Source organism: Prionailurus viverrinus, chromosome A1, assembly GCF_022837055.1.
Source record: "Prionailurus viverrinus isolate Anna chromosome A1, UM_Priviv_1.0, whole genome shotgun sequence".
Classification (NCBI taxonomy): Eukaryota; Metazoa; Chordata; class Mammalia; order Carnivora; family Felidae; genus Prionailurus; species Prionailurus viverrinus.
In genome coordinates, this window is record NC_062561.1 from 86,171,538 (window position 1) to 86,315,716 (window position 144,179).

The following is a 144,179-nucleotide window of genomic DNA, read 5'->3' on the forward strand; positions in this document are numbered from 1 at the left end:
ACATTGAAGACAAAAATAAATACAATTTATAATGATAAAATAATCACTATATTGAACACTTGAAATTAATATAACACTGTATGATAACTGTACTGGAATTAAAAATAAGAAAACAATATAAAATGTATATACACATTTTATGTTGTTTTCTTATTCTTATTTCTTATTATTTATATTGTTTTCATATATATATGTGTGTGTGTGTATATATATATATATATATATATATAATAGATGGTTCATTGTTTTTCTTTAAGTCTTTATATCCATAGTACACAGATGTGAAGGGAATTAATTGTATTCATCTTAATGTTAATTACATATTGTATGGTAGGCATTTTCACTATCTACAGCAATGTTTTGAAGGAATTATTGCTACAATATTTAACTTTAACTAGAAAATTAAAAGAAAAAAACAATGAAATAAAATAAACTGTTCAACAAGCTATTGGCCTTAGACTGATTTTTCAGGTTTATACTATTATTGTTTTTCCCTGATGGAGGGGGGAAGCAAAAAAACTTGCTATTTGTAACTGAAAACATGAAAAGGTGTTATCTTTCACTGAACTGGAAGGAGTTGAATTTGAAAAATTCTGCTTTCAGGGTGGAACACTAGAAAACTATAATGAGGAATCAGTCCATGGAGCTTTAGAGAGACTGCTGGCCTGCTCACCAGTATTCATTTCCTTCCCGAGATTATTAGAACTTAATAAAAGACTATGATGTCAAGTTTGGCCATGAAGTTTGCTTTGGGCAATAAAATGGGAACAAAGGTCAATGATGGGCAAATGATCAGGGTGTGTGTTTGACCAAATTCTCTTCTCTCTGCCACATTAGCCAGGAAGATCCAGATACGTGCTATTCAGTCAGAATGAAGATGAAAATCCAGTAGAACAAAACTATCAGAGGGTTCATAATGGAGTGTCATATGAGAGTAAAACAATATTTGTGACATTAAAAGAACTGAGACATAAATGTTGTTGTATCAGCACCAAATAGTTTTTCTGACTAACTTACTTTACTCCTTTGTCAACACAGAAAATTAGCATGGGATTATCTAGGTCTTATATCATTAATAAAGCAGTTGTCTTTAACCTGAACTGCTTACTTGCTGACATTATTTTTTTAATATTAATTATTTGAGAGAGAGAGAGCATGTGTGTGCACATGCGAGTGGGGGTGAAGCAGAGGAAGAGAGAGAGAGAGAGTGAGAGAGTTTCTCAACCAGTCTCTGTGATGTCAGTGCAAGAGCACAACATGGGACTCGATCCCCTGAACCATGAGATCAAGAGTCGGACACTCAACCAACTGAGCCACCCAGGCACTTCTTGGTGACTTTAAATATACATAATTTAATAGCTTTCACAAGAAAGTACAGGTAGTGGTGTCTTTTTTCATGGAAAAAAGCTGTGTGGAAATCTATGTCATTTTACTAGACTACCTGTGGCTTAGAGTTAAAATTTCTAGAGGACGTAAAACTGGCCTTGTGTTAGTCAGATGTCTATCTGGAACAGAGCACATATAACACCCTGACAGATTTTCAGAAGCACCATGAGTAATCATATCCAAGGCACCATGTTTATTTTCATGCCCTCTATTGTAGAACAGAAAGCTTTAATGGGAAGAAATTTCATTCCACTTATTAGCTGATCCTTGAGATATTTGAAATATTAAAAGTAATTTGGCTTCAAGGCTATTGTTACATTCCATCAATTGCCTTCACTTCTTCTCTTACAATGGTAAATTCATTGAAACCTTTAAATAACGTGTTTCATCTAGAATTCTCTGTTTTTCCCACCCAGTCATAGAATTTTAATTTGTAAGACTTTTTCAATTCCTACTAACAACAAACTTCTGTCAGTGTTTACAATATTCAGATAATGAACCCTAGATTGGGTGTCTAAGCTCCACAGATTCTGTCATAGGTAAAAGACTGTAATCAATCCCAGAAAGCAGTCATACCTGCCCTTTCCAAACACACAAGGAGAATTAAGTACTTGTATGTCCAGTGATTCTTGCTTTCAACTTCTACTTCCAAGAAGGATAGCCTTGAATATAATCACACCTATAAGCAGGTACTCAATCCTTTCATTTATTTATTTATTTGTTTGTTTGTTTGTTTGTTTTAAATATATGAAATTTATTGTCAAATTGGTTTCCATACAACACCCAGTGCTCATCCCAACAGGTGCCCTCCTCAATACCCATCACCCACCCTCCCCTCCCTCCCACCTCCCATCAGCCCTCAGTTTGTTCTCATTTTTTAAGAGTCTCTTATGCTTTGGCTCTCTCCCACGCTAACCTCTTTAGGTACTCAATGCTTTCAATATCTTGGTGTTGATTTAAAACTTCCAGCATTCAAAAACATATATATTCAAAGACTTACTGTTGTTCAGTTGTGAGGCTCTTTCCACAATCAGTCCTTAATTTGGAGCAGCATTGATAGTACCAACAAAGAAAATACAAAAATCAGTTTTCTCTCCTCCCTGGCACAGTGGGTTTAAGACCTCAGAATTTTTATATATTATATTTAAATATTGAAATGTGTTTCTAGTTCAGATTATGGGTTATTTACCCAGAAAAATGCAGTATCTAAATTAAATAAAACTGAAATAATATCACCATTAAGATTCATATTGGGGTGCCTGCATAGCTCCAACAGAATAGCACTGGACACTTGAACTCATGGTCATGAGTTCCAGCCCCACGTTGGGTGTATTAATTACTAAACAAATTAAATACATTTTTTTCTTATCAGCAAATACCTTCTGATCAAGCACACATATACAAACATACACAAAGTAAACATGTCTTGAGATTCTAATTTCATGGCCTCTGGGCATCCAAGCCTTTGTCTCTCTCTCTCACTCTCTCCTCTTTTTTTTTTTTAAATTGAGGCATAAATAATATACAGTATTGTATTAGTTATAGGTATACATTATAATGATTCAACAACTCTATACATTATTTTGTGCTCATCAAAATGAGTATACTGTTAATATCCTTTGTCTATTTTACTCATTAACCTACCCACCTCCCCTGCAACAGCCAAATTTTTTTTTCTCTGTATTTAGGTGTCTTCCTTACTGTTTCTTTATTTTTTACTTGTTAGTTTTGTTTCTTAAATTCCACAAAGGAATGAAATCATAAGGTATTTGTCTTTATCTGACTGACTTATTTCATTTAGCATTATACCTTCTAAGTCCATTCAAATTGTCACAAATGTCAAGACCACATTCTTTTTTATGGCTAACATTCCAGTGTGTTTGTGTGCATATACACACACATGTAAATACAATACATATTTATACACACATTATATATATATCACACACACACACACACACACACACATATATATATATATATATAAAATTGATGGACACGGGTTGCTTCCATACTTTGTCTATTTAATAATGCTATAATAAAGATAGGGGTACATATATCTTTTTAAATTGGTGTTCTATTTTCCGTTGTGTAAATACCCAGTAATGGCATTACTAGATCATATGGTAATTTTATTTTCAATTTTTTTGTAGAGCCTCCATACTTTTTTCTCAGTGACTGTACCTATTTGCATTTTTATTAATAGTGCATAAGAGTTCCCTTTTCTCCACATCCTGACCAATACTTGCTATTTATTGCATTTTTTATTTAAGCTAGTCTGGCAGGTGTAATGTGATATTTCATTATGATTTTGGTTTGCATTTTCCTTGTGTATGTGTCTGTTGCATATCTGTTTGTCTTCTTTGTAAAAATGTCTATACAGGACCTCTACCCATTTTTAATTGAATTTTCTTAAGTGTTGGCTTATATAAGTTATTCATATATTTTGGATATCAACTCCTTGCCAGATATATATTTGAAACTATATTCTACCATTTAGTAGTTGCCTTTTAGTTTTGTTGATGGCTTTCTTTGCTGTGCAGAAGTTTTTTAATTTGATGCTTTTGTTTATCTTGCCTGAGAACACATATCTATAAAATATTTCTACTGCCAATGTAAAATAAATTATTGCATATGTTTTTTTTTCTACAAGTTTTATGGTTTACAGTCTTACATAAAGATCTGTAATCCATTTTGAGTTTATTTTCATGTATCGTGCAAAATGGTGGCCTAGCTTCATTTTTTTGGTTGGTGCTGTCCAAGTTTTCTGGTACCATTTATCATAGAGACTATCTGTTCCTCATTGTATGTCATTGCGTCCTTTATCATAGATTCACCATATCAAGATGGGTTCATTTCCAGGCCATTTTGTTCTATTGACCTATATGTCTATATTTGTGTCATACTCTTCTTTAACTTAGCATTTGGGTAATTGTGATACCTTCAGCTTAGTTCTTCTTTTTCAAGATGGCTTTGGCTATTCAAGATCTTCTGTGGTTTTATAAATATTTCAGTATAATTTGCTCTAATTTTGAGGAAAATGTTGGTAGTTTGATAGAGATTGAATAAGACCTTTAGATTGCTTTGGATATTATAGTCATTTTAACATTGTTGATTCTCCCAGTCCATGAGCATGGGATATTTTTCCATTTGTTTATGTCATATTCAGTTTTTTCATTAATGAGTTATAGTTTTCAGACTACATATCTTTCATCTCCTTGGTTATGTTTCTACAAAATATTAGCTGAAAACATTATGGGGTTTATTTTGTATGTAACTATTTTCCTTGTTACTTTTTTTCCCTCCTTTTAAAATTATCTCATTACTTTTTGCCATTTTAAGTACTATGTCTCTTGGTGTAGACCCCCTTGGGTTATTTTGTTGGGGGATCTCTGTGCCTCCTATATTTATCCTTCTTTATTCAGACTAGAAAATTTCCAGCTATTATTTCTTCAAATATATTTTATACATCCTCTCTCTTCTTCCTCTGTGTTCCCTATAATGCAGATGTTATTATACTTGATGATGTTACTGAGTTCCCTTCACTTGTTCTCTTTTTTATTCTTCATATATATATATATATATATATATATATATAATAAACAGAGGGGAGAAAGGGTCTCTTATGGGTCAAATTGTGTCCACCCCAAAAACTTTAGAAGTCTTAGTTCTACATAATTTGATGATAACTTGAAACAAGATTCAGAACATGTTAGACATGACAAGTGTTTCTTACTAGAGACAACAGTTTCTCAGAAGATTTGCTAGGCATTTAATTCTTAGCTGCATCCCACTCTCATTGGTAATCAAGTGCTTTGGCCATCTGTGCATTTCTTTCCATCCTTTTGCTCTTGTTTTCAAACTAGAGCATTTCAAACTAGTCCATTCAGAGTCAGTGTCTCAAAGTAATATCCTGCAATTTAAACTGGGGGCCCTGGAGAGAGCCAAGATGGTGGAGAAGTAGAGGGACCCAAAGTTACCTCATCACTCAAACACAGCAGTGTTGAGGCCAAAGGACCTTGAATTCCAAGAGTTCGGACTGAAAAGTGACAAATACATCTCCAGGGGCACCCGGGGACAGCCTAGCAGGCCATAGGTATGTGATTGCGAACTGGGAGAGATAAAATGGGCCTTGTAGGAACAGATGGGAGGGATCCCCTTCTGTGGAGGGACAAAGGGAAGAGAAAGGGAAGCTGGAGAAGTGTAGGACTGTATACGGACAAGAGAAAAAACACAGACTGGGATGGAGAATGATCCAATCTCTAACTGTGGGGTTTTCTCTGGACGGGGGCCAGTTGTCCTGTTTTCACAACTGGGGAGGAGGGGAGCCAGCTTCAGTTTCAGTAAAAAGCTCAGAGGTGCAGTCCACTGTGAAAGAAAGAAATCCCCTCCCTGAACTGCTGTGGGAAGAAGGCATATAACCATTCAAAGGACAAAGGCGGCCTGCACCCGCCTGCCAGAAGCCATACGTCAGTGGCTCAGAGGAACACTTCCCCGAAACTGGGGTGCACATAGTGGGACCCTTTAAGACATCTGGGTTTAAATCCCAGCCAAGCACTAGGGATGAGCGGAGAGTAGGGGAAGCAGGACAAACCGCCTCTGCCTCATTCACATTAGTGGCACTGTGAAGACTGCCTGAACAGAGTGGCTTGGGGCACCTGGTCCATGGAGGAGAGACTGGGGTGTTGCCATTTTTATCCCCATCACCGACAAGGTGGGGCTACAGTGAACAGACAGTGGGCCCACAGTGGAGGTAGGGCCTGCCTACACCAAACCACGTCCCTCAGTGCCTGCTAACTCCATATCTACTGGAATTGACTCTAATGAACCAGACAACCCCTCCTCCAGTCCAGCTCTGCCACTGGTTCCAAAGCATTCAGCAATTTTGCATTTCCTGTTTTAGTTCTTGGACAATTATTATCGTATACAAGTCTATGATATATTTTTTTTCTTCCTTTTCTCCCTCTTATTTCTCCCTTCCTCTAGTCTGATTTTTCTGATGGTTTGTTTAAGCAGATGTATTTGAACTATTCTCTTTGTACCTGTTGTATGTCTCCTATAATTTCCTCTCTCTCCTACCCTGGATTAAGCCCTATAGTTTCTCTTCTGTGCCTGGTTAATTTTCTTCTCTTTTCTTTTTCCCCAACCCTGTTATTTTTCTCTTTGTTGTCTTCCAACAACGATAGCCCCACATCTTGTGCTGTAGCTGGTGTTTTTCTATTTTATTTTCTGCTTGTTTGTTTTCTTTTCCAGGGCTACTTCAACAAACAAATCAAAGCACACCAGGCAGAGGATCCAAAACATCACTAAGAGTAGGGAGATAAAGCAACCAAAATCACAACAGAGAGAAGTAACACATTCTAAAAAACACCTCCTGAAGGGCCAGGCTCTGAAAAGTGTTTGCCCCACTTCAATATAGTAGTAGTTGCAGGTGAAGGGCACCTAATAAGCTTTTAAAACTCATAAGGGACAGAAAAATAGTCTAAATGGCAAAAGAGAATTCTCCTCAAAAGAATTCCAGAAAGAAATGACAGTGAAAGAATTGATCAAACAGATATAAACAATACAACTTAACAAGAATTTAGAATAATAGTAATAAGATTAATCGCTGGGCTTGAAAAAATCATAGAAGACAACAGAGAATCTAGTGCTGCAGAGATCAAGGAACTAAAAAATAGTCATGTTGAATTTAAAAATGCTGTAAATGAGGTGCAAATTAAACTAGAGGCAGTAACAGTGAGGATTCAAGAGGCAGAGGGGAGAATAACTGAAATAGAAGATACAATTATGGAAAATGTGAAATTGAGAAAAAGATTTTAAAAAAATTCTGGACTGTGAGGGGAGAATTAGAGAATTAAGTGATTCAGTAAAACATAATTATATCCATAACATAGGAATTCCAGAAGAGAGAAAGGGGCAGAAAGTGTACTTGAACAAATCATAGCTGAGAACTTCCCCAACCTGGAGAAGGAAACAGACATTGAAATCCAGGAGGGAGAGTGAGCTCACTTCAGATCTAACGGGAATCAATATTTGGCATGACATATCATAGTGAAACTGACAAAATGCAAAGATAAAGAGAGAATTCTGAAAGCAGCTAAGGACAAATGGGCCTTAACACACAAGGGTAGGAGCAGACCTATCTACTGAAACTTGGCAGGCCAGAAAAGGAGTGGCAAAAAATTTTCAAAAGGCTGAATAGGAAAAAAAAAATATGCAGCCAAGAATTCTTTATCCAGCAAGCCTGTCATTCAGAATAGAGGGAGGGAGAAAGTTTTTCCCAGACAAACAAAAACTGAAGGAATTCATCATCACTAAAGCAGCCCTACAAGAGATCCTAAGGGAGATTCTGTGAGTGGAATGTTTCAAAGATCAAAATGATCAGAGATATCACTCCAAGAATGAAATCTACATATAACACAATGACACTAAAGCCATATCTTTCAAAAATAACACTGAATGTAAATGAACTAAATGCTCTTATCAAAAGACATAGGATATAAGAATGGAAAGGGAAAAAAAGACAAATCTATTTACTCTCTGCAAGAGACCCATTTGAGATTTAAGGATACCTTTAGATTGAAAGTGAGGGGATGGAAACCATTTATCATGCTACTGGAAGTCAAAAGAAAGTAGCCATACTTATATCAGACAAACTATATTCTAAAATAAAGGCTGAAACAAGAGATGAAGACGGACATTATATCATAATATTGGGGTATATCCATCAAGAAGAGATAACAATTATAAATGTTTATGTGCCCAATTAGGAGACACCTAAATATATAAAACAATCACAAACATAAGTATTCTTATTGAAAAGAATGTGGTAATCACATGGGACTTTAATACTCCACTTACAATGATGGATAGATCATCTAGGCACAAAATCAATAAAGAAACAATGCCCCTGAATGATACACTGGACAATATGAACTTGACAGATATATTCAACTTTTCATCCTAAAGCAGCAGAATACACGCTATTCTCACATGCACATGGAACATTCTCCACGATAGATCACATACTAGGTCACAAAACAGTCCTCAATAAATACAAAAGTATTAAGATCATACCTTGCATATTTTCAGACCACAATGCTATTAAACTTGAAATCAACCACAGGAAAATTTAGGAAAACCTCCAAATGTGTACAGAGGTTAAAGAACATCCTACTAAAGAATGAATGGGTCAACCATGCAATTAAAGAAGAAATTATAAAAAAATATATAGAAACAAATTAAAATGAAAACACAACAGTCCAAACCCTTTGGGATGCAGCAAAGGCAGTCCTAAAAATATGCATTGTATTTCATGTCTATCTGAAGAAACAAGAAAAATCCCAAATACAAACTCTAACAGCACACCTAAAGGAACTATAAGCAGAACAAAAAAGAAACCCAGGGTCATCAGAGGAAGAAAAACAATAAAGGCCAAAGCAGAAATAAACAATATAGAAACTAAAAACAAACAACAACAACAAACAAAAACAGTAGAACAGGTCAATGAAATGAAGAGCTCTTCCATTGCAAAAATAAACATAATTGATAAACCCCCAGCCAGACTTCTCAAAAAGAAAAGAGAGAGGGCCCAAATAGATAAAATCATGAATGAAAATGGATTTATCACAATGAATCCCTCAGAAATACAAGCAATTACCAGAGAATACTATGAGAAATTATATGCCAACAAACTGGACAACCTGGAAGAAATGGACAAATTCCCAAATACCCACACACTACCAAAACTCAAATGGAAAGGAATAGAAAATTTTATTAATTCCATAACTAGTGAAGAAATGGAATCAGTTATCAAAAATCTCCGAACAAATAAGAGCCCTGGACCAGATGGCTTCCCAGGGGAATTCTACAAGACATTCAAAGCAAAGTTAATACCTAACATTCTCAAGCTTTCCAAAAAAATAGAAATGCAAGGGAAGCTTCTGGACACATTCTATGAAGCCAGCATTACATTGATTCCCAAACCAGACAGAGAGCCCACAAAAAAGGAGAATTACAGGCCAATATCCCTGATGAACATGGATGAAAATATTCTTAACAAGATACTAGCAAATCAAATTCAACAGCATACAAAATAATTATTCACTATGATCAAGTGGGATTCATTCCTGGGCTTCAGGGTTGGTTCAATATATACAAATAAATCAGTGTGATACATCATGTGAATAAAAAATGATAAGAACCATATGATCCTGTCAATAGATACAGAAAAAGCATTTGGCAAAATACATCATCCTTTCTTTTTATTTATTTAATTAATTAATTAATTATTCTTTTAATTTTTTTTTTGAGACTGAGAGAGACAGAGCATGAGCAGGGGAGGGGCAGAGAGAGAGGGAGACACAGAATCTAAACCAGGCACCAGTCTCCAGGCTCTGAGCTGTCAGCACAGCTGGCTGCAGCTCATGAACTGTGAGATCATGACCTGAGCTGAAGTTGGATGCTTAACTGACTGAGCCACCCAGGTGCCCCTCATCCTTTCTTAATAAAAATGTTCATGAATGTTGGGATAGAAGAAACATACCTAAACATCATAAAAGCCACGTATGAAAAGCCCACAGCTAATATGGTCCTCAATGGGGAAAAACAGAACATTTCCCCTGAGATCAGGAACATGACAGGGATGTCCACTCTCACTGTTGTTGTTTAACATAGTTTTGGAAGTCCTAGCATCAGCAATCAGACAACAAATGAAACAAAAGGCATCAAACTTGGTAAAGAATCAAACTCACTTTTCACAGATGACATGATACTCTGCATGGAAAACCCAAAGACACCATCAAAAGACTGCTAGAACTGATATATGTTATTACCAAAGTTGCAGAGTACAAAATCAATGCATAGAAATCAGTTGCATTTCTATACAACGATAAAGAAGAAACAGAAAGAGAAATCAAGAAATTGATCTCATTTAGCTAATTTGAATGTAAATTTTAAAAATAAAAAAATAAAATTAAAAAAAAAAGAAATTGATCTCATTTACAATTGCAACAAGAACCTTACCATACCTAGGAATAAACCTAACCAAAGATGTAAAATATCTGTATGCTGAAAACTATAGAAAACTGATGAAGGAAATTGAAGAAGACACAAAAAATGAAATATCATTCTATGCTCATGGATGGTAAGAATAAATATTGTTAAAATGTCAATAGTTCCAAAGCAATCTACACATTCAAAGCAATCCCAGTCCCAATTGCATGGGAATTCTTCTCAAAGGTAGGAAAAAAAATCCTAAAATTTGTATTGAACAACAAAAGACCCCAAATAGCCAAAGTAATTTTGAAGAAGAAAACCAAAGCAGCAGGCATCACAATCCCAGACTTTAGCCTTTACTACAAAGCTGTAATCATCAAGACAGCATGGTATTGGTACAAAAGCAGACACACAGACTAATGGATTACAATAGAGAACCCAGAATGGGACCCACAAATGTATGGCCAACTAATCTTCAACAAAGCAAGGAAGAGAATACAGTGGAAAAGACAGTCTAGCAAATGGTGCTGGGAAACTAGACAGTAACATGCTAAAGAATGAAACTAGACCACTCTCTTACACCATACACAAAAATACACTCAAAATGTATGAAAGACCTAAATGTGAGACAGGAAACCACAAAATCACAGAGGATAAAACAAGCAATAACATCTTTGACCTCAGCTTCAGCAATTTCTTGCTTGACCCATCCCCAAAGGCAAGGGAATTAAAAGCAAAAATGTATTGAGACCTCATCAAGATAAAAAAAAAAAAAATTCTGCACTGCAAAGGAAACACTCAAAACTAAGAGTCAACCAATGGAATGGGAAAAGATAATTGCAAATGTCATATTGGATAAAGGGTTAGTATACAAAATCTATAAGGAACTTACCAAACTTAATACCCAAAAAACAAATAACCCAGTGAAGAAATGGGCAGAAGACATGAATTGACGCTTTTTCAGAGAAGACATCCAGAAGCCCAACACAGACATGAAAAGATGCTCAACATCACTCATCATCAGCAAAATACAAATTAAAACTACACTGAGATACCACCCCACACCATTCAGAGTGGATAAAATGAACAAATCAGCAAACAACAGATGCTGGTGAGGATGTGGAAAAATGGGAACTCTCCTGCACTGTTGGTGGGAATGAAAACTGGTGCAGTTGCTCTGGAAAACAGTGTGGACATTCCTCAAAAAAAAAAAAAAAACAGAACTACCCTATGACCCACCAATGGCACTACAAGGAATTTACCCAAGGGATACAGGAGTGCTGATTCATACGGGCACATGTACCCCAATGTTTATAGCAGCACTAGCAACAATAGCCAAATTATGTAAAGAGCCTAAATGTCCATCAACTGATGAATGGATAAAGAAGATTTGGTTTATATATGCATTGGAGTGCTACTTGGCAATGAGAAAGAATGAAATCCTGCCATTTGCAGCAACATGGATGGAACTTGAGGGTATTATACTAAGTGAAATAAGTCAGTCAGAGAAAGACAGATATCATATGTTTTCACTCATATGTGTAAGTTAAGAAACCCTAACAGTCATGAGGGAAAGGAAGAGGAAAAATAGTTACAACCGGAGAGGGAGGGAAGCAAATCATAAGAGGCTCTTAAATATAGAAAACAAACTAAGAGTTGATGGTTTGTGGGGGAGAGAGGAAAATGGGTGATGAGCATTGAGGAGGGCTCTTGTTGGGATAAGTACTGTGTGTTGTATGTAAATAATGAACCATGGGAATCTACCCCCAAACCAAGAGCACACTTTATACACTGTATTTTAGCCAATTTGACAATAAATTGCATTAAGTAAAAAAAGGAAAAAAAAAAGAAAAGAACATGTTAGACATGTATAATGCTCAGGTTACATCCTTCCTTGGAAAGTAGGTGAACACTTACTTTAAAAAATAATACTACTTTCTTAGATCCAGAGATATAATTAAATTTTTGTATTTAAAATTGTGGTGTCTTTAGTAGATTTTAAGCAATGCTTCACCACTAACATCTTGCTTTAAATATCTGCGTCAAAGAAGTAGCTAAACTACATCTGTGAGTCCTTCAGTGGCAGGTGGAGAAGAAGGAGGAGGAGGAGATAATACCTGACATTGACCCTGAGGAATTTTTCTATAACCTGGTGATGGATTTATTCCAAGGATTTGAACAAGACCTATAGCATGGGGAAAAGGACAGATTGACAATATCAGCCCAAGTATGTAATTTTATTTTTAAAATAATAGGGCATTTGTGTGTGTGTGTGTGTGTGTGTGTGTTGTGAATTACAGTATAATAGAGAATGTTATTGAAAACATGAATTTGAAATCTATGAAAAAAGTACAAAGTCAAGATCTTGTAAATAATAATCAGGGAAAAAATAGAACTTATTTTTGCTCCACCTAGACATCACAATGGGACAATTCTCCCCACCCAAGGGGGCATTTGGCAATGTATGAAGTCAGTTTTAGTTGTCGTAGCAGGTCAAGGGATAGGATTGTTACTGGCATTCAGTAGCGGATGGACAGAGATAACAGTAAACATTCTATGATGCATAGATTAGGCCCCACAACAAAGAATTGGTGGACCCCAAATGACAGTAGTGGTGAGATTAAGAAACCCTGCCCTAAAAGAATCCACCGTTCTGAGTCAGTGGATAGTGGTATAATGGTCATTTTCAATGCCTTCTTATTTAAGCAATTATGCCTGGACTCCTATACAATATAATTTAGTTTTCCTATTTGAACCATTTCTATAATGGAGTCAGATTTCTGTTTTTTATTATCTTATCTTTTAGTTAAACATTGTGCCTCTTAAAAAAACAAGTATTTTATGTGGTTATATTTGTCCATTTTCATTACTGAAAAATATTACATTTTATAAATATATATACATTTATTCATTCAATCTATATTTTGATGGACGCTAAGACTATTATCAGTTATTATATTTTTATGGACATATATATATATATACATACATATATATATATATATATGTTTCTCATTGCCTTTAAAAATACAATTATTGGGGCCTGTGGGTGGCTCAGATGGCTAAGTGTCTAACTTCAGCTCAGGTCATGATCTTGCTATTCCCAAGGTCCAACCCTACATTGGGCTCTGTGCTGACAGTTGGGTCTCAAGACTATTGCAGATTATGTGTCTCCCTCTCTCTCTCTGCCCCTCCCCTACTCATGCTCTCTCCCTCTCTCTTGCTATCTCTCCCTCTCAAAAATAAATAAATATTAAAAAATTTTAATGGAAATATAATTATTAATTTCTGTATTTAAGATTGTAATTGTTGGGCCATAGCATGCTTCATAAATTGAATAAAGCCAAAACATTTTCAAAATTACTACAGCAAGTTATAGTCACACCAGTACACTATGAAATTTTCATTTGTTTTATTCCCTCACCAATTCTTGGTATCCTATGAATATTTAGTATATGCAAACATGCTGGTTGTAGGGAGATATCTAACTGTGGTTTTAATATTCATTTTCATTCAGTATAGTTGCCTCTGTGGGAACAGAGTTGGGGTGGGGCCACAGAAGGGTAGAGGGACCTTCCAGACAGAGACTGACAGAACTCTGTATAGTTATTTTCCATTGCAAAGTGATAGATTTACTACCCCTTAGTACACTTGTTGGGCAGATGGCTATGATGAGCCACCCAGAACTTTAAAAGGGGTGGAAGAACTTCTCCCAGGTCTCTCTACATGACAACTACCTGACACTTCCCTTCCTCCTCATTTCTCCTATTGATGACACTCAGTCCTTGATAGCTATTTAGATTTCCTGTCACTATTTTTTCCCTTTCTTCATATTGTGGCATCTTTCTCAGGCTGTATTTTGAAACCCAAACTAAATTTGTTCCAGACCATCAGCTTTGCTCATCCACCCATCTGCCCACAACTTCAGCTGCCCTCAAAAGTTATTTATTTCTGGCACGTTCCTGAAGAAAATGACCTCCAGAGTTCAGCATCAGCAGTCAGCTTCAGTGACTGATGTTCAAGCACTGATTTTCCTTTTTGTGACTGTCAGCTGCAATTAGAGCTTCTGTGTTATTTAGGTGTAAGAAGAGCTGAAAAATGACCTCCAACATATTTCTGAAAAAAATATCCAAGGGATTTATCCAAGAATCCACAACTCATAAGTTGCTTTTATAACCCTTCTGTTATTAATATTGCCAAGGACCTTCAATTGGCTCACAGTTCAGGAACCCAGAGCAAGATACTACAACTACTTTCCAGATTTCTAGTTGTGCCATAGGAGCAAAGCCATTGGCCAGCCACAGGACTTAACACTGATGACAGAAAGATTTGCACTCGACAAAATCCACATCTTTATTAATGCCACTTCTTTTTAAAATTTTTTATTATGTTTCTTTATTTTTGAGAGGCAGAGAGAGACAGAGTGCGAGTGGGGAGGGGCAGAAAGAGAGTGAGGCAGAATCTGAAGCAGGCTCCAGGCTCTGGACTGTCAGTACAGAGCCCGATGTGGGGCTAGAACTCATGAACCATAACATCATGACCTGAGCGGAAGTTGGATGCTCAACCGACTGAGCCACCCAGGCACCCCATCTTCCCACTTCTTTTAGGCTTGCATCACCAATATTCACTATATCCACACTTTAAGACAAATATCGATTGAAGAATTAATACCATTTAAAATTGCACCAAAAACCATAAGATATTATGAATAAACCTGACTAAAGAGGTAAAATAACTGTATTCAGAAAACTATAGATGGCATATGAAAGAAATTGAAGATGAAAAAAAGAGAGAGAAAAGCATTCCATGATCATGGATTGGAAGAATAAACATTGTTAAAATGTCTAAACTACCCAAAACAATTCACACATAAAATGCAATGCTTATCAAAATACCACCGGCTTTCTTTGCAGAGCTAGATCAAATAATCCCAAAATTTGTTTGGAACCACAAAAGACCCTGAATAGTCAAATCAGTCTTCTGCCCTCATTTCTAACTCTCTCTTCTTCTTCTAGGACTCCTATCACAGATTTTATTACACTTTAAGGAGTCAGTGAGTATTTTAAGTCTACCTTTCGATAGAACACTTTTCTTTCTTTCTTTCTTTCTTTCTTTCTTTCTTTCTTTCTTTCCTTTTTCTTTCTTTCTTTCTTTCCAGCTTCATTATTTTCCATAATGTTATCTTTTATATCATTGATTTATTTTTCTGCTTTGTCCATCCTTGTTGTCATGGCATCTAGTCAGGTTTTCATCTCAGTTACAGCATTTTTAACTTCAGGCTTACCAGTTTTAAGTTCTTTTACCTCTCAGTAAGGGGTTCTTTAGTGTTTTCTATGCTTTTTTTTCAAGCATAGCTCATACTCTTATAATTGTTTTTTTGTAACTCTGTTTCAGACATCATACTTCTATCTGTATTTATTAAATCACTGACAATTACTTTGTCATGTTCTTCCTTTTGGGGTAAATTCCTCCATTTTGTCATTGTCTCTAGGTCACTATTTTTTGTGTGATTTTTAAGTAAGCCTGTTATATTCCTGCTCTTGAGAACAATGCCTGTCCTAAAAAGAGGTCCATAAAAATGTGGGAGGGGTTTCCTGTATGCACTCTGTTGTTATTTTTTGGTTGATTATATATACCCTCATTTCAGTCATCTGAATAATTTCTCCTTGATTGCAGTGGGGGGTTTTCAGACATTGTACACTGTGTGGCAAGTTTTAACTATCTGTGTTTTGGTCTACTTGTTAACAGAAGTCAGATCAACATAAAAAAAAACTAATACTAAAATACAATAAAACAAAATAAAATAGCAACTAGATCCCCTACACTGAAGCTTTGGAGTACTCGATGATTAGTAGACTTGGTACGAGGGGTTTGTGCTGGTCCTCTGGGGAGAGCCCTGCTGCACTGATTCTCAAGTCTACGTGCTGCAGTGGAGATGTACTCTCAGGGTGCAGGGTGGTGGGTCTTGGTGTAAAATGCTCTAATCTCCACTATGGAGCACTGTGTTGCTCATTGAAGTTTGTCCATCTGATGGACTTGGGGAGTTGAGATGGTCTCACCCCACTCTCTCCTCCCTGGAGGAGACACACTCTTGTGTCTCCAGCCTCTGTCAGATCCCTGCCATCACCCTGTCTGGGTCTGAGCTTTCTACCTTTCAGGAGGGACAGAACTCCTGTGTTATACTTCAGGCATGTGGCTGGGTTTTAAAACTCCAAATTTTATGAACCCATGCAGTGCAGACGTGCACAGCTCTTCTGAGGGAGGGTCTCAGTGTGCTCGTGATATTTGCTGGTTTGTCCCAGAAAAGTAGTCTTATGACTGCACGTTGGTTCAGAGTTTATGGTAAAGGATAACAAAAGCCAGCATCAAGTTTGTTGCCCTCAGCTGATGTCCATGTCCCTATTCTAATGAACAAGACACCAAATTGGCACCACCAGTTCTTTTAACCCAGAGAAGCTGTGCCACCACTCCCAAATACACTTTAAAAAGAGGAACTGTTTCCAACCATGTGATCCAAATGACCCTCATATCATGCTGCCCAATCCCAGATTTCCACCCTCATTCCCCAAAGGAACACTGCTAAGCTCACCAGGCATGACTCCAGGTGATGGCGTGTACTTTTAAACTTCAGACTTTGTGCTCTGCTGCTTAGAATAACTTATAAATACCAGCCCCTCTCCTTTTCCCAGTCAATAGATTAAGGGAAGAATTTTCCTTATGCAATCCTCTGCCTGCTGCTTTACTCTTTTTCTCTCTCTCGCTTGCTTGCTAGCTTACTCCTCTCTCTGTAATCACGGCTCCTTCCATTTTGCAGCACTCACAGTTCTTTTCTCCCCCTTATCAAATTTCTGCAGTTCCTCCCTACCAGGATCTGGTCATTTTTCTACTTGTAGATGTGCAGTATAGTTCCCTCAGTCTTCATATTGATTCCTTGGGTGTTGATAATTATTTCTTATGTATCTAGCTGTGTTCAAAGAATCAGCCAAGCTTAGAGAAGTCACACTATTCCTGAGCCATTTACACGTCCCTCATTTTCTTATTTTTAATTAAAGCAGAATTGCAGGCATTTCAGCACAATGAAATTTTATCGTGTCTTGTGTGGGAATACACACAAGAATAGTTTCCCAAATTACTTTTCTCATGAATTTCCCTTTTACCCTAAAGTTTCCATTTTCTAAATCTTATTCTACAGGAGAGTTTAATGTTGGTAGAAATATGCCTCAATATGATAGATGTCTTTTCTCCTTAACATTTATCAATGTCCTCTAGCTAAAGGTTACCAGGAAAACACCTGTAATTGGGTATATTACTCCCTGAAGTAAGGGAAAACATGCATTGTAGGGAATTGTGGAGTTTTGGAATGAGAGGGTTTTAAAGGTAACAGGAGTCAGAACATTTTTACTTAATTATTATTGACGTGAGCTACATTTATTATTATTATTATTAATCTTATAACAAGAGTGAGATGTTTTTACTTGATCATTGTTGTAATGAGCTATATTTAGAAATCATTTCAAGGTCATTTTTCCCTCCTTAGTTCTTCAAAGGCCCCCAAATATCTGAGGACTTTTTTCCTGCTGTTAACGTGAGGAAGGTGAAATATGTCTGTATTTTGGCTTGTCAAGATTCTGTTCTCAGCCACCAGGCATCCTGTGATACACAATGTGATTTCCACTAATATACTAATATGTATTCACTTTTTCAGGCAGCATCCCAGAGGGATTCTTTCTCATGGACCATATTCTATCCTTCAGGAAACATGAGATCCTCCCCCAGAAAAGTTCTAATTGCACAGATCATACAATGCAGCACTGCTCCATTATGTTACAGAGTAGCTACTGGCCCTTCTCTCACTATCAATATTCAAGACAGAAGGCAAACATAGGTCCATTGTGTTCTTTAGATTTCATGAGACAGACTATCTTCTTAATTTTTTCCCACATGTTTTAAGTGAGGGGCAGGCAACCATACCAGCTCTTAATTTTCGGGGAAAGCACCTCAGAATACACCTACAGTTCTCTCCTAAATTATCCATGTTCTCTCTTGACCTTATTAAATATTCCATGAATGTGAGCTGTTAGATCCACTTAATCATATTTAGGTCACATCTCTTGAAATAGCTTAATGACAATAGGTTCAGCATTGATTTAGAACAGTTCATTTATTATTTGTTTATTAACTGATTAATTAATAAATTATTTTTCTCAAAAATTTTATTTTAACATTTCCTTATATATTATATATTTTATTATAATAACACCAAATGGCCTGCTGGTGCATGAAGAAAATCCATGGCAGCTCCTCCTGTCTGGTTACTTAAGCTACTTAGTCTGCAGCCTAATTTAAAACCATTCTGTCTGAGCCCCATAGGTCTTCTTCTACTTTCTCACCCAGACCCAGTCTTTCTGCATTTTGCCTGTTGTCTTGATTTTAATAATTTACAGCTATGCATGTGGGAAATTCCATATTCTATATATCCCTTTCTCAGTGAGAGTTTTCCTGATGAGTAGACTGCAGTGAACCCACTCACTATTGTTCTGTATCTGGATACCTTTAGCCTTTTCCACACAACATTTTGAAATTAGTAACAATTTATCAGTGTTTGCCTGTTTATTAACAGTACCAGATACACAGTTACAGTTACAGATAATCAATCTAAGGTGTTTTAGATTATGGATACCTACATAACGTATATACAGTACCTAACAAGCATTTGTTAAGTAGATGAATAAATGATACAATTATATTAAATTAAGTTGGAGATTGTGTACATTTAAACTTCAAAAAAGAATGGAGGTAAAAAAGTAAAGAAATGAGTAGTTGGAAGACATATTCACTTGAAGATTTTTTTTTGTGTCCATGTCTTCTTCCATCTCAAAACATGAATGAAGGAGAGACCATACCCATGAGGGTCAACTGGGAATTAACTTTCCTTCATCACTTGCACAAGTAGATGCTTCTGTTGGGTTTTGTATTTAGTTTTGTGGCCTTGAATAGTCATCAAGTAAGTTCTACATCATGTAGTTTAACTCAAACAATTCTTGTCCATTAACAAAAGATATATTAGGAACTGAAATGATAAAAAAGTTATAAATTATGGCATCAAAATGATTTTTAGATTTTAGATTTATTTGAAGGGAGAAGTCCATCATTCTAAAATAAAACATTTTTGTTTTATTTAAATATTTATATATTTATTTTTATTTATTTATAAGTAAAAATTTCCCTGCTGAAACTAGGGATTTTTATGAAGTTTGTAAATATTGTAATATACATATATAATTATATAATATATATATATATATATATATTAGAATATTTACAAACTTCATAAAAATCCCTAGTTTCAGCAGATTCAAAATAGGGCAATTTTTGCTCAGTCACATAGAACGTCTTCTTCCTATGGCTTTTCTAATATGACCTAAGGGCAGGATGGTGAGAGGGTGTTCATTTTGACCATTGTAGAGGGGGCCAGGATAAAAGTATGGCCTCAGAGAACCTGTGAAGCAGTTTCTATAGGTGTAGATGTGAGAAAGATTGGTCACATTATAAAACGACACTCTTCCAGCCTCATAGTCCAGGAAGATACCAATAGTCTCAGGAGATTCCTCGAGGTGGAGTGTTTTCTGTGGGTTTAAAAGAGCTTGATAGTCATTGTTTCTATTTAAGCCTATTGTCCAGAACCCAGTCTCAGAGGACACCATGATTTCTCCCCGTCTGCAGACAGAATCCTTACAAATGCCTAAAGTCCATTTTATTTTATTTTTCACACTCACTTCCCAGTAGTGTTTACCTTTGGAAAAAATTTGCTGACCTAATACACAGACCAGGTTATCAAATCGCTGTCTTCTTTTGGGTAGTTCCTGAAAGGTATCACCTCCTTTCACACTTTTGTTGTCATCGGTAATTTGGAGATATGGGTTAGCTGTGTCTGGATCCAGGGTAACATTTTCTATAGAAGAACATGTTGTCAGTCTTGGCTATGATCAATTATATTCAACAGTAATTAATGCAATATACAAGAGTCCTTCCTTTATCTAGGAACTTTTTCTGCTTACTGGTACATGAAGCACATTTATAAATATTCAATTTTCAAAACAAAACATGAAATGAAGAAATATTTTCATTTTGTAGTTGAGACAACAAATACTTAGAGAAGTTTGTCCAACAATGATTACTAATATCCATCAATGTTTGGCTTCAAGTCCAGACTTACCTGATTCAATTTGTGAGTTAACTGAAGACAATTATAAATATTTACATTGATTCTCAATGTTTTGACAGTTTAAAATTGTTATAAATCATCAAATGAAATTTATCTAGATTTACTCAATTAATTTTCCTAAAACTGCTTTCATATAGGTGCAAAATTCAGATACATGGATACAAAAATAATTTTTAAAGTGTTGTATGCTAAGTATATAAACACACAAAGCAAAGCTAAACTTGATTCAGATATTTACCTAATTACACAGGATTCTGTTAATGTACACTGTATGTATTTCTCCTATTAATTAAGTGATCATAGTTATAAGCAAAACTAAATTCTACTTGTATTAGTGTAACCACAAAGAAAATTCCATTAGTATTAATGCAATATTAAAAATAACTAAAGACTCTTAGTCTTAGCACTGTAAATATAAGATTGTATGCACTTAAAGCCATTGCAGCTTAGTTGCTCATGGGTATTTTTCCAAAGCAATATCTGATATCTAGACTATACTTTATTCAATTGGTAAGAGTGCCTCTAAAGTTGTCTCATGAAAGTAAATATTATATAAATTAGTCATATAAACTGGAGAAATCTCCTAATAACATTCATTTTATATATATATATATATATATATATATATATATATATATATATAACAGTATATTAATACCTGGAATTTTTTCCTTACAGTGTATTTGTGGGAATCAAATGAAAATACTTTGAAATCATTAATACAAAGTTAGAAAATATAACAAAAATTGTTGTTCCTAATATTAAACAGAGGTCATAAATTTGACAATTTGTTAGATGTCAAAAACTTCTGGTTTTTCAATTTGACAAATTAAATGAAGTCCCAAAATTTTGGTTCCTTGGAAATTAGTGGCATTGTGTCAGTAGCCTCCATCCTAACATAGTAAGAAGGCAGCCTGCCCTTACCACATTCCCTGTCAGCTACACCCTAGAGACATTCCCCAATGAATTTCTGGTTCTGAAAAGCATGTTAGATGATATCATTTTGGGCTCTAATGTTCTGCTTCCATCCATCACTGAACCTCAGAAGCAGGACCATTTGTGATATATAAGGAGCTATAGCTATAACATACTCAATAATAAGCATAACAAAGTGGAGATTTTGGAGAAAAAAAAGGGATGTGTGTGTGTGTGCGCGTGCATATGTTTGGTGTGAGTTTGTGAGACCCCTTGTCTGGTGGCCCAGTGTACTGGCTAAAAATAAGAACCAATATCCAAATACTTCAGTCTCTAGTTACCTGCATAGCGTCGAGCATATTTCAACCCTAAAATTAAAAAAAAAAAAAAAAGAAAAGAAAAGAAAAAGAGTATAGTTTTGTAACCAAGGTTTACCAATGAATAAAACAAGAAAACGATGAGTGGTCAAAAGGCAAGTGCATGAGTCAGGGCTACAGATGGTCATTTTCATTACTCACCTTCTTCTCCCAAGAATTTTATCCTTTCTGAAAGAATGAGATAGAGTAAGAGTTTGTTTTGAAATATATTTACATGTCTATCCTCACAGAGAAATATTACTTACCAAGTTCTTCATGAAGCTTTCCTGAAATGCAAAACAGTGACAAGTCTTGTGAGAATTTGGTCAGGACTCATTAACTAGACTCTCTTTCTAATTTTTTTTAATGTTTATTTAATTTTGAGAGAGAGAGAGACAGAGCATGAGTGGGGAAGGAGAATAGAGAGAGGGGGAGACACAGAATCAGAAGTAGGCTTCAGGCTCTGAGCTCTGAGCTGTCAGCACAGGGCCCAATGTGGAGCTAGGACTCATGAACCATGAGATGATGACCTGAGCCAAAGTTGGATGCTTAGTGGACTAAGCCACCCAGGTGCCCCAACTAGACTCTCTTTCTAATCTTTGCACATGTAAATTGCTTGGGAAGAAGAAAGAGAAAGAGAGAGAGAGAGAGAGATTGAATTCAAGTTATATATTTGGAAAATAGGTATTTAGAGTCTTTGGCTGCCTTTGCTTTATTGTAATTCAAAGGATCATAATGCAAAATTTTGACAAGAAATAGCCTCTCCCAGGTGTTTGTATTAAGCCTATGGACAGACTGCCTTCATCAAAAGAACAAAAAAAAAGTATAAATTTAAGAAACTAGCATTGAAAGCACCAGTGAGTTTGGATATAATTTCTTTTTCTCCGCACCTTAAGAATTAAAAACTAAATGCAGTTAGTTCAGCTATAATGTTTGTTTTGAAAATGTAATTTAGTCCTAACATATTAAGAAAGAATTTCAGTATACTATGAATTTTTTTCATTTTTTATGTGTGATTTTTATGGGATAGAAAACTGTACCCAGTTTAATCCACAGGTGCAGTAACATATAAAATATATAAACACACACACACATACACACACACACAGAAAAATACTCCCATACACACATATGCACAGATGTCAGAAGGACAATGAGATACACCCACCCACAAATGGTATTACAACTCTCTGTCCTGACACATCAGAGTAACTACAAGATTCCAGCTTCACCAATGGTATAGGGCTCCATGCCCTTCCTTTCTTTGGCTTTTAACCCTATTTATTTTCTGTTCATTTACTCTCTTTCTACTTTCTTTCACCACTATTTATGTTATTATCTTCCTTTGCATGAGTTGTTGGGCATGCTGGTGGAGGTAAGGGCAATATATGCTGCCACATGTCTTTTTAATGGTAAAGTGCCATAAGGTTATAGTATTTAGGTATTTCCTGGCAATTTAAAAAGTAGAAAATTCTGTAACCTGTTTGCTAGGTTTTATTTTTTAAAAATATGTCAACAACAAGATTTTTGGCTACTGTGCCTGTAATGTCATGTTTATGGATGGAATTTATTTCTACACAATTCATATGCTTTTAAACCCAGTGTAATAATATTAGAAAGTTGGGGCTTTGGAAAGTAATTAGGTCTTTACAGTGGAGCCCTCATGAATAGGATTAGTGCCCTCATAAGAAGAGCCATGAACACTTGTTCTTGCTCCCATCTTCTGCCTTGTGAGAGAACAGTGAGAACATGGCCATCTGCAAACAAGGAAGTGGACTCTCAGACACCAGATTTGCCGGTGCCCTGTACTTGGATTTCCCAGCTTCCAGAACTGTGAGAAAAATCAACAAAATGAAAAGGCAGCAATCAGAAAGCGAGACAATATTTGCAAATCATGAGGAAAGAGTTAATGTCAAAACCATATAAAAACATATACGACTCAATAGCAAAAAACAAACAATCTGGTTTTAAAAAATGGACAAAGGGAATGAGTAGACATTTTCCCATAGAAGACATACAAATAGCCAAAAGAACAACAGGTACATAAAAATATGGTCAACATCGCTATGTATATTATTATTGTTGTCACTGTTTATTATTTATCGACGGAAAAGAAGTAAATGCCAGTTGTAACCACATGAACGAAAGTGAATTGCGATGGCATTATGCTAAATTAAGTCAGTCAGAAAGAGAAAGAAAAATACTGTGCGATATCACTTATATATGGAATTTTTAAGAAAACTGAAGTCATAGAAACAGAGAATAGAATAATGATTACCAGAGGCTGGAGGTAGAGGGAATTTAAGAGATTTTGCCCAAGGGTATAAACTTAAAACTGGAAATGAATAAGTTTTTGAGATGTGTTGTACAGCATAATAATTATTGTCAAATACACAGTATTAGAAAAATCAAAGTTGTTAAGAAGATAGATCTTGATTTTTCTTAGTAAATAAATCATAATTATGCACCATTATGGAGTTGTTAGTTAATGCCTTGGTGATAATTATATTGCAATATGTAAATGTATGGAATCAACACGTTGTATACCTTAAACTTACACAATGTAATTTGTCAATTATATCTCAATAAAAAAGATAAAAAATAAGCACAATTTAATTTAATTTAATTTAATTATTTTATTTTATTTTGGTTTTAAAGAGCTGTTTCAAAGTTGCTAAGAGACTAGATTTTAAATATCCTCACCACAAAAAATAAATGATAATTATGTGATGTTATATTGATGTGAACATTACCAGGTTATAGTGTGATCAATATATTCCAAATAGAAATGTATCACGTTAAAAAAAAAAACACAGAATTCTTAGGGATATGAGCTTTGCCAGATATAATGTTTAATATGTGTTCAATATAGTGTTCAATATGTACCTGAAATTGATATGTGACTTAAGAATATTTAGCATCCAGTTATCAATAGAGTTTTTTTTTCCTTTGCAAAAGTTTTGCATTTACTAGGAAAAAAACGTTTTTTTAATTTTTTTTTAAAATTTTATTTATTTTTAAAGAGAGAGAGAGAAAGCATGTGCAAGCAGCAGAGGGGCAGAGAGGAAGGGTGAGAGAAAATCCCAAGCAGTCTCCACACTAATGGTACAGAGCCTGACATAGGGCTCAGTGTGGGGCTCAAATGCACGAACTGTGAGATCATGAGCTGAACTGAAATCAAGAGTCAGATGCTCAACTGACTGAGCTACCCAATAACCCCCAAGGTAATTTATTTTAAATAAAGTCTACTATCAATATGTGGGTACATCATGCATTCAGAATCAAAATGGTGATTTTATTTTATAATCCAGACAATAAAACATTCTTCTGAGAAAATTATAACAATAATTATTTATCATTTCACTATAATATAATCATGATTTATCATGTAATCTTTTTGTCTGTTTTTGTGCTACATATGTAAGCACAAAAATATAGGCACTACCACAGAAATCACAGTCATGTAAATTAAGGAAGAAATGGATATTCAAAGATAGGGCATAGAGTTGTAAGTAATATAAAAATTTATGAAACACAAATTGTCATGCAGTTAGAAATTGCACTTATGTGAATAGATAATAAAATTTTAAACTAGAGTCTCATGGTGGCCAGCTAGAGTTGGTTCAAAACATGAACAGAGCTTTTTCCAAATATAACCAAATTATATCTCTCCCAACTGTGATCTGTGTGATATCAAGAAAGTACCATAAATTAGGTTGATACTGTTATTTACAATGTGATGGATAAATGAGCTAACGTGAAAAAAAAATCTGCATTCAGCATCTGGTATTTAACTTATCTGACATGTCCACAAGTAGCATTTATTACTTTTTATTCATGATATTCCTAATTTAACTGCAAAAATTTTCTACTTATCCAGCACATTTTTACTGAGACTCTTTTTTAGACAAAGCACTATTTTCATTGTGATGAATAAGACCCAGTTTCTTCACCTACAGAGGCATTAACAAGCTGCCTGACAATTGAAGCACCATTCCAAAATCAAGGTGCTTTAAAAGAAGGGCCATCAGAGGTATTTGTGCTCATTTTCACAAGGGTTATATTCTTTGTGTTTAATTATAAACATAATTTGTTACAAAAATGATATGTGTCAATTTATTTTTGAAAAGTCAAGGAAAGAAAAAGGGACCCATTAGGTGTCTATTACCCATCTATAATCCCTTTAAAATATCTTGCCATATTCTCATTATCTAAATATGCAGAATAGTTTTACCCCACAATAGTGAAAGGAATAATCTAATGCATGTTTTTCATAATGTGCTCTATTCTTTTAGAGATTAATTGTAACATTTTAATGAAAATAAACACTATTCTATAGCATAATTAACTGATTTATTTTTAATTTTTTTAATTATTTTTTTTTGAGAGACAGAGCATGAGCAGGGGAGGGGCAGAGAGGGAGACGCAGAGTCTGAAACAGGCTCCAGGCTCTGAGATGTCAGCACAGAGCCTAACGGGGGTCTGGAACTCACGGACTGTGAGATCATGACCTGAGCTGAAGTCAGATGCTTAACCGACTGAGCCACCCAGACACCCCTTAACTGATTTATTTTTAAATAAAACTTAATAAACTTTATTTTTTAAGCATTGAATTGCTGATTTTTCCCTTATTCTCATAAAATTAAAAACAAAATTATTGTTTTCCCATCCTTCAGGTGATCTGACAGAAAGGGAATAAAAGACAAATGATATACAGAAAAATGACTGTGTCAAAAAATGTATAAAATAAAAATGCAGTTTGTGACTATAAAGAGCAAAGACAAAACAATAAATCAAAAACAGAGAATGAAGATTAAGCCTCTTTTTTTTTTTTTTTTTTTTTTTTTTTTGCCAAGTGTCACTGAGGGATTGGTTTTAATTACCAGAAGTTTAGGCAATTGAAGAGATTACTAATGTTAAGAAAGTTGATGAATTAAGTATTGAATTTTATTACCAACTTAGTGAATGAAATCACTGGATCCAGCTGTACAGGCCACTAAGAGGGGCATTTTGTTTGTATTTCCTTCTCCATTACCTCCCACTCCACCCTCCACATTGAATTATTCATTATGGTCATTTGAGTCTAGCTCCATCTTAGGTTTCCTGCTCTCCCAAGCCCTTCCACCAACCTCCACCCTTCATCACCCTTCTGAGTCTTGCTCATTGACTGTGGAAGCTCCTTTACTGGTCTTCCAATGCCCACTCCTGCACACGTCAATGGATTCTCTAATGCAGTCTTTTTAAAACTCAGATCTTATAATTTTTATGTTGAATACCTACTTACTCAGAATTCCTCAGTTCCTTTCACCACTCATAAGATAAATATTAAATTCTAAAATTAAGAGATTGGTTATTATCTGCCTTCTATCTACCTCCTCAATCATAGTTTCTGCTAGTTCATTGATGTATTACTTTATTAATTTTTATTCTTGTTTTAATTTTAGGTACTTGACAGAAAGAAATATGTGCTCCATATTTGCCAATGTATTACTATTGTAAAGCACATTTTTTAAATGTAAAGATCATTAATAAATAAATGTAGGTTTTTGTTGGTGGTGAAGATGATGAGGAGGAGGACAATGATGACAAATACTTTTTTTCCTCTCAGGATATGTCCCACATGACTAACCTACCTTTGTTAAACTATAGATAAATGCTTTCATTCTTCCATGAATCACGTTTAATTTTTTTTTTTTTGATAAGAGAAAAGATACTTGTTAGTATTTTTTATGAAATGAATTCAAGTTTTTCTTTACTCCAAAGAAGTATTAATTCAATTCTGGGAAAATGAGTTGAGAAAAATTATTGGAAATGTAACAAATATATGTATAGTGGTTTCAGATTTGGATTAATTTGTAGTTAATTCTGATTTCAGTCAGGATGGGCTTATGTTATATAGACCCATTCAGAGTACTTTTACATTTGATCAACAGCTTTCCTTAAGTGAGAATGTTTGTTGCATAGAAAATCTAAATCTTAATAGGATTCCAAAATTAAACACAGCAGGGACATAGGCTTCCAGGTCATGGAAATTAGAGTCAAAATTAAACCATAGACTTTACATAGGAATTCTCTTTTCCATTAAACTACCGATTTTACACAGACTGTACACAAACATGTACAGACTTTTAAGACCTGTTTATTTAGTTCAGTGTATATCTCAGAGTAGATTGTCCTAGCTTTTCTTTTTCTTTTCTTTTTTTTTTTACCACTAACCATATAATCTGTTCTCTACCTTCAAGAAAATAACATTTTTGAATTGAAAATCTTGTCACTGTACCCCTTTTTAGAATTTATATGATTTCCTTATTTTCTTGGATAATATTCAAAATTCTGTTTCTTAGAGAGCATTCAAAATTCTTAGAATGGTAAGGAGATGTTGCATTTACCAGCCTTTGCCTACATATAGCCTTGTCTAGGTTTTCAGAACCAGAGGCACCTGGCTAATATTGTCTCTTCTAATAGAACCACAGGCTCACCTCCCCTCAGAGTTTAGTGCATGTTGTGCTTTCTGCTTTACACATGGTAGTTCTCTCTTTGACCTACCTGTCCTTTTCAATATCTCCAGCCTCTCCTGCATTGACCTTCTTTAGCAAATCTAGAACCTCATGTCTAAGCCCAGTCCAACTGTTGTACTATCCATGGCATCATTAACCCTCCTCCATAACAAATATTAGAATATTTGTTTTTTATTTATTATTTAAATGTGGAATTTGTATCATTCTTATAGCAACTTCCATAAAGAAAGATAGTCCTTTTGTCTCATTGTTTCTTAAGCACTGACTGTAAAATAGTCAGTTAATTACTATATATACAAAAGACAAATGACCTCACTGAATGGCACTGAACGTAAGACCTGAGTTCCAGCTCTAATGGCACACATGGATTCATCTTGTTCTTCTGTATTTATGCCTAAAACTTTGTCTTATGAATAGTTATGTTCACTTTTTAAAGTAGCAGGAAGATACTTTACTTGTTTTGAAAACTTTTAGGTCACACATGGGGTGCCTGGAATTTGTTCTTTAATAATAATGAAAGAACATCAATATTGGAATATTGATATGGGATATTCAAACACTGCTTCAATCAAATATAAATATCACTTACCGTTCTTTTTTTCTATGTTCCCTATATAAATAAAGAAAGAAAATGTATGTTAGAACGTGTCCTCTTATTCCTATTCATGGAATATCTGTCCTATTACTTGGTCTCAATTTGAAAACAGAGACCCTGAGAACAAAGACTTAATGATCCAGTGTATATGTGTGACACAGAGAGAGATAGTTATCTCCTGAATAATAATAATAATAATAATAATAATAAACACAAACTAAATACATACTATTTGACTTGTAAATGTGTTTATGTAGATATAAAATAGGATATTAAAAGTGATCTCTTTTGGATGATGTCTCAAATTTGAGAATATAAGTGCCAAGGACCTACAAATTCTACCATTCTTTCCAGGATAAGAGGGAAGTCTGAAAGTGGCCTTCAGACCCTCATTTTATCACACTTCATTTACAATACCTGGCAGCTGATAAGAAGGAAATGAAGTGGGGGGGGGAGGGGCTTCTGAGAAAGGAGGATTTACTGAAATGGAGGGTTTGGTTTACCTTACTTTGCATTAAAGACGTGGTATATTTGGCATACTCAGCTCTAGCAATATATCCTTTATTTGAGCAACCATAAAAACTTAAGGTGTCTATCTTGGATTTTTAGAAATAAGGAGGTACTTTCCCGCTTCACACCTTAAAATGTTCCAAACTACAGGCTGTTTAGATGTACAGTCTTGGAAACATACCATGTTTATCTTACATGAATATAAACTTACTGCAGATTTGTCTTCCAGAATGAACACTACATGGCTGCAGACTTAGGGTCGATTGGAATTTCAATGGATTGTACCCCCAACCACTTTGGGATAACCCATTTCTTTGAGTGTTTCAGAGAAGAGTCAGCAAAACTGTTCACAAGGCCTTTCTTGAGAATTTTCTTAAGTAGATAATAATATAGTATGTTTCTTGACATTACCAAATTTATTTAAACAAGTATATTTTCAATAGCTATTTATTAAACATTTGACCAAACGTGAGTATAGGGCCATAGTTATATGTAGCTTTATAACTGGTTTGTAGAATAACTTAGAAATCATCAAGTTTATGCAAAAAACAACCTTATTTAATCTCACTGTTAACGTTTCAAATAAATTTCCCAGAATTATTTTTTCATGTCTATTTTGAGTATTAAATTGTTCAGGCCATGCAATGGCCCATTTCCCTTCTGCCTCAGGTCTCCTACCTTCTCTCACCTCCCATGAAACTTGTGGTTCCTCCAGGAATGAGAACTGAAGGTGGAGTGGAGTGGGCGTTTGTGTAAAGGAAGGAGAAAAACTTGTCTCACATGAGGGTCATCTGCCTGCTTAGATGTTCAAATTATCACTTTCTTTTGGAGAGGATTTTGGCAGATTCCTTAAGGTCCTCCCTGTCAATTCCCACACGAACGATAGCCTTTCATGGGAGAGGAGTACTTAGTAACTCTCTTAGGAAGTGTTCCCTCCACATCACTCTCTTGAGGTCACATAGAGCCTAACTGAAAGTCTCATGCCAAATATATTTCTAGGCATCTCCAGGATAAGATTTTCACCTTGCCTCACTTGGCCCAGAGTTGCATGGCCAAAGACATGAGATTCAATTCAATATAGTACTAAGGAAATGTAAGAAATTAATTTTGACATAAGTGTTTCTCCAAAAATTAGGTGTTATGTGATCTTTAAATCCTAGATCAGGAAATAAAACATTAGGTCTGGTTCCTAGCTAATATTTTCTTTCATACATAATCTAGAAAAACAAGGAGCAAAACAATTTGACAAAGAAAAATATAAATACAAATAATTTTTTCCACTCAACAGATATTTGTGGACTGGCCGCCCTTAGCTCCACATGGATCAGGCTCCCTCAGTAAAGGAGGACACATAGCTCTGACCTGTCACATGCACAGATCACCATGAAAAACAATAATGAGAGAATGCATGGCTGTGGGATACCATAGACTACTCATATACCTCTCTCAACTAGTGAGGGTTCACCAGGTTCCCACAGGAAAAATAGATTTAATTAGGAAATGATTACAGAAATAAAATATTTCAGGAATAGAGAAAAACAAGTACAAAGGTACAGAGACCAAATTACCATAAAAAAATCTCCTAAAAACAAGGCCAAGAATAAAGAAAAATCAAAACAAAAATATGCATATGGTATATCAAAGCTTATGCATATCACATTTTTTAAATTTTATATATCATATAGAAAAATGCAAAGTCTTTAAAAGTGCCCAATATTGATGGTGATATATTTGATTGGCATCCTATTGTATAAAATAGAATTAGCATTAATTGTTATTTAATAATATAGATTCAGATATTAGAAGAAACCAATATGAAGATCAAAATTCAGGTATTAATTTGTATTTAAGAAGTAATAGTAGAAAAATCATAAAGGAATATCTGAACACCTTATTGAGACTGTAAAAAACAAAACAAATAATAAACAGGAGAAAGATTTCAACAAAGATGCCACATTGTGACTCTTTTAAAATGCAAATCATGTATAGAACTTATAATTTATAATGTTACAAAATACAAAATAGTTTCAACTTATGACTAATCATATATAGAGAAACTGCTTAAAAGAGAGACCATTTAAAAAATAGTTTATGATATGGAATCAATTGCTAAATTTTAGTTGACCAATATACTTTTCTATGATGTCTGCCGCTAAAATTTAAACAAATACTACTCACCTTTCTGTTCACGTAAGAGCTCTGTGTAAAAACAAATATATAATAAAGAATTCAACAAAGTATATATGGAAGAATTTCTAAAGAAACAGACTTTACTCAAATCTTTCAACATCTGACTTGGTAAAATATTAGGCAAGTAGGTGAAAATTAAAAGCTAGAGAAGAAAAAAACAAAAAATAAAAAAAGAAGGCATTGTGTACATTATCTCAAATAGATAATTTCTAAGAGACTGCATAGTATCATGAAATATGCTAATAACTCCATCATCTATGGTCTCCTTTCTCCAAGAACTAAGTCAGTCCATTCTGTTCCATCTGCTGATTGTGTGGATGTCATCCTAGAATATTTCCCAAGCAAAGTTCATCCAGATTACACATGGGGTTTGAACCACAAGAGACTGGGACAAGATCAGTGAGCCTTTGAGAGGAGAATATATCCAGAGCCAGAAACAACCTGAAACAGCTAATTAGTCTTTATTGCTCATCCCAAGAAGAAATCCTGGGCATTGAAAGACATAATTTTCCTCTAATGTTTCATCTAGGAGCATAGTCTGATGATAATACAAACAGCAATTTCTACTTTGGAAACTGGTGTGTGGTACATGAGGAAATTTTTTTAAATTTGAGTGGGTCAGAATAGGTAAGAAAGAATCCTCAAGACATGAGGAAATTTTGAAAATGCAGAAGAGAAAAAAAAATGTTCTCCAAGTACATTTTACACAAGCTTCCTTTTCTCAATTCCAGTGAAAGTGGGTTAGCAAGTAAAACATGCACTTCAAACAAACAACAAAAAGTGAGAATAGCTAACATTAGTAGATATTTGGATAGTAGACAAGGCTGTGCTGTGCATTGAAATGTAGCACCCTGTACCTTTTCAGTATATCTGGTAGATTTAACTGCAGACCTTCCTTTAGTATTTTCCTCAAGTATTACCCAGTTTCTCCTCTCTGTAGAATCAAAGCAACATTTGCAAACTTCAAGGGATTAGACACAGCATGACCTAACAGAGCTCATGGACACTCGAACAACCTAATTAAGAAAAAATGAGGGGCTCCTGGGTGTCTCAGTCGGTTGAGCATCCAACTTTGGCTCAGGTCATGATCTCGTGGTTTGTGAGTTCGAGCCCCGCGTCAGGCCCTGTGCTGACGGCATGGAGCCTGGAGCCTGCTTCAGATTCTGTGTCTCCTCCTGTCTCTGCCTCTCACCTGCTCATGCTCTGTCTCTCTCTGTCTCTCAATAGTAAAGTAAAAACCTTTAAAATTTTTTTAAAAAAAAGAAAAAAAAATGAAAGGAAATGCACAATCCCAAATTTCAAAGTGGTATTTATATACTTATATCTTTACCAAGTGTTTTTCTCTTAAAACTTTCCTTCAAAAAAGGCCTGACTTTTTATACTGTGATCAATATGATATACACAAGGAAGTAATAAATGACTTACCATATTCTTTCCGGAGTTTACCTTTAAGAGGAAATACACAAATTAGTTAGAGTGAAACTAAAAATTCTGAGAGTTCACTGCTCTGTGAAGGTGATGCAGTTTATTACAGATGGAGGTTGGAAACTATATTTTGTATCTGTGAGCCATGTGTTGTGCAGCTGGATAACAAGTAAATACAAGTTTCATCCTCATAGAGCTTATTCACAGAGTTTTGAGAACCTGTACTATGATTCAGAGAGGTCTGAGTCATGACCCTCTAACACTTTTCAGGATGATATTCTCTCGAGAATAGTGGACCTGTTGGGTATTTAGTAGTTCTGAACTGTCTTACATTAAAATATCCCCAAAGGACAACACTGTAACAAGTATTGCCAAATGCTTTTAAAATTTTTCAAACTGTTTGAATAAATCTCTTTCTTTTTTTTTTTTTTCTAAATTTTTTTTTTTAATTTTTTTTCAACGTTTATTTATTTTTGGGACAGAGAGAGACAGAGCATGAACGGGGGAGGGGCAGAGAGAGAGGGAGACACAGAATCGGAAACAGGCTCCAGGATCTGAGCCATCAGCCCAGAGCCTGACGCGGGGCTCGAACTCCCGGACCGCGAGATCGTGACCTGGCTGAAGTCGGACGCTTAACCGACTGCGCCACCCAGGCGCCCCACTAAATTTTTTTTTCAACGTTTATTTATTTTTGGGATAGAAGGAGACAAAGCATGAATGGGGGAGGGGCAGAGAGAGAGGGAGACACAGAATTGGAAACAGGCTCCAGGCTCCGAGCCATCAGCCCAGAGCCCGACGCGGGGCTCGAACTCACGGACCGCGAGATCGTGACCTGGCTGAAGTCGGACGCTTAACCGACTGCGCCACCCAGGCGCCCCGAATAAATCTCTTTCTGACACTATTAACTACATTTATGACAGTTGGAGGAGGTCATTCAAAGAGAATGAGAGTAAAGTATGTATCTCCAAAATCACATCTCTATGCTTAGGAGAGTGCAAAATGTTATTATCTTAAACCCTTGTTCACACAGCAAGATTTTTTTTTAACTGAAGCATAATTGACCGGATATACTTTATTAGTTTCCACTACCAAAAGGTAGTGATTGAATATTTATGTTTTATGAAATCATGAGCAAATTGAGTCTAGTTATTATTGACCGCCATACAAATATAATAGAATAGTATTGACTATATTCCCTATGCTGTACATTATATACCCATTTTTAATTTTATTTTTTACTTTTTTTTAATATGAAATTTATTGTCAAATTGGTTTCCATACAACACTCAGTGGTTATCCCAACAGGTACCCTCCTCAATACCCATCACTCAACCTCCCCTCCCTCCTATCCCCCATCAAACCCTCAGTTTGTTCTCAGTTTTTAAGTCTCTTATGTTTTGGGTCCCTCCCTCTCTAACTTTTTTTTTCCTTCCCCTCCCCCATGCTAAGTGAAATAAGTCATACAGAGAAAGACAGATACCATATGTTTTCACTCTTATGTGGATCCTGAGAAACTATACCCATTTTCTAAATATATTTTGTTACTGAAAGATAGCACCTGTTATTTCCCTTTACTCATTTCATTTATTCCCCCACCAATATCCTCTATAACAACCATCAGTTATTCTCTGCATCTAAAACCACAGTTTGTTTCGTTCTGTTCCTTAGTTTGTTTTAATTTTTATTTGTATTAAAAAAATAATGTTTATTTATTTTTGAGAGAGAGAGAGAGAGAGAGCGCACAAGTGTGGGCGGGGAGGAGAAAGAGAGGGAGATACAGAATCCAAAGAAGACTCCAGGCTCTGAGATGTCAGCACAGAACCCAGACTAGGGCTCGGACTCACAAACCACGAGATTATGACCTGAGCAGAAGTCAGACGTTCAATCAACTGAGCCACCCAGGTATCTCTGTTTTGATTTTTAGATTCCACATGCAAAAGAAATCATATGGTATTTGGCTTTCTTCATCTGAACTATTTCACTTAGCATAGTACTATCTAGGTACATCCATATTGTCTTAAATGGCAATATCTCATTCTTTCTTAATTCATTTTATGGCTAAGCAATATTCCATTATATATATATAAACATATATATATATACACACACTATGTTTTATTTATCCATTCAACAATAATTGGACATTTATGTTTCTTCCATATCTTGGCTATGTAAGTAATGCTGTAATAAACATAGAAATGCTTTTTAAATTTGTGTTTTTAATTTTTAGATAATTACCTTGTACTGGAATTACTGGATAATGTGATAATTCAATTTTATTTATTTTGAATATCCTCAAGCAGTTTTCAATAATGGCTGCACCAATTTATATTCCCACCAACAGTTCACATTATCCCCTTTCCACATATTTACGATTTGTTGTTTCCTGTCCTTTTGATATTAGTCATGGTGATAGATGTGAGATTATATATTACTGTGGCTTTGATATATATTTTCCTAATGGTTAGTGATGTTTAGCATATTTTCCTGTAACCATTGTATATCTGTACGTCTTTTTTGAAAATTCCAGTCAGATATTTGCCCATTTTTAAATTGGGTTGCTTGAGTTTTTCATATTGAATTGTATGAGTTTGTTATATATTTTCATAGTGAATCCCTTATTAGATACATAATTTGAAAATATCTATTCCCATTAAGTGGGTTGTGTTTTCATTTTGTTAATAGTTACATTGGCTGTGAAAAAAATTGTTTGATATGGTCCTAATAGTTTGTTTTTGTTTTTGCTGTCCTTCCCTGAGGAACCAGATTCAAGTAAATATTGCTCAGACTTTTGTCAAAGAACTCACTGCTTATGTTTTCTTCTAAGACTTTTATGGTTTAGATATTACATTTATGTCTTCCCACCCATTATCAATTTACTTTTGTTTATGGTGTGAAAGTGGTCAAATTTCATTATTTTGCAAGTATCTTTTTAGTTTTCTCAACATCATTTATTGAATGGATAGTTTCCCCATTGTATATTCTTGCCTCTTTTGTCACTGAATAATTGTCCATATAAGTGAGGACTTATTTGGGGGCTATTCTGTTGTGCTCATGTATCTATTTATCCACATTTGTGCCAATAAAGTACTCTTCTCATTATTATAGCTTTACAGTACATTATGGTATCCAGAAGGGTGATACCATGAGCTTTTCCTTCCTTTTCAAGGTTTCCTGCTTCAGAGCTAAAATGATTGCATAGTAGGAGAACTTTAAGCTTTTCTCATTACTTAAACAAAGCTAGATGGCTGTCAAATCATTCTGAATACCTATGAAATTGACCTGAAGACTGGCAGAACAACTTCACAACTAGAGGGAGAGAAAAGGCGACATTGAGGAAAGTAAGAAATGCAAAGACATGGTTTGGGGGAGACATGGATCCTGGGCACTGTGGAAGGGAGGGACCCCTGGTTGCAGAGAAAGACAAGAGAGAGAGAGAGACAGAGACAAAGACAGAGAGAGAGAGAGAGAGAGAGAGAGAGAGGGAGAGGATTATGCAGGGGAATGCACAAGGAGGACACTTCCTCAAAGCCATTGACTGGGAATAACAAAGGAGCTTATTTCCTAGAATTTTTTTTTTTTTTTTTTTTTTTTTTTATCCAGTAGGGCTTAAAGCCTGGAGTTTTTAACGTCAGGAGTCTTAACTGGGATACAGAACAAAAAGTACTGTCCTACTCCTGTGGAGAAGACAGGCAAACACCACAAGGGCAGATGGCTTGGCTGGAGGAATGCTTGGGGAATACAGGTAGGGATTGTTATTCTTCTTGGAGCACTTGAGTGGCAGGTGGCATTCATAGGGACCCCTCTACAGGGACAAAAGTTTCAGAATGTTCCACTTCCCTCCCACACCATTGATAATAATTACAAAGCCTTCTGTCAAAGGCAGCTCAACCCTGACACTGTCTTCCTAGCCTGTGATTGCCCTTATCAGCAAAACCTGCATCAGTCTCAGTGAGATGAGACCCTCTTCCAGAAGACCAGTGCAGCCCCTGCCCAAACCATGTCCCTAAAGTCTGTTGTTTTCAAAGTTGGGAGCCTTTCCTGGAATGGACCCTGCAATGCTCATTGCTAGAAAATAGGCAAACTACCTAGGGACGGACAGCATGGAAATGAGAATCTGAAAAACACAGGGAACACACAGAGGGGAGATTATTCACTCTTCAGTGAGTGCTTCTCTGAGAGCAGTAGACACAAGAACCCCTCACTGGAAACAAAGGAGTTGGTTGGTGATATCTGTCTCCCTCACCACTCAGTATAAACACAGAACAACCTTTAGTAAATACACAGTGCTGAGACTGGCTGCCTACCTTGCCTACACCAAGTCTCACACCCCTGTGCTCTGCCAATATTTCCATTCCCTGTCAAGTGTGCCTCAGTCCCAGCAAGGCAGGTTCCTTCCTCAGTGGACCGACAGAAATGCTGTCCACACCGTGTCTCCCAACCACAGTGTCCTGCAAGGCTTCAGTTCTACTGGAAGTCACATCAGCTATCATATAATAAGCAGACCAGAGCATACCTAGTTAAAATTTGCCACACTCTGGCAAACAAAAACTCAAAAAGTAGGGATTGAGGGAACATACATCAAAAAAATAATGGCCATATATGAAAGACCCATAGTTAACATCATCTCACTAGAGAAAAATTGAAAGATTTTCATCTACAGTCAGGAACAAAACAGGGATATCCATTCTCATCACTGTTATTTGACACTGAAAGTACAAGCCTCAGCAATCAGACAGTTAAAGAAATAAAAAGCATCCAAATAGATAGGGAAAAAGTCAGTCTTTCACTACTTGCAGATTAAATGATATAGACAACCCAAAAGACTCCATGAAAAAATTCCTAGAAATGATACAGGAATCCAATAAGACCACAGGATACACAATCAATGTACAGAAATCTTGTACAGAAGTACAATGTATAGAAATGTGCAGAAATGTTGAATTCCTAATACATCAACGATGAAGCAGCAGAAAAAGAAACTAAATAATTGATCCTATTTATAATTGCACCAACAACCATAAGATACCTAGGAATAAACCTAACCAGAGAGGTGAATGATTTGTAATCTAAAAACTACAAAATGCTGATGAAAGATATTGAAGAAGACACAAGGAAATGGGAAAAAAATTCTATGGTTATGGTTACAATGAATCCATACTGTTAAAATGCCTCAGCATTTTAGAATGCATAAGCATTCTATGTTGTAAAAAGATGTTGAGAATGGACATACTTGTCATGTTCTGAACATGGAGGAAAAGTTTTCAGCTTTTCACCATTAAGTATAATGTTAGCTGTGGGATCTCAAGTAATCAATCTAAACTTACTGCTAAAGGAGCTAGAAAGGGAAAGGACAACCAAAAATGCTACTCAAAATGAAGATTAGAGCAGAGGTAAATGAAATAGAGACAAAAGTTGAAAATATAAATGAAACCAAGAGCTGCTTCTTTGAAAAGTTAGACAAAATTGGTAAATTTATAGCCTGGTTTATTAAGAAAAAAAAAGAGAGGACACAATAAATAAAATCAGATAATGGAAAAAAAAACAAAGCAGGTTTGCAAAGATTATAAGAGAATATTATTTAAAAAATGCCAACAAATTGGACAACCTAGAAAAAAATAGGTAAATTCCTAGAAAGATACCAAGTTCCAAAACTCGATCAGGAAAAATAGAAAATTTGAAAAGCCACTTAATAATAATAAAATTAGTAATTAATAAACTTTTAACAAACAGGAGTCCAGGACTAATGGTGTCACTGGTAAGTTCTACCAAACATCTAAAGAAGCATTAATACCTATTCTTCTGATACTATATTAAAAAATAGAATATGGAAGAAAGCATTCAAATTCTTTTTATGAGGTTAGTATTACCCTGAGACCAAACCAAAGGTACAGAAAAACATAACAAAACAAAATACTAAAAATAAACAAAAACAAACAAACAAAAAACAAAAATACAACTACAGGCTAGTATCTATGATGAACATGCATGAAAATTGCCAAAAAAATATATACTAGCAAAGCCAAATTCAACAATACATTAAAAAAAAATCACTAACCATGATCAAGTAGTAATTATTTCAGGGATGCAAGCATGTTTTCACCATTCACATACCAATCAATGTGATTAATGTCATTAATAAGAGAAAGGATAAAAAACATATGATCATCTCACTAGAGGAAGAAAAAGGATTTGTCAAATTACGACATTCCTTCCTGATAAAAACTCTTAACAAAGTGGATTTAGAGGGAAAATATCTCAACATAATAATGGTGATATATAAAAAATTCAATCTAACATCATACAATAGTGAAAAACTGAAATCTTTCCCTCTAAGTTTTGAATATGACAGGGATATTCAGTCTTACCACTTTTATTCCTCATAGTAGTGCTGAAAATCCTAGCTGCCACAATTAGACAATAATAATAATAATAATAATAATAATATATTCAAATTGTAATGACACAAGCAAATGGAAAAATGTATTATGCTTGCTTTTTAGAATAATTTATATATTTAAAATGTCCATCCTACCTAAAGCAACCTAAAGTTTCAGTACAAATCCAACAAAATGCCAATAACATCTTTTAAGATAACTTGAACAAATAATCCTAAAACTTTTATGGAATCACAGAAAAAAAAAACTTGTATAACTAATGAAATCTTGATTTCAGAACAAAGATAATGGAATCACAATGGCAGATTTAATGATAGACTACAAACTGCAGTAATCAAGGCAGTATAGTACTAACACAAAAATAGACACATAGATCAATAGAATAGGATATAGAGCACATAAATAAGCCCACATGTATATAGTCAACCTATGACAGAAGATGCAAGAATATATCATGAGAAAACAAGGTTTTTCAACAAGTGGTGTTGAGAAAACTGCAAAGTATATGTGAAAGAATGAAACTGGACCACTTTCTTACACAATACACAAAAATACAATAAATATGGCTTGATGATCTAAATGTGAGACCTGAAGTCATAAAGCTTCTAAAAGAAAACAGTGGCAGTAATCTCTTGGTCATTAGTTTAGCATCATATTTATGAACATATTGCCCCAGGAAAGGAAAAATAAAAGCAAAAATAAAGTACTGGGACAACACTAAGGTAAAAATTCTTCAACAGAAAAGGAAGTCATCAACAAAATATAAAGGCAAATCCTTGAATGAGAGAAGTTTGCAAATAATATATCCAAGAAGAGGTTAATATCCAAATATGTAAAGAATTTATACAGCATGAACAATACCAAAAACAATCTGATTTAAAAATGGGCAGAGGACCTGAATAGACATTTTTTTCTAAAGAAAACAAACAGATTGTCAACATATACTTGATAATATATTCAACATTAGTAATTATAAACAATTTACAAATCAAAAACACAATAAGATTATCACCTTACACTTGTTTGAATGGCTGGTTCCAAAAAGACAAGAAATAACATAAGATGACGAGGGGGTAGAGTAAAGGGAACTCTCAGACACTGTTGGTGGGAATGTAACCCGGTGGAGCCATTGGGGAAAACAGTCTGGAGATTGTGCAAAAATTTAAAAATAGAAACACCATATGATCCATAAATCCACCACTGGGTATTTACCTCCCAAAATGAAAATGCTATTTTTTTTAATTTGAGTTTCAAGTCTTTACTTAAATTCCAGTTAGTTGAAATACAGTGCAGTATTGGTTTCAGAAGTAGAATTTAGTCATTCATCAGTTCTATAGATACCCGTTACCCATCACAACCAATGCCCTCATTAATACCCATCACTCATTTAACCCATTGGTCAGCCCACCTTCCCTCCAGCATCCCTCAGTTTATTGTCTACTTAAGAATCAGTTTTATGGTTTGCCTCTCTCTCTTTTCCCTTCATATGTTCATTTGTTTTGTTTCTTAAATTCCATATTTGAATGAAATTATATGGTATGTGTCTTTCTCTGAATGACTTATTTCACCTTGCATGATAATCTCTAGCTACATCCATGACTTCCCAAATGGCAAGATTTCATTCTTTTTTTTTCTGTTGCTGAGTAATATTCCATTATACACACACACACACACACACACACACACACACATTACATTATACATTACATTACATATACATTATGTATATGTATATTTTTTTCACATGTTCATTATTGATTCATCAGTTTATGGGAATTTGAGCGCTTTTTTTTTGCAAATTTGCATAGTTTGGATATATTAGATAATGCTTCTAAACACAACAGATGCATGTACGCCTTTAAATCAGTATTTTTTGTATCCTTTGGGTAAATACTTAGTAGTGCAATTGCTGGATCTTATGGTAGTTCTATTTTTAACTTTTTGAGGAATTTACATACTGTTTTCCAAGCGGTTTAACCAGTTTGCATTCCCATCAACAGTGTAAGGGGGTTCCCCTTTCTGTGTATCCTTGCCAACATGTTTTTTCCTGTGTTGTTAATTCTGGCCCTTCTCACTGGTTTGAGATGATATTTAATTTTACTTTTGATTTGTGTTTCCTTATTGATGAGTGATATTGACCATCTTTTCTTGCTTCTCTTAGCCATTAACACCTTTTTTAGAAAAAAGTGTATATTCATATCATTTGCCCATTTTTTAACTGTATTATTTGTTGTTTTGATGTTGAGTTTTAAAAGTTCTTCATCTATTTTGGATAATAACCCTTTACCAGATATGTCAATTGTAAATATCTCCTCCTATTCCAAATGTCTCCTTTTAGTTTGATTGTTTTCTTCACTGTAGAGAGGCTTTATCTTGGTAAATTTCCAATAGTTTGTTTTTGCTTTTGTTTTCCTTGCCTCTGGAGAAACAGCTAGTAATGGCCAATGTGAAAGAGGTTACTGCCTGTTTTCTCCTCTAAGATTTCAATGATTTCCTCACTAACATTTATGCATCTTACCCTCTTTTAATTTACTTTTGTGTATGGTATTCAGAGTGGTCCTTTTCCTTCTTTAGCCTCTTGCTTTCAAGTTTTCCCAACATCATTTGTACAAGAGACTGTCTTCTTCACATTGGATATTCTTTCCTATTTTGTCAAAGATAAGTTGCCCATATAGTTGTGGGTCCATTTCCGGGTTTTCTATTCTTTTCCATTGATGTATGGGTCTGTTGTAGTGCCAGTATCATATTGTCTTGATCATTACAACTTTGTAATATAACTTGAAGTCTGGAATTATGATGTCTCCAGCTTTTCTTTTCATTTTCAAGGTTGTTTTTGCTATTCCAGGTCTTCTGTGGTTCCATAAATTCTTAGAAATATTCCATCTCTCTGAAAAATGCTGGTGTATTTTGTTAGGGTTTGCATTAAATATGGCAATTTTTTGGTAGTATAGACATTTTGACAATTTTCGATATTCAGTATCATGTTGTCTGCAAATAGTGAGAATTTGACTTCTTTGTAGCCAATTTTGATGCTTTATATGTCTTTTTGTCATCTGATATCTCAGGCTAGAATTTCCAGTAGTATTTTTAATAACTGCTGAGAGTGGGTATCACTGTCATGCTCCTGTATCATGGAGGAAAACCTCTCAGTTTTTCTCCATATCAGATGATATTAGCTGTGTGCCTTTTCCTTATGGCCTTTATGATGTTGCAGCATGTTCCCTCTATCTCTACTTTATTGAGGTTTATGTTTTTTTTAAATATTTGATGCTGTACTTTGTTAAATTATTTTTCTGCATCCATTTAGAGGAATGTATTGTCCCTATTCTTTATTTTGTTAACGTGGTGTATCATGTTGATTGATTTTGCAAATATTGAACCACACTTGCAGCCCAGGAATAAATCCCACTTGATCATGGTGAATAATTCTATTAATGTACCTTAGATTCAATTTTCTACTTGAGGGATATTGTTGAGGGATATTGGCCTTTAATTTTCCCTGTTTGTGGGATTTTTATCTGGTTTTGGAATCACAATAATGCTGGCCTCATAGAATGAGTTTGGAAGTTTTCTTTCCGTTTCTATTTTTTGGAACATTTTTAGAAAAATAGGTATTAAGTCTTCTGTACATTTTTGTTGAAATTCACTTGTGAAGACCCTTGCCCTGAACTTTTTTTGTTGGGGGATTTTTGATTAATGATTCCATATTTGTTGGTGGTGGTGGTTATTGGTCTGTTCAAGTTTTCAATTTCTTTCCATTTAAATTTGGTAGTTTATATGTTTCTAGGAGTTTGTACATTTATACCAAGTTGCCCAGTTTCCTGACATATAATGTTTCATGACATTCTCTTATAATTGTATTAATGTAGTGTTTGTTGTGATCTCCCCTCCTTTATTTGTGATTTTATTTATTGAGGTCCTTTCTCTTTCTTTTTGATAAATCTGGCTAGGAGTTTATAAATGTTATTAGTTTTTTCAACCAGATCCTTTTCCCATTCGCCTGTTCTTTTTTTCCTCATTATTTTCTCTATCATAAATTTCTGCTCTAATCTGTCTTAATTATCTTATTCTGCTGGTTTGAGGCTTTGTTTGTTGTTGTTTACATAGCTCTTTCAGGTGTAAGCTTAGTTTTTGTATTTGAGATTTTTCTTACTTCTTGAAGGAGGCCTCTATTACTCTATATTTCCCTTTTTCTACAGCTTATGCTTCATCCCAAAGGTCTTGGGCCATCTTGTTTTCATTATCATTTGTTTCTGTGTATTTTTTTTATTTCTTCTTTAATTCCCTGGTTAATCCATCCATTCCTGAGTAAGATGTCCTTTAACCTCCATGTATTTTTGATGTTTCCATTTTTTTTTCTTGTGGTCAATTTCAAATTTCATGACATTGTGGTCAGAAAACATATATGTTATGATCTGAAAGTTTTTTGTACTTGTTGAGGCATGATTTGTGACAAAGTAGGTGATCTATTCTGGAAAATATCCCATGTGCACTTGAAAAACATGGTAATCTGATAGTTTAGGAAAAAATGTTTTGACTATATCTGTTAAGCCCATTTGGCTCAGGGTGTCACTCAAAGCTATTGTTTCCTTGTTGATGTTCTGCTCATATTATCTTTCCATTGCTGCAAGTGAATGTTAAATTCCTCTCCTATTATTTTATTATTACCAATTAGTTCCTTTATGTTTGTTATTAATTGTTTTATAAATTGCAGTGCTTTCCTTTTGGGTGCATAAATATTTACAATTGTTAGATTTTCTTGTTGGATAGCCTCCTTCATTATGATACAATGTCCTTCTTTATCTCATATTATAGTTTTCAGTTTAAAATGTAGTATGTCTGGGGGTGCCTGGGTGGCTCAGTCGGTTGGGCATCCAACTTCAGCTCAGGTCACGATCTCATGGTTTGTGAGTTCCAGCCCCGCATCAGGCTCTGCGCTGACAGCTCGGAGCCTGGAGCCTGCTTCGGATTCTCTGTCTCTGTCTCTGTCTCTCTCTGCCCCTACCCCGCTCATGCTCTGTCTGTCTGTCTCTCTCTCAAAAAATAAATAAATGTTAAAAATTTTTTTTAAATGTAGTATGTCTGTTATAAATATTGCCAGTAAAGCTTTCTTTTGACATCTATTTGCATTGTAAATGTTTCTGCATCCCCTCACTTTCAGTTTGCTTGTGTTTTGAGGTCTAAAATGAGTCTGTTGTAGTCAGCATAAGTGTGTCTTTTTCTCTTACATATCCATTTTGACACACTGTTTTTTGATTAGATCATTTATTCAATTTACGGTGTAATTTTTTTTTCAGAATAATTATTGATATATCATAATCAATGGTCTTAGTGCTGTTGTAGTGATTGTTTTGTAATTATTTTGAGAGATACTCTCTGTGTCTTTCTAGTCTTCTTCCCATTGAAAGAGTTCCCTTTCATAATTCTTGCAGGACTGGTTGAGAGTACTCTATTTGTTTTTGTTTATCTGTGAAACTCTTTATCTCTCCTGTTCTGAATGATAGCCTTGCTGGATACCTTACTACTGACTGCAGATTTTTCCAATTCAGCACATTGAATATATCATGGAACCCTTTTCTGGCCTGCCAAGTGTCTGTGGAGAAAACTGCTGCTAACCTTATTGGTCTACCTTTATGAGTTAGTGACTTCTTTTGTCTTGTTGCTTTTAAGACTTTTTCTTTATCTTTATATTTGCAAATTTAGACACAATATGTCTTGATTTTTACCTGCTTTTGTTCGTTTTGATGGAAGTTATATGTGCGTCCTGAATTTGGAAGTCTATTTCCTTCCCCAGATTCGGAAGTCTTCAACTATAATTGTCTCAGATAAACCATCTGCCACCTTTTCTCTCTCTTCTTCTGGGACTGCTATTGTAAGAATGTCATTACATTTAATGAAATCACTGATTACATATGTCTACTTTCATGGTTCAAAATTTTCCTTCTCTCTTTTGATCAGCTTCTTTATTTTCCATAAATCTATCCCCTTTGTCACCTCTTCCTTCCTCTGCTTCTTTCATTCTTGTAGTCATTGAATCCAGTCAGTTTTGAATCTCCATTATTGCATGTTTCATTTCAGCATGATTGGTTTTAAGATCTTTTCTATTTGGGGTAATAGGCTCCCTGGTGTCTTCTATGCTTTTCTCAAGCATAGGTAGTATTCTTATAATTGTTGCTTCAAATTGTGAATCATGTATATTACCTATATCTGTTTCAAGTGGATCACTGGCTGTGACATTTTGTTGTACTTTTTTGGGGGAATGAGTTGGTCTGTCTTGACATTTTGTCTAAGTCTCTTTTCTTCTGTGTTAGGTACGTGTTTCTTCTGTGTTAGCTCCTGAGAGTAATGGCTTTATGAAGAGCAGGTCAAATCATGTCCAGAGACCCATGCTTCAAAATGTATCTGTGGTGTGGCACTCTGCTGCTGTTATGCATGCTCTATTCCTCAAGTTAGTCCTCTCGAGTTTCTCCTGCCAGCTGTGGGGAATGTATAGACCTTGGCCACAAATTGTCAAATTTTAAATAGGTGTCCTCTAATCTACTTGTTAATAAGGATGTGAGTCTATTCCCCTTATACTTCCCCTTATACATGAATCTTTGCAGAACTCTATGATTGGTAGAGGTGGTGCATAAGAAGGATTCTGCTGGTCCTCTGGAGGGGATCTGCTTTGCTAGTCCTTTGACACACTTGCCAGAGAAAAGTAGTACCAGTAGAATGCTGGACACTGGGGCTGGGTGTAAGCAACTGAAACAGCCAATGTTGTCACTGTGCTGTTTAATGAAGTTAGTTTATGCTGCAGGACAGAGGAGGAAAATTATCACTCCAGCTCCATTGTCCCCAGAATGGGTAGTTTCTGCTGTCTGCAGTCAGGGAAGCTCTCCCAGAAGAGCAGATAATTTCCCCTTTTGTGTGATAGTTTTTTTGAGACTGCTGTTTTTACACTGTCTGTTTCTGGTTTTCCTACCTGACTGGAGAAGCACATTGTGCTTTGTTTCTATCCTGGCCAAGCCAGCTGAGTTTTAAAATCCAAACTTTAGGGACCTGGTGTGGTGGCAACATATATAATGTTACTCAGCTTTAAAAAAATAATGAGATCATGCTATTTTCCAAAACATGTATTGTTCAAGAGGGTATTATGATAAGTGAAATAAGTCAGACAGACATGTACCATATAATTTCACTCTATGTGGAATCCAAAAATTCAAAACAAAAAACAAACAAAACAAAACAAAAACAAGGAAACAAGGAAACAAGGAAACAAGGAAAAGGCAAACTGTTAAACACAAACAATAAATTGTTGCCACACAGGTGGTGGTGTGGACAAGGGCACAATAAAAGGATTAAGAATGCAAACATCTACATCTATAAAATAAATAAGTCACAAAAAATGAAACGTTCAACCTAAAGAATATAGTCAGTAATGGTATAATAGTGTATGGTGACAGATGGTGACTATACTTATTGTGGTGAATATTGAGCAAAGCATAGAAATGTCAAATAAATATGGTGTACACCTGAAAAATTCAATAATATAGGCTAAATTCAATTTAAAAAAATACATTACAGGGGCGTCTGGGTGGCGCAGTCGGTTAAGCGTCCGACTTCAGCCAGGTCACGATCTTGCGGTCCGTGAGTTCGAGCCCCGCGTCGGGCTCTGGGCCTGGAGCCTGTTTCCGATTCTGTGTCTCCCTCTCTCTCTGCCCCTCCCCCGTTCATGCTCTGTCTCTCTCTGTCCCAAAAATAAATAAACGTTGGAAAAAAAATAAATAAATAAAAATAAAAAAATACATTACAAAAAACAAAACAAAACAATATTTTCTTTCTATATGGAAAGCTGTCTCCAGAGATGGCACTTAAACTTCTACTGTGTCTAAAATCTCCTACTTCCCAAGATACCTGTGTATATGATTAAGCCCAGAACTCACAATTCAAAATTCCTGCAATAGGAATAGGTACTATTTATCTTCAATCTCTGACTACCCCAGATTCACATTATCTTTTCAGCTCCAGGGGCCTGTCTCCCCAAGGGCCTAGACTCATTCAGTTAGACTGTGTCCTGGGAATAGGACTAGGAATAATGTTCAATATCTACATCTTACAGTATTGCACTCATTGTAACTAAATGCAAGTACATGCATCTGTCCCAGTCCAAAATGACAAAGAGAGTGTAATTTCAGTTTTCAGAAGTGCTCTGGTCTTTCCTAATGATTCAACACTTTTCAGTACTTAATAACTTTTTTCATTGACATTGTGATTTCTTTAATTTTTTAATGTTTATTTATTTTTGAGAGAGAGAGAGAGAGAGAGGAGGTGCAAATAGAGAGGGAGACACAGAATCCGAAGCAGGTTGCAGGCTCCAAGCTATCAGCACAGAGCTCGACTTGGGGCTGGAAGTCATGAACCATGAGATCATAACCTGAGTCAAAGTCGAACTCATGAACCATGATATCATGACCTAAGCCGAAGTCGGATGTTTAAACAACTGAGCCACTCAGGCACCTCGATATTGTGATTTCTTAACCAAAGCAGAAGAATGCTACTTACCTTAGAAACAAGGCTTGGTTTACTCCTAGATATCTTACCACTTATTCTCAAATTGTAATACCAAAAGTTAAATGGCATCAATTTCCATGTAGCCTGGGAAGCTCCATGTCTTTTTCCTGGATTTGATCTGTTTCTTGTGCATTAATACTTTGTATTGTTTTAGCCCATCAGGTAATTATAAATAAAATTTAAATTCTAATGTTAATGGTTCTTAATAGTTCTGTAAATTATCAAGTAAATTTTGATACAGCCACATTCTTCATGGTGTGGCTCCTGGCTGCACAGCATTGGCATTTCTCATATGGGACCTTGTTAGAAATGACAATACTTGAGCCTAACGCAGAAATATTGAATCAAAAATTAAGGGATGTGTCCCAGAATTATGTGCTCTCCATGGCATTCTGATCGATTCTTGGTTTTGAGAACATTTACTTTAGCTGGTCCTTAGAAATAACTTAATGAACATAACAGTACATTGTTTCTGCCCTAGTTCTCTGAAACTGACAAATCACAGCTCCTCCTTAGGGATGTTGTTAGAACAATGTTCATATATATTAAACAGTTAAATAGCCCTTACTTAAGTTCTCATCCTGGGCTCTCTTTTTTAACATGGATAAGATTAGTCCTATGGCAACTTGCCTTGCATACACAATTCCTGCAATCTTTTCTTTGGATTCATGTTGGTCAGGCACAACTTGAATTTGTGACCCTGTCCTGTAAACAAATGCTTGAACTGCTCTGAGTTAGAAGTAAACCAACTCACCATGCTTCTTCTTGAGTGAACCTAAAAGGAAAAAGAAAAAGAAAAAGAAAAACAGACAAAAATGAATTTATTAGTAGAACTCATCTATGGTGTGGTTGAGCTTCTCTTTTGGCTCACAAGAGGATACTCTATTAATCCAATTTGACATTCAGGTTTTTAGAGAGTTTCCTTCCACTGTTTAAAAGCATCATGAAGTTCTGTGTGTGCGTGTGCGTGTGTACACACACCTATATTTTAAACCTAAAATAGTAGAATACAGGATTAATAAAATGGGAAATAAAGGTAAAACTTTAAAAGACTTTATTTTTTTTTACCATTTATTTATTTCTGAGAGACAGAGACAGAGCATGAGCAGAGAGAGAGGGAGACAGAATCCTAAGCAGGCTCCAGGCTCCGAGCTGTCAGCACAGAGTCCGATGCAGGCTCGAACTCACAAATGGCGAGATCATGACCTGAGCCTGAGTCGGATACTTAACCGAGCCACCCAGGCGCCCCTAAAAGACTTTAAATCAATAGCCTGGGGTTAATTATTTCTAACTGCAATGCAATCATTATAGAGAAAAATACCTTATTATTTTAAATATTGTGAATATATATATATATATATACACACACACACACACACACCATATGTAAATTATATAAATATATAAGAATATATGTAGGATAGATAGATAGGAAGATAGATAGATGATAGATAAATATAATTATAAGATACCATCTGACTTCTTAATTATTATTAAGTGTATAATCTTTGGCAGTAGTACATTCCACTGTTGTGCAAATATCACCACTATTTCTGAAATATTTTTATCACCCTGCACAGAATATCTATATTAATCAGTAACTTCCCACTGTCTCAAACCTCCAACTCCCTTTAACTCTATGTCTGTTTCTATAAAATCTGATTAGTCTAGCTATTTAATATCAGTTAATCATGCAATATTTCCCTTTTTGTGTCAGGCTTATTTTACTTGGTATAATGTTTTCAAGGCTCATTCATGTTGGACTATATATCACAATATCATCCCTTGCTATGAATAATGAATAATATTTCACTATTTTATGTAATATAGTTAATTTGCCCATTCATGTAATGATGAACATTTGTGTCGTTTCTTTATTTTGGCTGCTATACATAATGCCACGATGAACATTGGCATAAAGAAACTCTTCAACTCCTTGTTTTTAATTATTTGGAGGTATGTTACTAGGAATGGAATTGCTTGATCATATGGTAATTATATTTATAGTTTTTTTGAGGAACTGCCAAAAGTTTTCCACGATGGCTGCAGCATTTGAAATTCCCACCAGCAACGTCCAAGGGTTGTAATTTCTCCATATTCTCCCCAACACTTGTTATTTTCACTTTTAAAAATAATATAGCCCTCCTAAAAGGTGTGAAGTGATATCTCATTGTGGTTTTGGTTTTCATTTCCCTAATGACTAATAGTGTTGAGCTTCTTTTCATGTACTTCTTTGCCATTTTATATCTTCTTTAGAAAAATATGTATTTTTTTTCTATTTTCAAATTAGGGTTGTTTGTTTTGTTGTTGAATTTGTAAAGTTCTTTATGTGCTCTTGAGATAAAACCCTTATTTGATATATATTTTGCAAATATTTTCTCCCATTCGGTAATTTGTCTTTTATCTCTCTTGGTAATGTCCTTTGATACAAAGTAGTTTTAAATGTCAATGAAGTTCTGAGCACCTTGCTGGCTTAGTCTGTGGAGCAGGCAGCTTGATTGTGCAGTTATATGTTTGAGCCCCACATTGGGTGTAGAGATTCCTTAAAAATAAAATCTCTAAAAAGTTAATTAAAGAAGTCAGTGAAGTTCAATTTATGTGTTTTGTTTCCCCCTTTGGTGTTTGTGCTTTTGGTGTCCTGTTTAAGAGTACAAGGTCATGACTTGCCCATGTTATTTATTCTATACTTTTTTATTAATCTTTATTTCACTGATATATTTTGAGTTAGTTTTTCTATATATATGAAGCAGAGATCCAACTTCATTCTTTTGCATGTGGAAATGCAGTTATTCCAGAAACACTTGTTAAAGGGACAATATTTACACATAGAATGGACTTTGAGCTTTTGTGAAAATTCAATTTGCAATAAAGGTTTACTTATAGACTCTCAATTCTATTTCATTGATACAGATATGATATACATGATAAAGAGATGAAAGATAGAAGTTAGACAGATAGATAGATATTTATTCAATAACCACACCTTTTTGATTACTGTAGCTTTGCAGTAAGTTTTGAAATGGGAAATTATGATCCCTCTAACTTTGTTCTTCAATTTCAAGATTTTTTTTGTTGTTGCTATCCATGGCCTCTTGTGATCCATAAAAATTTGTATACCAGTTTCCCCACTGTAAGAAGTGAGCTTGGAGTTTTGATAGTGATTGCATTAAGTCTGCTGATCACTTAAGTAATATTGGCATCTTAATCATACTAAATTTGCATTTTTATGAATTCGTGATTTCTTTCCATTTGAAGTCTCTAATTTCTTTCATAAATGGTCTGTAGTTTTTAGTGTGCAATTTTTTACATCCTTGTTTAATTCATTTCTCCTTGCTTAATTTTTCTAGACACTATTGTAAACAGAACTGACTTTTTAATATATTTTTTTCTGATTTTTTTCAGGTCTATAAATATATAACTAATTTTTGTATGTTGATTTTCTACCCTATGAATTTGATAAATTGATTCATTATTTCTATTAACTTTCTTGTGGGTTGTTTGATTTCAACATAGAGGATGATGTCATCTGTGAATAGATTTTGTTTCAATTTTTATTTTCCAATATGAATATCTTTTATGTATTTTTCTTTTCCAGTTGCTCTGCATAGAACTTTCAGTACAATGTGTTGAATAGACGTGGTAAAACTGGCAAATTGTTCTTGTTCCTGACTTTAGGAAGAAAGCTTTCAGTTTTTCCCTTTTCATATAGTGCAAGCTTGTGGATTTTGAAAACCTTCCCTTTCTTATGTTGAGGTAATTTCCTTATATTCGTATATTTATTAATGCTTTTAATAAGAAAGAGTGATAGATTTTTTTTAAATGTCTTTTCTGTGTCACTTGAGATTATCATGTAGGCTTCTACCTTTAATTCACTAGTAAGGCCAATTACATTATTTGATTTTCTTATATTGAAACACTCTTGTATTCCCGGGAAAATTCCACTTCATTATAGTGCATGAATCTTTTCATATGCTGTTTAAGATGCTTTTAGATTCAGTTTGGTTGCATTTTGTTAAATACTCGTAAGGATATTAGTCTGTATCCTTTTCTTTCTTTCTTTCTTTCTTTCTTTCTTTCAATCAGGCTTTGGTATCAGGGTAATGCTTGCCTCATAAAATGATTTATGAAGAGTTTTGGACTCTTCTATTCCTTGGAAGTGCTGTGAAGCATGGTTTTTAAATCTTTAAATTTTTATATAATTCACCACTAAAGTCATATTGCCCTGAAAATTCTTATTTTGAAAGACTTACGTTTACTTATTCAATTTTGTTACTTTTTATAGGTCTGTTGTGATATGGTAGATTATTTTGAGTCAGTTTCAATAATTTTTGTATTTCTAGAGATTTGTTCTATATGTCTTGATTATGCAATTTTTGGTAAGCAATTGTTCATAATATTCTCATTGTAACTCGGATTTATTAACAGATCCTGGTACTGTCCCCTTTCATTTATGCTTTGTTTGTATTCTCTTTTCTTCTATTTTTCTTTCCAGTCTAGTCAAATGCTTCTAAATTTTTTGACCTTATTAAAGGCACTATAAAGTGCCAATTTATTTTTTTTTCTATTCTATATTGTTTCCTTTTCTTCTCTCAGATTTTCATTTAAATTGCTCTTTTTTTTTAATCTTCTACTTCCTCACGTCTAATTTTATTTACTAAGGATGTTCTTTTAGAACTTTGTTGTTTACAACTATAGTTTTCTCTATGGCCACTTTCTTCACTGTATTCCGTAAACTTTGTTATGTTGTGTTCTTTTTCACTTTCATTCATCTATATTTTCTAATTTCTATCATAATTTTTACTAAATTGTTTTGTATTGTTGTTTTTACATATTTCTAAATTTTCCAAGTGACGTTTAGAAAGTCTAAATATGACTTCAAACTTTCAAAGTGGATTAAGGCATGTTTATTGAATCACCGTCCAATTTACACTTGTAATAAAGATCAGTCACCCCAACCAACACTGTAACTTTTTTCTGCCTGTTGGCTCAGACACATAAGGATTCCTATGTGGCCAGGTGGCATTCTTAACTTCCAGTTTGGTTGGAATTATTGTTGTATATCCCAATGGAACATTCCTCCCTCTGGAACAAAGTCTGCTAGGCCAACAGAACATAAAGTCATGGGAACAAAAATTAAAATTTTGTTTATGGTTCACTGTAGGTAACTGTGAATGATACCACTCCATTGGCTCTGCTTTGATTTCAAGATTTGTGAATTAAGATAATCAGCACCATTGATTGAATGCTGATTCAGAGCAGACACATTCTTCAGGAGAAAGTTCTCCTGGTCCTGTGAATATTGCAACATACTTGATGTTCTACTTGAACATTTAAAGTTTATTTACTACCTTTCCCTTCGTTGAGATATCACATTGTTCCATAATATTGATGACATGCTGATTGGACCTAGTGATAAATGGTACTTATCAGTAAAAAAGGGGGTGGAAACATTTCAGACTAAGATTCAGGGCTTGTCTAGAAACTTCTAAGGGTGCAGTGGTTTGGGACATGTTGAGATATTCTTTCCAAGGTACATGATAAGTTGTTGCATCTGGACCTTCCTACAACCAAGAATGAGACACACCATTCATTGGGCAGCACTGGATTTGATAGGCAATATTTTCCCCAGTTGGGTGTGTTATTTTCTCTCATTTACAGATTCAATAGTCTGCTCATTTCGTGTGGGACCATGAACTAGGTCTATATTATTGTGGAAGCTGTTTTGTCTCTACTCTGGTAAGACACAGTGACATTTTTGGTCTCCTAGACTTAGTGTAGGTTCAGATATAGTGTGTAGTCGTCCCAAATTGTTTATTCCCCTTACTGCAATGTACATTTACTCTGGTAGAAGTCTTAGAACCCTTGGGGAAAGTCTGTGAGAAAGTTTGAGTATCAATTTTCAGTAATATGGTGGAGTTCATTCTCAAAGAAACACAAATTGCCATTACTTAAGGACTTTGATCTATAAATTGGCTCAAATCAGAAAATGATTGAATGACTGTGACTATGTTTTTTTATGATTTAAGTTAGACTTCTATTTACCTGACTTAGAACTTTTCTGCTTGTACAAATCAAGCAAAAATTTAGCAGACTTCCTATTTTACTTCTAAGACCACCATGTTTAGTCAACAGCATAAGTCTGCATGAGTCAGACTCCTAAAAATGCTGCTTTGACTCTGCTGTCCATTACAGTAGTCCCACCCCTTGTGCCTTTGGAGGTTGAGTGCCTCCACTTAACCCTTACCACCTTGGGATCTAATTCCTCCCACAGCGTTTAAAATTTTCAAGTAAGTGACTGAATTTACCACTGTGAATTCTGACCCAGAAAGATGAGTGATCACAGTACACTTCAAGGATGTTCTTAATGAGGCTCGTCTCATAAATTTATTCCTCACAGTTATGATGTGAGGTATGTCATTTAGACCCTCCTAGCATGGGTGACTGGTCTTAAAAAACAAATTCATTCTAACTTTCTAATCTACCTAAATCTTCGAATTCCTTCCTTCACATTAAAGAAAGTAATGTCTGGTATACCCAGTTCACTTACATTTGTTGTTCAGTGTTTCATCCAAACAAAGTGCTTTCTGACCACTTGAGTTGCAACATCAATTAAATGCAGACTTCATACCAATAAAGTTTACCTGATCCAAATTTATGTCCCTTCTACAATTATTCCATACACTTAATATCCATTCCCACTCACATTACATGCATTATTACTTGTATTAATTAGAAAACTTAAGTTTCTAATTTACACTCCTTTAGATTGTATCACACCTCCACATGGGTTACACTTTAATACCACATTTAGGATTCTGCTGGGACTCAAGTCTAATTAGAAGTATAGAAGCAAAAAGGTGCTATAAGTCTTGTGAGAATCAGCATTATCTTGTAAGGCAATTTCCTCAGAGGAAACCATTATTAATTTTAGGTAATACAGAGTTAACCCCCATCAGGTGGAGGTGGACTCAGAGGCCAGTGTGGGTAAGGATGCTGCTGCTACTGGGGTTATGCAGGACAATTCTGTGGGCTGGGAGGTCAAATCTACTAGAACTGAGGAGGGAAATCTTCATGGAGGTAGGTAAGTTTCTTCCATTGGTTAAAAAAAATCAGAATTTAGGGGCCACATGTTCCCAGGTTCACCAGGGTCTCCCCACATACCCACCTCAACATATAAAATTCCATTCTCCTTCATCAGTGTTGTCACTTTAAGAGTGGATGACATTTAGGGGAGCCTGGGTGGCTTAGTTAAGCATCCAACTCCACCTCTGGTCATGATCTCACAGTTCGTGATTTGAAGCCCCACATCAGGCTCTGTGATGGCAGCTCAGAGCCTGGAGCCTGTTTCAGATTCTGTGCCTCCCTCTCTCTCTGTCCCTCCCCTGCTTGCACTCTCTCTCTCTCTCTGTCTCTCTCAGAAGTAAATAAACATTAAAAACATTTTTTAAAAAATTTTAAAAAAGAGTAGATGACATTCAGTACTGGGAGTTTAACTTATGTTTCAATTCTCCTAGTCACAGGCTGAAGTTCTGTGTTTGGTTTTAAGCAATTTTAACCATGCAACTACAAGAAGTAAGGGACTTCTTCAAGGCAAACATAGAAGTTCTTAGATTATTTATGTCACACTTGAGCTGAAAATTGTAGTCCCTGAGCTCATCTTTTTCTTGCATCACTTTGCCTAGTGGCAATAGGAGTAACCAAGCAACATCATTACATTTTTAGTTTAAAAAAATGAAAAATATAATATGCAGTCATGCAACTACTTGTTTCTTATAAGTGGTTGATTAGGAATGTCCAAAGCAGATATTTTGCATATTTTTATAAACAGTCAAAAACATGAACTATCTGTGCTCTCTTTACTACTGGAAATAGAGTCATTAATATATTTCTTAAGTTTATATTTTTAGAGGGAGAAAGAGCCAGTGAGCAGGGGAAGGCGCAGAGAGAGGGAGAGAATCCTAAACAGTCTCTTTAGTGTCAGCACATAGCTTGACACAAGACTCAAGCCCATAAACTGGGAGATCATGACCTAAGTCAAAATCAAGAGCAGAAGCTTAAAAGACTGAGCCACTGAGGTGCCTTAAGTCACTAGTATCTTCAAATCTAATCAGAACCAACCCATCCTTAAAATGATGTTTCTCTAGATCCACTCTTAGTAACAAATTCTGTATTAGTCCATGTTCTCCTGGAAACAGAACCAATATGGTATAAACTGATAAGTGATAGATCATATACATATCTCTATCTATCTAATCTACTGGTAGGGAAAAAGAGAGAAAGAAAGAGGAAGAGAGAAAGGAAAAGAAATTTAATAATATAGGCTTAGCTCACACATTTCTGGAGGTTGAGAAATCTCAAATTGGCCACTTTTAGGCTGGAGACCAAGAAAACCCCATTGTATAGTTCCAGTCAAAATCTAGAGCCCTAACAAGCATGACATCCAATCACATAAGTCTCAACCTGAATCTGAAGGACTAATAGTTGAGCAGGCCAGTGGTGTAAATTCTGTTCTGAGTCCAAAGGCCTGAAACTCAAGTGCATCAATATCCAACAGTAGGAAATGGATGTCCCACTTCAAGAACAGAGTTAATTCTCTGTTATTCACCCTTTTTGTTCTATTCTGGGCATCAATGGATAGGATGATGACTACCTATATTGGTGAAGATTATCTTCTTTACTTACTGTATTAATTTAAATGTAAATAACTTTCAAAAACACTCCTACAGACAAATCCAGAAATGCTTTATCAGTTATTTTGACATCATTTAACTTATTCAAGTTGAGACACAAAATTTACCATTACAGTGTTCCACAAGTCCCTTAGACTGTTAATTTTTCTATATATTTTTTTGCTTTTCAGATTTAACATTTACAATCATCACTAATTATTTAGAACATGTATTCAAAATGCATTTGAACCCCTCTAGTAAATTTTAAATTTTATTTATTGAACTTTATAGCTCCACAAGTTTTGTTTGATTCTTTATATTTTTGTATTTTTATTAAAATTTTATTTTGTCCATTCAGTTTTCCTGGTTTCCTTTGTTCTTCCCTCCTTCCTTCCTTCCCTACTTCCTTCCTCTAATTCTTTCTCTTTCTTTAATATTTTTTTTTGTTTATTTATGTTTTGAGATAGTGAGAGACAGAGCACAAGTGGAGGAGAGGCAGAAAGTGAGGGAGACACAGAATCCAAAAATACTCCAGGCTCTGAGCTGTCAGCACAGAGCCTGATGAGGGACTTGAACTCAGAGCCTTGAGATCACGACCTGACCTGAAGTCGGACACCCAACCGACTGAGCCACCCAGGTGCCCCCATCCTTTCCGTCCCTCCGTCCTTTCCTTCTTTCCTTCCTTCCTTCCTTCTCTCCTTCCTTCCTTCCTTCTCTCCTTCCTTCCTTCTTTCCTTCCTTCCACCATTCCTTCTTTTCTTTTCTTTTCTTTTCTTTTCTTTCATTCTTTATCTTTCTTTCTTTCTTTCTTTCTTTCCTTCTTTCTTTCCATAGTGTTCTTTAGCTATTTGATTATATTTTAAACTTGCTTTAGAGTCCTTTTTTGGTAAGTCATAGCTCTTCTTCAAGAATATTTTGTTGAAGTTGTTGCTTAGTTACTTTCCAAAGTTATCTTTACAAAGATCATATATAATCATGTATGGCCAACGAAGTCCATGTTCTTTAACTTGTATTCAGCTAGTTGTTTAGAAATATATTTACTTGGAGGATAGGCAAGATGGCGGCTTAGGAGGACGCTGGGCTCACCGCACATCCTGCTGATCACTTAGATTCCATCTACACCTGCCTAAATAACCCAGAAAACCGCCAGAAGATTAGCAGAACGGAGTCGCCGGAGCAAAATGCAGACGAGAAGCCCACGGAAGAGGGTAGGAAGGGTGGCGAGGCGGTGCGCGCTCCACGGACTGGCTGGAGGGAGCCGGGGCGGAGGGGCGGCTCGCCGGCCAAGCAGAGCCCCCGAGTCTGGCTTGCAAAAGTGGAGGGGCCTGATGGACTGTGTTCCGACAGCAAGCGCGACTTAGCCTCTGGGAGGTCATAAGTTAACAGCTCTGCTCAGAAAGCGGGAAGGCTGGAGGACAAAGGGAGGGAGAGCTGCTGAGCCCCCTGACAACAGAGCTCAGTTTGGTGGGGAACAAAGGCACTCGCCAGCGCCATCTCCCCCGCCCATCCCCCAGCCAAAATCCCAAAGGGAACCGGTTCCTGCCAGGGAACTTGCTCGCTCCGAGCAAACACCCAACTCTGTGCTTCTGCGGAGCAAAACCTCCGGCAGCTGATCTGACTCCCTCCCGCTACCACAGGGCCGCTCCTGAAGTGGATCACCTAAGGAGAAGCGACCTAAGCCTGCCCCTCCTGCCCTGTGCACCTTGCCTACCCACCCTAGCTAATACGCCAGATCCCCAGCATCACAAGCCTGGCAGGGTGCAAGTAGCCCAGACGAGCCACACCACCCCACAGTGAATCCCGCCCCTAGGAGAGGGGAAGAGAAGACACACACCAGTCTGACTGTGGCCCCAGCGGTGGGCTGGGGGCAGACATCAGGTCTGACTGCGGCCCCGCCCACTAACTCCAGTTATACACCACAGCACAGGGGAAGTGCCCTGCAGGTCCTCACCACGCCAGGGACTATCCAAAATGACCAAGCGGAAGAATTCCCCTCAGAAGAATCTCCAGGAAATAACAACAGCTAATGAGCTGATCAAAAAGGATTTAAATAATATAACAGAAAGTGAATTTAGAATAATAGTCATTAAATTAATCGCTGGGCTTGAAAACAGTATACAGGACAGCAGAGAATCTCTTGCTACAGAGATCAAGGGACTAAGGAACAGTCACGAGGAGCTGAAAAACGCTTTAAACGAAATGCATAAAAAAATGGAAACCACCACAGCTCGGCTTGAAGAGGCAGAGGAGAGAATAGGTGAACTAGAAGATAAAGTTATGGAAAAAGAGGAAGCTGAGAAAAGAGAAATAAAAAAATCCAGGAGTATGAGGGGAAAATTAGAGAACTAAGTGATACACTAAAAAGATATAATACATGCATAATTGGTATCCCAGAGGAGGAAGAGAGAGGGAAAGGTGCTGAAGGTGTACTTGAAAAAAATCATAGCTGAGAACTTCCCTGAACTGGGGAAGGAAAAAGGCATTGAAATCCAAGAGGCACAGAGAACTCCCTTCAGACGTAACTTGAATCGATCTTCTGCACGACATATCATAGTGAAACTGGCAAAATACAAGGATAAAGAGAAAATTCTGAAAGCAGCAAGGGGTAAACGTGCCCTCACATATAAAGGGAGACCTATAAGACTCGTGACTGATCTCTCTTTTGAAACTTGGCAGGCCAGAAAGAACTGGCACGAGATTTTCAGGGTGCTAGACAGAAAAAATATGCAGCCAAGAATCCTTTATCCAGCAAGTCTGTCATTTAGAATAGAAGGAGAGATAAAGGTCTTCCCAAACAAACAAAAACTGAAGGAATTTGTCACCACTAAACCAGCCCTACAAGAGATCCTAAGGAGGACCCTGTGAGACAAAGTCCCAGAGACATCACTACAAGCATAAAACATACAGACATCACAATGACTCTAAACCCGTATCTTTCTATAATAACACTGAATGTAAATGGATTAAATGCGCCAACCAAAAGACAAAGGGTATCAGAATGGATAAAAAAACAAGACCCATCTATTTGCTGTCTACAAGAGACCCATTTTAGACCTGAGGACACCTTTAGATTGAGAGTGAGGGGATGGAGAACTATTTATCATGCGACTGGAAGCCAAAAGAAAGCTGGAGTAGCCATACTTATATCAGACAAACTAGACTTTCAATTAAAGGCTGTAACAAGAGATGAAGAAGGACATTGTATAATAGTTACAGGGTCTATCCATCAGGAAGAGCTAACAATTATAAATGTCTATGCGCTGAATACCGGAGCCCCCAAATATATAAAACAATTACTCATAAACATAAGCAACCTTATTGATAAGAATGTGGTAATTGCAGGGGACTTTAACACCCCACTTACAGAAATGGACAGATCATCTAGACACACGGTCAATAAAGAAACAAGGGCCCTGAATGACACATTAGATCAGATGGACTTGACAGATATATTTAGAACTCTGCATCCCAAAGCAACAGAATATACTTTCTTCTCGAGTGCACATGGAACATTCTCCAAGATAGATCATATACTGGGTCACAAAACAGCCCTTCATAAGTTTACAAGAATTGAAATTATACCATGCTTACTTTCAGACCACAATGCTATGAAGCTTGAAATCAACCACAGAAAAAAGTCTGGAAAACCTCCAAAAGCATGGAGGTTAAAGAACACCCTACTAACGAATGAGTGGGTCAACCAGGCAATTAGAGAAGAAATTAAAAAATATATGGAAACAAACGAAAATACAACAATCCAAACGCTTTGGGACGCAGCAAAGGCAGTCCTGAGAGGAAAATACATTGCAATCCAGGCCTATCTCAAGAAACAAGAAAAATCCCAAATACAAAATCTAACAGCACACGTAAAGGAACTAGAAGCAGAACAGCAAAGGCAGCCTAAGCCCAGCAGAAGAAGAGAAATCATAAAGAACACAGCAGAAATAAACAATATAGAATCTAAAAAAACTGTAGAGCACATCAACGAAACCAAGAGTTGGTTTTTTGAAAAAATAAACAAAATTGACAAACCTCTAGCCAGGCTTCTCAAAAAGAAAAGGGAGATGACCCAAATAGATAAAATCATGAAAGAAAATGGAATTATTACAACCAGTCCCTCAGAGATACAAACAATTATCAGGGAATACTATGAAAAATTATATGCCAACAAATTGGACAACCTGGAAGAAATGGACAAATTCCTGAACACCCACACTCTTCCAAAACTCAATCAGGAGGAAATAGAAAGCTTGAACAAACCCATAACCAGCGAAGAAATTGAATCGGTTATCAAAAATCTCCCAACAAAGAAGAGTCCAGGACCAGATGGCTTCCCAGGGGAGTTCTACCAGACGTTTAAAGCAGAGATAATACCTATCCTTCTCAAGCTATTCCAAGAAATAGAAAGGGAAGGAAAACTTCCAGACTCATTCTATGAAGCCAGTATTACTTTGATTCCTAAACCAGACAGAGACCCAGTAAAAAAAGAGAACTACAAGCCAATATCCCTGATGAATATGGATGCAAAAATTCTCCATAAGATACTAGCAAATCGAATTCAACGGCATATAAAAAGAATTATTCACCATGATCAAGTGGGATTCATTCCTGGGATGCAGGGCTGGTTCAACATTCGCAAATCAATCAACGTGATACATCACATTAACAAAAAAAAAGAGAAGAACCATATGATCCTGTCAATCGATGCAGAAAAGGCCTTCAACAAAATCGAGCACCCTTTCTTAATAAAAACCCTTGAGAAAGTCGGGATAGAAGGAACATACTTAAAGATCATAAAAAGCATTTATGAAGAGCCCACAGCTAACATCATCCTCAACGGGGAAAAACTGAAAGCTTTTTCCCTGAGATCAGGAACACGACAGGGATGCCCACTCTCACCGCTGCTGTTTAACATAGTGCTGGAAGTTCTAGCATCAGCAATCAGACAACAAAAGGAAATCAAAGGCATCAAAATTGGCAAAGATGAAGTCAAGCTTTCGCTTTTTGCAAATGACATGATATTATACATGGAAAATCCGATAGACTCCACCAAAAGTCTGCTAGAACTGATACAGGAATTCAGCAAAGTTGCAGGACACAAAATCAATGTACAGAAATCAGTTGCATTCTTACACACTAACAATGAAGCAACAGAAAGACAAATAAAGAAACTGATCCCATTCACAATTGCACCAAGAAGCATAAAATACCTAGGAATAAATCTAACCAAAGATGTAAAGGATCTGTATGCTGAAAACTATAGAAAGCTTATGAAGGCAATTGAAGAAGATTTAAAGAAATGGAAAGACATTCCCTGCTCATGGATTGGAAAAATAAATATTGTCAAAATGTCAATACTACCCAAAGCTATCTACACATTCAATGCAATCCCAATCAAAATTGCACCAGCATTCTTCTCGAAACTAGAACAAGCCATCCTAAAATTCATATGGAACCACAAAAGGCCCCGAATAGCCAAAGGAATTTTGAAGAAGAAGACCAAAGCAGGAGGCATCACAATCCCAGACTTTAGCCTCTACTACAAAGCTGTCATCATCAAGACAGCATGGTATTGGCACAAAAACAGACATATAGACCAATGGAATAGAATAGAAACCCCAGAACTAGACCCACAAACGTATGGCCAACTCATCTTTGACAAAGCAGGAAAGAACATCCAATGGAAAAAAGACAGCCTCTTTAACAAATGGTGCTGGGAGAACTGGACAGCAACATGCAGAAGGTTGAAACGAGACCACTTTCTCACACCATTCACAAAAATAAACTCAAAATGGATCAAGGACCTAAATGTGAGACAGGAAACCATCAAAACCTTAGAGGAGAAAGCAGGAAAAGACCTCTCTGACCTCAGCCGTAGCAATCTCTTACTCGACACATCCCCAAAGGCAAGGGAATTAAAAGCAAAAGTGAATTACTGGGACCTTATGAAGATAAAAAGCTTCTGCACAGCCAAGGAAACAACCAACAAAACTAAAAGGCAACCAACGGAATGGGAAAAGATATTCGCAAATGACATAGCGGACAAAGGGCTAGTATCCAAAATCTATAAAGAGCTCACCAAACTCCACACCCAAAAAACAAATAACCCAGTGAAGAAATGGGCAGAAAACATGAATAGACACTTCTCTAAAGAAGACATCCGGATGGCCAACAGGCACATGAAAAGATGTTCAGCGTCGCTCCTTATCAGGGAAATACAACTCAAAACCACACTCAGGTATCACCTCACGCCAGTCAGAGTGGCCAAAATGAACAAATCAGGAGACTATAGATGCTGGAGAGGATGTGGAGAAACGGGAACCCTCTTGCACTGTTGGTGGGAATGCAAATTGGTGCAGCCGCTCTGGAAAGCAGTGTGGAGGTTCCTCAGAAAATTAAAAATAGACCTACCCTATGACCCAGCAATAGCACTGCTAGGAATTTATCCAAGGGATACAGGAGTACTGATGCATAGGGCCACTTGTACCCCAATGTTCATAGCAGCACTCTCAACAATAGCCAAATTATGGAAAGAGCCTAAATGTCCATCAACTGATGAATGGATAAAGAAATTGTGGTTTATATACACAATGGAATATTACGTGGCAATGAGAAGAAATGAAATATGGCCTTTTGTAGCAACGTGGATGGAACTGGAGAGTGTGATGCTAAGTGAAATAAGCCATACAGAGAAAGACAGATATCATATGGTTTCACTCTTATGTGGATCCTGAGAAACTTAACAGGAACCCATGGGGGAGGGGAAGGAAAAAAAAAAAAGAGGTTAGAATGGGAGAGAGCCAAAGCATTAGAGACTGTTAAAAACTGAGAACAAACTGAGGGTTGATGGGGAGTGAGAGGGATGAGAGGGTGTGTGATGGGTATTGAGGAGGGCACCTTTTGGGATGAGCACTGGGTGTTGTATGGAAACCAATTTGTCAATAAATTTCATAAAAAAAAAAAGAAATATATTTACTTGAATTTCAGGAACTAAAAATGTATTAAATAAAAATAAAAGCAAAGAAACAAACAAAAAAGAAAGGCAAATGTCTCCCCTAGTGTTTGCTGATTGGTTTTGTTCATGGCTCTCCATTAACACTCAGAGTTTTACTGAGCTTGAAGAAAACCCATGATAAAAAAAGTTGTATTTTTGTAAGACTTTTTCTGAATGAGGCTTACTTTGGACATGCATGAGGCTGTTTGTGAATGCCCTGGCTTCCCTAAGAAACTTCCCAGAGTTTATCTTAGGCAGTCTATTGTTTGGTTTGACTACCATGTTTTGTCCAGTCCTCTAAGAATTGCTAGTTCAGCTTGTAGTGTTTTGGAGAAATGCTAAGTGCTCTTTAACTCTCAATTCTGAGATAGGCAAAACCAAGATAAACATCTTACATCAGTCTGTCAAGTAACATCGACACAGATTGGAATAGATATATGTAATAATTTATGAATTATCTGCCCTTCTCTCTGTCAACTCAGGGAAATGGGTCCAGACTTTTAATGCAGATTCCTGAAGTTTCCTAATGAAGACCCTTAATGCAACAGAGAGGGTAAATCAAAGGCAACTAAAATTGACACAATACTCCCCTACCATTTGAATGGTCACTTCATTAGTTTCTGCTTACTTGTTGTAAATTTTTTATTTTTGTTCAGAATTCCGACAAATTGGTTATGATCAATTCTGAGACTTTGTTTTGATGTTTCTGTATGGGAATGAGAGCTCAGGGTTGGCAACTCTGTCATTTTGCTCACTGGAAAACAGCTTTTAAATGCTACTTTCGCTTTCACAACTGCTGATGCCAATTTTTTAGAGGGTAAGATTAGTGTGGGAGAAAGGTTAACATTCATCAAATACATGGTGATTCTAAGACTGTTGGTTCATATTGTCTTTAAATATCAATACCTTGATCAAAAGTACACATGCACTATGCACCAAGACACTAAGTAATTTTTTTGACAAAGTGATTAAAACACATTTTCTTCCCACAAAAGTACTGAAATCACACCTGTAATGTGCCTGTCATGTTCTTAATGTACAACCATCCCGATGCATAGTATTTCTTAATAAATGCATCCAAAATAAATGAATGCATGTGTATCCTTTAGTATGAGTGTAGCAGATCATTGGTAAGTCACTCTTACAACCTATAGTACACAATTACAAGTTTAATTTGGTTTTAACATTCAGAAATATGTACAGAGACCCAAAGTAATCTGTTTTAAGAAAAGTAATTAATTGAACAAATTTTAAATATATATTACCAACAATAAATTATATGACTATTTAATTGTTTTTTCCCTGGAGTTAGCTCAGGCTAATATCTGTATTAAAAAAATAATATAAAATGAAAATAGCAAAAAAAAATTATTGTGGATCTGTTTGGAAAATGGTGATGTAGTAGGATTCTGAACTCTTCTCTACCACCGATACACCAAATCTACACACTGAATTTACAGAGTAATTCCTCCTGAAAAAAAGAGGTGATGGCTTACTGGACAGTTTCTACATAACAAAAAGATAGAAAAGGGCAAGGTATATGGAGATATGGAAATAAACGGAATCTTGCCCCCAGTGCTGTAAATTTTAGTGAAATAAGATAGTACTAAGGAACTATGAGCAGATTTGTCTGCCCTAGGGCACAAAATATTCCTGTAGTTTAAAGAGGTAACTAGAATATAATGGAACCAGCCCTAGAATCCTGCCAAATAGTGGGGGAACTGGTAGAACTCTCTCTGTGTGGGAGGGGCTGGTAGCACCACTGTTTGTCCCACACCATTGACTTTAATACTGCATACAGGGACATAGTTTAAGAAGCATAAGTGGCTTGCCTCAGTAAGCCCCAGACTCCTGACCCATGCCAGCCCTGGACATTCTGTAGCACATAAAAAAAAGCCATAGTTTAAAAAGACCAACTAGAATAGAGAAGAGCCCTAGAATGTCACCAAATCACATAGGAGTTTCTGTAACTATCTATAGATCCAAGGGGCTGTCAAATATAATGCTTTATATTCTTTCACCCACCCTTAAGGATAAATACAGAGCCAAGTGTACAAAGCAGGTTAGCATCAAAGTTGTCTTCCTAACTTGTTTACACCAAGTGCCACACCTCTGAACTACGATGGGATTACCCTTCTCACTCAAACTTGCCTCAGTCCTAGTGCAGTAGGCTCCACCCCCATATGGAGCATAAACCCTACCCACACCACATCTCCCAACCAGAGAGTTCTGAAAATCTTCTGTTCTTATTGAGGTAGTGTCAGGTCTCATTTGAGAAGTAGACCAGAGTCTCACCTCAAACACTGCCCACAGAAGGCAAGGGGAGCCTCCTAAAATGACTGGTCTAAACGTTATATCATCTAAAGCACTATAGCAGAATACATACAGCACTCATACAAGAAACTTCATGAAATGCCAGGTCCTAGATAATACACAGTCTGTTCTTCGTAAAGTCATTATTTTCAGGTGCAGGAGACATAACCAGCTTTTCTGACATGCTGTAGAGGGCAGGTAATTAGACAGAATGGAAGGGTGGATGACTGTGCCTCAAATGAAAAAATAAGATAAGGCCATGATCAGAAATCTAAGCCAAACAAATAAACATACCTGATGGAGAATTTAAAACAACATTCATAAGGATACTCACTAGGCTTGAGAAAAGAATAGAAGACATCTGAGAGAATCTTACCATAGATATAAAAGAGTGAGAAAAGAATAATTAAGAAATTAAAAATGTATAAACAAGGTTGGAAACAGGCTTGATGAAATAAAGAGAAGGATGCAAGAAGCAGAGTGACAAATTAGTGACTATTTTTCCATAGGAAAAATATGGAAAATAATGAAGCTGAACAAAGAAGAGAGCAAAGAATTATGGAACAGGAGAATAAACTTAGGGAACTCAGTGACTACATCAAACGTAATAACATTTATATTATTGGGGTCTCAGAGAGGAAAAGAAAAATAAGGGGGCAGAAAATTTATTTGAAGAAATAATATCTAAACAACTGCCTAATCTGGGGAAAGGAACAGACATCCTGATCCAGGAGGCAGAGAGAACTCCTATCAAAGCAACAAAAGCAGGCCAACACCAAGTCATATTGTAATTAAATTTGCAATATACACTGACAAAAGTAGTCCTTAACATACAAGGGAAGACCCATATACTAGGGTCAAATCCTTCCACAGAACTTTGAGTAGAAAGGAAACATATAAATTAGAAGAACTGAAATTGGAAGAAATAGAAACCTTGTTCAAAACAGTAACCAAAAATAAATTGAATCAGTAATCAAAAAAACTCCCAATGAACAAATATCTAGGGCCACTTATATTCATAGGCAAATTCTATCAAAAACTTAAAGAAGAGTTAATAACTGTTATTCTCAAATTTTTCACAAAAAAATAGAAAAGGAAGGAAAACTTCCAAATTCATTCTAAGGGGCCAGCTTTGCCATGATACCAAAACTGAATAAAGTATTCACTGAAAATTAAACTACAGTCCAATATCACTGATGAACATGGATGCAAAAATTCTCAATAAAATACTAGCAAACCGACACACACACACACACACACACACACACACACACACACCTTTAAAAAACTCATTCATATGATCAAGTCAAATTTATTCTCGGGTTGTAAGGGAGGTTCAATATTCATGAACATGTCAACATGATATACCACATTAAAAAAAAAGAAAAGAAGAATAGGAATCATATGACCATTTCAATAGATGCAGAAAGAGCATTTGACAAGGTAGAGTATTCATGATTTTAAAAAAAAGCATTGAAAAGTATGTTTGGAGGGAACACATCTCAAAATAATGAAAGTCATAAGGTAAAATTCACAACAAATATCCTCAGTGGGGCAAGGAAATATCCTCTTATGGTCAGGAAAGAAAGACAGTGCTGACCATTCTCATAACTGTTATTTAACATAGTCCTGGGAGTCTTAGCTATTGCAATCAGACAAAATAAAGAGAAAAAGACATTTAAATCAGCATGAGGAACAACTCAAACTTTCAGTATTTGCAGATAACATGATGCTCCACATATGAAACCAGAAATACCAACTCAAAAAACTACTAGAACTGATATACAAATTCTGTTAATCTGAATACAATGTCAACATATAGAAATCTGTTACATTTGTATAAATCACTGCAGAAAGAACAATTTAAATAACCAATCCCATTTAAAATTGCACCAAATACAATAACATATATACAAATAACCTAACCTAAAAGGTGAAAAACTTGTTTTCTGAAAAGTATAAAACACTCATGAAAGAAATTGAAGAGGACACAAAAGAATGGAAAGACATTCCTTGTGCATGGATAGGAAGAACAAATATTGTTAAATGTCTCTATTACCAAAAGCGATCTACACATTTAAGGTAATCCTTATCAAAATACTAACAGCATTTTTCACAAAGTTGCAACAAACAATCTTAAAATTTGTAGGGAACAACAAAGACCTCAAAGAGGCAAAGTAATCATGCAAAAGAAGAGTAAAGCTGGGAGAATTATAATTCCATATCAAGTTATATTACAATGGTCAAAACAGTATGTTAGTGGCACAAAAGTAGACACAGTGATCAATGGATCTTAACAGAAAACCCAGAAATGAGCTCACAAGTATGTGGTCAATTAAACTTTGACAAAGCAGGAAAGGATTACCACTAGTAAAAGAAAGTCTCTTCAACAAATCGTGTGAAGAAACTGGACAGCTACATGACAAAGAATGAAACTGGATCACTTTCTTACACCATTCAGAGAAGTAAATTGAAATAAGAATAAAGACCTAAATGTGAGACCTGAATCCATACAAATCCTAGAGTATAACATAGGCAATAGTTTGACATTGGTTATAGTAACTTCTTTCTTGATATCTGTCTTGAGGCAAGGATAACAAAAGTAAAAAAAAAATAAATAAATAAACTATTGGGGCTTCATCAAAATAAAAACCTTCTGCAAAGGGAAGGAAACACCAAAACTAAAAGGCAAGCTATGGAATGGGAGAAGATATTTACAACTGACACAGGTGAGAAAAGAGTTATTATCCAAAATATATAGAGAACTTACAAACTCAACACCCCAAAAATGAATAATCCAATTATAGCATAGGCAGAAGAAATGAATAGATATTTTTACAAAGGAAACATTAAGATGAACAAAGACAAGGAAAGACACTCAACATTAGTCAGCATCAGAAAAATACAAATGGAAACTACCATGAGATATCACCTCACAACTGCCAAAATGGCTACAATTAACAACACAGGAAATAGCATTTGTTCATAGGATGTCGAAAAGGCAATTGCTCATGCACTGTTGGTGGGTATGCAAACTGGTGCAGTCACCCTGGAAAATAGTATTGAGGTTCTTCAAAAAGTTAAAAATAGAACTACCCTATGATTGAATATTTGCACTACTTGGTATTTACCTAAAGATACAAAATACTAATTCTGGGCTATATGTACCCTGATCTTTGTAGCAGCATTATCTACAATAGTGAAATAGTGTAAACAGCCCACTTCTGTCAAGTGATGAATGGATTTATATATATATATATGTAACAAAATACCTATATACAAAATAACTACATTATGTATATATATATATACACATATATATGTAACAAAATATATACACACAATAACTACAATTATATATATATATATGCATCTGTAATAAAATAGATATACACATAACTGCAATTATATATATATGTATATACATACACACACACACACACACACACATATATACACATACACACAATGGAATATAACTCAGCAATATAAAATAATTAAATCTTTCATTTGCAATAATATGGATGAATCTAGAGAATATTATGCTAGGAAAAATAAGTGAGTCAGAGAATGACTAATACCATATGATTTCTCTCATATTTGGGTTTTAGAAACAGAACAAATGCTCAACGAGGAAAAATAAAGAAATTGAGAGGGGCAAATCAAGTAAAAGATGTTTAACAATGGAGAACCAACTGATGGTTGCCAGAGGAGAGGTGGGTGGGGCAATGGATTAAATAGATGATGGAAACTAAGGAGAGTAGTTTTGATGAGCACTGGTGTTATATGCAAGTGTTGAATTACTATATTGTGCATGTGAAACTAATATAACCCTGCATTCCAAATAACTAAAATTTTTTAAAAAGTTAAAAGAAAGGAGCAACTAAAATATAAAGGACCCAGCCCTAGAACTCTATCAAATGACAGGGGAGCTAATGAAACTCACCCTTGGTCAAAGGGTCTTCATTAAAACACAGGTTATATTTCCCTCCATATTAATAGTATGGATAGGAATAGAGTCCAGAACCTTTAGCTGGCTAACTCCTTAGTGATCCACAGACCTAGTCCACACCAGCCAGCAACTACACTAATGATGAGCCAGTGCAGTATACACCAGGGCACACTGGGTCTACACTCAGTACAGCTCCAGCTGAATCACCATGATATCACCGGTGCAAAACACAGTGGAACGCTCCAGGACTGCATCAGTCTGACTCCAAACATCTTACCAGGGAAAGCCCTGCCACAAAATGTCCAGGGAACACCTGGCCAGAACCCACCTCAGATACGGAGCCCTGCCAGAGACCCCTGAGTGTGGTGATCCCCAGTATTACCACGGCCAGATCCCACTTAATATTTGGCTACACTTTTATGGCAGCCAGAGTATATTGAGCACTCTGCTCCAGAGCCCATGGAAACCACAGTTCCAGCCATCTAGCCAAACGCACTAAAAACAGTCTACACAGAGGATAACTATACACATGATCATTTCTTCAAGTTCAGGAAAATGAGCTGTTTTGCCTAATTCATAGAAAGACACACACACACACACACACACACACACACACACACTAAATGAGCAAAATGAGAATATGTTCTAAATGAAAGAAGTAGAAAAAATGTCAAGAAAACAACAGAATGAAATGGAGGTAATCATATACCTAATGAAGAGTTCAAAGTAATGTTCCAAAATATGCTCACAGGTGTGGAGAGTAAATGAACTCAGTGAGAATTTTAACATATGTAGGAAAATATAAAAATCAGAGTTGAAGAATACAGTGACTATAATAAAATTGTGCGAAAGGGGATCAACATTAGCTTAGAGAATACAGGAGACTAGACCAGTGATCTTGAAGACAGGGTCATGGAAAGCACCCAAGAAGAAAAGCAAAAAGAAAAATAAATAAAAATGAGGGTAAACTAAAGGATCTATGAGATAACATCAAGTGAATAAGTGTTTACATCATATGGTTTCCAGAAAGAGAAAAGAGAAAGGAGGCAGAAAACTTACTTGAAGAAATAATAGTGGAGAAATTCACTAACTTGATGAAGGAAACAGACATCCAGGTACCAAAGTTCAGAGACATCCAATGAGGTCCACACCATGACACTTAATAATTAAAATATGGAAGACTAAATATGAAGAGATAATTTTAAAAGCAAAAAAAGAGGCGTGTCTGGGTGGCTCAGTGTGTTAGTGTCTGACTCTTGATTTTGACTCAGGTTATGATCCCAGGTTGGTGAGATCAACCCTATATAGAGCTCCATGCTGAGGGTGGAGCCTGACTGAGATTGTCTCCCTCTCCCGCTTTGTCTCATCCCCCTTTGTACCAAATACATACATTCATACATACATGCAGAAATATTGGAGCAAGTAGTTACTAAAAATGAAAATCCCAATAAGTCCATGAGCTAATTTTTTTAGCCTAAACATGTAGAGCAAAAGGGAGTGGCCTACTGTATTCAGAGTTTTGAAAAGAAAAAAATAAATAAAAACTACAACCAAGAACAGTGTAGATGGCAAGACTATCATTCAGAATTCAAAGAGAGATAAAGACTTTCCTAGAAAAAGAAAAGTTAAAAGAGGTTATAGCCACTAAACAGGCCTTACAAGAAGTGTTAAAAGGACTTTTAAGTGAAAACGAATAGACCATAATGAGAAGGAAGACATTTATGAAAGGAAAAAAAATCATGAGTAAAAGCAAAATACAGTAAAGTTAGTAGAGCAGACATGTAAAAAGTCAGCATAATGGTTAAAAAACAAAAGTATTAAAATCAATTATATCTAAAAAAATGATAAGGGGACTCACAACATAAAAGGATGTAAAATATGACTATATATAGAGAGAGATGATATAGATAGGTAAATAGATACATAGGTACATAGATACATAGACAGATAGATATAGAAATAATAGAGATAGGTGATATAGATGATATAGATAGATATCAATAGATTGATGATAGATGATAGAGATAGATAGATATAGATATATATAAATGTAGGTGTTGATGTAGATTTAGATGCAGATTCACATATAGATATAGATAGATATATAAAATGGAGAGTGAGAAGATAAATGAAGTTCATTTAAAATGTATTTGAATTTAATTGAACGTGAACTTATGTTAAAATGTTATATACTTAAGATCTTATGTATGAACCTCATGGTAATCATTAACCAAAAACTTATACTAGATATTACAAAAATATAAAGAAAAAGCCAAGAATCCCATTAAGTAAAGTAACGAATCCCAAGAAAAGAGAACAAGGGAGGAAATAAACTGAGAAAGATGAAAAAAGCTAAGAAAACAAATAAAATGACAATAATGTACCTATCAATAATTATTTAAAATATACTGTTCAAAATGCTTCAATGTAAGATGTTGTATGATAGAATGGATTAAAAAAAAAAGACCCATGCATATGTTGCCTGAAGGAGACTTACTTTAGACATAAAGACATATAAAGATTAAAGTGAGGGGATGGAAAAGTATTTGCCATGCAAATGTAAGTAAAGAAAAATGTGGGTTAGATGTACTTATACAAAATAGGTTTAAAAACAAAGATTCTAGGAAGTGAAAAAGAAAGACACTATCTAAAGATAAACAATGAATCCAAAAAGAGAATATAGCAATTGTAATTATCAGTGCATTCAATACTAGAGCACCTAAATACACAAACCAGATACTATCAAACATAAAAAAAAGAAATTGACAGTAATCCAATAATAGTAAAGGACTTTAGTACCCCACTAATCTCAATGGAGAGATCAGCAGGGCAGAAAATCCATAAGGGAACAATGTCTTTGACTGACAAATTAAACCAGATGAACTTAACACATTTATACATAATATCCTATTCAAACATAACAATACACATTCTTTACAAGTGCACAAGGAACATTCTCCAGAATAGATCACATTAGGACAAAAGCAAAACAAAACAAAACAAAGCAAACAAGCAAACAAACAAAAACTCAATAAATTTAAGAAAATTGCAATCAGGAGAAGAATGTTTTGAACCAAAACAGTAAGAAACTAAAAATTACTTACAAGAAAACAACTGGAAAACACACACACACACACACACACACACACACACAGACACAAGCATGAGGAGGCTAAACAATATGTTCTTAATCAAGAAATGGGTAATCTAAGAAATCAGAGGAAATGAGAACATACATGGAGACAAATGAAAATAAAAATACAACTTCTCACAAACTTTGGGATTCAGCAAAGAGTTCTAAGAGGAAAATTCAATATTATAGATGCCTGCATCAAGATCAAGAAATACATAATAAACAATCAACACTTAACCTAAATGAACTAGAAAAAGAAGAAGAAACAAAATACAAAGTTAGTAGAAGGAAGAGAATAATAAAGATGAGAATTAAAATAAATAAAATGAGACAAAAATAGAAAATATCACTGAAACCAAGAGCTGGGTCATTTGAAAAAATAAACAAAATTGATAAACCTTTAGATACACTTATTGAAAGAAAGAAAGAAAGAAAGAAAGAAAGAAAGAAAGAAGAAAGAACCCAAATAAATGGTATCAGAAATGAAAGAGGAGAAATCAAAACCAACACCAGAGACATATAAAGGATTATAATTATGCCACTGTGAAAAAATAGACACCAACAGACTAGACAACCAAAACAAATGGATGAATTCCTAGAAACATATAATATTCCAAAACTGAATCACAAAGAAACAGATAATCTGAACAGTCCAATTCTGAGTAATAATATTGAATTGGCATCCAAAAACTCTTGACATACAACATAAGGACCAGATGTATTCACAAGTGAATTGCACACATAATTTAAAGAAGAGTTAATACTGATTCTGCTCAAACTATTCCAAAAAATGTAAAACAAATTAATTTTCCAAATAATTCCAAGATTAAAAAAATGTTTTCCTTTATAACAAAACCAAAGACATTAAAGCAAACAAAACAAAACAAAATAAAAGCAGGTCAATATTCCTGATGAACACAGATGCAAATTCTCAACAAATTATTAGCACACCACCTTTAATAATATCTTGAAAAACGTCATTCACCATGATCAAGGGGGTTTCTTCTGGGGATGCAAGGATGGTTCAGTATCCACAAATCAATCAACATTATATAACACATTAATAGAATAAAGGATGGAAGTTATGTAATCATCTCCATAGATGCAGAAAGTACTAGCTGACATAATTTGATACTTATCATGATAAAGAAATTTAGCAAAATGGGTTTAGAGAGAACATACTTCAGTGTAATTAATTTTGTACATGGGAAAACCACACTTATTATCATATATAATGGTTAAAAAAATGACAGCTCTTCCTCTAACAACAGAACAAGAGAAGGATGTCCATTCTTGTCACTTGTATTCAAAACAGTAATGAAGAAGAGATACAACATGGTGGAGAAGTAGGGGGACCCAAAGTTCCCTCCTCCCTCAAAAAAAAGCAGTGTTGAGTCCAAAGGACATTGAATTCCAAGAGTCTGGGCTGCAAAGTGACAAAGACATCTCCAGGGGCCCATGGGGACAAAGTGGAGGGTCATAGGGCCACTTCCATGAACATATCAAAGCACACCTGGTGGAGGGTCCAAAACATCACTTTGAGTAGAGAGATAAAGCAACCAGAGTCACAAAAACAAAGAGCAAGTAACATACTCCAAGAAATACCTGCTGAATGGCCAGGGCCTGGACAGTGTATGACCACTCTATAATATAGTAGTGTTCGCAGGTGCAGCATACACAACAAGCTTTTAAAATGCAGAAGGGACAGAAAACTAGAAAAAATGACAAGACAGAAGAATTTTCTTCAAAGAAATTCCAATAAGAAATGACAGCTAAAGAATTAATCAAAACAGATATAAACAATGTAACTGAACAAGAATTTAGAATAGTAGTCATAAGATTAATCACTGGCCTTGAAAAAAGCATAGAAGTCAGCAGAGAATCTATTGCTGCAGATATCAGGAACTAAAAAGTAGTCATGATGAATTAAAAAAAATGCTATAAATGAGGTGCTAAATAAACTAGAGGCAGTGATAGTGAGGACGGAAGAGGCTGAGGGGAGAATAGGTGAAACAGAAGACAAAATTATGGAAAAAGATGAAGCTGAGAAAAAGAGAGATAAAAAATTCTGAACCACGAGGGGAGAATTAGACAGCTAAGTGATCCAATGAAATGAAATAATATCTGAATCATAGGAGTTCCAGAATAAGAAGGGAGAGAAAAGGACATGAAGTGTACTTGAACAAATCATACCTGAAAATTTCCCCAATCTGGGGAAGGAAACAGACATTGAAATGCAGGAGTCACAGAGAACTCCCTTCATATGTAATAGGAATTGATCTTCTGCATGACATATCATAGTGAAACTGGCAAAATCCAAAGATAAAGAGAGAATTCTGAAAACAGCTAGGGATAAACGGGTCTTAGCATACAAGGGTAGACACATAAGGGTAGTAGCAGACCTATCTACTGAAACTTGGCAGGCCAGAAGTGGGTGGCAGGAAATTTTCAATGTGATGAATAGGAAAAATATGTAGCCAACTATCCTTTATCCATCAAGCCTATCATTCAGAATTGTAGGAGAGATAAACGTTTTCCCAGACAAACAAAAACTGATGGAATTCATCACCACTTAACCAGCCCTACAAGAGATCCTAAGGGGTGCTCTGTGAGTGGAATGTTGCAAAGACCACGACGGACCAGGCATCACTACAATATGAAAACTACAGATAACACAATGACTCTAACCCCATATCTTTCAATAATAACACTGAATGAAAATGGAATAAATGTTCCAATTAAAGGACACAGGGTGTCAGAATGGATAAAAAACCAGACTCATCTATTTGCTGTCTAAAAATGATCCATTTTAGACCTGAGAACACCTGTAGATTGAAAGTGAGAGGTTGGAAAACCCTCTATCATACTCCTGGAATTCAAAAGAAAGCTGAAGTAGCCATCCTTATATCAGACAAATTAGATTTCAAAATAAAGGTTGATACAAGAGATGAAAAAGAGTATTATAACATAATTATGGGATCTATCCACCAAGAAAAGCTAAAAATTATAAATGCTTATGTTCCCAATTCAGGAGCACACAAATATATAAAATAATTAATCACAAACATAAGCTACCTTATTGATACGAATGTAGTAATGGCAGGGGATATTAATATTCCACTTACAACAATGGACAGATCATCCAGACAGAAAATCAATACAGAAAATATATGGCCCTGAATGATACCCTGGACCAGATGGACTTTACAGATATATTTACTTTTCACCCTAAAGGAGCAGAATACACATTCTTCTCAAGTGCACACAGAACATTCTCCAAGATAGATCACATACTGGGTCACAAATAGACCTCAATAAATATAAAATAATTGAGATAATACCTTGCATATTCTCAGATCACAATGCTATGAAACTTGAAATCAATCACAGGAAAACATTGGGAAAACCTCCAAATGCATGGAGGTTAAAGAAAATCCTATTAAAAATCAATGAGTCGGGGCGCCTGGGTGGCTCAGTCGGTTAAGCGTCCGACTTCAGCTCAGGTCACGATCTCGCGGTCCGTGAGTTCGAGCCCCGCGTCGGGCTCTGGGCTGATGGCTCAGAGCCTGGAGCCTGCTTCGGATTCTGTGTCTCCCTCTCTCTCTGCCCCTCCCCCATTCATGCTCTGTCTCTCTCTGTCTCAAAAATAAATAAACGTTAAAAAAAATTTTTTTTTTTAAAAATCAATGAGTCAACCAATTAAAGAAGAAGAAATTAAATTAAATTAAATTAAATTAAAGAAGAAAATTAAAAATATATGGAAATAAATGAAAATGAAAACACAATAGTCCAAAACATTTGGGACACAGCAAAGGCAGTCCTAAAAGGAAAATACATTGCAATCCAGGCCTATCTCAAAGAATAAGAAAAATCCCAAGTATGATATCTAACAGTACACCCAAAGGAATTAGAAGCAGAACAGCAAATAAACCCCAAGGCCAGCAGAAGGATAGAAATAATAAAGATCATATCAGAAATAAACAATATAGAATACAAAAAAAAAGTAGAACATATCAATGAAACAAAGAGCTGTTATTTTGAAAAAAAATACACAAAATTGATACACCCCTAGCCAGACTTTTCAAAAACAAAAGACAGAGGACCCAAATAGATAAAATCATGAATTAAAAAGGATTTATCACAACCAATCCATCAGAAACACAAGCAATTATCAGAGAATACTATGAAACGTCATATGCAAACAAACTGGACAACCTGGAAGAAATGGACAAATTCCTACACATCCACACACTGCCAAAATTCAAATGGGAAGAAATAGAAAATTTGAACAGACCCATAACTAGTGAAGAAATTGAATCAGTTATCAAAAATCTCCCAACAAATAAGAGTCCTGGCTCAGATGCCTCCCAGGGGATTCTACCAGACATTTAAGGAAGAGTTTACACCTATCCTTCTCAAAAAGTTCCAAAAAATAGAAAGGGAAGGAAAACTTCCAGACTCATTGTATGAAGCCAGCATTACTTTGATTCCCAACCCAGACAGAGACTCCACAAAAAAAGAGAATTACAGGCCAATATCCCTGAAGAACATGGATGCAAAAATTATCAACATGATACTAACAAATCAAATTCAACAGCATATAAAAATAATTATTCACCATGATCAAGTGGAATTCATTCGTGGGCTGCAGAGCTCCTTCAATATTTACAAATCAATAAATGTGATACAACACATTAATAAAAGAAAGGATAGGAACCATATGATATTGTCAATAGAGGCCGAAAAAGCATTTGACAAAATACATCATCCTTTCTTAATAAAAAACCCTCAAGAAAGTCAGGATAGAAGGAACATACTTAAACATCATAAAAGCCATTTATGAAAAGCCCACAGCTAATATCATTGTCAATGGGTAAAAACTGACAGTGTTTCCCTTGATATCAGGAACATGACAGGGATGCCCATTCTCACCACTGTTGTTTCACATAGTGGTGGAAGTCCCAGCATCAGTAATCAGACAATAAAATGAAATAAAAGGCATCAAAATTGGCAAAAAAGAAGTCAAACTTTCACTTTTTGCAGATGATATGATACTCTACATGGAAAACCATGAAAGCATCCACAAAAATGCTGCTAGAACTGATACAAGAATTCAGCAAAGTCACAGGGTAAAATATCAATGTACAGAAATCTGTTGCATTTTTATACACCGATAATGAAGCAACAGAAAGGGAAATCAGGAAATTGGTACCATTATCAATTGAACCGAGAACCATACAATACGTAGGAATAAACCTAATCAAAGATATAACATATATTTATGTTGAAAATTATAGAAAACTTATGAAGGAAATTGAAGGGGAAACAAAGAAATGGAAACACATTCCATGCTCATGGATTGGAAAAATAAATGTTGTTAACATCTCAGTAGAACCCAAAGCAATCTATACATTAAATGCAAACTGAATCAAAATTGTACTGGCATTCTTCCTAAAGCTAGAACACACAATTCTAAAATTTGTATGGAACCACAAAAGACCCTGAATAACTAAAGTAATATTGAAAAAGAAAACCAAAGTAGGAGGCATCACAATCCCAGACTTTAGCCTCTACTATAAAGATGTAATTACCAAGAGAGTACACTATTGGTACAAAACAGACACATAGACCAATAGAGGAGAATAGAAAACCCAGAATTGGACCCAGAAAAGTATGGCCGATTAATCTTTGACAAAGCAGGAAAGAGCATACAATGGAAAAGAGTCTCTTTAGCAAATGTTGGGAGAAATGGACAGCGACATGCAGAAAAATGAAACTAGACTACTTTCTTCCACCATACACAAATATAAACTCAAAATGGATGAAAGACCTAAATGTGAGACAGGAAACCATCAAAACTGTAGAGGAAAAAGGACACAACGAATTCTTTGACTTCAGCTGCAGCCAATTCTTCCTCAACACATCCCCAAAGGCAAGGGAATTAAAAGCAGAATTAAACTATTGAGACCTCATCAAGATAAAACAGTTCTGCACTACAAAGGAAATAATAAACAAAAGTAAAACGCAACTGGCCCAATGGGAAAAAAAATATTTTCAAATGACACATTGGATAAATTTAGTGTCCAAAATATATAAAGAACTGACCAAACTGAACACCCAAAAAACAAATAATCCAGTGAAGAAATGGGCAGAAGACATGAATAGACACTTTCCCAAAGAAGACATTCAGAGGGCCCACACAGACATGGAAAGATACTCCACGTCACTCATCACCATGGAAATACAAATCAAAGCCACACTGAGATTCCACCTCACACCAGTCAGAGTGACTTAAACTAACAACTCAGGAATCAATAGATGCTATCTAGGATTTAGAGAAAAGGGAACCATCTTGCACTGCTGGTGGGAATGCCAACTGATACAACCGCTGTGGAAAACAGTGTGGAGGTTCATCAAAAAATTAAAAATAGAAATACCCTATAACCCACTAATAACACTACTAGGAATTTATCCAAAGGATACAGGAGTGTTAATTCATAGGGGCTCATGTATGCCAATGTTTATAGCAGCACTATCAACAATAGCCAAATTATGGAAAGAGCCTAAATGTTCATCAATTGATGAATGGATAAAGAAGATGTGATTTATATATACTATAGAATAGTACTTGTCAATGAGAAAAAATGAAATCATGCCATTTGCAGCAACAAGGATGGAAGTGGAAGGTATTATGCTGAGTGAAATAAGTCAGTCAGAGAAAGACAGATATCATGTGTTTTCACTCATATGTGGATATTGAGAAAATTAACAGAATACCATTGGAGAAAGGAAGTGGGGGAAATAGTTACAGAGTGGGAGGGAAGAAAACCATAAAAGACTCTTAAATTCAGAGAAAAACCTGAGGGTTGATGAGGGGTAGCGGGGGAGAGGGGAAAATGGGTGATGGGCATTGAGGAGGGCACTGGGATATGCACTGGGTGTTGTGTGTAATCAATGAACCACAGGAATCTAACCCAAAAACCAAGAGCACGCTTTACACACTGTATGTTAGCCAATTTGACAATAAATTATATTAAATAATAAATAAATAAATAAATAAATAAATAAATAAATAAATAAATGGATAAATAAATAAATAAATAATTGGCAATAAAACAAATGGAACTTAAAAAGAAAAAAAAGTAATGAAAATCCTAACCACACCAATCAGACAATGCACAGAAATAAATGCATCCAAATCAGTAAGAAAGAAAGAAAACTGTGCCTTTTAGCAGAAGACAAAATATTATACTTAGAAAACCCTGTAGAATACACCAAGGAACTATGAAAATTAATAAATGAATTCAGTAAAACTTCATGGTGCAAAATTAATATACAGAAAACAGCTGCATTTCTAAACATTAATAATGAAGCTGTAGAAAAAAAATGTCTTTAAATATCCCATTCAAAATTGCACCAAAAAATAAAATACCCAGGACTAAACTTCGCCAAAGTGGAAAAAGACCTGTACTCTGAAAACTATAAAATATAGATTATATAAATTTAGATGACAAAAACAAATGGAAAGATATTCCATGCTCCTGGATTGGAAGAATTAATACTGCTAAAATATCCATATTACCCAAATCAAAATACAGATTCAATGTAATCCCTATCAAAATACCAATAGCAGTTTTCTCATAAGACAAATAATTATAAAATGTATGGAACCACACAACACTTTGAATACCCAAAGTAATGTTGAGAAAGAAAAACAAACCTGGATATATCACAATCCAAGATTTTAAAATTATGCCACAAAGCTGTAATAACTAAAAAAGTATTTTATTGATACACAAAAAAGAAAGAAACCCACAAATCGATGGAACTAAAGAGAGAGCCCAGAAATAAACCTATGCTTCTATGGTCAGTTAATCTATGACAACGGAGGTAAGAATACACGATAGGAGAAAAAAATCTTCCTCAATAAATGGCCTGGGTAAGCTGAATAACTATATGCAAACAAATGAAACTGACTCACTTTCTTACATCGTACCAAAAATAAAAATAAATTAAAGACCTATATCTGAGGTCTGAAACCATAAAGCTCCTGAAAGAAAGCATAGGCAGCAATCTCTTTGATATTGATCTTAGCAACGTATTAATGGATATGTCTGCTAAGACAAGGTCAACAAAAGCAAAAAGTACACTACCAGGACTGTACCAAAAAAAAAAAAAAAAAGTGTGCAGTAAAGGAAACTATCAACATAGCAAAAGGCAACCTACTGAATGGGAGAAGATACTTGTAAGTGATATTTCTGATAAGGGCTTAATATCTAAAATATCTAAAAGAAAGCAGCAAAAAAAAAGGGAAGAAAAAGAAAATGAGTAATTCATTTAAAAAATGAGCAGAGTATCTGAATAGAAAGTTTTTCAAGATGGCCAACAGACACATATAATAATCGTCGACATCGCTAATCATCAGTGAAATGCAATTCAAAACCAGGCAATGTTTTCTGACACCTATCACAATGACTAGTATCAAAAATATAATAAATACTAAGTGTTGGCAAGGATAGGGAGAAAAGAGAACCCTAGTGCACTGTTGGTGGGAAGCTAAATTCGTGCAGCCACTGTGGAAAATATCAGGAAGTTTCTTTATGAAATTAAAAATAGAAATACGGTAAAATCAAGTAATTCCACTATTGGGTATTTAACCCCCCAGAAATGGAAAAAGTAATTCAAAAATATATATGCTCTGCTATGTTTATTGCAGTATTATTTACAACACCCAAGATATGGAAATATCCTAAATGCCTTGGAAAGATGAAAGAATAAATATTATTTATACAATGGATTATTATTCAGCCAAAAATAATAAGAAGATCATGCCATTTGCAACAACATGGATGAAACTAGAGGGTATTTTGGTGAGATGTCAGACAAAGAAAAAATACATATGATTTCAATTATGTGTGGAAAACAAAACAAACAAATAAAAGAGAACCAGACCATAAATACAGAGAACACACTGGTTGTTGCAGGACTGGAGGAGGAAGAGGTGAAAGGGAGTGGGAGATATGGGCTTCCAGTTATGAACTGAGTAAGTCTCATGAATGAAAGGTACAGCTTAAGTAATATAATTTATGTATTGTAATAGCTGTTAGTGACAGATGGTGGCTACACTTTTGGTGAACAAAGCATAATGTGAAGAGTTTTTGAATCAATCTGTTGTAGACCTGGAACTAACGTAGTATTGTTTGTCAGCTATACATTTTTATTAAGTTTTTCATTTTAATTCCAGTACAGTTAACAATTGTTTTCAATTAAATAAAATTTATCAGCTATGCTCTGATAAATACCATTTTTCTGCCATGAAAATATATTTCTCACATTTTTAGAAAAAAAAAACCTATTTTTTTTCATATTGACCAATTAGACAGTATTGGATATTTAAAGGGATTTCTAAGTTGTATAAAAATTTAGGAGTATGAACTATATCATTTTTGTGAACTGACAGGTGATGAGAGAAGAACTTTAACACCATGCAATGCTTTTCTTCATGGTCACGGTTTTGTGTTTTGTTTTGTTTTGTTTTGTTGTCTGTTTGCTGGTTTTGTTTTAATTTTGATCACTGCCCTGATTCTCTTCTCCTACCTAGTGGAGGTAAATCACATTGGCAGGAAAGTAACCTTCAAGATACTGGAAATTCAATCAATGTAGAACAAATGTAAATAGAAATATATCATAGTTCTACAGGAATAATGACCTAAGCCTGTCTACAGCACAAATATTATTTCTGAACAGAGCATTTCTTTAAAGAACTCACTGAACACATTGAGAGTGAGGGACAGAAGTGCCACAGGCTGTGGGTAGCCAGGCCTATGTAGAGAAACGTAATCAAGCCAGAGCACAGAAAAATGGGTTCTTATGATGCATTATTTTCTAGGGACTGGAGAAAGGCAGTCACGGGCACTCATGGCCTGGAAAAAGCTCTAATTTGTTAATATCTTCTTGCTTTTGCTCACAAAGAAATGTTCTGAATACTGCTATACTGATTTCTGCCCCCTCTCCCAATATTAGAGAACAGTGGCATTCTGATAACAGAAAAAAAACATCCTAATGCTACACTAAGATTTCAATTAAATTATATTGTAGATAATTTGATTATCTCTGGGTGCATAAATAAACACATAAACAAAGCATTATATAATCTTGTTTCTGAACCCACAAATTTAAGTGTCAGTTCATAAACAAACCAAGCATGTTTTTTTTTCCTTGATGAAGTAATTGACCTTCATCAGATAACCTCTAGTTTCTGACAAACATTCAAAGCCATAAGTTTGTGGATGAGTCTGTTCAGGTTTTCTTATTCCCAATTTTAAATTCTAAAGACCACCTACAGATAATTTATGAATTTTTTGTTACTGTTATATTCTAATTCTTCCAAAAATGAGGCCAATTCACCATTTTTTAAGTTTACCTTTGGCTTTTCGGGTACACACAAATAGAACACTGATTGTTGCACCAAAGGCCAGGAGAGACAGGAAAACTGCAAACCCCACTGCCCAAGGACAGTCCTCAGGAAACAAGGTATCTGAAAAATATAAAATTTCTCACTTAGTATTCAGCTTGCTATCAGAGACTTGGCTGTTGGGAACAAATCCCTAGATGTTTTCCTTTAGGTGACATTATGAGGAAGAGCACAGATTCTAAGCCTCATCTACCTCTCCCTGCAATTCTAAAGAATTTTGGAATCCTAAAGAGGCTTCAGTTTCCTTTCCTGTTCTTGATATATGGAGACCCAGATGTTTATTTTATAAATTATCAAATGTTTTAATATGCTGAACACATACAAATAATTCATCAGGCATCCATGTACCCACAATCAAAATTTAACAAATATTATTATATTTGCAACAAATAATTCTCTTACAACAAATAAAAGTCTAAAAATGCATTTAAGTATTTTTTTCATCCTTTTCTCCATTATTTCTGCTACAGACCCCACATTGACTTTGCCATGTGTCTTTTCTATCTGATTATTTTCTATATAAATATATATGTGAGTTTGACAATATACCAATGAATAGGAAGCATGTGGAGCTTTTCCAAAGATTAAAGGAAAAATTGTGACATCTTGGATGATAAGCTAAATGGAATTCATGTCTAGGTTCTTGAGACAGAGATTATTTCAATTCCCCATTTCTTATGAAATATGTGTCAGCTAGCAAATAAAATCTGCAAAAATGAGTATCATTTTTATATTATTTTATTTAATACTGTTACTTCAAAAGAGGTCCTGACTGAGTCACCCAGGTGCCCCAAAATGTCTGTGTAATTTTTAATTGATGATCTCAAACATATATGTATACATGTATATATAAATATATGAGCATTTTTAAAATGTTTTCTCTATCATGGTGTATGTGTTTGCTTCTTTCACATTTTCCACCTCAAGTTTTCTTTCTAACTAACTTAAACCAATGTGATGTCCCAAACCAAAGCACAAAGGAAATGTCATTTCACTTACTGATTAAAGGTGATACAAAAATTTATGCATTGTAGAAAAATATATTGTGGATCGGTATTTTTCTAAGTAATGGGGTATAAAAAATAGACACAGTATCCTCAGAATTTTATATTCATTCTAGGGAAATACTGAAACATATAATCAAAATAATGTATGAGTAAAGAGGGCACTTAACACAGAATAGCTTTCTGAGAGGTTAAGGTTAAATATAGAGGGAGCAGGAAGAAACCTTTGGTTAGAGGAAAAATAGAAGAAATGTGTCAATAACAGCCTACATGGGATATTGCGTGGGTGAATATGTTCTGGGAATGAGTGAGGGGTAGGAAGAATTGGAGGCAAAGGAAGACAGGGCTGAAGGATGAAGCTGGAAAGATTAGAAAGGACGAGAGATAAAGAATGTTATTGACAGGCTACAATACTTCAAATAAGGATATTTGTATATCCAGGAAGTTGGAAGAGATCACATGGGCAAACTATTTCTTTGAACTGTCACTTTGGATAGTTATTGGAATGTCTGAGCTCTTCTCTGCCTGTGCTATTAATCATAAGAGTTAATACTCATAACAACTTTATGAGGTAGACACTATGATTATCCGTATTTAACACATGGGAACTAAGCACAGGAAGGTCAATAGTTACTCACGACCATGAAGCTGATAAATGGCACTGCCAGGATTCAAATTCAATTTGAAAGATGGGAGAAAACAGAAAATTGTGAAAATATGCTTTCCCTAGGCAGTGGGATTAGGAGAAGTTTAGAAAGAACTTTGATGGTTTCCTCAAAAACGTTATTACTTTTTTCCACTCATGTATTCATCTGCATAAAGTAGAAGAATGACATTTCCATCATAAGAAGAAATATAAAACGAGACAGAATGTGACTTTTTCCAGGTTCTCTGCATTAAAATTTAGAAATGGATAAATTAGAATATCCTTCTGGTGTGTCAATCATAGGTCTTTATCAGTAAGAACTTCCTGATCAGCAGGGACTTCTCAAGATATCAACTTTGGAGGAAACTGACCTGCTACGGAGACGTGCACCTCCTTCTCCACACTGAGTATTAGGTTCCTTATAACACAGGACACATCTGCTCTTGAATTTTTATCAACTGTGATAGATGATTCCACATGAAACAGTCCATTTTCTTCTATTTTCTTTGTCTCAAAGGCTGGTGCCAAGCGTAGTCCTTGAAGGTCCCTCCATTGTACCTCAGGCTCTGGATACCACCCTGTGGATGTGCAGGTCATCTTCATGTCCATCCTATTGCCAGGCTCAATGTGAATATGAGGAGCTGTACCTGAGACTAGGAAAGCCAAAGAGAGACAATGAAAGTACACATCTCCAAGAGTTTTCTTTCCAGTTTACATTTTAATTAACGTCTATGAAGTTCATTTTTCTTATTCATAAAAGAGAGTTAGAAAAATAACTAAGCCAAAGAACTTTGGGGAAAAAATCAGCTGTATCAACATTTAATAAAGTACCCACATACTAAGCATGTCTGTATTGTTTTCCTTTGCCACCCTCCCAGTTGAAACATCATTGATTATATTATTTGATGATTCTTAAAGTTGGTTAGAAGAATGTGGTACCTGGGTGGCTCACTTGGTTGAGTGTCCAACTTTGGCTCAGGTCATGAACTCATAGTTCATGGGCTGGAACCCCATATCAGGTTCTGTGCTGACAGCTCAGAGCCTGCTGACTGCTCTGGATTCTGTGTCCCCTTCTATCTTTGCCCCTCTCTGGATCATTCATATTCTCTCTCTCTCTCTCTCTCTCTAAAAAATAAACATTTTTAAAAAACTAAGTTGGGGCGCCTGGGTGGTGCAGTCGGTTAAGCGTCCGACTTCAGCCAGGTCACGATCTCGCGGTCCGTGAGTTTGAGCCCCGCGTCAGGCTCTGGGCTGATGGCTCGGAGCCTGGAGCCTGTTTCTGATTCTGTGTCTCCCTCTCTCTCTCTGCCCCTCCCCCGTTCATGCTCTGTCTCTCTCTGTCCCAAGAATAAATAAAAAACGTTGAAAAAAAATTAAAAAAAAAAAACCTAAGTTGAGTGGAAAAACACTCTATCAATTCATTTGCAGTCACTGAATTTAAAGGAACATAGGATGGTTTTCTGTAGCAAATTGGTAGTCACTTTACAATTGTCTTTTAATGCCTAATTCTAAAGAAGTTATTTTTAAATAAATAACTTCTCATGACGTTGGGAATGCTATGAACATCAAAGTGGTCCAAATAACTAGCTACAGGTCGTTCCTGAGCACCCGAAATTTTGTTACGAAATGAATTTCATATTTTAGTCAATTAAATTCATTCCAACTAAATTTAAATTTAAGAGAAATATGTAGTTAGTAGCTGCTATTTTGGATAGAACATTTCGGGGAATAATATAAATTTTAACTATGAATATCCCAGTCCCATTTAAGACTGAATGTTCCAAACCACCTTACATTTAAAAGTGGCCTTGATATGCTGATAGAAGTGTTGTGAAATGGAAATGATATATGTGCTTTATGGAATATTTCCCTCACAGAAAGGAAATACACTTTTTTCCTTCATTTTTTTCTCACTTCTCAAGGACTGGAGCACAGACAGTTCCTATGAATCATCTTAAAGGTGAATTTTGTCCATATGGCAAAACATCAAGTTGAGAGAAATGTGTAAACCTCACAGTGTGTACCTACTCTTCCAGTTCTAGTTCCTTTATCCCTGTACCACGGGAGACATTCTGGTTTAAGCTACTGTGTGTTGACTTCATTGAATAGTAGTGTAGCATTATGTACAGTATTATGTACAGTAACTCTTACAGTCTATTACAAAAAATAAAATTTACTAGGACAAAACTATCCTTGTTTTGTGTTGAATTTTGTCTTCTATAAGATATGTTCAAGTCTTAATCCTTAATATCTGTGCATTTATTTGGATGCCTTCTGTACATGTAATTAGTAAAAATGAAATTATACTGGAATAGATGGGTCTTAATCCAAAAGGATTATGGTCTATATGAAAAGAAAGGAATTTAGGCACAGAGACACAGGGAAACTGGTCCTTTGAAGATAGAGCCAGAGATTGGAATGATCCCAACAAAAGCAGAGGATTGCCTGGGCCACAAGAAGCTGTCAGAGGCAAAGAATCATTCTCCTTAGATCCTTCCAATGGACCATAACCTTGATGGCGCTTTGATTGTGGACTCTGGCTTCCAGAATTGTGAGAAAATAAATGTCTTTTGTTTTCAGTCCATCACATTTGTGGTAATTTGTTATGATAGTCATCCTAGGAAGTTTATGAAGGAAAATTATCCAATGATTTCTGATATTGCATGGATGACCAAATCCTTAACACCATTTGGTGACTAGTATATAGTGTGTCAAGTCAGTAATGACCTAAGTGGCATAGTGGTGCCAACCAGTGCTAGTACTGATACATGGAATTCTCAGAATGCAATGGCTTTGAGAATCAGTAGAGCATCACGCTTATGAGAATAGGCTCTGTAGTCAAAGAGTTACACTTGTACTTGCTGGGACTAGTGACCCAGTGTATCTATTGACTCAATCTCCCTGTGCCTCCATTCCCTTTTTATAAAACCAGGAAAAAAAAGAGTCTCAACACATGATGGCTATAAATATTACTCCATATATAGTGCTTACTATGTTGTAATAAATATTATTCATCTTAAAGAATTAATAAATTAAGAATACAAAGAAAATATGGTTTTCATTTGCTGGATCCTTCAAATTGAAAGGCCATCCATTGTATTTCATGTGTTTAGGCTGCTTGCTACGAGTTGAAGGGAAATGTCATTCAGGATGGGTAATTTCTAAAGAGAAGATTATATTTGGCAGGTCTTTGTAGAAACACAATAAATGCTTAATTCGTATCTGATTTTCTATAGAGAGAAAAGTTGTATTTCGAATTATGCTATTCTGTGTGCCTTACTAAATTTGGGAGCTAAGGGTAGAACACCACCTCTGGGTCTGGCATCAATTAAAAATAGGATTGGAAATTAGGGGTGTTGGGTATGGATAATTTCACAGGCTTGAAAAATGTGTTCCAAGTGCTGCCTTAGCCATTAATGTTCTCTTATGAATTATCAAGTGAAGACTGAAGGGTCAAAGTGGAGAAAAGTTTGCCAGCAGGTGAGTAAACTAGGTCACCATTGTTCTACCTTCATGGGTTTCTAATGGGCATACTTGAGACCTACATGGTTTCTGACATAGCACAGGCTGATTTTAATACATACTGTATCTATTTTGAGAGTCTGGGATTTGTATTGTCTTATGACCATGGCAGGGAGAGAAATCTCATAGTTTTCACCATTATGACACCATCTGATTATGTTACCTAATATCAGGGCCTTCATTTTTATCTCTTATCTCTTAGAAAATATTTTGGTTATGTTTTCAACCTATATTTGTGGTTGCCTTAATAGTTATTTATTGATGGATTTGCTTACCTGTACTCTACAACTATCAAACAGATAGAAGTTAGTGATGCTTATTGTATTTAAGTAGAATTTAATGTAGGTGTTCACTGCAGTTGTGGGTTCTGCAGAAATTCTGTTACCCAGAACCTCCTGGGTATTTAAACAGAACAGGAAATGAGTTGGTTCCATTTGACTCAAGATACAGAAGAATCTTTTCTGTAGGAGATAGTATAGAATTCTTGAGCTGCCTGCAGAGACTGCATCCTTATCAGAACTGATTACTGACCCTGAGAAAAATGTTATTCCTCCATGAAGGAGAGATATTTTAAAGAAATGCATGACAAAAATCATAGTAACTAAGGCAATCACAGAAAGATATGAGGTATCCAGCTAGAGAAAAACAAGGACTTCGTCTCAAGATCTGGCACAAATGAAAACTATAAAGTCACACAGCACCAGATATTATTTTGCAGTGGATATGGGATTGGAAACAAATGGATCCATCCCAGGATGAACTACACAAGCTCATGGATAATTCATCTGGAAGAGGTAAGAACATCAGAGCATTTTATCAATATAGGACTTTATTTTTCTTATTTATAATGAATGAGGATTGCAGGCCCAAAAATGAGATATCTCCCATTAAAATCAACAAAATGTGGCAAAAAAGCAGCACAACTACATTTTAGTAGTACAGAAGTCTTTTTTTGGGGGGAAAAAAATCTGGATTCTTTTTTTTTTTAATTTTTTTTCAACGTTTTTATTTATTTTGGGGACAGAGAGAGACAGAGCATGAACGGGGGAGGGGCAGAGAGAGAGGGAGACACAGAATCAGAAACAGGCTCCAGGCTCTGAGCCATTAGCCCAGAGCCCGACGCGGGGCTCGAACTCACGGACCGCGAGATCGTGACCTGGCTGAAGTCGGACGCTTAACCGACTGCGCCACCCAGGCGCCCCAAAAATCTGGATTCTTAAAAGCTTATTTGTAATCACTTATTATGTCAATATTTAGATACCAGTCTATTTTACAGTAGGCCAGAGGATGATATAATTTCTTAAGAATTTAAAAGTACACCTATTTTCATTAATTTCTAAAGTCAAAGGTTGTTTATGAAAATATTGTACTTAGTTCAAATATTAAATCCACATATTTGTACTGCCCACAGGAAACAAGAGAAAACCCAAATATCTTTGGATGTTGTGGGGTCTTCTGGGCTTCATAAAAAAGATGGGTGGAATGCATACTTTTTTTTAAATATATATTCACAGTGCAAATTAAAGTGCTTGGCACTGGGTTTTTGTGCTTGGGTAGCAAATACAACTTCCCTTGCATAAATGATTTGGAACAAACAATGAGTTGATGTATAATAAAAACTCATGTACAAGATATAAGAGATTCGGGAAGGTGTGTCAGTTAACCATTGTTTAAGCTCAAGACAAATTCAATCACAAGCATGATGTCAGAGTTTAGTGCCAAGAGCGTCAAGGTAGGAAATGCACTCTTCTAAAGACTGGGTTAAAAAGGACACATAGTGGAAATTTGTTTTCTATTTAGTGGAAGAGTTACTCTCAACAAGGAGCAAGTAAAGAAATTGAGATAAATAAATTGAGATGATTCTGAGGAATGACATATTGTTCATTGCAGAAGCAATGACAGTTTTCAAATCCAAAGCCCTTGATAAGAGTTTATCCAAAGTTTAGGAAATGTTTGTAGGACTTATAGAAGTGGATGTCTAACACCTGGATTGCTTCAGAAGTTACCACAAAAGAGTGAAAGATCCCTGTTCAAAAGGCAAAACTGAATGAATGAATGAATGAATGAATGAATGAATATAATTGGTTTCATTCATGCCTCTTAGTGACTGGTTAAATGTCTCCAGTACACTGAAAGTCATTTGCATACAATAGACACTTTCAGTGAAGAACACGAGTATACTTGCATAAAAAGCAGATATTCCTTAATTTCAGGAAGGAATCTCAGAAGGAGGTTACTATTCTTTCCATGATTCGTCAGAAATATTATCAGAGGATGTGTGGCTCAAAATGTCTGGTTACAAAAATGGTAACTCAAAAAGGTATTTAAAACTTACAGGCGAGTGTCTTTGCACATGCTCCCCTTTAATTTATGAATAATTATAGAAGAACACATCCCTTTATTGTGTAAACATGGATTAAGGGTTACGTGGGACCTATGCACAATTGTCACTAAATAAGAGGAAGGAGCAATTGCACACAGGTCAGGGAGTTCTGAAGGAAAACGTTTTCCTGCTTTTGGGAGGAAGGTCAATATTATTGTCTCTTTCATTATATTGGGTTAGTTTATATTATGTCCATTGTAAGAAAGATGATACAAAAACTCATCTTCTGAGCTCAGTAAAGGCCCTATAATGTCTATAGAGAAAATGGTGTTTCAGGCTCAGTGTGTGGTTGAATTACAGTCCTTCCTTAGTCTTTCACTCTGGCAATATAGTTTTGTGGGGTTTTTCTTGTTTTGTTTTGTTTTGTTTTGTTTTGGTGTGTGTGTGTGTGTGTGTGTGTGTGTGTGTGTGTGTGTTTTGGTCAATATCTGAGCAGGAGTGAGATCTAAGGGGACAAATTATGCAGGGATCTGAATAAAGAAGGATGTCATACTAAATAGTGAACAAGACCACATGTGACTGGGCTTTTCCCAGAGTGGGTAGCAGCAAGGTGTAGAAAACCTAGCCAGAGGGCAGGCTACTCAGATTCTTTCTGTCTCTTTTAACTCCCTCTGAAATTTAGAAGATAGACTAAGATACACTTCTGGGACTCTTCTGAGATAGAACATACTATAATACCTACTTTTTCTTTTCTTCAAAGAAATTATGTTGACAAATGATTAAAATGTGTTTTTACTACCACCCAAGAATGTTGAGGCAGACTGATTAGATTGCATATTTAACTTTCTTGGCATTCAGTCATAGTGTTTGTATAGATTTAGCCACCTCTATCCATATACAACACTACTTTAGACTGCTGATGGAAACAAAATAATACAATTTGGACAGTAGTTTTAATTGCAGAGACTCACCTGTGACCAACACTTTGAACTGTGCTTTATTGTAGAATGTAGAGCTTTCAAAGAAACACACATACTCCCCTTCATCTGAAGGTCTGATGTGATGGATCCTTAGGGCAACAAGCCCTTTGGTAATATTCTCCTTCAGGAACTTGGTCCTCCCTTGGTACTCTGGCATTTGCTGGTCCATATGATCCTGGGAAGTCCCATAATAATGCACCAGGCCTGAAGGATCATTTCGGTACCATCTCACTTCCATGTTCTGAGCATCTATTGATGGGTTGAGATGACAGGAAACCACAACCTCTTCCCCAACAAAGGCAATGACTGGTGCTCTTGGTCCTATGACTTGGAATTGCCCTGGAAATAATTTTTAAAACAATGGAATCATTACTGAGACCTTGACAAGCATGGTTGTGGCCATCTGATCAGTAAAAAATTAGACCAGTTTAATTAACATAGGAAATTGTAGACGATTAATGAACATATTTCAAATAAAGCTGTCCAGGGGTGCCTGGGTGGCTCAGATGGGTGAGCGTCTGACTTCAGGTCAGGTCATGATCTCATGGTTCTTGGTTCGAGCCATGCAACAGACTCTTCTCTGACAGCCCAGAGTCTGGAGCCTGCTTCAGATTCTGCATGTCCTTCTGTCCCTCCACCACTCACACTGTGTCTCTCAAAAATAAATAAATGTTAAAAAAAAACAAAAAATAAAATATAGATGCCCAAATACACTGTTAGCATAAAAGATAATACAGAACATAATGCCAACATGCAATAGTCATTTGATCTTAAAAAAATATATTGTTTTTCGCTTTTCCTAGGATTAGAATTCAAATTATATAAATCTCATTGTTTATGGCTTAAAAAAATTTCATGTGTTATAGAATATATTATCATTTAACAGATGAAAATATTGAGTCAGTCAACAATTAAATAATTGAGTCAATGATTAATGGATTCGGTATATGTTAAATTGCCCCTAAATACTTATTCTTTGTTAGATTATATGATTTAAGTATTCTAATAGTAATACCCAAATGTTTCCTTGCTTTACACCATGTATTATATAATATAATCTATAAAGAAATATAAGGTGAAACTATTAAAACTTAAATGGTTATGTTAAGAAAGAACATAATTCTATTCATAATATTTACCCAGTTTAGAACATAAGTATGAGATCCTGTCTACAACATAAATTTTCTAGAATTTTACTGTAAGTTCTCTCTGAGTATAGGCATAAAAATTAACCATTGGTTAAAACCAATCTTAAAACAATAAATTTTACCTGGCTTATATATTTTAAAAGGCTACATAATCTTTTGTTCCAATATTGAAATTCAAATATATTTTTTAAATGTTTATTTATTTATTTTTGAGAGAGAGAGCAGGAAGGGTCATGGAGAAAAGAGATAGAGACTCCAAAGCAGGCTCCATGCTGTCAGCACAGAGACTGATGGTGGTTCTCCATGTCAGGCTCGAAATCATAAATCGTGAGATCATGACTTGAACCGAAATTAAGAGTCAGATGCTTAACTGAACCACCCAAGTCACCCACTGAATATATCTTTCTTAAGGATGGAGGGCTATCATTCTGAAATGTAAACATCAAACATGATAGCACCACTTTCACTCTGTCACTGTGTATGTTTAACCTAGGCATGCATAGCTCCAAGTTCTAACTGCTCACATGTCATTAATGTAAGGAAAGTTGTACAGATAAACACACTAATAACTAAGTGAATTTAAAACAAAATTTACTGGGGCGCCTGGGTGGCTCAGTCGGTTAAGGGGCCGACTTCAGCTCAGGTCATGATCTCCCGGTGCGTGAGTTTGAGCCCCGCGTCGGGCTGTGTGCTGACAGCTCAGAGCCTGGAGCCTGTTTCAGATTCTGTGTCTCCCTCTCTCTGACCCTCCCCCATTCACGCTCTGTCTCTCTTTGTCTCAAAAATAAATAAATGTTTAAAAATAAAAAAAAATTTATTTTCATATTATTATGCTTAAGTATCAGTTTTTTATAATATATTTTGAGATATGCAAGTAAGGGACTGAACCAGCTTGGCTGGAAAAGTGGGCTAGGTTTCTTTCTCTCTTGAAACCTTACTGACTGTTCCATGATAAATTTCATTAGCAGATTGTTTACAATGTCATTGCAGTATTGTTTGGTGTTTATTATTATTATTGTCATTATTATTATTATGTTTAAGTTTATTTATTTATTTTGAGAGAGAGCATGAGCAGGGGACGGGCGGAGAGAAACATTAAGAGAGAGAATCCCAAGCAGGCTCAACACTATCAGGGAGAGCACAATGTGAAGCTCAATCTCAGATCATGACCTGAGCTGAAATCAAGAGATTGAAAGTACTTCTACCCTAGGTATATGATGCTTAATATGATATCAAATAGCTGCCCCTTCTTAACAACCTATGCCTTATCCATTAATACTAGACCTTGAGGCTATTACTAGTTGCCAAATATATTGACTCCTTCAAAATGGAAAGAAACCACACTCTTTGTGGCATTTCAGTCCATTCACCAACACCTGTTGTAGCCTAGGATACAATAGGGCAGTGAAAATTTGAACATCCCTTTTCAGGTAGTACAAAAGTATCAGAGTGGTCACCAAAGAAGGATGCCTCCCACCACTCTGATCCCAGGAACCTTCACCAATATTCCTGATGTGGTGCCATTCAGAGCTGAGAGGGATTTTGGTAATGGACTCCTAGATTGTTAATGTGGTCTCTTGTTTTCTATGAATCGACCATGTGATCAACTTCCTCACTCCCAAAGGATTCCCCATTCAGGCTGTCTCCTAACACATTGGGGTGACCTTGGACAACAGGATTTAAGGAAGCATCTCATCTTCTTCAGTAATAGTGCCTGGCCTCAACATTCTCTGAAGAATGATGAAAATTGGTCCATTAATGGGACCTTCAAATTCAATACTATTTATAAATTAGACTTTCTTTGTAGGTTTCAGGGAAAATGGAACAAAATCACATTTGGTCAGATCCTTATGGCCCTGTGTCACAAGGATGATCTGTCTATACTCCTTTACGGGGCCTAAAGACAACTTCTTCTTACCCATTTGCATCAGTTCTTCTACTTCTGTTAATTCACCACATCACTTGTGTTCTGTCATGTTTTCTATGCACCCCCACCTTGTCTCTCTTATAAACACTTTGCTAACAAGATCCTATACATGCCTGCTGTGTTTTTCCTAACTCACTAGCTTCCTTCTTGTTTCTTCTTCTGTTATGTGGGATCAAGAATAGATTTTGAGAGTCATGGAGGAATATTTCCTGAGTCTTGTTGTCAGTGGACTTTTCTCCTTCATTTATCTACTAGATTAATGGCTATGCTAATTGCAGCCAATTATCTGGTTCAGCTACCTCTGGACAGGGAATTTAAGGAGTATTCCCAAGCAGCTGCCAAAATTCCTTTTGTTTCAGGGAGGTTCCCGATCTCTACAGCTCAACATGGACTGCCTATTTTCACTTTTTGTTGGAGAAAATAAATGTGTCTGCCCTGACTTCTCTATCTTGACATGGGCTGCCTTTTTTCACTTTTGTTGGAGGAAAGAAATATGTGTATGTTCCTGTATGAGCTGATGAGCTTTAGGACTAGAAGTCCTCTTTGTCTGCACTCTGGGTTTTATCCTCCCCCAGATTACTGGTAGTGCCTCACCTCTTCTGCCTCCACCTGCTCCTCCTCCAGTTTCTGCACCACAGTGAGTGCAGTGTGCATAACTCTCCTGGACCAGTCTCCATGCATCCAGTGCCATTGGCTCTTGCTCCTTCTACTCTTGCTATCGAGGAGCAAAGAGCACCCCAAGCTGTTGCAACACCTTCTTATCAAGTTCAAACTGGATATGTCCCCAGTCATCATGAAAGGGCCCAAGGGTTCTCTTGGAATTAAAACTGCCCACTTCCTCTCCCCAAAGATGCCTCAGGTCAACATGCACAGTGGGGACAAGTGGATTGTCTCTGAAGTCGACCTAGGCACAACATATTCTCTATTTAAACTCATATAAGTTTGTTAGTTTAACTAAGGAAGACTTGCCTTTACAGTTATCAGCATTAGGGGTGCATGGGTGGCTCAGTTGATTAAGTGTCTGACTTCAGCTCATGATTTCACAGTTCGTGGGTTCAAGCCCCGCATTGGGCTCTGTGCTGACAGCTCAGAGCCTGGAGCCTGCTTCAGATTCTCTGTCTCCCTCTCTCTCTGTTCCTCTCCCAATCATGCTCTGTCTCTCTCTCTCTCTCTCTCTCTCTCTCCTTCAAAAATAAATAAAAACATTAAAAAATTAGAGTTATCAGCATTAAATATATAACATTTATTCTACCAAGGTTTACTAAGTGTGAAATAAGCTCATGTGATTTCTGTTGTAATTTGTCAGCAAAAAAAAAAAAATAATAATAATAATAATAACTTAAAAAGATGCTTGTTTCATCTCTCTTAAACTTTTCATGGATAATTTAAAAAACTGAAATAAATTAAAAGGTTTACACATAAAAGTTTTCATAGCTTTCAAAATCTTTGGTCACTTAAAATTTGAATTTTTGCTAAATTAAATGATAAAATTGGATTGAATTTGCTGGATATGTAAGTCTTGTCCAAATAATGTAGAAAAGCATTGATTACTGAACATAGGTTTGTGTTTTGGGGTTTTTCTTGCAGAGAAACTGAAGATATTTGGGCCTGTTGGTAAACATGTAGTATGCTTTATTGAAAGAATACTATGGAAAATGTTTTTAGAATTATACAAGGTAAACATGAATTTCCTATCTTAAGAATTCTGGAGCAACAGTTCACAATTGTTTCCTATTTAACTTTAACTGTACACTAAAGCTTCTAAAAATAAAATTCTGCTAAATGTAATGAGGACTGAAGGAAATAAGGGAAGAAACTATGTATGTAAGAAAAGATGAGTTTTTAATAAGAAAGTCATAAGGAATGAGGACAAATATTGTTGAGGGAAAAAGAATGTAATTTTATCCTAAAATGAGACCGGTTGTTTAGAGAAAACAGGCTTAGGACAAATTCTGAATGAAAAAGAAAGCTGTAGGACGTTTGTGAAGGAGAATCTTTGGAAAATAATTTTATATGTGGTTAAGTTTGAAATAAATGGAATTTAAGGCACACTGGTATAAGTTTGAAAATGTTTCTCCTCATTTTTTTTATAAATTTTTTTTTCAACGTTTATTTATTTTTGGGACAGAGAGAGACAGAGCATGAACGGGGGAGGGGCAGAGAGAGAGGGAGACACAGAATCGGAAACAGGCTCCAGGCTCCAAGGCATCAGCCCAGAGCCTGACACAGGGCTCGAACTCACAGACCGCAAGGATCGTGACCTGGCTGAAGTCGGACGCTTAACCGACTGCGCCACTCAGGCGCCCCATCTCCTCATTTTTAAAAAGACTTTTTTTTTAAATTTAGATTGCTGGTCTGCTCATGATAAGAAAATAAAGAAAGGGGCTTTTCTCTTTTGTCTACCCAGAATACCAGTGTTTTTCTTTATCTGCCCTGAAAACCAAAGCTTCTATGTTTTGTCTTTATCAGGTCTTTGATTACTTAAGGAAGTGCCTGCCTGGGTGGGTAGATAGAACATGGGACTCTTGAACTCAGGGTTGTGAGTTCAAACACCACAGTGGGTGTGGAACCTATTAAAAGAAAAAAAAAAAAAAGAACCTTAAGACTTTCCAATGTTGAAATAGTATAGTATTGCTAACTGATATATGATTTCCTAATAGGGTCCATTATTGTCACCTTGGTTAAATATAAATATTAGATTTGTAATGATCTATAACACTTTTTAGGAATGTGCTTAAAACTTTCTGAGGGTTTTAACAAGCTTTACAAGATTTAATTATACAGGAAGTTTTCTTTTTTTCTTTTTTTTTCAAATTACATTTGTTTATTTGGTATTTGAAGTTACTTGGACAACATTTTCAAACCAATAATGATAATCTTTAGATTGTATTTTATGGATAAATCTATAATTATTCTAGGAAATATATGAAATTCCTGAAGTTTCTATGTCCTCATAGAAAGTCATGCTTGTATTATTGAAATTTTGTATGTCACAGAAATAACCAGATGTCCTTGTCAATTGCATTATAACAAATTTTCATACAAGATTTTTAACCATGTGCATTTCTGAGGGGTTTTATTTTGTAATTTATAATTATTATTTGAGTGTTATTGCAAAATGTGTTTCATCTTCAAGAAGATTCATAGAAAGGATTTTTTACAAATACAAGTTTTTGGTATCTTTAAAATCATAAAACTGACCCAGGTAACATTTCTAGAACTAATGAACAAGCTGCACTTAAAATGAACAAAAATTAAAAACACAGAACTGATTGAATTGAGAAAAATGATAGAATAATCCTTGGTGAATAAATGGAAGCATTTAACATTTTCCCCTAACTGAATCCTCCAGAATTCAGAAACTCTTAGTGAGTGTTCTTTCTTCCATGGAATTTATAATTATTTGAATAAGTTTCATGAAAATCTGGTCTCCTCATATCAGGACACCACTGGAACATTGGTTATATTACCAAGACTTTATCTGAAGTGTAATATTTTAAAGAGACATGCATAGACACATATATGACCAGACAGCTTTAAGGAATTAAGGTTGATGTTTTGAAGCCAATAACTTCCCTTGAGAATATTGGCCTGATATCTTGTTTAAGAGTTCCCAGAAGTCTTACCAGGTGAGCAGAGAACATCACTTCCAGGGACATCAAGTTTCTTGCATATATTAGTTGAAATATATATCCAGGATAGATTGGATGATATATATTTCCAGGAGACCTCAAGAATAGGAATACACCAAAATATACAGATATTGTAGGCAAGTGTGATGACAAATATTGGCTTGGCTCTGGCCTAGAGAGGCTATTAAGAGTTCAGTCTAGATATTCCTCATAAAAAGTTCCAGAAAGATTAAAATCCAGCAAGATTTTAAAGGCTGTATATGGTCAATAACTATTCTTGGTGAGCTTATGTAAATAATTAACCCAATTTTGTCAAAACTGGAATTAATCTACAAGCAAATTAGCCCTGGTTTGGCTATCTCTGGAAATAAAGGTGAATGTAGAGAGAAAATACATGTTTTAATAACATTTCCTTTTGGATGCTAGATTCTAGTTTTCATTAATTATCTTTAAGTGTTTGTTACTTGCCTAAACTAAACAACTTGAGGTAAAACAGAGAAAATGCCATAAGAGTTTGCATATAGACTATCTTCTAATTTGTTACTCTGTGGGGCTAATAACAGGTGTTCCATGGACATATGATTATTTAACATCTAGACAGTAAAAAAAACTCCCCAACAACTGTGTAAATTAGCTGTCAACTTGACCAATTCCATGTGGCTGAGATAACAAAATTGCTCTTTAAAAGTCAGAACACATCCCACTCTATGGGGTTAGCTATGAACTTGTGGAGATAAAATCCTTAAAATTTGATTGGAGAATGAACTTGGCGATACCCTTATCTCACAGAGCAAATCATAGCCCACTTGCCAGTGATTCATTTCAAGTATAATATGGTTAGGTCTAGACATCAAGCAAAGAAGCTTTCTTCATAGTTTAATCCCTTAGTCATATTTATCCTTGGAGCCACCTCTATTGAACCAAGATTTCAAGTAGATGCTTTAGTCAAGCATACAGTGGCCTTGTTTAACCAAACCCAACAGAAAGTCACCCCAGTCCCAGCACATATAGGGAAATTTCTATTAATAAAAATAATAGAGTTTCTTTTTTTATTATTTATTTTTGAGAATATGTGAGCAGGAGAGAGGCAGAGAAAGGGTGGGAGAGAATCCCAAGAAGGCACTGCACTGTTAACACAGAGCCTGATGTGGGGCTTAATCCCATGAACTGTGAGATCATGACCTGGGCTGAAATTAAGGGTTGGATGCTTAACCAACTGAAGCTACCCAGGCACCCCAAAATAATAATGTTTCTTGCTGTATTATGCTAAAAATTAGATGGGCCACTCCATGTCATAGGAGGCCTTTCTCTTATCCTTGAATTATCAAAATTTTAACTGAATATGCCAACCAACAGATAGACTCATTACCACACTTTCCACATCTATGTAGTCTTTCCTATCAATACACTCAGGAAGGAATATATAAGATATGGGATGGATATATGAGGCTTACTCCCTTAAAACAACTAAGCCAAGTGGTCCTTTTATGCTGGGAACAGAAAGAACATACACTTGATTCATGACCCTATGGTACTCACCAAAGCAATGGCTCCCCCCCAGAAGCCTGGGACCATACCATTGTTTTGCCAGCAACCAATTGGTTTGCCACTGACTGGACAAAGCGACCAAATATCACATGGCTGGCACTTAACAGAACACAGTTGCTATTTGGGCAAAATTAGTGGCCATAGCTTCCAGAAGGCTGGATTAGGAGATGGACTATAGGTTATATATGGATACCTGGTTGTAGCATTAACTATCACAAGTCCAACTAATCTTCCATATCTAAAACAATAATCGGCAAGATACATATTTCTTTGGTATTACCATCTAGCATCTATTTTTCTTCCATCAGTAGTTTTAGATGTCATATGGCACATGGATGCCCTTGATAAATACACGATTATGGCCTTAAATAACACAAAATAGCTTTACATTATTAAACACTGAAGTAACTCAAAAGCATAAACAAATTCTACACAATAAAATGGCACTAGATAATTTAACAGCAGCATAACCACGAACATATGTCATTATTAAAGTGGAATGTTGCATCTACATTACACATTTTAACAAAACTATAACAGGATTACTTACTGATATAAATAACCAAATTGGTGCTCTTAAAACCCTACATTTGGGGTAATCAAGACTGGCTAAGATCCTGGTTGGATCTACCTGGTTGGCCCATACTAAAACATCTTCTTATCATAATTTTTAGTTTTATTACAGTAATAATCTTGAAATGTTGTATTTTTCACTTTGTTGTCTCCTATTATTGAGATACACACAACCTGTTCCTGTATCCTTTACCCATCAAATGGTCCTCTACTTGAAACAAATTCACCCTGAGGGCCACTCTAGACACTAAAGCAATAGCCTTCTGTAATGATTACTTGGAGAACAGATAGTGACCAATTTTAGTCCATATGTAGTGACATCTCTACAATCCTTGTCAGGTTGCAGGTTGAAGAAGTTACAGATGATAAGTCCTTTGTCCTTCAAAAACCTTAATGATTTAAGCAATGAAAATTGGTCAGAGGGAAATGATGACAGCTAGAAGCAGAAAAATGTTCACCTTTAACCAAGAGAGCTTAGCTATGGCCTGCATAGTTGCAATAAGGATCAAATATGTGTTGGTTGCTACATTCTTAAAGAGAGTCATGACTGCCTGTGCATCTCATGAAAGTTAATATGGAGCTGAATGATATTCACCAGGGAAATCTTGCAAAAGTAATTTTGTGAGTAGAAATTTGAAGAAAATACTTATGACTCAGTGTACTTATACTCAAAATACTTATACTCAGTGTAGACCCTTTCCCCTTTGAGCACTAAGCATATAAACAGCAGCTTCATACAGAAAAAGTGCAGCTCTTTCTGCCCATGGGTCCTGTCCCCATGCTACATAAATGAACTTAAATAAGCTTCAATGTAAAATGTCTAAAATTTCTTTCTTGAGTGCCATGCTCAATGATCCTGCAACATGCTTAACAGAACATTTTACCTACTCCCCTAACAAAAACTGCATCCCACTTCTCCTTTTTTGCAATTAAAGAGAAATTCACATTTGGCAAGATTCATAAGTAGTAAAGATCTGCTAGAACATAGGATGTATACTTGACAATATTGTACTATGTGCACTTAGAAATTTGTTAAGAGGGATAACTCAAGTGTTATTCACACACACATACACACACACACATACACACACATACACATTTAAAATAACAGCATAGCAGGAAGAAAATTCTAGATCTATTGATTAACTTGATTGTGGTGATTTTTACACAAGGGTTTGCATTTGTATTGTAAATTTTCACATGTTACCGTTTCCTGATGCCTCAACATGCCAACAGATTTGGGAGCACTTTTCCTAGGTGACCACAAGCACCACTGTGATACGATGACCTTTGCCACAAATTCCCCGTCTTGCCCTTGTCAGACTATGGCCTTTTGATATTCAAATGCAGAAATTTATTTGTGCCTTTTATTTATGGATCCCACCTTGATTCCAATAACAATACTTGCCAATGAGCTTTCCACTGTCTAGGCTCCCAAACTGCTTAGCTGACCCCCCTCCCCAGGCACTTTCTCTGTCTTTCTCAATGTAACCCTTTTCATGGAATAGGACTTTATCTAGGACATGTGAGAAAGACAAGCTTTGTTTTCCTGACCCTCTCCTGTATACCCTATAGTGGCTGCACCTTATTTATTATTTTATGAAAGGAAACAAAATAGTGAATGTCCAAAATTACAAATTGTATATTTTAAATATTTGAATTTGATTGAATTTGATTAAATATTTGATCTTTTTAAAACTAATTTTTAAGTAGAGAGCTTCACAGATATGATAGATTACTTTTCCAGTTACGGCACGCATTAATTTTCTAATGTACTAATTGCTTTCTTGTATTTTTAATAGATGATGTTTCTGAGGTAGTGGACTAGGATGCGGTTTTAGAATTTAAAATGGATCCCTTTTATTGCTTGGCAAAGTGTGTATACTTACCTTGTTGTTCAATAGCCCCTCTTTCACTAAAATCAATATGAATATTCTCTACAAAATGTGTTGATATTCCACTGTTTACATTTGAATTGAAATGGAATACTGTGAACTTCTTTCAACTAACTTGCTGTCTGGCAAGTGCGTGTCTTCTCAATTGTACCAATTTCCTCACAACACTATTTAAATACAAACTTTCTATATTGGAAGTAATATTCAAACTTATTTCAATGCACTCATGTAAGCATAAAGGCATTTATTAAGGCCAAAAGTATTTAATAGCCCTACCAATGGTCATGAAGGGCATGGGTACAACATGACCATGGGATACCAAAGATTCTGACTGTAGGTTCTGGCAGCAGTGGATAGAGAGCATCCCTCAGGGCAGCAAACTGAGTTTCCTTTTCAAGGCTCAGCTTAGAAAATGCACCACATAAACTGGGCAGGATTAATACCAGTATTTTGAATATTACTCATATATTATTTACAGTAACAAATTACATTTGCATAATTATATAATTTTATTCTAAAAAGTGTAGAAAAGGAAAGGGACACAGGAAGGCAGAAAAAAAAAGATAAACTGAAATGAGAACAATTCTCAAGTCTTCACATCTAGATAATGGGAAAAAAGCTGAAGTCCAAGGAATGTTCTATGGAAAAAATGACTTCTGAGAGAAGATTCATGGTAGTTAAATATAGTCATTCCTCTGTCCTACTCACCTTCACCTGGCCGGGAAAGCAGAACTGAGAGAAGAAGGGTCCTGATGCTCACACAGAAAGGCTGCATCCCAGTCGGGGTCTCAGTCCTGGAAGGTCAGACCTCTATCCTCACATGAGCTATCACGGGTCACAGTCCTGAAGTTTGGTTCACTTCTATTCACACCTTTTCTATAACAATGTGAATCTGATTCCCAAACAGAAAACTAACTTGTTATGCCAGTCACATAGGGGTAAGTGAGAGCAGGAAGTAAGTGGACTCTGAACAAACTGACTCATGCTTTACATAGTAAGGACCAAATAAGGAAGAAGATTAAAACAGGGTTATTGATAATAGGATGAAATAATCACCTTACCGAATGAAGAAAACTTTAACCCTAAACTCTTCATTTCAGTATCAAGATTGGTTTTCTGATTTAGAATTTGAACTACTTTTTTACTGTTTCAGGGAAAATGAAATGAGTGAGATTCAAGTTGTCTTACTTGGCAGAAGGCAAGCATGAGCAGTGTCACATAATGCAGACAGAAGCTCTGTTTACAAGTACAGAGGTTGTGAGATGTGTAGACCTCAGCATCTGGAGAGAGAGGGTCTTTCAGGAATGTGTTTTAGCAGTGGAAAATTCGCCTTATTTGATCCTACATTTGGGAGTAAGCATGGGAGTTCCTGTGCTACATATTTTAGCCCTAATATACACACAAACATCATAAATGAAGAGTAAAAATGAAAAAAAAATAAACTAGTTACAAAACGGGGCCAAACAACATAAACAGTCCGTCCTGTTTTATGGTTACTTTGTTAGCTGTAGAGAAGGAATAGGCATATAAATACTTGTATGAAAATATTTATGACATAATTATCCATAAAGAAAATATGAAAGAAAACCTTGATGAGATATCACTACTCATATGTTGTAGCAAAAAACTTATTTTTTTTCTTTTTATAAAAGAGCATTTTCTAATTTCAAAAACCCTTTCTTGTTGAAGGCTTTTTGGAAATTAGAAGACACTCTTGACTTATTCATTGAACATTGTAGTTAGTATGTGCATTAATTTCTATATCCTTAAGCCACACTGATATTTAAAATAAATAAACTCTCAGAGATTGTGGTTTTCAGTCTGGCATGTAAGGAAAGAACGTGGAAGTCCTCACTCCAATTCTCACAACAAGACACACACAACACATACACACACAAACTCAAAGACAAACTGAAAGGTTTCAACTCTTCTTTGGTCCATCAGAAAGTTGATATCACAGAGAAAACACCTGCTCCAAAGTTAAAGACCAACAGACAGATATGGAGAATCAGTTTATCATGGTAGGAACCATCAAGAGAACTCAGGAAAAAAGTTAAACTGTAATGGATGAATGCTGGAGGTTTGAGATAGATAAACTTGAGAGTTAAACCTTAAAAGAAAGAAGTCCTTCTTAAGGGGACCTATACAGTTTTCTGAATTTTACATCCAGGAGTTTTTCTAGATTATCATAGTGAAGATTGAAGAAAAATGTCCTCCATCATACAAGCAGTAGGAAAAGTAAAAAAAAAAAAAAAAAAGTGATCATTTCGAAATCTGCCCCAATCATCCTGTTCCTAAAAGGCTTGTTCACAAAAGAAACTATTTTAACAAAGCCTAAAAACTAGATTTACCAGAGCTTTAGCAAACTTGGGAGCAAAATACCCAGCCTCAGCCTAGCCCCTACTAACCATGCTGTCACACCTAAGGGTAGGAAAAGGGGGAGAGCTTTGAAAGTCTTATACAAAGTGTTGTGCAAAGCCACAGGCACACTAAAAGATTGGAACCTAATTATAGAAATAAAGTATGCCCTTTATCCTTACCTTACCACCACATCAATAAGCATCCTGTAAAATAACAAAGAAATACAAAAGAAACACATGTTTCAGATCTTATTGAAGTAGAAATCTCTATGGAAACCCAAATGCAAAAGGAGAGTTAAAAAATAGCAGACATTTTAGCCTTTGACACCTACAGCTAGAGCAAACAGTAGACACAGACTAACTCCTAGCCAGATAAACATAAAATTTCCTCCTGAAAGCCTACCTACCTCAGTGTTTTTACCTTGTATTTAGGCCCAACTTTCAATAAAAAAGATTACATGGCATACAAAAGTCAAGAAAGGGATTCTAAGAGATGGAAAGAACATCAGCATCACACTCTCATAAAGAGGTGTAGAAATATTCAGACTAAAAATTAAAAACAAATATTTAAAAGTTGAACAGACATGAAAAGCAAAGCCCATAGATGATAGGTAGGAAATGTGTCTGAACCATACACTTAATATCCATTCCTACTCACATTACATACATTATTACTTGTAGAAATTAGAAAACCTAAGTTTCTAATTTACACTCCTTGTTGATTGGTTCAGGTCATGATCTTAAGTTTCGTGAGTTCGAGCTCCACATCAGGCTCTGCACTGTCAGTGATGAACCTGCTTGGGATTCTTTCTCTCCTCTCAGTCCACCCTTTCCCATCCATAGTGTCTCTGTCTCTCTAAAATAAACTTTAAAAAGAAAAAAAAAATAAAAGAAAGACTGAGACTTGTCTTTGTGTACCTGGGCAAAAGTTATATACTTAATGAATACTAAATTCATGATTTAACCTTAGGTCAGTCTGAATCCCTGTCAGTCTGTTGCTTCTATAAATTGAGAGAAGTATGACTAAAACTTAAACTTAAGGTGACTTAGGATCTATTCCCTTTATCTTTGCAGCAGTTTTACAACTTCATTTTTGGCCTTTTCATGTTTGGGGATTTTCTTTTGTGCTACGTGATTTATACGTTTTATTTAAATTTTATTTAAAGCATAAATTTAGTTAGCATATAGTGTAATAAATGGTTTCAGGAGCAGCAGAATTTAGTGTTTCATCACTTACATACAACACTCAGTGCTCATCCCAACATGTGCCTTCCTTAATGCCCATCACGCATTTAGAACATCCCCCCTACATAACATCCCTCCTCCAGCAACCCTCAGTTTGTTCTCTGTATTTAAGAATGTCTTATATTTTGCCCCTCTCTCTGGTTTTTTTTTGTCTTATTTTTTCTTTCCCTTCCCCTATGTACATCTGTTTCGTTTCTTAAATTCCACATATAAGTGAAATCATATCATATTTGTCTTTCTCTGGCTTACTTGCTTAACATAATATATTCTAGTTCCCAAATATTTAAAGAAAATATAACACCAAAATTCCTCAAATTCTTCTAAAAAATTAAAAGTATAAAACACTTCTGAATTCATTCTAAGAAGCCATAATTGTCTTTACACTGAAAAAAGATACAGACACTACATGAAAAAAGTCACAGACCAATATTCCTGATGAATATTGGTAAAAATTTTAAGATAAACACTAGTGGCGCACCTGGGTGGCTCAGTCGGTTAGGCATCTGACTTTGGCTCAGGTCATGATCTTACACTTTGTGGGTTTGAGCCCCACGTTGGGTTCTGTGTTGACAGCTCTGAGCCTGGAACCTGCTTCAGATTACATGTCTCCCTCTCTCTCTATTCCTCCCCAGATCTCTCTCTCTCTCTCTCTCAAAATAATGAAACTTTAAAAATATGTATTTAGAAAAATAAAAGAAAATTTAAAAAAAACACTAGCAAACTAAATTAAGCAACATATTAAAGGATTGTATACCATGATCAAGTAGGATTTATTCCTGGAATTCAAGAACTATCAACATACAACATCAAAGCATGTAATACAACATGAAGCCATGTTAATAGAAAGATGGAAAATACATTAACATCTCAGTTGATGCAAAAAATTGATATATTCCATCACCCTTTAATGACAAAAACACTCAATTGGGAGATGGGAGATGCTATTTGCCAATTACATATCTGAAGAGGGTTAGTATTCAAATATATACAAAGCCTATCAAACTCAACACCCCAAACCAAATAATCCAGTTAAGAAATGGGCAGATGACATGAACAGACATTTTTCAAAGAGACTATACAGATGTCTAAAAGTTCCATTAAAAGATGCTCAACACCACTCATCATCGGGGAAAAGAAAATTAAAGCCACAATGAGATACCACCTCACACATGTCAGAAAGCCTAAAATTAACAACACAAAAACAACAAGTGTTGTCAAGGATGCAGAGAAATGGTACCCTCTTTCACAGTTGGTGGGAGTGCAAACTATTGCAGCCACTCTGGAAAACAGAACGGAGGCTCCTTAAAAAGTTAAAAATAGAAATTCCTTACCATCCAGAAATTCAGTACTAGGCATTCACCCAAAGGATACAAAATACTGATTTGAAGGTGGAAGTGCATCCCAAAGTTTATAGCAGTGCTCTCAACAATAGCTAAATTATGGAAAGAGCCCAAATGTCCATTGGCTAATGAATGGATACAGCAGTTGTGGCATATGTATGCATGTGTGTGTGTGTGTTTGTGTGTGTGTAATGTAATATTAGTCAACCATCAAAAAGAATAAAATACTGTCATTTACAAGGACATGGATGAAGCTAGAGTGTGCTGTGCTCAGTGAAATAAGTTAGTCAGAGAAAGACAAGTACATATGATTTCACTCATGTAGACTTTAAGAAGCAAAACTGATGAAGATAAGGGGATAAAAAAAAGGCAAACCAGGAAACAGACTCTTAAGTACAGAGAACAAATTAAGGGTTACTGGAGGGTAAGTGGGCAGTGGAATGGGTTAGATAGGTGATGTATTTTAAGGAGGGCTCTTGTGATGAGCATTGGGTGTTTTATATAAATGATGAATCACTAAAGTCTATACCTGAAACTAATATAACACTGTATGTTAACTAATTGGAATTTTAATAAAAACTTAAAAGAAAAACATGTTCATTTATTAATATTTAAATATTTAACTGTTTGAATTGAGTGATACCATACTTTTTTCTAGTATGAATTTCTAATATCAATGATCTTTAAGTTAGTTTTCTTTCAGGTTAGAGCTTTAATCAATTTTAATTATTATTTCAATTAATTAAAATTAATTAAAGTAAAATTAATCAAAAGCTCTTGTTTTTGTTGATTTCCTTTATTTATATCTTGAGTCAATTATATTGACTTCTACTCTAATTTTTATTTACCTTATTCTCTTTATTTAAATGTAATTTGCATTTCTTTTTCCAGTTTTTTTAAGGCGGGTTAGATTATTGATTTTAGTTTTCCTTTTTTTCTAATATATTTATTTAATATTAACAAACTTATTTCTAATCACTGTTTTTGCTGCATCCCACACATTTTGATAAGATGTATTTCTATTTTTATCTACTTCAAAATTATTTTGAATTTTTACAGACTTCTTCCATGACACATATGTTGTGTTTAAATCAGTTGGTGCCCAAGTATTTTTAAGTTTCAAAGTTATCATTCTCTTTATTTCATTGTTAATTTCATTGAGTCTGAGAACACAGTTTATATGATTTATATTATTTTAAGTTTCTCATGGTGTGTTTTAATTTTTTTTAACGTTTATTTATTATTGACAGAGAGAGACAGAGCATGAGCAGGGGAGGGGCAGAGAGAGAGGGAGACACAGAATCTGAAGCAGGCTCCAGGCTCTGAGCTGTCAGCACAGAGCCGGATGCAGGGCTCGAACTCACAAACCACAAGATTATTACCTGAGCCAAAGCCGGACGCCTAAATGACTGTGCCACTCAGGAGCCCCTATATATAAAATCAACTTCTATTATTTAGTATCAATGCTGTTTCTATGACTTTTTCCTCTTTTTTTAATGTTTATTTATTTTTGAGAGAGAGAGACAGAGTGCAAGTGGGAGAGAGGCAGATAGAGAAGGAGACACAGAATCTGCAACAGGCTCCAGGCTCAGAGCTGTCAGCACAGTGCATAATGTGGGGCTTTAATTCAGGAAGCATGAGATAATGACCTGAGCCAAAATATGCTTAACCCACTGAGCCACTCAAGTGCACCTATGACTTTGTCTTTCTTAAATTTTGTATTTTATTTTTTTTAATTTTGAAGTAATCATAGACTTATGAAAAGTAACAAAATTGGTATAGGAAGTTCCTTCCCGTCTCCCTCTGTGGTAATATTTTGTTGAACTTCAGCATAATGTCATTAACTACGAAACTGAATTGACTACAATCCACAGAAATTTTTCAGGTGTTACTGCTTTAATGTGCTCACTGACTTCTTTTTGTGTGTTTGAGTAGTTTTTTACAATTTAACTTATGTGTAATGTGAGTAACAACCTCAACCAGGAAATACAAAGGTATGATCACCAAAAAAGATCTCTTGTGTTACACTTTTGAAGTCGCATTTATCTTCGACCCTACACCTCAATACTATTCACAGTACCTAACCTATGTGAAATACTTAATTAATCCACATTAATGTAATTTTGTAATTTAGAAAACATTATATGGCTAGACACATGCAGTATATAATTTATGTCATTAGATTTTTTCACAATGTAATTCCATTTGGATCCATCAAGTTGATTCGTGTACCAACAGTTTCCTTTCCATTAATGAGTAGTATATCATAGTATGGATGTGCCACAGTACAACTATTCACCCATTGAAGTATATTAGGATTACTTCAAAATTCTGACTAATACAGATTAAGCTTATGGACATTTCTGTACACAACTTTTTCAAACATAGTTTTTATTTCTCTGTGAATATTGCCAAGAATTAAAATATTAGGAGAACGGGACAGCAACATGCAAAAAAAAATGAAACTGGACCACTTTCTTATGCCATACACCAAAATAAACTCAAAATGGATGAAAGACCTAAATGTGAGACAGGAAACCATTAAAACCCTACAGGAGAAAACAGGCAACAACCACTTTGACCTCAGCTGCTGCAATCTCTTGCTCAACACGTCTCTGAAGGCAAGGGAAATAAAAGCAAAAATGAACTATTGGGGCCTCATCAAGATAAAAAGCTGCTTCACTGTAAAGGAAACAATCAACAAAACTAAAAGGCAACTGATGGAATGGGAGAAGATATTTGCAATGACATATTGGATAAAGGTTTATTATCCAAAATCTATAAGTAACTTACCAAACTCAACACCAAAAAAAAAAAAAAAAACAAATAATCCAGTGAAGAAATGGCAGAAGACATGAATAGACACTTTTCCAAAGAAGACATCCAGATAGCCAACAGACACATGAAATGATGCTGAGCATCATCCATCATTAGGAAAATACAAATCAAAACCACACTGAGATACCACCTAACACCAGTCAGGTGGCTAAAATTAACAACTCAGGCAACAACAGATGTTGGTGAGGATGTGGAGAAATGGGAACCCTCTTGCACTGCTGGTGGGAATGCACACTGTTGCAGCCACTCTGGAAAAAAGTGTGGAGGTTCCTCACAAAATTAAAATTGACCTACCCTATGACACAGCAATAGCACTACTAGGAATTTATCCAAAGGATACAGGAGTGCTGATTCATAGAGGCACATGTACCCCAATGTCTATAACAGCACTGTCAACAATAGCCAAATTATGGAAAGAGGACAAATATCCATCAGCTGATGAATGGATAAAGATGTGATTTATATATGAAATGAAATACTGCTTGTTAATGCTGCCATTTGCAACAATATGGATGGAACTGGAGGGTGTTATGCTAAGTGAAGTAAGTAAGAGAAAGATATCATATGTTTTCACTCACACGTGGAACTTGAGAAACTTAACAGAAGACCATGGGGGAAGGTAATAATTTCAGAGAGGGAGGCAAACCATAAGAGACCCTTGAATACAGAAAACAAACTGATGTTTGATGGATGAGGGGGAAGGAGGAAATGGGTGATGGGCATTGAGGAGTGCACTTGCTGAGATGAAAACTGGGTGTTGCATGTAAGCGATGAATCATGGGAATCTACTCCTAAAACCAAGAGCACACTGTATACACTATATATTAGCTACCTTGACAATATCGTATTAAAAAATAAAAAAATAAAATAAAATAAAATAATATAATAGAAAATGTAAAATAAAATAAAATTTTAGTGTTATGTGGCATTCATATGTTTAGTTTTATTAGAATTTATAAAACTATTTTTTGGAGCATGTGTACCATTTTACATTCACATTAACAATGTATGATTGATCTAGTTTATCTGTACCATTACAACTATTGGCATTGTCACTTAAAAACAACAAGAACAAAAAACAACAAAAAACCCCACAACGTTAATTTGCTACAACAGATGTGCAATGGTATCTCATAATGGTTTAATTTCATATTTTCTTTGTGGCTAGTGATGTTGTACATATATTCATATAAGTATTTATTACCCACATATAGTCTATGACTAACATAGAGAAACCGTAAACCAGGCCTATTTAGGTTGTTTGGCCCAGTTTTGTAACTAGTTTATTTTTTTTCATATTTACTCTTGATTTTTGATTTTTGTGTACATATTGGAGCTAAAATATGTAGCACAGGTGCTCCCATGCTTATTCCCAAAAGTAGGATGAAAGGAGAAGACTCCCTCTACTGTAATTCACCCCTGAAACACCCTCTCTAGCGCGATGTTGAGGTCCAGGCATCTCACAACCTCTGTACTTGTGCACAGAACTCCTGTCTGTATTATGTGACACTGTTCATGTTTACCTTCTGCCAATTAAGACAACTTGAATGTCACTAATTTTGTTTTCCTTGAAAGAGTAAAAGAGTGGTGTAAATTCTAATTCAGAAAACCAATCTCCATACTGAAATGAAGAATTTAGGGTTAAAGTTATCTTCATTCTGTAAGGAGATTGCTTCATCATGTTATCAATAACCCTGCTTTAATCTTCTTTCTTATTTGATCCTTTACTATTTGAAGCATGAGTCATTTTGTTCAGAGTCCACTTACTTCCTGCTTTCACTTTCCCCTATGTGAGTGGCCAAACAAGTTAGTTTTCTGTTTGGGGAATCATGTTCACAGTATTTTAAAAATGGTGTGAATGTAAGAGAACCAAAATTCAGGACTGTGACCCATGATAGCTCATGGGAGGACAGAGGTCTGGCCTTCCAGCACTGAGACCCCCAACTGGGAGGCAGCCTTTATGTGTGAGCATCAGGACCCTTCTTCTCTCAGGTCTGTTTCCTTGGCCAGGTGTAGGTTAATAAGGAACAGCTGTGTTTTTCTTTACCCTGGAACTTAGCTCAGTGTCCTAGACTCTGGGTCTAGGGTTATTTCTTGTCTAGCAAGAAAGTGGGATGCAGGATTAAAATGCAAGAGATGGCTAATGTCTGGGGGAAGGGAAGAGCTCCAATTAAGTGTCCTTCCTCCGTTTTATTATGATCAGAAGGCTTACAAACATGGTGCTGGATGTGCACAAAGAGACAATGAAACTGTGAACATTAACTCATGGAAGTGAGGGAAAGGAGGTTTTGAAGATATTCGGGGTTGGGGGTTTGAATTAATACAAACAAAATCCTGGTGCCAGGCGGCCCTGTGGAAGTTTGTTTACCGCAGACATGAGGTACCACCTCTGTTTACCTAAACTGGTCTAGGGGACAAGATAGAGCAAGCTACCTCAGGGTCAACAAGGCACCTTTCCTTTACTAATTAGCTCCACTCTGGGCAAATTTGCCCCACAGCAGTCTATAGCCCTATTTACCTATTTACCTGATTTGGTCCTTCCTTCCTATGAAAGCAGCTTTCTGCTATAGTACTAAGTTGGGTGTGTTTCTGCTCTGAATACCTAATCTTGTTTACCTCATATAAGTTTGTTTTGGGGCCTTTGCCCTGTGCTCTCTATACTGGGACTTTTGCCCTGCCCTTTCTATACCTATTTACTTAATCTTGCTTACCTAAATTTGGGTGTGAGCATCCTGTGACTTTCTAATTCTTTATGCCTTATTAACCTATCTGTGAAAACCCAGGGAATTCCTAAGCTTATTCCCCACAGCTCAGAAGAAATCTGTTTTTCATACAACTTTTCCCATTATGTTGACCTAATGACCTGAAAATTGTCCAGATGTTTGCCTTTAGTAAACCTTGGTAGAAGAAAAGTTATACTTAATGCTGATAAATCTAAAGACAAGTCTACTATAATTGAACTAACAAACTTATATGTTTCAATATTGAATATTTTGCACCTAGGTCAACATAAGAGCCAGTCACCTTGTTCCCACTGTCCATGTGGACAGATGTGCAGCACCTGTGAGGAGATGGGGTGGGTAGATTAAATCCAAGAGGACCCTTGGGCCCTTTCATGTTTATTAGGGACATGTCTGGTTTGAACCTCATAAGAAGGTGTTGCAACAGCTTAGGGTGCTCTTTGCTCCTAGATAAAAAGGATACAAGGAGCAGAGCCACTGGCACTGGAGGCATGGAGACTGGTACAGGAGCCAGTTATGCTTGCTGCACCCATGGTGGTGCAGAAACAGGAGGAGGGGTAGGTGGAAACAGAAGAGTTGAGGTACTACCAGCAAGCCTAGGGGAGGATAAAAGCTCACAGTGAAGACAAAGAAGACTCCCAGTCCTAAAGCTCATCAGCCTGGACAGAGGAACAAAATTACTTTCCTGTAACAAAAAAGTTGCTTTCCTCCAACAAAAAGCAAAAATAGGCAGTCCATGTCCAGCTGGAGAAGACAGGGAACTTCCCTGGAACAAAAGAAGTTTTGGCCACTGCTTGGGAATATTCCTTACAGTCCCTGTGCAGAGGTAGCTGAACCAGATAATTGGCTCCAACTGGCATAACCATTAACCTGGTAAATAAATGAGGGAGAAAAGTTCACATACAAGGAGACTCAGGCAACATTCACCCAGGTTTCTCAAAACCTATTCCAGATTGGACTCACAAAAGAAGAAGCAATGAAGGAGGAGACTAGAGACTTGGAAAAAACACAGGAGGCATGTGTAGGAAATAGGCAGTAAAGTGTTTATAAGATACAAGGCAGGGGTAGATAGAAAACATGACAATATAAATGATATGGTCAATTAACAGAGGCTTAACTGACTGAGCCACCCAGGCGCCCAAACCCCAAAAGGAATCTTAAGAAATGAGAATTTGAATCTGAATTTCATAGTATTTTAGAGTACATGAAGATGAATAAAAAATGTATATTTTACCTATATTCTATATTCTACCTTTCCAACTAGAAACAATTCATTGACTTGCCTCCTCTTTTATAAAGTTCAGGGGAAAATTGTCCTTATACAAATATTGCAATCTTCCTGATGAGGAAGAGATGTGTAAATTTTGCTACATTGTAAATTTATAAAAGTAGTATTTCTAACTGTTTATGATCCTTCATTTTTCTATATCAATTGTGTGTCCCCTCTACTTCCTGAGCATCCGTATAGCTTTCCAGTTAAATTCAAACATATACCAAATTACTTATATCATACGCAAATACTTATTTTTGCTTGTTTTCCAGGAAGATGTTGAACAAAACAAGCATGTTACATAGTATTTAATATCCTGATTGTATAATTGATGAGAAGCATTGGGGGTGTTTTATCTTTAATGTAAAGTGGCTATGAATTTTACCATATTATAGACATTTTTGCTGCATTACCAAAGAGTTTGTGTGTATGCATGTGTATTTGTGTTTGTGTGTGTTTGCGTGTTTTGTGTTTAGTGTTTGGAAGTCATCTGTTCTTTTTTAACAAAAATCTGTCACCATTCATGTGATATCATAGTTTTTCTCTAATTTAGAATCATTATTGACTCTTCTCTTTCTCTAACATCTTACTTTCAATTCACCAGCATACCTGTTGCTGCATCTTTAGAACAGGTTCCATATCTGCCCACTTCTCAACAGCTCCCTTGTAGACTCTTGAACTCAGACAAAATTGTCTCTTGCTTTGGTACCATGAAGAACTTTTAACTGCTCTTCCAGTTTTCATCCTTTTCTTCTAAAATGTCTCCATGACTGGGGAACCTGGGGGCTCAGTCATTTAAGCATTTGACTTCAGTTCAGGTAATGAACTTACAATGGTTCCTAAGTTTCAGCCCCCACATCAGGATGTCTACTATCAGTGCCAGCCCAGAGTCTGCTTTTTGGACCCTCTGTCTCACTCTCTCTTTCCTCCTCTCTCTCTCTCTTTCTCTCTTTCTCAATAACTAAATAACTAAATAACTAAATAAATAAACAAACATTTAAAAATTTACAATGTTTCCAGGACTTCTAAAAGTGTTCTCTAGAAAAATTAGACAGCTGATATAGCTCTATGCTCAAATTTATTCAATATATATTAAATAAGTCCAAGTTGACAAGCAGATACTGGATACATGTGTGAACTTAACCATAGTATTTCCCTCTTTCACTGGATTTTTACTGCTGCCATCTTTACTTTTCCTCATAGTGTCAAGGACTTTACACTGTTGCTCCATCCCCTAGCACTTCTTTCTGCATAAATTGGCTCACTCCCTCATCACATTCAGATCTCTTTCAAATATCATTAATAAAAGAAGTCTTGACCAAACAAATTAAGGGTACAATGGTATTCTATCTATTGCCTCCCACGTTTTAAATTCACAAGCGTTACCATTATTTGGCATTATAACATTTACTTATTTATGTATGCACTTGTACATTCCCCTATTGGAATGCAAGCCTCTGAGTGTAAGAAATCTGTTTTATTTACTCCTGTAATTGTAGAACCAAAAATAGGAGCTGATGAATAACATGAATGAAATAATTTTTAATTACTGGATTATTGCATTAGTCCTAATCCTGGGACATCTTTGGAATTCCGTAATTACTAATGTTGTTTAAAATATAGAATTTATCTACAATAACTGCATATTTTCTCCTATTTTATTTACCATGATGAATGATATTTGTGGGCAACATTTGTCCTAATGTATACAATTGTACTCATTCTTTTTCTTTTTATTTTTTTAACTTTATTTTTAAAGAGTAGTTTTATGTTCACAGTAAAATTGAGAGGAAGATACAGATATTTCCCATATACCTCTTCCCTACACATCTCTGGTCTCCCTCATTATCAACATCCTTACCAGGGCGGTGCATTTGTTACATTTGATAAACCTACATTGACACATCACAATCACCCAGAGTCTATAGTTTACCTTAGGTTTACTCCTGGTGTTATACATTCTATAGGTTTGAACAAATGTATAATGACTTGGATCCATCATTATAGTATCGTACAGAATAGTTTCACTATCCTAAAAAAAGTCTGTTTTCCACGAATTCACTCCTTCCCCCTCCTCCAATCCCTGTCTCCATAGCTTTGCCCTTTCCACAAGAATATTGTATAGTTGGAATCCTATAGTATATGTCCTTTTCAAAGTGGGTTATTTCATTTAGTAATATGATTTTGAGGCTCTTCATGTCTTCTTAATGGCTATCAAAGTTTCAGCTTGTTTGTTTTTAGTCTAGAACAAAATTCCAATGTCTGAATGCACCATGGTTTATTTACACATTCACCTACTGGAGGACTTGTTGCTTGCTTCCAAGTTTTGTCAATTATAAATAAAGCTGCTATAAATATCCATGCAAAATTTTTGTGTGGACATGACCTTTTAATTATTTGGATAGATACCAAGTTGTGTGATTGCTAGGTTCTAAGGTGAGTTTGTTGAGTTTTGTGAGAAACTGCCAATCTATTTTCCAAAGTGGCTGCATTCCAATTTTTCTGCATTCCTACCAGCAGTGAATCAGAGTCATTCTTGTTGCATATCTTGGTCTGCATTTGTTGTTGTTAGTGCTCTGGATATTGGACGTTCCAATAGATGTGTAGAAGAATCTAATTGTTGTTTTAATTTGCATTTTTCTGATGACATTTAATTGGAGCATGTTTTCACATGCTTATTTGCCAGCTATCTGTCTATCTACCTATCATCTATCTCTATCTGAGACTGTATCTATCTCTATCTCTATCTATCTACATCTACATCTATATCTATATGGTTTTGGTTCAGTATTTGTTAAAGTATTTGTCCCGTTTTTTAAATCAAGTTGTTTCCTTACTGTCAATTTTAAGAGTTCTTCAAATATTTTGGATAACAGATGTGGTTTTGCTGATAATTTCTCACACTCTGTCTCTTGTCTTCTTACTCTCTTGATACAGTTTTTCACAAAGCAAAAGTTTCCAATTTAATTAAGTTCACCTTCTTCATTATTTATTTCCTGGGGAGAAATTCATTGGTATTGTATCAAAAAAGTCATCACTCTACCAAGGTCATCTAGTTTTTTCCCATTATTTTAGAAATTTTATAGTTTGGTGATTTACATTTAAGTCCATGATTCAATTTTATTTAGTTTTTGAGAAGGGTATAAGGTTTGTGTCTAGATTCATTTTTTGCTTATGTATGTCCAGTTGTTCTAACATCATTTATTGAAAAATACTACATTTCCCTTTGCTTTACTTTTTCTGTTTTGTCAAATAACAAGTTATTATATTTATATGTGTCTATTTCTGGGCTTTATACTCTTCCACTGATCTACATGTCTATTATTTTGCCAACAACACACTGCCTTGATTACTGTAGCATTATAGCAGGTCTTGACTCTATGTTTTATCAGTTCAAATTTGTCCTCCTCCTCCAATACTTTGTTGGTTATTCTGGGTCTTTTATCTCTCCATTTAAACTTTAGAATAAATGTGGCTTTCATTATATTCTGTAACTTTTTTTTTTTTCCTTTGGACATTCTTACTTAGCTCCTACTTTAGGACCTTAATCTAGTTTACTTGCTTTGAACACTTTACTACCAGATGTATGCATACCCACTTCTTTTAATCTATTTAGTCCTCTACTGAAATTTCTCCATAGTCGAGGACTTATCCTTGTTCCTCCAACTTAAGCCCACCACTGTTTTCCCCCATATTGTACTTTTTTTAAATGTTTGTGTTTGTGTCTGTTTCTGCCTGTCTAAACTTGAAGGCATATACATTAAAAACTGACTTTTATATCTGACAAATGGTTGGTACTATATAATATTTATTGAAAACATGAGTAGAATTTGTATAGATTAGCCTATTGGTTAGGAAACATTAACACATCTTCAAACACACACCTATATGATATAAATGGGATGAATATGTTTTCATGATTCCTTGACACTGGTGATGGCCATGTTAGTTAGCTCATAAAATGTGGATTAAAGTAGGAGACTCTGCTTATTCTATACGAGGTTTTATCCTGAAAACTTGAGTTTCCCCCACAAGATGAGCATGACCTGAGTAGCTGCTGTCCATTCAGTTGGTTTAAGATAAATAAAAGACACATGGAATCAATATCTACTCACAACCCAGCCAACCAACCTGTAAGGATGTGTGAAATAAATGCTTATTTTTTATGCCACTAAGATTTTGTGGTTGCCTTTTTTGCATTACAATATTTTTTAAGTAAAAACATAACTAATAATGGGTATATTATAAGCCAAATGCAGACCTGGGCATATATGAAATCTTATACCATTCAAGCAATAAAAGTACTACACCTGGGAAAAAGGGGGGAGATTTTTCTTCAGTGCATCCAGAGCAGTGGAATATTTCCCATCTTTTTTAATCTTTATTTTTGAGAGAGAGAGAGCTAGAGAGAGAGAGAGAATTCAAGCACGGATGGGGGAGAGATAGAAAGAGGGAGACTGAATCCAAAGCAGTTTCCAGGGTCTGAGCTGTCAGCACAGAACCTGACTTGGGTCTCGAACTCATGAGTGGTGAGATCGTGACCTGAGCTGAAGTCCCACACTTAACCAAGTGAGCCATATAGGAGCCCCCAACTTTTTTTTAAATGAAAGTTTCACTGTGTGACTTGTTCTGGCAAATGGAATAGGAATAAAAGTGAAAGATATGAGACCAAAACAGAAGCTTTAAGACCTGTTACATAGGACTACAATTGTTCTTATTTCTGTACCATGATTGCAGTGGCATAATGGGTGCCTTTGAGAATTCAAAACAGAAAACAGGAATAAAAGTCAGACGTGAGTTGTATTTGACACAAGCCCAAAAAGATTATTTCAGTAAGAAATTGATGGCTAGCGTAGAGAACCATTGACTTTTGGAAGTTGTGAACTAATATAGAGTTCAAGGTCAGTTCCACCACTCCATTCTTCATGATGATTTCAGGAGCATGCATGCTACAAATTGTGGTCAGTTTGGTGAGGTGTTATTTGGGGTCGGATGTTGATAAAGAACTTTCCTTACAGAGTCACCTGCGTTACTCAGTTTGTTAGTGTCTGACACTTGGTTTCAGCCCAGATCATGATCTCAGGGTTGTGGGATGGAGTCCGTGTGGGGCTCGTCACTGGGTATGGCACCTGCTTAAGATTCTCTCTCTCTCTCTCTCTCTCTCTCTCTCTCTGTCTCCCCCTCTCCTTAGCTTGCATTCTCCCTCTCTCTCTCTCTCTAAAATTAAAGAAAATGATTCTCCTTACTATTCTGACAGCTTCCTACGTAGCATATTGTAGACAACTGGGAATGTCAGATGCAAATCCGGATGATGCTGTTTTCATAGTCTCCCAGCCACAGGATCCGCATTTACAATGAAACTTAAACTAATAAAAACAGAGAAAATAACATAACACAATTGAATTAGTGATATCACCAACTCACCAAATAAAATCATGTGTGATATCTTTAACATCAAAGTCAATCTGTAGGGATGCCTGGGTGGCTCAGTGGGTTGAGCGTCCAACTTTGCCTCAGGTCATGATCTCGTGGTTGGTGAGTTGGAGCCCTATGTTGGGCTCTGTGCTGACAGCTCAGAGCCTGGAGCCTGCTTCAGATTCTGTGTCTCCCTCTGTCTCTACCCCTCCCCCACTTGTGCATTGTCTGTCTCTCAGAAATGAATAAATGTAAAAAAATCAATCTGTAATTATTAAATAAATTTGAATTGAGTTTTTAAATTATTTCTAAAAGAAGGAAGTTTTAAATGAGTTTATAATAGTGAGAATATATGTTGAGTCATGCCTGCTGTTGGTAATTATATACACCCATTCCAAAATATTTATATTCAATATAATTCTTATATACAGTATTGATTTATCTTATAGGGCTTCACAATAGATCGAAGAGATATCATAGATGTGTCTTATGAATCCTTGGAATTTGCTTTTGCAAAACTCTGCTGTTTCCTATTTATATTCCACTAAGTTTAGATATATTTCTGTAATTTTTATACCCAATTTTTATTTTCTTTATGTAAACAAATCTATGTGGTGTCTAGGACAATAATATGTCCTTAGAACTGGACCTTAAGAGTGATTAATAAAGGAACACAGATATATTTTAAATTGTCACTTCAATGATTGTTTACTACACTTTAAATATACTATAATTCTGGGTGAATCATAGCTGATATGATATTTCAAATGGACGTTACAGATTTCTTATCAATATATTTGAAATAATATAACTAAGTAATTTTCAATATTTTCTCTACAGCTTCCATTAACCTAATTGCACAACGAAACTGAGCACTAGTTGAACTTTATTTAAGGCTGTTTAGTTTCACCTCATTTCTCACACAAAAAAGCTTCTATTGATATCTAACAACATTTGTAAATAACAGTGTTGATACTTGTAAATATATTCCATTATCTGATGGTTTACCTAAATCATATTAAACTCCAGGCATTCTTCTTCTCCCCCTCAGAACACGAGTGTGTTGAGGGACTTAGGAACATTTCACAGTTGTATCCAATTAAGCAGATCCTTTAGCCTACTCATTTCCCTATGATAAAAATCCCACTGGAGATGATTCAAAAGGATCAATGATCAGAATGGAATAAAATCCCCATGTTTGCACATCCTGATGTTTAAATTAATTTGTTTAGTGCTTATTTTCTGGTGCCACATACAAGGAAATGCACAAAGAAGATATTCTTTAAAGGCCTTTCTACTTATTCAGCTTAAACATCCAAGTTGTTACCCAGTGAAGGGGGACATGACTGCATTTGTTCAGTTTCCTAGGATTTGTGAACAGATCATTAGTAACCAGGAAGTCAAGTAGCTATAAAAATGGATATTTCTGCACACATGATGTCAAATTCATGACTACGCAACATCCCAATGCTTAAATTTTAGGTAAATGTTGTATTGGTGACTAAAATATAAGAGAATCCTCTGCTACTTTTAAGATATTTGTTACATGGACAAAGTATCCTTCAACGTGGCTGCATGTATATGATCCTACCAAAATAACCATTTTATTTTATTTATTTTTTTTTTTTAACATTTATTTATTTTTGAGACAGAGAGAGACAGAGCATGAATGCGGGAGGGTCAGAGAGAGAGGGAGACACAGAATCTGAAACAGGCTCCAGGCTCGGAGCTGTCAGCACAGAGCCTGACGCGGGGTTTGAACTCACAGACGTGAGATCATGACCTGGGCCGAAGTTGGACGCTCAACCGACTGAGCCACCCAGGCGCCCCCCAAAATAACCATTTTAATTGCATTACTACAATATCAATGAAGGAATAAATTCAGCCTTAAATTATTTACCTTGTCAACTTTTTACATTATTTACAAATGAGCAATTTCTTTCAAATACTAGTACAGTGATATAATCTTGATTATGAAAGACTCATGAAGAATGTGGTTACCTAGATATTTCCATGAAGCAATCATCTTATGAAATTCAGTGCCAAATGATTTTCTGATCAAATATTCATTATTTTATTTTAAACACCCTTATGATACCAATCTATTAGAAAGTAATTATTTAACATACTTTGCATTTTGTAGGACTGATATATTCTACATACTGTCCTTTAAAAAAAAGACTCTTTAAGTTTTTATTGTTTTAATTTAAATTCCAGTTGGTTAATTTACAGTGTAATAGTAATTTTAAGTGTAGAATTCAGTGATCAACACTTCCATACAACAGGAAATACTCATCACACCAAGGGCACTCCTTAAATCTCATCACCTGTTTAACTGAAATACCAATGAACCTTCTCCCTTGTAGCCATCAGTTTGTCCTCTATAGTCAAAAATTATTTTATTGGTTTGCCTCTCTTTCCCTATTTTTTCCCTTTGCTCATGTGTTTCTTGAATTCCATATATGAGTGAAATCAAGTGGTATTAGTATTTCTCTGACAAATTTCACTTGGCATAATGCTCACTAGCGCCATCTACATCATTGCAAATGGCAAGATTTCATTCTTTTTGGTGGCTGAGTAATATTCCAGTGTGTGTGTGTTTGTGTGTGTGTGTGTGTGTGTGTGTGTGTGTACACATACTACATCTTCTGTATCTATTTATCTGTCAGTGAACAACACTTGACCCTTTTTCATTTTTTGGCTATTGTAGTTAACACTGTTATAAACATTGGAATCCACATATCCCTTTGGATTAGCATTTTTATTTGGAGGGGCAAGGGGCAAATACCCAGTAGTGGTATTGCTGTATTGTAGACTAATTCTACTTTACTGTTCTGAGGAATCTCCACACTGTTTTTCAGAATGGCTGAACCAGTTTGCATCCCCACTAAAAATGCAAGAAATTTTCCCTTTCTCCATATCCTTGTTAACACCTGTTACTTCTTGTGTTGTTAATTTTAGCCAAACTGACTGGTGTAAGATGATATCTCAGTGAAGTTTTCATTTGTATTCCTAATGATGAATGATACTGAACATCTTTTCATGTGTGTGTTAAGCATCTGTATGTCTTCTTTGGAAAAATGTCTACTACTGTCTTCTGCTCATTTTTTAACTGGATTATTTGTTTGTTGCATGTTCAGTTTTATAAACTCTTTATATGTTTTGGATACTAACCCTTTATCGGATATGTCATTTGTAAATATCTTCTACTTCTGCCTTTTAGTTTTGTTAATTGTTTCCTTCACTGTGCAGAAGCTTTTTATACTGATGATTTCCCAATAGTTTACTTTTGCTTTCATCTTGCCTCAGGAGACATATCTAGTATGACTGTGCTACAGTCGATGTCAAAGATGTTATTGCCTGTGATCTCTTCTAGGATTTTGATGATTTCCTGTCTCACATTTAGATCCTTTGTCCATTTTGATTTTTTTGTATGTACACTGTAATAAAGTTGTCAAATTTTATCCTTCTGCATTCACTATCCAGTTTTCCCAAAGCCATTTGTTGTAAAGGCTGTCTTGGGGTGCCTGGGTGGCTCAGTCAGTTGAGTGTCTGACTTCAGCCCAGGTCATGATCTCACAGCTCGTGAGTTCAAACCCTGCATCGGGCTCTGTGCTGACAACTCAGAGCCTGGAGCCTGCTTCAGATTCTGTGTCTACCTCTCCCTCTGCCTGTACCCTGCACATGCTTGTCTCTCTATCTCTCTCAAAACTAAATAAACATTTTTTTTTTAAAGAAAAGACTGTCTTTTTCCATTGGATGATTTTTCCTGCTTTGTTCAAGATTAATTTACCTTATAGTTAAGGGTTTAATGTTAGGTTTCCTTTTCTATTTTATTGATCTATGTGTCTGTTTTTGTGCCAGTATCATACTGTCTTGATGATTACAGCTTTGTAAGACAGCTGGAAGTCTAGAATTGTGATGTCTCTTGATTTTCTTTTATTTCTTTCCTTTCATTTTTTCTTTTTTTTCTCTTCTTTTCTCTTCTTTCTTTCTTTCTTTCTTTCTTTCTTTCTTTCTTCTCTTTTCTTCTATTTTTCCTTTCTTTTCTTTTCTGTCCTTTCCTGTCCTTTTCTTTTTCAAGGTTGCTTTGACTATTTGGTATTGTTTGTGGTTCCTTACAAATTTTAGATTTCTTTGTTTTGTTCTGAGAAAACTGCTGGTGTTATTCAATAGGAATTGCATTAAATATGTAGATTGCTTTGGGTTGTACGACATTTTAACAGTATTTGTTTTTCTAATCCATGAGCATGGAATATTTTTCCATTTCTTTGTGTCTTCAATTTCTCTTTTCAGTGTTTTTTATGGTGTTTATAGTACAGGTTTTATAGTATAGTTTTTATAGTTTTTATAGTACAGGTATTCCTCCTCTTTGGTTAGGTTTGTTCCTAGATATCATATGGTTTTTTGGACAATTGTAAATGGAATTAATTCCTTGATTTATCTTCCTACTGCTTCATTATTAGTGTATAGAAATGCAAAAGACTTTTATGTTGATTTTGTATCCTGCCACTTTACTGAATTCATGTATCATCTCTAGCAAATATTTGGTTGTTTTTTGAGTTTTTTATATAGACTATGATGTCATCTGCAGATAGTGAAAGTTTTATTTCTTAATTATTTTGATGTGTTTCTTTTTCTTTTCTGATAGTTGTTCTTAAGTATCCCAGGACTATCTGAAATAAAATTGGCAAGAGTTCACACCACTGTCTTATTCCCAACCAGAGAGGAAAAGCCCTCAAATTTTGCTCATTTTGGATGTATTACCTATGAGTATTCCATATATAGACTTTATTACATGGAAGTACATTACCTTTCAACCTACTTTGTTGAGGGTTTTTATAATGCGTTGATGTTGTACTTTTTCAATTGTTTTTCTGCATCTATAGAGAGGATCATATATCTCTTTCCCTTTAATGTATTTATGTGGTGTTTCCTGTTGATTGATTTCTAAATGTTGATACACCTTGCACTTGATGAATAAATACCACCTGATCATGGTGAATAAATGTTTTAATGTATTGTGGAATTAGCTTGTTATAATTTTATTGTGAATTTTTATATGTTCTTCAGGAATATTGGTCATTGGTTCTAATTTTTAATATAAATATTTTGTGGTTTCCATATCAGGGTAATTTTAGCTTCATGAAATGACGTTTTTTAATTTATTAAAATAAAATGATTTTTTTATTATTTTATAAATATATTTTATTGCCTAATTGGTATCCATACAACACCCAGTGCTCATCCCAACAAGTGCCCTCCTCCATGCCCATCAAACACTTTCCCCTCTCTCCCAACCCCCATCAACCCTTAGTTTCTTCTCAGTACTCAAGAGTCTCTTATGGTTTGCCTCCCTCCCTCTCTGTAACTTTTTCTCCCCTTCCCCTCCCCTAGGATCTTCTGTTAAGTTTCTCAAGATCCACATATGAGTGAAAATATATGCCATTTGTCTTTCTCTGCCTGACTTATTTCACTTAGAATAATACTCTCCAGTTCCATCCATGTTGCTACAAAAGGCCATATTTCATTCTTTCTCATTGCCACATAGTATTCCATTGATATATAAACCATAACCTCTTTATCCATTCATCATTTGATGGACATTTAGGCTCTTTCCATCATTTGGCTATTGTTGAGAGTGCTGCTATAAATATTGGGGTACAAGTGTCCCTATGCATCAGCATTCCTATACCCCTTGGGTAAATTCTTAGCAGTGCTATTCCTGGGTCATAGGGTAGATCTATTTTTAATTTTTTGAACAACCTCCACACTGTTTTCCAGAGCGGGTGCACCAGTTTGCATTCCCACCAATGGTGCAAGGGGGTTCCTATTTCTCCACATCCTCTCCACCATCTATAGCTTCCTGATTTGCTCATTTTAGCCACTCTGACTGGCATGAAGAGATATCTCAGTGTGGTTTTGATTTGTATTTCCCTGATGTGGAGTGACATTGAGCATCTTTTCATGTGCCTGTTGGCCATCTGGATGTCTTCTTTAGAGAAGTGTCTATTCATGTTTTCTGCCCATTTCTTCACTGGGTTATTTGTTTTTCGGGTGTGGAGTTTGGTGAGCTCTTTATAGATTTTAGAAAGTAGCCCTTTATCTGATAGGTCATTTGCAAATATCTTTTCCCATTCCATCCGTGGCCTTTTAGTTTTGTTGATAGTTTCCTTTGCAGTGCATAACCTTTTTATCTTGATGAGGTCCCAATAGTTCATTTTTTTTTTATTGTAACACCCTTGCCTTTGGAGATGTGTCCAGCAAGAAATTGCTGCATCTGAGGTCAGAGAGGTTTTTTCCTGTTTTCTCCTCTAGGGTTTTGATGATTTCCTGTCACACATTCAGGTCCTTCATCTATTTTGAGTTTATTTTTGTGTATGGTGTAAGAAAGTGGTCTAGTTTCCTTCTTCTGCATGTTGCTGTCCAGTTCTCCCAGCACTATTTGTTGAAAAGACTGTCTTTTTTTCCATTGGATACTCTTTCCTGCTTTGTCAAAGATTAGTTGGCCATACTTTTGTGGGTCCAATTCTGGAGTCTCTATTATATTCCATTGATCTATGTGTCTGTTTTTGGACCAATACCATACTGTCTTGATGATTATTACAGCTTTGTAGTGGAGGCTAAAGTCTGGGATGGTGATGCCTCCCGGTTTGGTTTTCTTCTTCAATATTACTTTGGCTATTCTGGGTCTTTTGTGGTTCCATACAAATTTTAAGATTGTTCGAGCTTTGAGAAGAGTGCTGGTGCAATTTTGATTGGGATTGCATTGAATGTGTAGATTGCTTTGGGTAGTATTGACATTTTAACAATATTTATCCTTCCAATCCATTAGCATGGAATGTTTTTCCATTTCTTTGTATCTCCTTCAATTTCCTTCATAAGCTTTTTATAGTGTTCAGCATACAAATCTTTTACATCTTTGGTTACACTTCTTCTTAAGTAATTTATGGTTCTTCGTGCAATTGTGATTGTGATCAGTTTCTTTATTTCTCTTTCTGTTACATCATTATTGGTGGATAAAAATGCAAACTATTTCTGTACATTAATTTGGTGCCCTGAGACTTTGCTGAATTAATGTATCAGTTCTGGCATATTTTTTGTGGAGTCTGTCAGGTTTTCTATATAGAGTATCACGTCGTCTGGGAAAATGTAAGTTTGACATAATCTTTGCCAATTTTGATCCCTTTTCTTTTGTTGTTGTCTGATTGCAGATTCTAGGACTTCCAGCACTATTTTCACCAACACTGGTGACAGTGAATGTCCCTGTCGTGTTCCTTATCTTAGGGGGAAAGTTCTCAGGTTTTCCCCATTGAGGATAATATTAATTGTGGGCTTTTTACAAATGGCTATTTTGGTGTTTAATATGTTCCTTCTCTTTTGACTTTCTTGAGGGTTTTCATCAAGAAAGAATGTTGTATTTTGTCAAATGTTCTTTCTGCATCTATTGACAGGACCATATTGTTATTAGTGTTTCTTTTATTAATATGATGTATCACATTGATTGATTTGAGAATACTGAAGCAGCCTTGCAGCCCACAAATGAATCCCACTAGATATTGTTGAATAATTCATTTCATACTCTGTTGAATTTGATTTGCTAGTATCTTGTTGAGAATTTTGCTTCCATATTCATCAGGGATATTGGCCTGTAGTCCTCTTTTTTTGCTGGATCTCTGTCTGGTTTAGAAATCAAAGTAATGCTGGTTTCATGGAACGAGTCTAGAAATTTTCCCTCAATTCCTATTTTTTGGAACAGCTTGATAAGTATAGGGATTAACTGCTTTAAATATCTGACAGAATTCCCCAGGGAATCCATCTGGTTTTGGACTCTTATTAGTTAGGAGATTTTTGAGGACTGATTCAATTTATCCACCACTTATGGGTCTGTTCAAATTTTCTATTTCTTCCCATTTGAGTTTTGGTAGTGTGTGTGTGCTTAGGAATTTGTCCATTTCTTCCAGGTTGTCCAGTTTATTGGCATATAATTTCTCATAGTTTTCCCTGATAAATGCTTGTATTTCTGAAGGATTGGTTGTAATAAATCAATTTTCATTTGTGATAGTATCTATTTGGGATTCTCTGTTTTCTTTTTGAGAAGACTGGCTAGAGGTTTATGACATTTGTTTATTTTTTTTTTTTTCAAAAAACCAACTCTTGGTTTCATTGATCTGCTCTATTGTTTTTTTTTTCTTTTTGTAGATTCTATATTATTTATTTCTTCTCTGATCTTTATTATTATTTCTCTTCTTCTGCTGGGTTTGGGGTGTCTTCGTTGTGCTCCTTCTAATTTTTTTTTAGGTATGCTGTAAGATTTTGTATTTGGGATTTTTCTTGTTTTGAGATAGGCCTGGGTTGCAATGTATTTTCCTCTTAGGACTGCCTTGGCTGCATCACAGTTTGGATTGTTGTATTTTCATTTTAATTTTTTTTCTGTATCTTTTAATTTCTTCTCTAATGTCCTGGTTGATTTATTTGTTCTTTAGTAGAATTTTCTTTAATCTCCATGCTTTTGGAGGTTTTTCAGACTTTTTCTTGTAGTTGATTTCAAATTTCATAGCATTGTGATCTGAAAGTGTTCATGGCATTATCTCAATTTGTTTTTATTTATTGAGGGCTGTTTTGTGACCAATTATGTTATCTATCTTAGATAGTGTTCCATGGGCACTCAAGAAGAAAGTATATTCTGCTGCTTTGGAATGTAGCATACTAAATATATCTGTCAAGTCCATCAGGTCCAATGTATCATTCAGGGCCTTTGTTTCTTTACTGATCCTGTGTCTAAATGATCTGTCCATTGTTGTAAGTGGAACATTAAAGTCTCCTGCAATTACCACATTCTAATCAATAACATTGCTTATGTTTATGATTATTTTAAATATTTGGGTGGCTCTGAATTTGGTACATAGACATTTATAATTGTTAGCTTTTCCTGATGGATAGACCCTATAATTATTTTATAATGCTCTTCTTCATCTTTTATTATAGCCTTTAATTTAAAGTCTAGTTTGTCGTATGTAAGTCTGGCTACTCCAGCTCTCTTTTGACTTCCAGTACCAAGATAGACAGTTCTCTGCACCCTCACTTTCAATAAGAAAGTAGCCTCAGGTTTGAAATGAGTCTCTTGTAGACAGCAAATAGATGTTTTGTTGCTGTTGTTGTTATTGATGTGTTTGTTTGTTTGTTTGTTTGTTTAATCCATTCTGATACCCTATGTCTTTTGGTTGGAGTATTTAGTCCAATTTTATTCAGTATTATTATTGAAATATATGGTTTTAGAGTCATTGTGTTATCTGTAGGTTTCATACTTGTAGTGATGTTTGTGGCCCTTTGTGATCCTTGTAATATTTCACTCACAGAATCCCCCTTAGGATCTCTTATAGGGCTGGTTTAGTGCTGATGAATTCCTTCAGTTTTTTGTTTTGTTTTGTTTTGTTTTGTTTTGTTTTGTTTTGTTTGGAAAACATTTATGTCTCCTTCTATTCTGAATGGCAGTCTTGCTAGATAAAAGGATTCTTGGCTGCATATTTTCCTGTTCATCACATTGAAGATTTCCTGCCATTTCATTCTGGCCTGCCTAGTTTCAGTAGCTAGGTCTGCTACGACCCTCATCCCTCTACCTTTGTATGTTAATGTCCTTTTCTCCCTAGCTGCTTTCAGAATTCTCCCTTTATCCTTGTATTTTGCTAGTTTCACTATGATATGTCCTGAGGAAGATCGATTCAAGTTACATCTGAAGGGAGTTCTCTGTACCTCTTGGATTTCTATGTCTGTTTCCTTCCCCAGACTGGGAACGTTCTCAGCTGCGAGTTATTCAAGTAAAACTTGAGCCCATTTCAATCTCCCTTCTTCTGTATTTCCTATGATATAGATATTGTTCCGTTTGATTACATTGCTTAGATATCTAATTCTCCCCTCTTGATCCTGGATTTTTTTATCTCTCTTTTTCACATGCATCTTTTTCCTAATTTTATCTTCTTTTTTTTGTCTTGTATTAAAAACATGTATATATATATATATATATATATATATATATATACACACACACACATATATATATATATAGTTGTCAAATAGGTTTCCATACAACACCCATTGCTCATCCCAACAGGTGCCTTCCTCAATGCCCATCACCCACTTTCCCCTCTCCCCCACCCCCCATCAACCCTCAGCTTGTTCTCTGTTTTTAAGTGTCTCTTATGGTTTGCATCCTTCCCTCTCTGTAACTTTTTTTCCCCCCTTCCCCTCCCCCCTGGTCTTCTGTTAAGTTTCTCAGGATCCACATATAACTGAAAACATATGGTATCTGTTTTTCTCTGCCTGACTTATATAACGTAGTATACTATTCTCCAGTTTCATCCATGTTGCTACAAATGGCCAGATTTCATTCTTTCTCTTTGCCAAGTAGTATTCCATTGTATATATAAACCACACCTTCTTTATCCATTCATCAGGTGATGAACATTTAGCCTCTTTACATAATTTGGCTACTGATGAAAGTGCTGCTATAAATATTGAGGTACAAGTGCTTCTATGCATCAGCACTCCTGTATACCTTGGGTAAGTTCCCAGTAGTGCTATTGCTGGGTCATAGGGTATATCTGTTTTCAATTTTTTGAGGAACCTCTACACCTTTTTCTGGAGTGGCTGCACCAGTTTGTATCCCCACCAACAGTGCAAGAGGGTTCTCATTTCTGCATAACCTCTCCAGCATCTATAGTCTCCTGATTTGTTCATTTAAGCCACTCTGACTGGTATGAAGTGATATCTCAGTATGGTTTTGATTTATATTTCCCTGATGAGGCGTGACATTGAGCATCTTTTCATGTGCCTGTTTGCCTTCTGGATGTCTTCTTTAGAGAAGTGTCTATTCATGTTTTCTGCCCATTTCTTCACTGGACTATTTGTTATCAGGTGTGGAGTTCAGAGAGTTCTTTATAGATTTTGGATACTAGCTATTTATCAGGTATGTCATTTGCAAATATTTTTTCCCATTCTGTCCCTTGCCTTTTAGTTTTGTTGATTGTTTCCTTTGCAGTGCAGAAGCTTTTTATCTTCATGAGGTCCCAATTGTTCATTTTTGCTTTTAATTTCCTTGCCTTTGGAGATGTGTCCAGCAACAAATTGCTGCATCTGAGGTTAGAGAGGTTTTTTCCTGCTTTTTTCTCTAGGGTTTTTGATGGTGTCATGTATCACATTCCAGTCTTTCATACATTTTGAGTTTATTTTTGTGTATGGTGTAAGAAAGTGGTCTAGTTTCATTCTTCTTTTTCTCCCAGCACCATTTATTAAAGATAATTTTTTTTCCATTGGATATTCTTTGTTGCTTTGTCAAAGATTAGTTGGCCATACATTTGTGGGTCCAATTCTGGAGTCTCTATTCTATTCCATTTGTCTATATGTCTGTTTATCATCCAATAACATACTCTCTTGATGATTACAACTTTATAGTGGAAGCTAAAGTCTGGGATTGTGATGCGTCCCACTTTGGTTTTCTTCTTCAATATTAGGCTATTTAGGGTCGTTTTTTATTCCATACAAATTTTAGGGTTGTTTGTTCTCACTTTGAGAAGAATGCTGGTGCAATTTTTATTGGGATTGAATTGAATGTGTAGATTGCTTTGTGTAGTATTGACATTTTAACATTATTTATTCTTCCAATCCATGAGCATGGAATGTTTTTCCATTTCTTTGTATCTCCTTCAATTTCCTTCATAAGTTTTCTATAGTGTTCAGCATAAACATCTTTTACATCTTTGGTTAGGTTTATTCCTAGATATTTTATGATTCTTGTTGCAATTGTGAATGGGAACAGTTTCTTTATTTGTGTTACTGTTGTTTCATTATTGGTGTATAAAAATGCTACTGATTTCTGTACATTAATTTTGTATCCTGAGATATTGCTGAATTCATGTATCAGTTCTAGCAGACTTTTGGTGGAGTCTGCAGCATTTTCCCTGTAGAGTATCATGTCTTTTTGAAAAGTGAAAATTTGATTTCTTCTTTGACAATTTTGATGCATTTTATTTTATTTTGTTGTATCATTACTGAGGCTAAGACATCCAACCCTGTGTTAAACAACAGTGGTGAGAGTAAATATTCCGGTTATGTTCCTGATCTCATGGAGAAACTTCTCAGGTTTTCCCCGTTGATGATGATATTAGCTGTGGGATTTTCATATATAACTTATGATATTTAGGTATATTCCTTCTATTATGATTTTCTTCAGGGCTTTTATTAACAAAGGATGTTGTATTTTGTCAAATGCTTTTTCTGCATCCATTGACAGGAGCATATGGTTCTTTTCTTTTGTTAATGTGAAATATCACATTGATTGATTTGCAAATACTGAATCAGCCCTGCAGCCCAGGGATGAATCCCACTTGATGATGGTGAATAATTTTTTTATATGCTGTTGAATTCAATTTGCTAGTATCTTGTTGAGAATTTTTGCACCCATATTCATCAGGAATAGTGGCCTATAGTTACCTTTTTTTTGCTGGGTCTCTGGTTTGGGAATCAAAGTAATGCTGGCTTCATAGAATGAATCTGGAAGTTTTCCTTCCCTTTCTATTTTTTGGAGCATCCTTAAGAAGGATAGGAATTATCTCTGCCTTACATGTCTGGTAGAATTCCCCAGGGAAGCCATTGTTCCTGGACTTTTATTTGTTGGGAGATTTTTGATAACTGAGTGAATTTCTTCATTGGTTATGGGTCTGTTCAAGTTTTCTATTTCTTCCTGTTTGGGTTTTGGAAGCGTGTGGGTGCTTGGGAATTTGTCCATTTCTTCCAGGTTGTCCAGTTTGTTGGCATATAATTTTTATAGTATTCCCTGATAATTGCTTGTATTTTTGAGGGATTCATTGTAATAAATCCGTATTCTTTCCTGTTTTTATCTATTTCGGTCCTCTCTTTTTTTTTGAGAAGCCTTGCCAGAGGTTTATGAATTTTGTTTATTTTTTCAAAGAGCCAACTCTTGGTTTCATTGACGTGCTCTTTAGTTTTTTTGTTTTGTTTTGTTTTGTTTTTGTTTTCATTTTTGGAGTCTATATTGTTTATTTCTGTTCTGATCTTTATTATTTCTCTTCTTCCGCTTCGTTTGGGGTGTCTTTGCTATGCTGGTTCTATTTTGTCTAGGTTTGCTGTTATATTTTGTTTGGGATTATTCTTGTTTTGAGATAGGTCTCAATTGAAATGTATTTTCCTCTCAGTACTGCCTTCGCTGCATCCCAAAGTGTTTTGATTGCTGTATTTTCATATATATATATATATATATATATATATATATTTCTTCTATAACTGCCTATTTGTCTCATTCATTGTTTAGCAGGATGTTGTTTAACCTCCATGCATTTTGGGAGGTTTTCCAGACATTTTCCTGTGGTTGATTTCAAGTTTCATAGCATTGTGATCTGAAAGTGTGCATGGTATGATCTCAATTCTTTTATACTTATTGAGAGCTGTTTTGTGACCCATTATGTGATCTATCTTGAAGAATGTCCCATATGCATTCGAAAAGAAAATATATTCTGCTGTTTTGTGATGCAGAGTTCTAAATATATCTGCCAAGTCCATCTGGTCCAATGTATTCCTCAGAGCCTGTGTTTCTTTACTGATTCTCTGTCTAGGTGATTTATGCATTTCTGTAAATTGAGTAGTAAAGTCCTCTGCAATTACCACATTCTTATCAATAAGGTTGCTTATGTTCATGATTATATATATATATATATATATATATATATATGGGTGCTACCAAATTAGGTGCATAGACATTTATAATTATTAACTCTTCCTGATGGATAGACCCTGTAATAATTGTATAATGCCCTCTTCATCTATTGTTACAACCTTTAATTTAAAGTCTAGTTTGTCTGATATAAGTATGGCTACTCCTGCTTTCTTTTGACTTCCCAGTAGCATGATATATAGTTTTCCATTCCCTCACTTTCAATCTGAAAGTTTAAAATGAGGTCTAATCATTAAGACCTCAATCAGGTCTAAAATGAGTATCTTGTAGACAGTAAATAGATGGGCCTTGTTTTTTGTTTTGTGTTTTTGTTTTTGTTTTTGTTTTTTTATCTATTCTGATATCCTATGCCTTTTGGTTGGAGCATTTAGTCCATTTACATTTAGTGTATTATTGATATATATAGGTTTAGAGTCATTGTGATATCTGTTGGTTTCATGTTTGTAGTGGTGTCTCTGGTACTTTGTGGTCCTTGCAACATTTCACTCACAGAGTCCTCCTTAGGATCTCTTTTAGGGCTGGATTAGTGGTATTGAATTCCTTAAGTTTTTGTTTGTTTGGGAAAACTTTTATCTCTCCTTCTATTCTGAATGACAAGCTTTCTGGGTAAAGGATTCTTGGTTGCATATTTTTTTCTGATCATCACATTGAAGATTTCCTGCTACTGCTTTCTAGCATGCCAAGTTTCAGTAGCTAGGTCTGCTACTACACTTATGTCTCTACCTTTGTATGTTAAGGCCTGTTTAATCCTAGCTTCTTATAGAATTCTCTCCTTATTTTTGGATTTTGCCAGTTTCACTATGATATGTCATGCAGGAGACCAATTCAAATTACATCTGACAGGAGTTCTCTGTGCCTCTTGGATTTCAGTGCTTGTTTACTTCCCCAGATCTGGAAAGTTCTCAGTTATGATACGTTCAAGTACACCTTCATCCCCTTTCTCTCTTTCTTCTGGAATTCCTATGACATGGATATTGCTCAGTTTTATTGCATCACTTAGTTTTATAATTCTCCCCCTTGATCACCAATTTTTTTTATCTGTCTTTTTCCCAGCTTCCTCTTTTTCCATAATTTTATCTTCTAATTCACTTATTCTCTCCTCTGCCTCTTCAATCCCTGCTGTGGCCACCTACATTTTATTTTGCACCTCATTTATAGCATTTTTTAATTCATCATGACAATTTTTTAGTTCCTTGATCTCTGCAGTAATAGATTCTCTGCCGTCTACTATGCCTTTTTCATAATCTTATGAATATTATTCTAAATCCTTGTTCAGTTATATTGCTTAGATCTGTTTTGATTAATTCTTTATCTGTCACTTCTTCCTGGAATTTTTTTTGAGAGGAATTCTTCCATGTTGTCATTTTGGCTAGTTTTCTGTCCTTATGAGTTTTAAAAGCTTGTTATGTGCTCTGCACCTGTGAGCAGTCCTATATTAAATGGGGTCATACACTGTCAAGGGCCTGGTCCTTCAGGAAGTGTTTGTCAGACAGTGTTACTTGTTCTCTGTTGTTGTGACTTTGGTTATTTTATTTCTCTACTCATAGTGATGGTTTGAACCCTCTATGAAGTGTGCTTTATTTTTTTTCCTAGAAGTAGCCCTGGAAAGGAAAACAAACACACAAACAAACAGGAAACAAAGGCATCCAACACACCAAAAAATAAAACAAATAAACACACACACACACACACACACACACACAAGAACAAACAAATGAACAAAAACAATCCAAAAGCAAAAACGAGAAACACCAGCTACAAGTGAAGAACAAGGTAGAGGCAATGCTGATGGAAGAGCACATACAAAGAGAGAAATGACAGGGGTGGGTACAAAGAAGAAAAAAAAAGATTGAGCAGAGAGACTAAATGGCTTAAACTGGAGAGAGAGAGAAAGGAAAATAAAGAAAGAGGCAAGAAATAAAAAAAGTTTCCCAGACAGAGAAACTATATGGCATGATTATTACAGAGAGAAAGGAATGTACCAAAGGAGGTCTAGAACATGTATCAAGAGAATGGATTACATATATTTGTTTAAACAAACCAATGACCAAAGTAACCAGCCTAGAGGAGGAAAGAAATAAGAAGGGAGAATATATGTAAATAACAAGAGTTGCCCTGGAATTAATCTGGGCTATGCAGCATCACTGGCCTGGATGATGGAACCGTCTGGTTACACAACATCTATCTGGCTCCAGCAGATATGCAGTTACCCAGCAAGGAGGGGCCTGGTTTGGTGTAGGCTGGTCCCACCTCCACTCTGGTCCCTGAGGACTGATCCCTGAGGCCCCACCATGGTGGTGGTGGTGGTGGTGGGGAAATGGTGATCCCCCAGTCTCTTCTCCAAGAGCCTGTGGACTCTGTTTGAGTTGTCCTCACTGTGCTGTGGGCACAGATGAGGCGGCCCTCTCACTCCACTGATTCCTCTGACCCGGCACTTTGCTAGGACTCAAAGTTCCACTCCCTGTGCTCTGGCACTGGGGAAGTGCCTCTCTGTGTGGCTTGATATGTGATACCAGCTGGCTTTGTCTGTGCTGCAGCACTTCAGGGAAGAATACCTTTTCCTACTGCAGACTGTGCTGCTGACGTTGCTGCCTAGTCAGGGGGTTGTGGACACAGGCAGGCCTTACCCTGTCCCACAGCACTCCAGGGAGGACTGCTCTCTCCTACTACAGACTGTGCTCCTGACCTATCACCGAACTGGGGGCTGCTTCCCCTCCTCCTTAGGGGCGCAAATGGGGCAGCTGACCCCATTCAGAAGAAATTTCCACAGAGATGGAATCCCTCTCAGTCCCAGTCCGAGGTTTATCTTTTGTCCAGAAACAGTTCTGTGCTTCCCCAGCCACTCTTTCTCTTCCCTTTGTCTCTTTGCAAAAGGGGATCCCTCCCCTGCCATGCCAACGTGGCCTGTTTCATCTCTCCCCTGCCAGGCCAACGTGGCCTGCATTCATCTGATGCAATCATCCACCTATAGCCCATCATGGATGTTCCTTGTGTCTCCCTTTTAGACTCATTCTCTTTTCCTCCCAGACTCTTGGGGTTCAAATTCCTTTGGCTTTAGCCCTTCTTTGTTTGAGAGATGTGGGAAGTACAGATCTCCCTACTTCTCCACTATGCTGGATAATCATAAAATTATTTTTGAGGTTTTCCTTTCCTATATTTTTCACATAGCTTGATAAATACAGGTATTAACTCTTCCTTAAATGTTTATTAAAATTCACCTATGAATCCATCTGGCCCTGGACTTTTGTTTTCTGGGAGTTTTCTGATTACTGAGTCAATTTCTTTGCTGATTATCTGTCTGTTCAAATTTTCTGTTTCTTCCTGTTTCTGTTTTGGTAACTCATATGTTTCTAGGAATTTCTCCATTTTTTCAGATTACAAGATTTGTTGCAATATTTGTTGACATATATTTTTCATAATATTCTCTTATAATTGTTTGTATTTCGGTGGTGTTGGTTGTCAATTCTCCTCTTATTTCTGATTTTATTTATTTGGGTTCTTTGTCTTTTCATTCTGACAAGTTTGTCTGAGGGTTTATCAATTTTACTGATTTCTCAAACCATCAGCTCCTGGTTTAATTACTTTGTTAATTTTTCTTTGTTTCTATATCATTAGTTTCTGCTCTATTCCCTATTATTTCCTTAATTTTGCTGGCTTTGTGCTATGTTTGCTCTTACTTTGCTAACTAATTTAGGTAGAAGGTTAGGTTGTTCATTTGATATGTTTCTTGCTTCTTAGGGTGGGCATGTGCTGCTATATGCTTCCCCGTTAGGACTACTTTTGCTTCATACCAAAGATTTTGATCCATTGTGCTTTCATTTTCATTTGTTTCCATGCATATTTTTTTAATTTCTTTTTTTAATTTACTGGATGACCCATTCATTGTTTAGTAGGATATTCTTCAACCTGCATGTATTTTTAGTCTTTCCATTTTTTTTTTCTTGTGGTTGACTTTGTGTTTCATAGCATTTTGGTCAGAAAGGGTTCATGGTATTATTTCATTCTTTTTATATATGTTGAGACCAGATTTGTGACATTCTAATATGTGATGTGTTCTGGAGAATGTCCAGTGTGCAGTTGAAAAGAATGTTTAATGTGCTCTTTTAGGATGGAGTATTCTAAATATATCTGTTAAGTCCATTTGGTTCAGTGTGTAATTCAAATACTTTGTTTCCTTGTTGATTTTCTTTTTAGGTGATCTTTTCATTGTTGTAAGTGTGATATTATTGTTTCATTACCCATTAGTTCCTTTATGTTTATTATTAATTGTTTTATTTATTTGGGTGTTATTATGTTGGAGGCATAAATATTTACAATTGTTATGTATTTTTGTTAGAAAGTCCCCTTTATTTTTTTAACTTTTCAATGTTTATGTATATTTGAGAGAGACAGAGAGAGAGAATGAGCAGGGAAGGACAAAGAGAGAGGGAGAGAATCCCAAGCAGGGTGCACACAGTCAGCACAAAACCTGATGCAGAACTCAAACACATGAAGCCTGAGATCATGACTTGAGATAAAATCAAGAGCTGGACACTCAACTGACTGAGTCACCCAGGAGTCCTTGGATTCTCCCCTTTATTATCATATATTGCTTTTTTCATCTCTTGTTACAGTCTTTCTTTCAAAGTCTAGTTTGTCATATTCAAGCATTGCTACTCCAGCTTTTTTTGACATCCATTTGTGTGATAAATGTTTCTGCATCTCTTCACTTTCAATATGAAGTGTCTTTAGGTATGAAATTTGTCTCTTGTTGGTAGTATATAGATGGGAATTCCATTTCCATCCATTCTGACACCCTATATCTTTTTATGGGAACATTTTTTTTTCCATTTACATTCAAAGTAACTATTGATGCCTATGTATTTATTTCCATTTTATTACTTCTCTTGTCATTGTTCTAGAGATTTTCTCTCATCTTTTGTTGTCTTTTTCACTTTTGGTCTTTCCTTTCAACTCAAAGAGTTCCTTGTAGTATTTCTTGCAGGGCTGGTTCAGTGCTCATGAGCTCCATTGTTTTTTGTTTGCTGTGTAACTATCTTTCCTTCTTTATGAGTGATGGCCTTGCTGGACAGATTATTTTTGGCTGCAGGTATTTTTCATTCAGCACTTTTGAATATATCATACCAGTCCCTCTAGCCTGCAATTTACTATTGAAAAAAATTCTTGCAACACTTAGGGTTTTTCATTGTAAGTTAAGGACTTCTTTTGTCTTTCTGTTCTTTAAAAACTTGTTTAATGTTGATTTTTGTGTGTGAGAGAGAAAGAGACAGAGTTTGAGTGGGGAAGGGGCAGAGGGAGAGACAGAGACACATAATCTGAAACAGGCTACAGGAGCTGAGCTGTCAGCACAGAGACTGATGTGGGGCTCAAACACATAAGCCATGATATCATGACTTGAGCTAAAGTCAGATGCTCAACTGACTGAGCCACCCAGAGACCCCTGTCTTGCTGCTTTTAAGATGTTTTCTTTATCACTATATTTTGTAAATTTGATTTTAATATTTCTTGGAATTGACTGCTTTTGTTAATTTTGATGTGAGTTCTCTATACCTCCTGGATCTGGATGTATCCTTACTTAGATTGGGAAAGTTTTCAGTTGTTATTTCCTCAAATATATTTTCTTCCCTTTCATTTATTTCATCTTAATCTGGGACTCTTACAATAAGAATGTTTTTATGTTGATGGAGTCATTGTGTTCTCTAAGTCTATTCTCTTGCTCATATTTCTTTTTTTTCTCATTTATTCAACTTCATTTCTTTCCACCATGCTGTCTTCTAGGTCACTAATTCATTCCTCTGATACTTCTTGCCTGGCCTGCATTTCATGAAGCCTATTTCCAATTTAATTTATTTTATTCTTCGTTTCATTTAGTGTCTAGGTACTGGCAGTTCATGGAGTTTCTCTGGTGTGTGCTGCATACACTCTGTTGTTGTGTTTTGGCTACTTTATCCTTCAGGCCAGTCCTATACAGAGACTCTTCTTGCCTGCTGTGGGCAGGTTTTGTTCTTTATCCAGAATGTTGAAAGTTTTAACTAGTTGTTCTCTGGTCTGCTTGTGAAATGAGAGCTGATACTACTCCACTGGAACTGAAGTCTTGCATAACCCTCTATTTGGGAGATTTGGTATTTGGTTTTGTGCTGTTCTTCTGGGGGAGAATCCTATCCCACTGGGACTGAAGCAATCTAAAGGAAGAAGGGCAGTCCCTCCAGAGGACAGGGAGTAAGGCTTTGTGTAAACAAGTTAGACAGCCAGTGAGTTGCTTCCCTCAGGTGGCTCTGTGTTTATGCTAAGAGGCAGAGATGGCGGAAGTGGCACCATCCAACTCTTTGTATCTGTGAATGCTTCCTCTCAGGAAATAACTCTGAGAAGAACAAAGATTCTCCCACTTTGTGGACCAGAGATTTTCAGATTGATGTTTCCAACCTGTCTTCCTCTGATTGTTTTTTCAACTTCTCTCCTGGAGTAGAGTAGTTCTTCCAGAGCTCTAGCCAAGAAAACCCTGCTGATCCTTAAAACTGTAGTCTTGAAGACCTGCTTGTTGCAAGAACTGAAATATATCAGCCCATCTACTTTTCCAAGTCAATATCCTTGGGAAAGTGTTCTTCTTTTGTGTTTGCCTATGTGCTCTACACTTTCTCTCTTACGTTTATCACCAACCAGTCTCATTTCCCTCTGTAGCACCTATAATCTGTACTCTCCAAAACCATAACACAGCATGTCCTAGATTCTTCGATGTGTCCTTTTATCTCCTTTAAGTTGCTTAGTTTGTTTTGTTAGTCTTCAGCTTGACTTCTGGTGTATTTAAGTTGATATCATAAATATCTACTTGTGCTTTTGGGACAAAATCAGAGTAAGGTCCTGCTATTCTGCTGCCATCATCCCAACATCTAAAAAACCACAGATCTTTGGAAATACTCACATGCACTGAATAAAGTATTTTTTAAACATTATTTTTAGGTTAATACCACATTATTACCATCTATAACTATAATGCATCATTTCAGCATACTGGGTAAAGTATCTGGATATTTAGTAGATATAAACAAAACATTTTAAGTATTCTTATTCTCTATTTTTTAATGTTTATTTTATTTTTGACAGAGAGAGAGAGAGAGAGAGCGGGGGAGGGGCAGAGAGAGAGAGAGACACAGAATCTGAAGCAGGCTTCAGGCTCTGAACTGTCAGCACAGACAGAGCACGATGCAGGGCTCAAACTCTACAGACCATGAGATCATGACCCGAGCCGAAATTGGACGCTCAACTGACTGAGCCACCCAGGCACCCCATTTTTTAAGTATTCTTATTCTCTTACTGAATTTTCTCACACCATGTGATGTAAGCAGAGCATGAGCGGGGGAGGGGCAGAGAGAGAGAGACACACAGAATCGGAAGCAGGCTCCAGGCTCTGAGCTGTCAGGACAGAGCCCGACTTGGGGCTGAAACTCACAGACTGTGAGATCATGACCTGAGCCGAGTCAGACACTCAACCGACTGAGCCACCCAGGCACTCCAAATTCTTTATTTTTTTAATATTTATTTATATATCCTATTTTAAATATTTATTTATTTATTTGTTTATTTATTTATTGAGAGAGAGCAAGCAGGGGAGGGGCAAAGAGAGAGGGAGACAAGGAATCTGAAGTAGACTCCAGGCTTTGAACTGTCAGCACAGAACCTGTCATGGGGCTCGAACTCACAAACTGTGAGATCATGACCTGAGCTGAAGACAGAAGCTTAATCAACTAAGCCACACAGGTACCCCTCATTTGATAAATTTAGGTCTACTAGATTCACTGTTTTCTCCAATATTCTTTAGGTAATATAAAGTTTTCTGGTGGGTTATCTTCTGTGCTAAACACTACCAGTAATGAAATAGCTTCCAAATTACATGTTTTTACTTTTACCGCTATAGAGATTTCCAGAGTGAAAACCACACTATCACTGGATTCATTCTTCTGGGTCTGCTGAAATACACCCCAATTCACTTCTGTCTTTTTGACCTTATAACAATAATGTTTCTTTTCACACTAACTGGAAAGAATCTCTCAATTCTCCTGATCCTGGTAGACCCCCATCTTCATATCCCGATGTATTTTTTTCCTTTGGCAGCTCTCTCTCATTGTCATCCTCTTCACAGCTGCCTTTGTCCTCAAGATGATGAATGACTACCTTCTGCATAAGACAGTCAAGTCTGCTAGTCACTATGGCACCCTGATCTTCCTGGGGTTGGCTCTGGGTGGGAGTGAGTGTATTCCCTTGGAACTCATGTCCTATGACTGACATGTTTCCATCTGCAATCATTTATACTATCTACTCCTCATGAACTGACCCCTCTGAAGGTTGATGGCTGTTAGCTCATGGAACAGTAGTACTTGCAATGCATTGATACATACTGTCTATACCACGAGATTGCCCTTTTGTAGATTAAGAGAAATCAATCATTTATACTGTGAACTTCCTGTCATCTTGCATCTCTCCTGTGAGGATACCATGACCTATGAGACTGGAGTTTTCATCAGCACCACTATTTTGCTTCTGATTTCATTTTCTTTTTTTTTTTTTTTTGTCAATGTATTTTTATTTTTTTTTATTTTATTTTTTTTTCTGAAATTTATTGACAAATTGGTTTCCATACAACACCCAGTGCTCATCCCAAAAGGTGCCCTCCTCAATACCCATCACCCACCCTCTCCTCCCTCCCACCCCCCATCAACCCTCAGTTTGTTCTCAGTTTTTAACAGTCTCTTATGCTTTGGCTCGCTCCCATTCTAACCTCTTTTTTTTTTTTTTTCCTTCCCCTCCCCCATGGGTTCCTGTTAAGTTTCTCAGGATCCACATAAGAGTGAAACAATATGGTATCTGTCTTTCTCTGTATGGCTTATTTCACTTAGCATCACACTCTCCAGTTCCATCCACGTTGCTACAAAAGGCCATATTTCATTTCTTCTCATTGCCACGTAATATTCCATTGTGTATATAAACCACAATTTCTTTATCCATTCATCAGTTGATGGACATTTAGGCTCTTTCCATAATTTGGCTATTGTTGAGAGTGCTGCTATGAACATTGGGGTACAAGTGGCCCTATGCATCAGTACTCCTGTATCCCTTGGATAAATTCCTAGCAGTGCTATTGCTGGGTCATAGGGTAGGTCTATTTTTAATTTTCTGAGGAACCTCCGCACTGCTTTCCAGAGCAGCTGCACCAATTTGCATTCCCACCAACAGTGCAAGAGGGTTCCCGTTTCTCCACATCCTCTCCAGCATCTATAGTCTCCTGATTTGTTCATTTTGGCCACTCTGACTGGCGTGAGGTGATACCTGAGTGTGGTTTTGAGTTGTATTTCCCTGATAAGGAGCGATGCTGAACATCTTTTCATGTGCCTGTTGGCCATCCGGATGTCTTCTTTAGAGAAGTGTCTATTCATGTTTTCTGCCCATTTCTTCACTGGGTTATTTGTTTTTTGGGTGTGGAGTTTGGTGAGCTCTTTATAGATTTTGGATACTAGCCCTTTGTCCGATATGTCATTTGCGAATATCTTTTCCCATTCCGTTGGTTGTCTTTTAGTTTTGTTGGTTGTTTCCTTTGCTGTGCAGAAGCTTTTTATCTTCATAAGGTCCCAGTAATTCACTTATGCTTTTAATTCCCTTGCCTTTGGGGATGTGTCGAGTAAGAGATTGCTACGGCTGAGGTCAGAGAGGTCTTTTCCTGCTTTCTCCTCTAAGGTTTTGATGGTTTCCTGTCTCACATTTAGGTCCTTGATCCATTTTGAGTTTATTTTTGTGAATGGTGTGAGAAAGTGGTCTCGTTTCAACCTTCTGCATGTTGCTGTCCAGTTCTCCCAGCACCATTTGTTAAAGAGGCTGTCTTTTTTCCATTGGATGTTCTTTCCTGCTTTGTCAAAGATGAGTTGGCCATACGTTTGTGGGTCTAGTTCTGGGGTTTCTATTCTATTCCATTGGTCTATATGTCTGTTTTGGTGCCAATACCATGCTGTCTTGATGATGACAGCTTTGTAGTAGAGGCTAAAGTCTGGGATTGTGATGCCTCCTGCTTTGGTCTTCTTCTTCAAAATTCCTTTGGCTATTCAGGGCCTTTTGTGGTTCCATATGAATTTTAGGATTGCTTGTTCTAGTTTCGAGAAGAATGATGGTGCAATTTTGATTGGGATTGCATTGAATGTGTAGATAGCTTTGGATAGTATTGACATTTTGACAATATTTATTTTTCCAATCCATGAGCAGGGAATGTCTTTCCATTTCTTTAAATCTTCTTCAATTTCCTTCATAAGCTTTCTATAGTTTTCAGCATACAGGTCCTTTACATCTTTGGTTAGATTTATTCCTAGGTATTTGATGCTTCTTGGTGCAATTGTGAATGGGATCAGTTTCTTTATTTGTCTTTCTGTTGCTTCATTGTTA

General features: G+C 35.8%; 1 protein-coding gene across 10 annotated transcripts; it reads right to left on the reverse strand.

The window, feature by feature from the left end:
* Positions 1 to 2,252: 2,252 nt before the first annotated feature.
* LOC125175786 (butyrophilin subfamily 1 member A1-like) lies at positions 2,253 to 103,728 on the reverse strand. Of its 10 annotated transcripts, none has more exons than XM_047876635.1 (13): positions 103,510 to 103,728; positions 92,070 to 92,417; positions 85,625 to 85,906; positions 83,553 to 83,666; positions 48,823 to 48,843; positions 33,118 to 33,138; positions 31,681 to 31,701; positions 28,987 to 29,007; positions 22,146 to 22,166; positions 22,042 to 22,068; positions 21,865 to 21,891; positions 20,177 to 20,335; positions 2,253 to 2,422 (listed from the first exon to the last, which is right to left on the reverse strand). In XM_047876635.1, the coding sequence occupies exons 1-13, from the start codon at positions 103,574 to 103,576 to the stop codon at positions 2,343 to 2,345; spliced, it is 1,209 nt and encodes a 402-aa protein (XP_047732591.1). In that variant the 5' UTR covers positions 103,577 to 103,728; the 3' UTR covers positions 2,253 to 2,342. The 10 variants fall into 10 exon arrangements, with proteins under 10 accessions (XP_047732591.1, XP_047732583.1, XP_047732585.1 ...); XM_047876636.1 differs by lacking the exon at positions 2,253 to 2,422 and adding an exon at positions 19,839 to 20,009; XM_047876627.1 differs by lacking the exon at positions 2,253 to 2,422 and having other exon boundaries at positions 19,727 to 20,335.
* Between the last annotated feature and the right edge of the window lie 40,451 nt (positions 103,729 to 144,179).

Bases quoted from the DNA above. Each gene is read 5' to 3' on its own strand.
- LOC125175786 (XM_047876627.1), bottom strand. From the start codon at position 103,576: ATGCAGCCTTTCTGTGTGAGCATCAGGACCCTTCTTCTCTCAGTTCTG. The intron at 48,844-83,552 runs GTAAACTTAAAA...TTTTCCTTTTAG, and splicing joins GTGTACCCGAAAAGCCAAAG to GTTCACTCAAGAAGAAGCAT. The intron at 31,702-33,117 runs GTAAGTCATTTA...GTTTTTACACAG, and splicing joins TAAACTCCGGAAAGAATATG to AGCTCTTACGTGAACAGAAA.